This window comes from Ambystoma mexicanum, chromosome 5p, assembly GCF_040938575.1.
Source record: "Ambystoma mexicanum isolate Mex_15411 chromosome 5p, UKY_AmexF1_1, whole genome shotgun sequence".
Lineage (NCBI taxonomy): Eukaryota > Metazoa > Chordata > Amphibia > Caudata > Ambystomatidae > Ambystoma > Ambystoma mexicanum.
The window spans coordinates 743,702,931-743,829,997 of NC_090930.1; the positions used below are offsets into that span (position 1 = coordinate 743,702,931).

The following is a 127,067-nucleotide window of genomic DNA, read 5'->3' on the forward strand; positions in this document are numbered from 1 at the left end:
TCCACAATAAACGATAAGGGAAAGGTTCGACTGATGGTAAGCTCTTACAGAGATTTGAATGCAAATTATTGGATTCAACCTCCAGGGTGCTACCATTACACCATGGGTCCTTCACACCACAGAAAGTGGTGGGTTTCATTGTGGCTAAAGAGCGTCATCCATGGAAAATCTTTCTTTTTTCAAATGCACCCAGGGAATAATGCTGTGAAAGTGGGCGACACAGCAGCGTCATTGCTATTAAAACAAGACACTGAGAGGAAAACAAACACAGTAATTCCCAAGGTCCCATTGAGATTCGAACTCAGATCGCTGGATTCAGAGTCCAGAGTGCTAACCATTACACCATGGAACCTACATACTTAGTGACATGATGAACGTCATTGCAGCAAAAAAAGAGCCTTTTAGAGAATGTATGCAATATTCTTTTATCTTATGCCTCCAGAGGAAGAATCCTATCCAAATGAGCTGTAAAGCAAAGAGTTTGCTATTGCGCAACAACCAACTAAACAGTTCCACATTTGCATAATATCCGTGGGCTAGGAATATGAGTTTGTTAAAATGATGCATGAGATCTCGATTCTCATTTCTGTTACAACTCTGTCGGGTTGCACCAGCAAGGGGCCCATGGTGTAATGGCTAGCAAAGAACATTAATGAAGGGCCCCTCGGCCAGCCAGAAAGCCAAAATGGAGAGAACGGGCATGAACTGGTTGTGAATGAGCTTCAAAATGCGTTCACAGGTAATTGAACTGGTGATCTCCTCAGTTTATTCACCTGGAACTCCTGTCAATAGCAACAGTCGGCAGCTGGGTTGCCAGACATTTTGTCGAAAAAAATTTGTCGACAGGACATTTGGTCGAAACCATTTGGTCGAAAACCAAATGGGCGAATTGCATTTGTTTTTTATTTTCACTTTTTTTTTTGGGAGGGGGGTTTGGGGGGGTCCCCCCAACCCCCTTTTTTTCCCTAAACTACAACCTAAAAAATATATAAATAAATAAATAAATAAATAAATCGACCATTTGGCTTTCGACCAAATTACGTCGACCAAATGTCTTTCGACGAAATGTCCGGACAGCGGCAGCTGGTCTGTGTCAGTAATGGCAATTTGATTTTGCCATTTTCACAACTCCCTAATAAATGAACAAAATGTTCCATTTGTAGGCACAGTTACATGCTATGGTATGTATACCATGCTTAATAACCACCATAGGAGGTTCAGAGCACCATCCGCATTCTTACGTACAAAACATGTAAGGAAATAATCAGATCTTTTGCTCTGCAGGAGTCAGGCTTCTTTAAAGCTTGACAAAGCGGCAGAGTGCCATTGTAAACTGATGCATGATGAAACCATGCCCAAGAACCCAGGCAGGTTAAACCCTTCCACTCATGCCCCTAGGCCCTGAATGGCCACAAATGGACAGGTTCTATAAACAGGGCAGCTGGCATGGATTATGGACACTTTTAACATAGGGTGGTTTTTCAACCTTATCTCCTCTGGGAGCAAAGCGCTGGACAGGGTTTCCTGTACGTTTTTGAGGTTCGCAGGGATCTATGTGTGGATGTTTCTTGGTGTGAAAAGCATGACACCTTTTGGGGTGACACCAGGCTCTTCTGGGAGGTAATTTGCATAATCTCTACTTTCTATTTTATGTGACATGGGCTGCAGTTACATTGTTCTGTTAATAGAGGGCAACACACAGGTCATAGTTCCAAACAGGGGTGCACGGTCTGCTTGCTAGCTTACATTTACAGTTCTATTTGGGATTCACCGCCTTTTCATAAACTGAGTACTCTTCCGGAGTATTTCTAACTTATGTAGGTGTTTTGGGGGTGTTACGTGCCTTTGTATGACTGCTGCAAACCACTTGATATTAGACATTGATTGGAAACGACATAAAAAATCCTGACACATATTGTAAGCGGACATAAAATGACCTATATTAGCTAATATAAGTAAACAGACATCACTCCCCCCTCCCCACAAAAAGGGATGTATGCGTACACAAACAATAAAAATGAAAAACAAGCAACTACTGCAGTTAAAATCTAAAAATGTAAATTCAGTTACATGATCATGACTCGGAAGGGGAAGTTAAAAAGTAAAAAAACACAAGGTAGGAGAGAGGTTACCTTTACATGCCATGAGGGAGGAAGAGGTCTTCCAAGCACTGTTGTGTATGTTGGTCAATCCCTCTGAAACGCAAAAGGAATGTGCACATAGAAATCAAAGCAGAGTCATCCAGAGAGACTATTTAATTCTTTTTTTTTCAAATTCTCGAAAGGAAGCTGCTATCAAATTGAACTATTCATCACAGCCACTGCTAGGAAATCTATGTGCATAAAATGACAATACACCCAAAGGAAAACAAAATATAGCTATAACATGTCGGATTACTAAATTCAGAGTCCAGCCTACTAACCATTAGACCATGGAACCTAAATACTTACGCAAATGCTGAACTTCATTATGCCAAAACAGAGGCAGTCAGAAACAATATTTAATATTGCTTAATCATATGCCTCAAGAGGAAGAATTTGATCTACATGATCTATAAAGCACAGAGATTGCTATAGCACAACGTCAATCGACAACATTGCTGTGTTTGTATGATATCAGTCAATTGGGACTATGAATCTGTAAAAAATTGTAAATGTGCTCTATATTGCCATTTCTGATTCAACGCTCTCAGGTGCATCTTGCAAGGGTTCCATGGTGTAATGGTTAGCACTTTGGACTTTGAATCCAACGATCCGAGTTCAAGTCTCGGTGGAACCATTATCTTGCTCTTACACTCCATTTTCTAATTTCTCAAATTACAATTCAACAGAGTTAATATTCAGAAGTTCAGTCGACTCAGGTAGCCGTTTTCACACTCTCTCTCTCTCTCTGCACGACATTACATTTAAATGCACTTTGGTGCCTGATACCAATACAGTGATGCAACTACATATCGTTAATGTACAATCCCTAAGGTCAATCAGAGTGGGCACCCAGATATCTCTCAGAAACACTTTCCACAGATGAATAATGTCCAACCTTAACTCTATGAAAAGAAAAATGTACACACTATGTGCAGTAGATTCTCTGCTCACTGGAACATGCAGAAACAACATTGATGTGAAAAGATTGGAAAAAGCCCTATTTTATTAACATTAAAAAATGTTATACAATTATTTTGGTGAATCATATTCACTTTCACAATCATTCCTATGTTTCAAGCAATTTGATGGTCTTATTAAATGTGTAAAAAATGTAATTCTTTGAGCTGACAAACTGTATGGAGAGCAAACTTTTTATAACTTACAAGAGTTATGAGTTCTAGAAAGTAGTGCATTTACTGATCAAGTGCCCTTGTTTAAATGTACTTACTTTATTTGGATTACACCTTTCTCGAAAGAAGAAATAAACTCTAAATTATCAGGAAACAATTCAACTGATTTTAGGGGCCTCCTGGGCTTTGAATGCAAATCGCTGAGATCAAAAGCCAGTTTAATAGCCATTATACCTTGCAGCTTTGGAGATATGAGAGTGGGCAGTTTCTTTGTGGCAAAAGAGAGTCATCCCCAGAGACTATTAATATTCTTTGGTCAAAGAAGACTGCCATCAAAGTGGGCTGTAAAGCAAAGCTATTGCTGTTATATTTATATGCAAATGAAAGGCAACTCTAAAAGAGAAGCAGCCCCAAGGTCCCACCGAGATTTGAATTCGGATCGCTGGATTCAGAGTCCAGAGTGCTAACCATTACACCATGGAACCTACATAATCAGTAGCATGATGCACTTCATTCTGGCAAAACAGAGCACATCTGAGAAAATATGTAATATTCCTATATCATTAGACTCCAGAGGAAGAATTTGATCCAAATGAGGCATGAAGCCAATACTTTGCGATTGCACAGCATCCAACAGCAACAGTGCTGCTTCGATATAATATCAGTAAACGCTTACTATAGGTCAGTAAAAATCTTGACTGTGCCCTATATTCTCATTGCCCTTATGAAGCTCTGCTCAACAAGGGTTCCATGGTGTAATGTTTAGCACTTTGGACTTTGAATCCAGCGATCCGAGTTCAAGTCTCGGTGGAACCTCTCTCTTGCTCTAACACACTTTGTCTCCTTTTTGTCTTAAATTATAGGCCAAAGATAGTAATACTCATAAGGTTAGTGGTGTAGGGTATTCATTTTCGCTCTCAATCTCTGGCATAACTTTTCATAAAAATCCACTTTTGTGCCTAGCACCTTAACCTTTATGCATTTTTTTAAATGTATGAACAGTGAGGTCATTCTGAGTCGATGGGCAGATCTGCATCGGAAACATACATAAAAGATTTGAAATGTTCAAACTTAACTCAATGTTAAGAAACATGCTCAATCTGTGACCCAATGGATTCTCTTTTTACTTGAAGATGCAGCAACAACATTAATAATACCATTTTGGGAAAAGCAGCTCTATTGTATCGCCATTCTCTTTCAAAATTGTTAAAGGGTTAATCCTATGAAAAGCGACCATATTCAGAATCAACGATATTAATCAAGCGTCTTAACAGTCTTTACATGTTTGTAAAATGAAGGTATCAGTTTGAGATGAAAAATAGAACGAAGAACACAGTTTTCTTAATTCACAAAAGGCCTGAGGTGTATAAATACTGTTTGTACCGACCAAGGGCCCATTCGTGAATGTACTTACTTTAGTTGGATCAAACCTTTCTTTAAATAAGACATCCACAATATTCGATAAGGGAAAGGTTCGACTGATGGTAAGCTCTTACAGAGATTTGAATGCAAATTATTGGATTCAACCTCCAGGGTGCTACCATTACACCATGGGTCTTTCACACCACAGAAAGTGGTGGGTTTCATTGTGGCTAAAGAGCGTCATCCATGGAAAATCTTTCTTTTTTCAAATGCACCCAGGGAATAATGCTATGAAAGTGGGCGACACAGCAGCGTCATTGCTATTAAAACAAGACACTGAGAGGAAAACAAACACAGTAATTCCGAAGGTCCCATCGAGATTTGAACTTGGATCGCTGGATTCAGAGTCCAGAGTGCTAACCATTACACCATGGAACCTACATACTTAGTGACATGATGAACGTCATTGCAGCAAAAAAAGAGCCTTTTAGAGAATGTATGCAATATTCTTTTATCTTATGCCTCCAGAGGAAGAATCCTATCCAAATGAGCTGTAAAGCAAAGAGTTTGCTATTGCGCAACAACCAACTAAACGTTCCACATTTGCATAATATCCGTGGGCTAGGAATATGAGTTTGTTAAAATGATGCATGAGATCTCGATTCTCATTTCTGTTACAACTCTGTCAGGTTGCACCAGCAAGGGGCCCATGGTGTAATGGTTAGCAAAGAACATTACTGAAGGGCCCCTCGGCCAGCCAGAAAGCCAAAATGGAGAGAACGGGCATGAACTGGTTGTGAATGAGCTTCAAAATGCGTTCACAGGTAATTGAACTGGTTATCTCCTCAGTTTATTCACCTGGAACTTCTGTCAATAGCAACAGTCGGCAGCTGGGTTGCCAGACATTTTGTCGAAGAAAATGTGTCGACAGTACATTTGGTTGAAACCATTTGGTCGAAAACCAAATCGCCGAATTGCTTTTGTTTTTTATTTTCACTTTTTTTTTTGGGGGGGGTGGGGGTTTGGGGGGGTCCCCCCAACCCACTTTTTTTCTAAAAACCCCTTTTTTTCCCTAAACTACAACCTAAAAAAAATATATATAAATAAATAAAAAAATCGACCATTTGGCTTTCGACCAAATTACGTCGACCAAATGTCTTTCGACGAAATGTTCGGACAGCGGCAGCTGGTTGTTAGGAAAGATTTCGTAATTGTTGGGAATTTTCCTTCCATGTGGCAACCCCTAAACTTTTTGCTATTGTTTTTAACCTTGTTCTTGACTTTGCCAGAGAAGCGCAGCCTTCTGCCGCACTTCTCTGGGCTTTCGCTCCTTTCTTACGGGGAAACTGACATGCCCTTAAGACAGTCAGTACGGGGGAACGTTGTTTCCCGTAGTTTCTTTTATCGTGTCGCAGCTTTAGTGCAACACGACACAAGAGGGCACTCTAAGCTAAGTTACAGCTCTCTTGGGTCTCTAGCCTTCTACAGGCCCTAGATACTCTTTTAGGATGGTATTTGATCGGTGCAAGTCATTCAGGGACTGGAATGGTGGCAGCGATCGTTTTGTATATTTTGAGCTCCTTTTGGCGTTCTGAGCACGTTTTTGCACTGAACCCAAAATGGTGGCCTGGCTCCCCAAAATGGCCAGACCACGAGGCTCCTTTGTCCTATCCACTGACCGTCTTGCTCCCTTCACCTTCCCCAGGTCCAGCGACCCGGAACCTTCCTTATTTGGGCATGTACTTTCCCGCGAAACACCGATGCTTTCGCGGGCTTCTACATGTCGTTTGTGTGCCTCCAGGGTGTGGGCTGGGATGTCTGGTCCCAATACACATCCTGGGTGCCAGAGAGTCTAGGGTGGTGTGAATGCCTGGGACCACCGTGGTCCGTGATTGGTCCACATATGGTATGTGTTTTGATGAGTGGATCTCCCATTGGCTCCCCTCCGTTTTGGCGCGAAGGGAACCGTGGATAAGAGGGGGCTGGAAACACCACTACCATGTCGATCTCATGAGTTCTCACGAACGAAGGAATACAGGAGCCAAGTATCCTGCAACCAAGAGGCTGGACCGAGGAATCGCTGGTGACCCGCTGAAGGACTCCTCCTTTGCACTGCTGTCGTCCTGTGAAACCCTTTCCTCCTTGATCGAACCAGAAGGCCTGTACTGGTGCTTCGACCTTTGGAATACCAGGAACAGCTATTCCCGGCATCTTCAACCATCTCCTGCCAAGTAAGCCTTCGGAAGCGTCTCTGGGCCATCCAGTTGACTGACCAGCTTACAAAGGAGTCTGGCTCTGCAACCGCCGCCAGGTTGTGCCATATCTCGAGTCCTTGTCACTCTCCCACGCTTCGTGCACTTGCCGTTCCCAGGTCTGAAGGGAGGAGTGTACTTTTGACTCAGATACGCACGGCCGCTCCGTTGTCCTGCTGCGGCAACAAACTGTGCCAGTTTCGTCGATTGGGACGTCTTTTTGCTCTACACGACTACGAGGCGTTCCCTGCTCTTCTGAACCTGCCAGCTGCTGAAACTAACGTGGAGAAGCCTGGGTCTGCTTGGTTTGGGGACCGGTGAGTAGCATAGCTAGGATATGGTCGCCCTCCTGCAGTAGCCCATTGCTTTTCCCCGCTGTGTAAAACAGCACCCTTTTTGCCGTACTCGCGCTCTGCTTCTGCCCGCTGTGGAGGCTGCGCTTGAGTTGCGGACCCTGTTCTTCTTCTGCTGTGCACTAACCCGAACTGCCTGACTTCCTCCGAAGAACTTCTCCTTTTGCCCGTTGGCACCAGCGTGTGCAGGTACTTTGAGCACAAGGCTCCACTCTTCGCAGGGCTCGGACTTCCATCTAGTTAGGTGCCTCTGAAGGCGAACTGAGTCGAAAGCATTATCGCACTGCCTGTTTTCCTTCCCTTTCAGGTGGACTACATATTTCGTGCTTTAAACGCTTGCGACTGTGTATTTGTATATATATTGTGTTGATATGGTATGTGTTGGCTTAGTATTGTGATATCGTGATTTTCTCGCTACGGTCGTTGTTTTAAAGGCCTTAAAATAAATGTGTATATATTTTTGATATAACACCTGTTTGGAGTAGTTTGTAAGTGTTCTGGTTTTGTGTGCTCATTGCGGGCTTTCAGTCACCCTCACCCCTCTTGAGACCTAGTCTTGACCGCCGCGATCGCTACCTTGATTGGTCTGGCTCGTCCAGAGGTTACCCTGTTCCAAGTAATTAGGTTGGCCTTGTGAACTTCTGCGCCACCAGGACAGAGTTCAGAAATCCGTCTTAACACTGGTTTGTGTCAGTAATGGCAATTTGATTTTACCATTTTCACAACTCCCTAATAAATGAACAAAATGTTCCATTTGTAGGCACAGTTACATGCTATGGTATGTATACCATGCTTAATAACCACCATAGGAGGTTCAGAGCACCATCCGCATTCTTACGTACAAAACATGTAAGGAAAAATCAGATCTTTTGCTCTGCAGGAGTCAGGCTTCTTTAAAGCCTGACAAAGCGGCAGAGTGCCATTGTAAACTGAGGCATGATGAAACCATGCCCAAGAACCCAGGCCGGTTAAACCCTTCCACTCATGCCCCCAGGCCCCGAATGGCCACGAACAGCCAGGTTCTATAGACAGGGCAGCTGGCATGGATTATGGACACTTTTAACATAGGGTGGTTTTTCAACCTTATCTCCTCTGGGAGCAAAGCGCTGGACAGGGTTTCCTGTACGTTTTTGAGGTTCGCAGGGATCTATGTGTGGATGTTTCTTGGTGTGAAAAGCATGACACCTTTTGGGGTGACACCAGGCTCTTCTGGGAGTTAATTTGCATAATCTCTACTTTCTATTTTATGTGACATGGGCTGCAGTTACATTGTTCTGTTAATAGAGGGCAACACACAGGTCATAGTTCCAAACAGGGGTGCACGGTCTGCTTGCTAGCTTACATTTACAGTTTTATTTGGGATTCACCGCCTTTTCATAAACTGAGTACTCTTCGGGAGTATTTCTAACTTATGTAGGTGTTTTGGGGGTGTTACGTGCCTTTGTATGACTGCTGCAAACCACTTGATATTAGACATTGATTGGAAACGACATAAAAAATCCTGACATATATTGTAAGCGGACATAAAATTACCTATATTAGCTAATATAAGTAAACAGACATCACTCCCCCCTCCCCACAAAAAGGGATGTATGCGTACACAAAAAATAAAAATGAAAAACAAGCAACTACTGCAGTTAAAATCTAAAAATGTAAATTCAGTTACATGATCATGACTCAGAAGGGGAAGTTAAAAAGTAAAAAAACACAAGGTAGGAGAGAGGTTAGCTTTACATGCCATGAGGGAGGAAGAGGTCTTCCAAGCACTGTTGTGTATGTTGGTCAATCCCTCTGAAACGCAAAAGGAATGTGCACATAGAAATCAAAGCAGAGTCATCCAGAGAGACTATTTAATTCTTTTTTTTCAAATTCTCGAAAGGAAGCTGCTATCAAATTGAACTATTCATCACAGCCACTGCTAGGAAATCTATGTGCATAAAATGACAATACACCCAAAGGAAAACAAAATATAGCTATAACATGTCGGATTACTAAATTCAGAGTCCAGCCTACTAACCATTAGACCATGGAACCTAAATACTTACGCAAATGCTGAACTTCATTATGCCAAAACAGAGGCAGTCAGAAACAATATTTAATATTGCTTAATCATATGCCTCAAGAGGAAGAATTTGATCTACATGATCTATAAAGCACAGAGATTGCTATAGCACAACGTCAATCGACAGCATTGCTGTGTTTGTATGATATCAGTCAATTGGGACTATGAATCTGTAAAAATTGTAAATGTGCTCTATATTGCCATTTCTGAATCAACGCTCTCAGGTGCATCTCGCAAGTGCCCTTGTTTAAATGTACTTACTTTATTTGGATCACACCTTTCTCGAAAGAAGAAATAAACTCTAAATTATCAGGAAACAATTCAACTGATTTTAGGGGCCTCCTGGGCTTTGAATGCAAATCGCTGAGATCAAAAGCCAGTTTAATAGCCATTATACCTTGGAGCTTTAAAGATATGAGAGTGGGCAGTTTCTTTGTGGCAAAAGAGAGTCATCCCCAGAAACTATTAATATTCTTTGGTCAAAGAAGACTGCCATCAAAGTGGGCTGTAAAGCAAAGCTATTGCTGTTATATCTATCTGCAAATGAAAGGCAACTCTAAAAGAGAAGCAGCCCCAAGGTCCCACCCAGATTTGAACTCAGATCGCTGGATTCAGAGTCCAAAGTGCTAACCATTACACCATGGAACCTACATAATCAGTAGCATGATGCACTTCATTCTGAAAAAACAGAGCACATCAGAGAAAATATGTAATATTCCTATATCATTAGACTCCAGAGGAAGAATTTGATCCAAATAAGGCATGAAGCCAATACTTTGCGATTGCACAGCATCCAACAGCAACAGTGCTGCTTCGATATAATATCAGTAAACGCTTACTATAGGTCAGTAAAAATCTTGACTGTGCCCTATATTCTCATTGCCCTTATGAACCTCTGCTCAACAAGGGTTCCATGGTGTAATGGTTAGCACTTTGGACTTTGAATCCAGCGATCCGAGTTCAAGTCTCGGTGGAACCTCTCTCTTGCTCTAACACACTTTGTCTCCTTTTTGTCTTAAATTATAGGCCAACGATAGTAATATTCATAAGGTTAGTGGTGTAGGGTATTCATTTTCGCTCTCACTCTCTGGCATAACTTTTCATAAAAATCCACTTTTGTGCCTAGCACCTTAACCTTTATGCATTTTTTTTTAAATGTATGAACAGTGAGGTCATTCTGAGTCGATGGGCAGATCTGCATCGGAAACATACATAAAAGATTTGAAATTTTCAAACTTAACTCAATGTTAAGAAACATGCTCAATCTGTGACCCAATGGATTCTCTTTTTACTTGAAGATGCAGCAACAACATTAATAATACCATTTTGGGAAAAGCAGCTCTATTGTATCGCCATTCTCTTTCAAAATTGTTAAAGGGTTAATCCTATGAAAAGCAACCATATTCAGAATCAATGATATTAATCAAGCGTCTTAACAGTCTTTACATGTTTGTAAAATGAAGGTATCAGTTTGAGATGAAAAATAGAACGAAGAACACACTTTTCTTAATTCACAAAAGGCCTGAGGTGTATAAATACTGTTTGTACCGACCCAGGGCCCATTCGTGAATGTACTTACTTTAGTTGGATCATACCTTTCTTCAAAGAAGACATCCACAATAAACGATAAGGGAAAGGTTCGACTGATGGTAAGCTCTTACAGAGATTTGAATGCAAATTATTGGATTCAACCTCCAGGGTGCTACCATTACACCATGGGTCCTTCACACCACAGAAAGTGGTGGGTTTCATTGTGGCTAAAGAGCGTCATCCATGGAAAATCTTTCTTTTTTCAAATGCACCCAGGGAATAATGCTGTGAAAGTGGGCGACACAGCAGCGTCATTGCTATTAAAACAAGACACTGAGAGGAAAACAAACACAGTAATTCCCAAGGTCCCATTGAGATTCGAACTCAGATCGCTGGATTCAGAGTCCAGAGTGCTAACCATTACACCATGGAACCTACATACTTAGTGACATGATGAACGTCATTGCAGCAAAAAAAGAGCCTTTTAGAGAATGTATGCAATATTCTTTTATCTTATGCCTCCAGAGGAAGAATCCTATCCAAATGAGCTGTAAAGCAAAGAGTTTGCTATTGCGCAACAACCAACTAAACAGTTCCACATTTGCATAATATCCGTGGGCTAGGAATATGAGTTTGTTAAAATGATGCATGAGATCTCGATTCTCATTTCTGTTACAACTCTGTCGGGTTGCACCAGCAAGGGGCCCATGGTGTAATGGCTAGCAAAGAACATTAATGAAGGGCCCCTCGGCCAGCCAGAAAGCCAAAATGGAGAGAACGGGCATGAACTGGTTGTGAATGAGCTTCAAAATGCGTTCACAGGTAATTGAACTGGTGATCTCCTCAGTTTATTCACCTGGAACTCCTGTCAATAGCAACAGTCGGCAGCTGGGTTGCCAGACATTTTGTCGAAAAAAATTTGTCGACAGGACATTTGGTCGAAACCATTTGGTCGAAAACCAAATGGGCGAATTGCATTTGTTTTTTATTTTCACTTTTTTTTTTGGGAGGGGGGTTTGGGGGGGTCCCCCCAACCCCCTTTTTTTCCCTAAACTACAACCTAAAAAATATATAAATAAATAAATAAATAAATAAATCGACCATTTGGCTTTCGACCAAATTACGTCGACCAAATGTCTTTCGACGAAATGTCCGGACAGCGGCAGCTGGTCTGTGTCAGTAATGGCAATTTGATTTTGCCATTTTCACAACTCCCTAATAAATGAACAAAATGTTCCATTTGTAGGCACAGTTACATGCTATGGTATGTATACCATGCTTAATAACCACCATAGGAGGTTCAGAGCACCATCCGCATTCTTACGTACAAAACATGTAAGGAAATAATCAGATCTTTTGCTCTGCAGGAGTCAGGCTTCTTTAAAGCTTGACAAAGCGGCAGAGTGCCATTGTAAACTGATGCATGATGAAACCATGCCCAAGAACCCAGGCAGGTTAAACCCTTCCACTCATGCCCCTAGGCCCTGAATGGCCACAAATGGACAGGTTCTATAAACAGGGCAGCTGGCATGGATTATGGACACTTTTAACATAGGGTGGTTTTTCAACCTTATCTCCTCTGGGAGCAAAGCGCTGGACAGGGTTTCCTGTACGTTTTTGAGGTTCGCAGGGATCTATGTGTGGATGTTTCTTGGTGTGAAAAGCATGACACCTTTTGGGGTGACACCAGGCTCTTCTGGGAGGTAATTTGCATAATCTCTACTTTCTATTTTATGTGACATGGGCTGCAGTTACATTGTTCTGTTAATAGAGGGCAACACACAGGTCATAGTTCCAAACAGGGGTGCACGGTCTGCTTGCTAGCTTACATTTACAGTTCTATTTGGGATTCACCGCCTTTTCATAAACTGAGTACTCTTCCGGAGTATTTCTAACTTATGTAGGTGTTTTGGGGGTGTTACGTGCCTTTGTATGACTGCTGCAAACCACTTGATATTAGACATTGATTGGAAACGACATAAAAAATCCTGACACATATTGTAAGCGGACATAAAATGACCTATATTAGCTAATATAAGTAAACAGACATCACTCCCCCCTCCCCACAAAAAGGGATGTATGCGTACACAAACAATAAAAATGAAAAACAAGCAACTACTGCAGTTAAAATCTAAAAATGTAAATTCAGTTACATGATCATGACTCGGAAGGGGAAGTTAAAAAGTAAAAAAACACAAGGTAGGAGAGAGGTTACCTTTACATGCCATGAGGGAGGAAGAGGTCTTCCAAGCACTGTTGTGTATGTTGGTCAATCCCTCTGAAACGCAAAAGGAATGTGCACATAGAAATCAAAGCAGAGTCATCCAGAGAGACTATTTAATTCTTTTTTTTTCAAATTCTCGAAAGGAAGCTGCTATCAAATTGAACTATTCATCACAGCCACTGCTAGGAAATCTATGTGCATAAAATGACAATACACCCAAAGGAAAACAAAATATAGCTATAACATGTCGGATTACTAAATTCAGAGTCCAGCCTACTAACCATTAGACCATGGAACCTAAATACTTACGCAAATGCTGAACTTCATTATGCCAAAACAGAGGCAGTCAGAAACAATATTTAATATTGCTTAATCATATGCCTCAAGAGGAAGAATTTGATCTACATGATCTATAAAGCACAGAGATTGCTATAGCACAACGTCAATCGACAACATTGCTGTGTTTGTATGATATCAGTCAATTGGGACTATGAATCTGTAAAAAATTGTAAATGTGCTCTATATTGCCATTTCTGATTCAACGCTCTCAGGTGCATCTTGCAAGGGTTCCATGGTGTAATGGTTAGCACTTTGGACTTTGAATCCAACGATCCGAGTTCAAGTCTCGGTGGAACCATTATCTTGCTCTTACACTCCATTTTCTAATTTCTCAAATTACAATTCAACAGAGTTAATATTCAGAAGTTCAGTCGACTCAGGTAGCCGTTTTCACACTCTCTCTCTCTCTCTGCACGACATTACATTTAAATGCACTTTGGTGCCTGATACCAATACAGTGATGCAACTACATATCGTTAATGTACAATCCCTAAGGTCAATCAGAGTGGGCACCCAGATATCTCTCAGAAACACTTTCCACAGATGAATAATGTCCAACCTTAACTCTATGAAAAGAAAAATGTACACACTATGTGCAGTAGATTCTCTGCTCACTGGAACATGCAGAAACAACATTGATGTGAAAAGATTGGAAAAAGCCCTATTTTATTAACATTAAAAAATGTTATACAATTATTTTGGTGAATCATATTCACTTTCACAATCATTCCTATGTTTCAAGCAATTTGATGGTCTTATTAAATGTGTAAAAAATGTAATTCTTTGAGCTGACAAACTGTATGGAGAGCAAACTTTTTATAACTTACAAGAGTTATGAGTTCTAGAAAGTAGTGCATTTACTGATCAAGTGCCCTTGTTTAAATGTACTTACTTTATTTGGATTACACCTTTCTCGAAAGAAGAAATAAACTCTAAATTATCAGGAAACAATTCAACTGATTTTAGGGGCCTCCTGGGCTTTGAATGCAAATCGCTGAGATCAAAAGCCAGTTTAATAGCCATTATACCTTGCAGCTTTGGAGATATGAGAGTGGGCAGTTTCTTTGTGGCAAAAGAGAGTCATCCCCAGAGACTATTAATATTCTTTGGTCAAAGAAGACTGCCATCAAAGTGGGCTGTAAAGCAAAGCTATTGCTGTTATATTTATATGCAAATGAAAGGCAACTCTAAAAGAGAAGCAGCCCCAAGGTCCCACCGAGATTTGAATTCGGATCGCTGGATTCAGAGTCCAGAGTGCTAACCATTACACCATGGAACCTACATAATCAGTAGCATGATGCACTTCATTCTGGCAAAACAGAGCACATCTGAGAAAATATGTAATATTCCTATATCATTAGACTCCAGAGGAAGAATTTGATCCAAATGAGGCATGAAGCCAATACTTTGCGATTGCACAGCATCCAACAGCAACAGTGCTGCTTCGATATAATATCAGTAAACGCTTACTATAGGTCAGTAAAAATCTTGACTGTGCCCTATATTCTCATTGCCCTTATGAAGCTCTGCTCAACAAGGGTTCCATGGTGTAATGTTTAGCACTTTGGACTTTGAATCCAGCGATCCGAGTTCAAGTCTCGGTGGAACCTCTCTCTTGCTCTAACACACTTTGTCTCCTTTTTGTCTTAAATTATAGGCCAAAGATAGTAATACTCATAAGGTTAGTGGTGTAGGGTATTCATTTTCGCTCTCAATCTCTGGCATAACTTTTCATAAAAATCCACTTTTGTGCCTAGCACCTTAACCTTTATGCATTTTTTTAAATGTATGAACAGTGAGGTCATTCTGAGTCGATGGGCAGATCTGCATCGGAAACATACATAAAAGATTTGAAATGTTCAAACTTAACTCAATGTTAAGAAACATGCTCAATCTGTGACCCAATGGATTCTCTTTTTACTTGAAGATGCAGCAACAACATTAATAATACCATTTTGGGAAAAGCAGCTCTATTGTATCGCCATTCTCTTTCAAAATTGTTAAAGGGTTAATCCTATGAAAAGCGACCATATTCAGAATCAACGATATTAATCAAGCGTCTTAACAGTCTTTACATGTTTGTAAAATGAAGGTATCAGTTTGAGATGAAAAATAGAACGAAGAACACAGTTTTCTTAATTCACAAAAGGCCTGAGGTGTATAAATACTGTTTGTACCGACCAAGGGCCCATTCGTGAATGTACTTACTTTAGTTGGATCAAACCTTTCTTTAAATAAGACATCCACAATATTCGATAAGGGAAAGGTTCGACTGATGGTAAGCTCTTACAGAGATTTGAATGCAAATTATTGGATTCAACCTCCAGGGTGCTACCATTACACCATGGGTCTTTCACACCACAGAAAGTGGTGGGTTTCATTGTGGCTAAAGAGCGTCATCCATGGAAAATCTTTCTTTTTTCAAATGCACCCAGGGAATAATGCTATGAAAGTGGGCGACACAGCAGCGTCATTGCTATTAAAACAAGACACTGAGAGGAAAACAAACACAGTAATTCCGAAGGTCCCATCGAGATTTGAACTTGGATCGCTGGATTCAGAGTCCAGAGTGCTAACCATTACACCATGGAACCTACATACTTAGTGACATGATGAACGTCATTGCAGCAAAAAAAGAGCCTTTTAGAGAATGTATGCAATATTCTTTTATCTTATGCCTCCAGAGGAAGAATCCTATCCAAATGAGCTGTAAAGCAAAGAGTTTGCTATTGCGCAACAACCAACTAAACGTTCCACATTTGCATAATATCCGTGGGCTAGGAATATGAGTTTGTTAAAATGATGCATGAGATCTCGATTCTCATTTCTGTTACAACTCTGTCAGGTTGCACCAGCAAGGGGCCCATGGTGTAATGGTTAGCAAAGAACATTACTGAAGGGCCCCTCGGCCAGCCAGAAAGCCAAAATGGAGAGAACGGGCATGAACTGGTTGTGAATGAGCTTCAAAATGCGTTCACAGGTAATTGAACTGGTTATCTCCTCAGTTTATTCACCTGGAACTTCTGTCAATAGCAACAGTCGGCAGCTGGGTTGCCAGACATTTTGTCGAAGAAAATGTGTCGACAGTACATTTGGTTGAAACCATTTGGTCGAAAACCAAATCGCCGAATTGCTTTTGTTTTTTATTTTCACTTTTTTTTTTGGGGGGGGTGGGGGTTTGGGGGGGTCCCCCCAACCCACTTTTTTTCTAAAAACCCCTTTTTTTCCCTAAACTACAACCTAAAAAAAATATATATAAATAAATAAAAAAATCGACCATTTGGCTTTCGACCAAATTACGTCGACCAAATGTCTTTCGACGAAATGTTCGGACAGCGGCAGCTGGTTGTTAGGAAAGATTTCGTAATTGTTGGGAATTTTCCTTCCATGTGGCAACCCCTAAACTTTTTGCTATTGTTTTTAACCTTGTTCTTGACTTTGCCAGAGAAGCGCAGCCTTCTGCCGCACTTCTCTGGGCTTTCGCTCCTTTCTTACGGGGAAACTGACATGCCCTTAAGACAGTCAGTACGGGGGAACGTTGTTTCCCGTAGTTTCTTTTATCGTGTCGCAGCTTTAGTGCAACACGACACAAGAGGGCACTCTAAGCTAAGTTACAGCTCTCTTGGGTCTCTAGCCTTCTACAGGCCCTAGATACTCTTTTAGGATGGTATTTGATCGGTGCAAGTCATTCAGGGACTGGAATGGTGGCAGCGATCGTTTTGTATATTTTGAGCTCCTTTTGGCGTTCTGAGCACGTTTTTGCACTGAACCCAAAATGGTGGCCTGGCTCCCCAAAATGGCCAGACCACGAGGCTCCTTTGTCCTATCCACTGACCGTCTTGCTCCCTTCACCTTCCCCAGGTCCAGCGACCCGGAACCTTCCTTATTTGGGCATGTACTTTCCCGCGAAACACCGATGCTTTCGCGGGCTTCTACATGTCGTTTGTGTGCCTCCAGGGTGTGGGCTGGGATGTCTGGTCCCAATACACATCCTGGGTGCCAGAGAGTCTAGGGTGGTGTGAATGCCTGGGACCACCGTGGTCCGTGATTGGTCCACATATGGTATGTGTTTTGATGAGTGGATCTCCCATTGGCTCCCCTCCGTTTTGGCGCGAAGGGAACCGTGGATAAGAGGGGGCTGGAAACACCACTACCATGTCGATCTCATGAGTTCTCACGAACGAAGGAATACAGGAGCCAAGTATCCTGCAACCAAGAGGCTGGACCGAGGAATCGCTGGTGACCCGCTGAAGGACTCCTCCTTTGCACTGCTGTCGTCCTGTGAAACCCTTTCCTCCTTGATCGAACCAGAAGGCCTGTACTGGTGCTTCGACCTTTGGAATAGCAGGAACAGCTATTCCCGGCATCTTCAACCATCTCCTGCCAAGTAAGCCTTCGGAAGCGTCTCTGGGCCATCCAGTTGACTGACCAGCTTACAAAGGAGTCTGGCTCTGCAACCGCCGCCAGGTTGTGCCATATCTCGAGTCCTTGTCACTCTCCCACGCTTCGTGCACTTGCCGTTCCCAGGTCTGAAGGGAGGAGTGTACTTTTGACTCAGATACGCACGGCCGCTCCGTTGTCCTGCTGCGGCAACAAACTGTGCCAGTTTCGTCGATTGGGACGTCTTTTTGCTCTACACGACTACGAGGCGTTCCCTGCTCTTCTGAACCTGCCAGCTGCTGAAACTAACGTGGAGAAGCCTGGGTCTGCTTGGTTCGGGGACCGGTGAGTAGCATAGCTAGGATATGGTCGCCCTCCTGCAGTAGCCCATTGCTTTTCCCCGCTGTGTAAAACAGCACCCTTTTTGCCGTACTCGCGCTCTGCTTCTGCCCGCTGTGGAGGCTGCGCTTGAGTTGCGGACCCTGTTCTTCTTCTGCTGTGCACTAACCCGAACTGCCTGACTTCCTCCGAAGAACTTCTCCTTTTGCCCGTTGGCACCAGCGTGTGCAGGTACTTTGAGCACAAGGCTCCACTCTTCGCAGGGCTCGGACTTCCATCTAGTTAGGTGCCTCTGAAGGCGAACTGAGTCGAAAGCATTATCGCACTGCCTGTTTTCCTTCCCTTTCAGGTGGACTACATATTTCGTGCTTTAAACGCTTGCGACTGTGTATTTGTATATATATTGTGTTGATATGGTATGTGTTGGCTTAGTATTGTGATATCGTGATTTTCTCGCTACGGTCGTTGTTTTAAAGGCCTTAAAATAAATGTGTATATATTTTTGATATAACACCTGTTTGGAGTAGTTTGTAAGTGTTCTGGTTTTGTGTGCTCATTGCGGGCTTTCAGTCACCCTCACCCCTCTTGAGACCTAGTCTTGACCGCCGCGATCGCTACCTTGATTGGTCTGGCTCGTCCAGAGGTTACCCTGTTCCAAGTAATTAGGTTGGCCTTGTGAACTTCTGCGCCACCAGGACAGAGTTCAGAAATCCGTCTTAACACTGGTTTGTGTCAGTAATGGCAATTTGATTTTACCATTTTCACAACTCCCTAATAAATGAACAAAATGTTCCATTTGTAGGCACAGTTACATGCTATGGTATGTATACCATGCTTAATAACCACCATAGGAGGTTCAGAGCACCATCCGCATTCTTACGTACAAAACATGTAAGGAAAAATCAGATCTTTTGCTCTGCAGGAGTCAGGCTTCTTTAAAGCCTGACAAAGCGGCAGAGTGCCATTGTAAACTGAGGCATGATGAAACCATGCCCAAGAACCCAGGCCGGTTAAACCCTTCCACTCATGCCCCCAGGCCCCGAATGGCCACGAACAGCCAGGTTCTATAGACAGGGCAGCTGGCATGGATTATGGACACTTTTAACATAGGGTGGTTTTTCAACCTTATCTCCTCTGGGAGCAAAGCGCTGGACAGGGTTTCCTGTACGTTTTTGAGGTTCGCAGGGATCTATGTGTGGATGTTTCTTGGTGTGAAAAGCATGACACCTTTTGGGGTGACACCAGGCTCTTCTGGGAGTTAATTTGCATAATCTCTACTTTCTATTTTATGTGACATGGGCTGCAGTTACATTGTTCTGTTAATAGAGGGCAACACACAGGTCATAGTTCCAAACAGGGGTGCACGGTCTGCTTGCTAGCTTACATTTACAGTTTTATTTGGGATTCACCGCCTTTTCATAAACTGAGTACTCTTCGGGAGTATTTCTAACTTATGTAGGTGTTTTGGGGGTGTTACGTGCCTTTGTATGACTGCTGCAAACCACTTGATATTAGACATTGATTGGAAACGACATAAAAAATCCTGACATATATTGTAAGCGGACATAAAATTACCTATATTAGCTAATATAAGTAAACAGACATCACTCCCCCCTCCCCACAAAAAGGGATGTATGCGTACACAAAAAATAAAAATGAAAAACAAGCAACTACTGCAGTTAAAATCTAAAAATGTAAATTCAGTTACATGATCATGACTCAGAAGGGGAAGTTAAAAAGTAAAAAAACACAAGGTAGGAGAGAGGTTAGCTTTACATGCCATGAGGGAGGAAGAGGTCTTCCAAGCACTGTTGTGTATGTTGGTCAATCCCTCTGAAACGCAAAAGGAATGTGCACATAGAAATCAAAGCAGAGTCATCCAGAGAGACTATTTAATTCTTTTTTTTCAAATTCTCGAAAGGAAGCTGCTATCAAATTGAACTATTCATCACAGCCACTGCTAGGAAATCTATGTGCATAAAATGACAATACACCCAAAGGAAAACAAAATATAGCTATAACATGTCGGATTACTAAATTCAGAGTCCAGCCTACTAACCATTAGACCATGGAACCTAAATACTTACGCAAATGCTGAACTTCATTATGCCAAAACAGAGGCAGTCAGAAACAATATTTAATATTGCTTAATCATATGCCTCAAGAGGAAGAATTTGATCTACATGATCTATAAAGCACAGAGATTGCTATAGCACAACGTCAATCGACAGCATTGCTGTGTTTGTATGATATCAGTCAATTGGGACTATGAATCTGTAAAAATTGTAAATGTGCTCTATATTGCCATTTCTGAATCAACGCTCTCAGGTGCATCTCGCAAGTGCCCTTGTTTAAATGTACTTACTTTATTTGGATCACACCTTTCTCGAAAGAAGAAATAAACTCTAAATTATCAGGAAACAATTCAACTGATTTTAGGGGCCTCCTGGGCTTTGAATGCAAATCGCTGAGATCAAAAGCCAGTTTAATAGCCATTATACCTTGGAGCTTTAAAGATATGAGAGTGGGCAGTTTCTTTGTGGCAAAAGAGAGTCATCCCCAGAAACTATTAATATTCTTTGGTCAAAGAAGACTGCCATCAAAGTGGGCTGTAAAGCAAAGCTATTGCTGTTATATCTATCTGCAAATGAAAGGCAACTCTAAAAGAGAAGCAGCCCCAAGGTCCCACCCAGATTTGAACTCAGATCGCTGGATTCAGAGTCCAAAGTGCTAACCATTACACCATGGAACCTACATAATCAGTAGCATGATGCACTTCATTCTGAAAAAACAGAGCACATCAGAGAAAATATGTAATATTCCTATATCATTAGACTCCAGAGGAAGAATTTGATCCAAATAAGGCATGAAGCCAATACTTTGCGATTGCACAGCATCCAACAGCAACAGTGCTGCTTCGATATAATATCAGTAAACGCTTACTATAGGTCAGTAAAAATCTTGACTGTGCCCTATATTCTCATTGCCCTTATGAACCTCTGCTCAACAAGGGTTCCATGGTGTAATGGTTAGCACTTTGGACTTTGAATCCAGCGATCCGAGTTCAAGTCTCGGTGGAACCTCTCTCTTGCTCTAACACACTTTGTCTCCTTTTTGTCTTAAATTATAGGCCAACGATAGTAATATTCATAAGGTTAGTGGTGTAGGGTATTCATTTTCGCTCTCACTCTCTGGCATAACTTTTCATAAAAATCCACTTTTGTGCCTAGCACCTTAACCTTTATGCATTTTTTTTTAAATGTATGAACAGTGAGGTCATTCTGAGTCGATGGGCAGATCTGCATCGGAAACATACATAAAAGATTTGAAATTTTCAAACTTAACTCAATGTTAAGAAACATGCTCAATCTGTGACCCAATGGATTCTCTTTTTACTTGAAGATGCAGCAACAACATTAATAATACCATTTTGGGAAAAGCAGCTCTATTGTATCGCCATTCTCTTTCAAAATTGTTAAAGGGTTAATCCTATGAAAAGCAACCATATTCAGAATCAATGATATTAATCAAGCGTCTTAACAGTCTTTACATGTTTGTAAAATGAAGGTATCAGTTTGAGATGAAAAATAGAACGAAGAACACACTTTTCTTAATTCACAAAAGGCCTGAGGTGTATAAATACTGTTTGTACCGACCCAGGGCCCATTCGTGAATGTACTTACTTTAGTTGGATCATACCTTTCTTCAAAGAAGACATCCACAATAAACGATAAGGGAAAGGTTCGACTGATGGTAAGCTCTTACAGAGATTTGAATGCAAATTATTGGATTCAACCTCCAGGGTGCTACCATTACACCATGGGTCCTTCACACCACAGAAAGTGGTGGGTTTCATTGTGGCTAAAGAGCGTCATCCATGGAAAATCTTTCTTTTTTCAAATGCACCCAGGGAATAATGCTGTGAAAGTGGGCGACACAGCAGCGTCATTGCTATTAAAACAAGACACTGAGAGGAAAACAAACACAGTAATTCCCAAGGTCCCATTGAGATTCGAACTCAGATCGCTGGATTCAGAGTCCAGAGTGCTAACCATTACACCATGGAACCTACATACTTAGTGACATGATGAACGTCATTGCAGCAAAAAAAGAGCCTTTTAGAGAATGTATGCAATATTCTTTTATCTTATGCCTCCAGAGGAAGAATCCTATCCAAATGAGCTGTAAAGCAAAGAGTTTGCTATTGCGCAACAACCAACTAAACAGTTCCACATTTGCATAATATCCGTGGGCTAGGAATATGAGTTTGTTAAAATGATGCATGAGATCTCGATTCTCATTTCTGTTACAACTCTGTCGGGTTGCACCAGCAAGGGGCCCATGGTGTAATGGCTAGCAAAGAACATTAATGAAGGGCCCCTCGGCCAGCCAGAAAGCCAAAATGGAGAGAACGGGCATGAACTGGTTGTGAATGAGCTTCAAAATGCGTTCACAGGTAATTGAACTGGTGATCTCCTCAGTTTATTCACCTGGAACTCCTGTCAATAGCAACAGTCGGCAGCTGGGTTGCCAGACATTTTGTCGAAAAAAATTTGTCGACAGGACATTTGGTCGAAACCATTTGGTCGAAAACCAAATGGGCGAATTGCATTTGTTTTTTATTTTCACTTTTTTTTTTGGGAGGGGGGTTTGGGGGGGTCCCCCCAACCCCCTTTTTTTCCCTAAACTACAACCTAAAAAATATATATATAAATAAATAAATAAATAAATCGACCATTTGGCTTTCGACCAAATTACGTCGACCAAATGTCTTTCGACGAAATGTCCGGACAGCGGCAGCTGGTCTGTGTCAGTAATGGCAATTTGATTTTGCCATTTTCACAACTCCCTAATAAATGAACAAAATGTTCCATTTGTAGGCACAGTTACATGCTATGGTATGTATACCATGCTTAATAACCACCATAGGAGGTTCAGAGCACCATCCGCATTCTTACGTACAAAACATGTAAGGAAATAATCAGATCTTTTGCTCTGCAGGAGTCAGGCTTCTTTAAAGCTTGACAAAGCGGCAGAGTGCCATTGTAAACTGATGCATGATGAAACCATGCCCAAGAACCCAGGCAGGTTAAACCCTTCCACTCATGCCCCTAGGCCCTGAATGGCCACAAATGGACAGGTTCTATAAACAGGGCAGCTGGCATGGATTATGGACACTTTTAACATAGGGTGGTTTTTCAACCTTATCTCCTCTGGGAGCAAAGCGCTGGACAGGGTTTCCTGTACGTTTTTGAGGTTCGCAGGGATCTATGTGTGGATGTTTCTTGGTGTGAAAAGCATGACACCTTTTGGGGTGACACCAGGCTCTTCTGGGAGGTAATTTGCATAATCTCTACTTTCTATTTTATGTGACATGGGCTGCAGTTACATTGTTCTGTTAATAGAGGGCAACACACAGGTCATAGTTCCAAACAGGGGTGCACGGTCTGCTTGCTAGCTTACATTTACAGTTCTATTTGGGATTCACCGCCTTTTCATAAACTGAGTACTCTTCCGGAGTATTTCTAACTTATGTAGGTGTTTTGGGGGTGTTACGTGCCTTTGTATGACTGCTGCAAACCACTTGATATTAGACATTGATTGGAAACGACATAAAAAATCCTGACACATATTGTAAGCGGACATAAAATGACCTATATTAGCTAATATAAGTAAACAGACATCACTCCCCCCTCCCCACAAAAAGGGATGTATGCGTACACAAACAATAAAAATGAAAAACAAGCAACTACTGCAGTTAAAATCTAAAAATGTAAATTCAGTTACATGATCATGACTCGGAAGGGGAAGTTAAAAAGTAAAAAAACACAAGGTAGGAGAGAGGTTACCTTTACATGCCATGAGGGAGGAAGAGGTCTTCCAAGCACTGTTGTGTATGTTGGTCAATCCCTCTGAAACGCAAAAGGAATGTGCACATAGAAATCAAAGCAGAGTCATCCAGAGAGACTATTTAATTCTTTTTTTTTCAAATTCTCGAAAGGAAGCTGCTATCAAATTGAACTATTCATCACAGCCACTGCTAGGAAATCTATGTGCATAAAATGACAATACACCCAAAGGAAAACAAAATATAGCTATAACATGTCGGATTACTAAATTCAGAGTCCAGCCTACTAACCATTAGACCATGGAACCTAAATACTTACGCAAATGCTGAACTTCATTATGCCAAAACAGAGGCAGTCAGAAACAATATTTAATATTGCTTAATCATATGCCTCAAGAGGAAGAATTTGATCTACATGATCTATAAAGCACAGAGATTGCTATAGCACAACGTCAATCGACAACATTGCTGTGTTTGTATGATATCAGTCAATTGGGACTATGAATCTGTAAAAAATTGTAAATGTGCTCTATATTGCCATTTCTGATTCAACGCTCTCAGGTGCATCTTGCAAGGGTTCCATGGTGTAATGGTTAGCACTTTGGACTTTGAATCCAACGATCCGAGTTCAAGTCTCGGTGGAACCATTATCTTGCTCTTACACTCCATTTTCTAATTTCTCAAATTACAATTCAACAGAGTTAATATTCAGAAGTTCAGTCGACTCAGGTAGCCGTTTTCACACTCTCTCTCTCTCTCTGCACGACATTACATTTAAATGCACTTTGGTGCCTGATACCAATACAGTGATGCAACTACATATCGTTAATGTACAATCCCTAAGGTCAATCAGAGTGGGCACCCAGATATCTCTCAGAAACACTTTCCACAGATGAATAATGTCCAACCTTAACTCTATGAAAAGAAAAATGTACACACTATGTGCAGTAGATTCTCTGCTCACTGGAACATGCAGAAACAACATTGATGTGAAAAGATTGGAAAAAGCCCTATTTTATTAACATTAAAAAATGTTATACAATTATTTTGGTGAATCATATTCACTTTCACAATCATTCCTATGTTTCAAGCAATTTGATGGTCTTATTAAATGTGTAAAAAATGTAATTCTTTGAGCTGACAAACTGTATGGAGAGCAAACTTTTTATAACTTACAAGAGTTATGAGTTCTAGAAAGTAGTGCATTTACTGATCAAGTGCCCTTGTTTAAATGTACTTACTTTATTTGCATTACACCTTTCTCGAAAGAAGAAATAAACTCTAAATTATCAGGAAACAATTCAACTGATTTTAGGGGCCTCCTGGGCTTTGAATGCAAATCGCTGAGATCAAAAGCCAGTTTAATAGCCATTATACCTTGCAGCTTTGGAGATATGAGAGTGGGCAGTTTCTTTGTGGCAAAAGAGAGTCATCCCCAGAGACTATTAATATTCTTTGGTCAAAGAAGACTGCCATCAAAGTGGGCTGTAAAGCAAAGCTATTGCTGTTATATTTATATGCAAATGAAAGGCAACTCTAAAAGAGAAGCAGCCCCAAGGTCCCACCGAGATTTGAATTCGGATCGCTGGATTCAGAGTCCAGAGTGCTAACCATTACACCATGGAACCTACATAATCAGTAGCATGATGCACTTCATTCTGGCAAAACAGAGCACATCTGAGAAAATATGTAATATTCCTATATCATTAGACTCCAGAGGAAGAATTTGATCCAAATGAGGCATGAAGCCAATACTTTGCGATTGCACAGCATCCAACAGCAACAGTGCTGCTTCGATATAATATCAGTAAACGCTTACTATAGGTCAGTAAAAATCTTGACTGTGCCCTATATTCTCATTGCCCTTATGAAGCTCTGCTCAACAAGGGTTCCATGGTGTAATGTTTAGCACTTTGGACTTTGAATCCAGCGATCCGAGTTCAAGTCTCGGTGGAACCTCTCTCTTGCTCTAACACACTTTGTCTCCTTTTTGTCTTAAATTATAGGCCAAAGATAGTAATACTCATAAGGTTAGTGGTGTAGGGTATTCATTTTCGCTCTCAATCTCTGGCATAACTTTTCATAAAAATCCACTTTTGTGCCTAGCACCTTAACCTTTATGCATTTTTTTAAATGTATGAACAGTGAGGTCATTCTGAGTCGATGGGCAGATCTGCATCGGAAACATACATAAAAGATTTGAAATTTTCAAACTTAACTCAATGTTAAGAAACATGCTCAATCTGTGACCCAATAGATTCTATTTTTACTTGAAGATGCAGCAACAACATTAATAATACCATTTTTGGAAAAGCAGCTCTATTGTATCGCCATTCTCTTTCAAAATTGTTAAAGGGTTAATCCTATGAAAAGCGACCATATTCAGAATCAATGATATTAATCAAGCGTCTTAACAGTCTTTACATGTTTGTAAAATGAAGGTATCAGTTTGAGATGAAAAATAGAACGAAGAACACACTTTTCTTAATTCACAAAAGGCCTGAGGTGTATAAATACTGTTTGTACCGACCAAGGGCCCATTCGTGAATGTACTTACTTTAGTTGGATCATACCTTTCTTCAAAGAAGACATCCACAATAAACGATAAGGGAAAGGTTCGACTGATGGTAAGCTCTTACAGAGATTTGAATGCAAATTATTGGATTCAACCTCCAGGGTGCTACCATTACACCATGGGTCTTTCACACCATAGAAAGTGGTGGGTTTCATTGTGGCTAAAGAGCGTCATCCATGGAAAATCTTTCTTTTTTCAAATGCACCCAGGGAATAATGCTATGAAAGTGGGCGACACAGCAGCGCCATTGCTATTAAAACAAGACACTGAGAGGAAAACAAACACAGTAATTCCTAAGGTCCCACCGAGATTTTAACTCAGATCGCTGGATTCAGAGTCCAGAGTGCTAACCATTACACCATGGAACCTACATACTTAGTGCCATGATGAACATCATTGCAGCAAAAAAAGAGCCTTTTAGAGAATGTATGCAATATTCTTTTATCTTATGCCTCCAGAGGAAGAATCCTATCCAAAGAGCTGTAAAGCAAAGAGTTTGCTATTGCGCAACAACCAACTAAACAGTTCCACATTTGCATAATATCCGTGGGCTAGGAATATGAGTTTGTTAAAATGATGCATGAGATCTCGATTCTCATTTCTGTTACAACTCTGTCAGGTTGCACCAGCAAGGGGCCCATGGTGTAATGGTTAGCAAAGAACATTACTGAAGGGCCCCTCGGCCAGCCAGAAAGCCAAAATGGAGAGAACGGGCATGAAATGGTTGTGAATGAGCTTCAAAATGCGTTCACAGGTAATTGAACTGGTGATCTCCTCAGTTTATTCACCTGGAACTCCTGTCAATAGCAACAGTCGGCAGCTGGGTTGCCAGACATTTCGCCGAAAAAAATTTGTCGACGGGACATTTGGTCGAAACCATTTGGTCGAAAACCAAATGGTCGAATTGCTTTTGTTTTTTATTTTCACTTTTTTTTGGGGGGGGGGTTTGGGGGGGTCCCCCCAACCCCCTTTTTTTCTAAAAACCCCTTTTTTTCCCTAAACTACAACCTAAAAAATATATATATAAATAAATAAAAAAATCAACCATTTGGCTTTCGACCAAATTACGTCGACCAAATGTCTTTCGACGAAATGTCCGGACAGCGGCAGCTGGTCTGTGTCAGTAATGGCAATTTGATTTTGCCATTTTCACACTTCTCTAATAAATGAACAAAATGTTCCATTTGTAGGCACAGTTACATGCTATGGTATGTATACCATGCTTAATAACCACCATAGGAGGCTCAGAGCACCATCCGCATTCTTACGTACAAAACATGTAAGGAAATAATCAGATCTTTTGCTCTGCAGGAATCAGGCATCTTTAAAGCCTGACAAAGCGGCAGAGTGCTATTGTAAACTGAGGCATGATGAAACCATGCCCAAGAACCCAGGCAGGTTAAACCCTTCCACTCATGCCCCTAGGCCCCGAACAGCCAGGTTCTATAGACAGGGCTGCTGGCATGGATTATGGACACTTTTAACATAGGGTGGTTTTTCAACCTTATCTCCTCTGGGAGCAAAGCGCTGGACAAGGTTTCCTGTACGTTTTTGAGGTTCGCAGGGATCTATGTGTGGATGTTTCTTGGTGTGAAAAGCATGACACCTTTTGGGGTGACACCAGCCTCTTCTGGGAGTTAATTTGCATAATCTCTACTTTCTATTTTATGTGACATGGGCTGCAGTTACATTGTTCTGTTAATAGAGGGCAACACACAGGTCATAGTTCCAAACAGGGGTGCACGATCTGCTTGCTAGCTTACATTTACACTTTTATTTGGGATTCACCGACTTTTCATAAACTGAGTACTCTTCCGGAGTATTTCTATCTTATGTAGGTGTTTTGGGGGTGTTACGTGCCTTTGTATGACTGCTGCAAACCACTTGATATTAGACATTGATTGGAAACGACATAAAAAATCCTGACACATATTGTAAGCGGACATAAAATGACCTATATTAGCTAATATAAGTAAACAGACATCACTCCCCCCACCCCACAAAAAGGGATGTATGTGTACACAAAAAATAAAAATGAAAAACAAGCAACTACTGCAGTTAAAATCTAAAAATGTATATTCAGTTACATGATCATGACTCGGAAGGGGAAGTTAAAAAGTAAAAAAACACAAGGTAGGAGAGAGGTTAGCTTTACATGCCATGAGGGAGTTAGAGGTCTTCCAAGCACTGTTGTGTATGTTGGTCAATCCCTCTGAAACGCAAAAGGAATGTGCACATAGAAATCAAAGCAGAGTCATCCAGAGAGACTATTTAATTCTTTTTTTTTCAAATTCTCGAAAGGAAGCTGCTATCAAATTGAACTATTCATCACAGCCACTGCTAGGAAATCTATGTGCATAAAATGACAATACACCCAAAGGAAAACAAAATATAGCTATAACATGTCGGATTACTAAATTCAGAGTCCAGCCTACTAACCATTAGACCATGGAACCTAAATACTTACGCAAATGCTGAACTTCATTATGCCAAAACAGAGGCAGTCAGAAACAATATTTAATATTGCTTAATCATATGCCTCAAGAGGAAGAATTTGATCTACATGATCTATAAAGCACAGAGATTGCTATAGCACAACGTCAATCGACAACATTGCTGTGTTTGTATGATATCAGTCAATTGGGACTATGAATCTGTAAAAATTGTAAATGTGCTCTATATTGCCATTTCTGATTCAACGCTCTCAGATGCATCTCGCAAGGGTTCTATGGTGTAATGGTTAGCACTTTGGACTTTGAATCCAAAGATCCGAGTTCAGGTCTCGGTGGAACCATTATCTTGCTCTTACACTCCATTTTCTAATTTCTCAAATTACAATTCAACAGAGTTAATATTCAGAAGTTCAGTCGACTCAGGTAGCCGTTTTCACACTCTCTCTCTCTCTCTCTCTGCACGACATTACATTTAAATGCACTTTGGTGCCTGATACCAACACAGTGATGCAACTACATATCGTTAATGTACACTCCCTACGGTCAATCAGAGTGGGCACCCAGATATCTCTCAGAAACATTTTCCACAGATGAATAATGTCCAACCTTAACTCTATGAAAAGAAAAATGTACACACTATGTGCAGTAGATTCTCTGCTCACTGGAACATGCAGAAACAACATTGATGTGAAAAGATTGGAAAAAGCCCTATTTTATTAACATTAAAAAATGTTATACAATTATTTTAGTGAATCATATTCACTTTCACAATCATTCCTATGTTTCAAGCAATTTGATGGTCTTATTAAATGTGTAAAAAATGTAATTCTTTCAGCTGACAAACTATATGGAGAGCAAACTTTTTATAACTTACAAGAGTTATGAGTTCTAGAAAGTAGTGCATTTACTGATCAAGTGCCCTTGTTTAAATGTACTTACTTTATTTGGATCACACCTTTCTCGAAAGAAGAAATAAACTCTAAATTATCAGGAAACAATTCAACTGATTTTAGGGGCCTCCTGGGCTTTGAATGCAAATCGCTGAGATCAAAAGCCAGTTTAATAGCCATTATACCTTGGAGCTTTGGAGATATGAGAGTGGGCAGTTTCTTTGTGGCAAAAGAGAGTCATCCCCAGAATCTATTAATATTCTTTGGTCAAAGAAGACTGCCATCAAAGTGGGCTGTAAAGCAAAGCTATTGCTGTTATATCTATCTGCAAATGAAAGGCAACTCTAAAAGAGAAGCAGCCCCAAGGTCCCACCATGATTTGAACTCAGATCACGGGATTCAGAGTCCAGAGTGCTAACCATTACACCATGGAACCTACATATTCAGTAGCATGATGCACTTCATTCTGGCAAAACAGAGCACATCAGAGAAAATATGGAATATTCCTATATCAGACTCCAGAGGAATAATTTGATCCAAATGAGGCATGAAGCCAATACTTTGCGATTGCACAGCATCCAACAGCAACAGTGCTGCTTCGATATAATATCAGTAAACGCTTATTATAGAACAGTAAAAATCTTGACTGTGCCCTATATTCTCGTTGCCCTTATGAAGCTCTGCTCAACAAGGGTTCCATGGTGTAATGGTTAGCACTTTGGACTTTGAATCCAGCGATCGGTGGAACCTCTCTCTTGCTCTAACACACTTTGTCTCCTTTTTGTCTTAAATTATAGGCCAAAGATAGTAATATTCATAAGGTTAGTGGTGTAGGGTATTAATTTTCGCTCTCACTCTCTGGCATAACTTTTCATAAAAATCCACTTTTGTGCCTAGCACCTTAACCTTTATGCATTTTTTTTAAATGTATGAACAGTGAGGTCATTCTGAGTCGATGGGCAGATCTGCATCGGAAACATACATAAAAGATTTGAAATTTTCAAACTTAACTCAATGTTAAGAAACATGCTCAATCTGTGACCCAATGGATTCTCTTTTTACTTGAAGATGCAGCAACAACATTAATAATACCATTTTGGGAAAAGCAGCTCTATTGTATCGCCATTCTCTTTCAAAATTGTTAAAGGGTTAATCCTATGAAAAGCGACCATATTCAGAATCAATGATATTAATGAAGCGTCTTAACAGTCTTTACATGTTTGTAAAATGAAGGTATCAGTTTGAGATGAAAAATAGAACGAAGAACACACTTTTCTTAATTCACAAAAGGCCTGAGGTGTATAAATACTGTTTGTACCGACCAAGGGCCCATTCGTGAATGTACTTACTTTAGTTGGATCATACCTTTCTTCAAAGAAGACATCCACAATAAACAATAAGGGAAAGGTTTGACTGATGGTAAGCTCTTACAGAGATTTGAATGCAAATTATTGGATTCACCCTCCAGGGTGCTACCATTACACCATGGGTCTTTCACACCACAAAAAGTGGTGGGTTTCATTGTGGCTAAAGAGCGTCATCCATGGAAAATCTTTCTTTTTTCAAATGCACCCAGGGAATAATGCTATGAAAGTGGGCGACACAGCAGCGCCATTGCTATTAAAACAAGACACTGAGAGGAAAACAAACACAGTAATTCCCAAGGTCCCACCGAGATTTGAACTCGGATAGCTGGATTCAGAGTCCAGAGTGCTAACCATTACACCATGGAACCTACATACTTAGTGACATGATGAACGTCATTGCAGCAAAAAAAGAGCCTTTTAGAGAATGTATGCAATATTCTTTTATCTTATGCCTCCAGAGGAAGAATCCTATCCAAATGAGCTGTAAAGCAAAGAGTTTGCTATTGCGCAACAACCAACTAAACAGTTCCACATTTGCATAATATCCGTGGGCTAGGAATATGAGTTTGTTAAAATGATGCATGAGATCTCGATTCTCATTTCTGTTACAACTCTGTCAGGTTGCACCAGCAAGGGGCCCATGGTGTAATGGTTAGCAAAGAACATTACTGAAGGGCCCCTCGGCCAGCCAGAAAGCCAAAATGGAGAGAACGGGCATGAAATGGTTGTGAATGAGCTTCAAAATGCGTTCACAGGTAATTGAACTGGTGATCTCCTCAGTTTATTCACCTGGAACTCCTGTCAATAGCAACAGTCGGCAGCTGGGTTGCCAGACATTTCGTCGAAAAAAATTTGTCGACGGGTCATTTAGTCGAAACCATTTGGTCGAAAACCAAATGGTCAAATTGCTTTTGTTTTTTATTTTCACTTTTCTTTTGGGGGGGGGGTTTGGGGGGGTCCCCCCAACCCCCTTTTTTTCTAAAAACCCCTTTTTTTCCCTAAACTACAACCTAAAAAAAATATATATAAATAAATAAAAAAATCGACCATTTGGCTTTCGACCAAATTACGTCGACCAAATGTCTTTCGACCAAATGTCTTTCGACGAAATGTCCGGACAGCGGCAGCTGGTCTGTGTCAGTAATGGCAATTTGATTTTGCCATTTTCACAACTCCCTAATAAATGAACAAAATGTTCCATTTGTAGGCACAGTTACATGCTATGGTATGTATACCATGCTTAATAACCACCATAGGAGGTTCAGAGCACCATCCGCATTCTTACGTACAAAACATGTAAGGAAATAATCAGATCTTTTGCTCTGCAGGAGTCAGGCTTCTTTGAAGCCTGACAAAGTGGCAGAGTGCCATTGTAAACTGAGGCATGATGAAACCATGCCCAAGAACCCAGGCAGGTTAAACCCTTCCACTCATGTCCCTAGGCCCCGCAAGGCCACGAACAGCCAGGTTTTATAGACAGGGCAGCTGGCATGGATTATGGACACTTTTAACATAGGGTGGTTTTTCAACCTTATCTCCTTTGGGAGCAAAGCGCTGGACAGGGTTTCCTGTACGTTTTTGAGGTTCGCAGGGATCTATGTGTGGATGTTTCTTGGTGTGAAAAGCATGATACCTTTTGGGGTGACACCAGGCTCTTCTGGGAGTTAATTTGCATAATCTCTACTTTCTATTTTATGTGACATGGGCTGCAGTTACATTGTTCTGTTAATAGAGGGCAACACACAGGTCATAGTTCCAAACAGGGGTGCACGGTCTGCTTGCTAGCTTACATTTACAGTTCTATTTGGGATTCACCGCCTTTTCATAAACTGAGTACTCTTCCGGAGTATTTCTAACTTATGTAGGTGTTTTGGGGGTGTTACGTGCCTTTGTATGACTGCTGCAAACCACTTGATATTAGACATTGATTGGAAACGACATAAAAAATCCTGACACATATTGTAAGCGGACATAAATTGACCTATATTAGCTAATATAAGTAAACAGACATCACTCCCCCCTCCCCACAAAAAGGGATGTATGCGTACACAAAAAATAAAAATGAAAAACAAGCAACTACTGCAGTTAAAATCTAAAAATGTAAATTCAGTTACATGATCATGACTCGGAAGGGAAAGTTAAAAAGTAAAAAAACACAAGGTAGGAGAGAGGTTAGCTTTACATGCCATGAGGGAGGAAGAGGTTTTCCAAGCACTGTTGTGTATGTTGGTCAATCCCTCTGAAACGCAAAAGGAATGTGCACATAGAAATCAAAGCAGAGTCATCCAGAGAGACTATTTAATTCTTTTTTTTTCAAATTCTCAAAAGGAAGCTGCTATCAAATTGAACTATTCATCACAGCCACTGCTAGGAAATCTATGTGCATAAAATGACAATACACCCAAAGGAAAACAAAATATAGCTATAACATGTCGGATTACTGAATTCAGAGTCCAGCCTACTAACCATTAGACCATGGAACCTAAATACTTACGCAAATGCTGAACTTCATTATGCCAAAACAGAGGCAGTCAGAAACAATATTTAATATTGCTTAATCATATGCCTCAAGAGGAAGAATTTGATCTACATGATCTATAAAGCACAGAGATTGCTAAAGCACAACGTCAATCGACAACATTGCTGTGTTTGTATGATATCAGTCAATTGGGACTATGAATCTGTAAAAATTGTAAATGTGCTCTATATTGCCATTTCTGATTCAACGCTCTCAGGTGCATCTCGCAAGGGTTCCATGGTGTAATGATTAGCACTTTGGACTTTGAATCCAACGATCTGAGTTCAAGTCTCGGTGGAACCATTATCTTGCTCTTACACTCCATTTTCTAATTTCTCAAATTACAATTCAACAGAGTTAATATTCAGAAGTTCAGTCCACTCAGGTAGCCGTTTTCACACTCTCTCTCTGCACGACATTACATTTAAATGCACTTTGGTGCCTGATACCAATACAGTGATGCAACTACATATCGTTAATGTACAATCCCTAAGGTCAATCAAAGTGGGCACCCAGATATCTCTCAGAAACATTTTCCACAGATGAATAATGTCCAACCTTAACTCTATGAACAGAAAAATGTACACACTATGTGCAGTAGATTCTCTGCTCACTGGAACATGCAGAAACAACATTGATGTGAAAAGATTGTAAAAAGCCCTATTTTATTAACATTAAAAAATGTTATACAATTATTTTGGTGAATCATATTCACTTTCACAATCATTCCTATGTTTCAAGCAATTTGATGGTCTTATTAAATGTGTAAAAAATGTAATTCTTTGAGCTGACAAACTGTATGGAGAGCAAACATTTTATAACTTACAAGAGTTATGAGTTCTAGAAAGTAGTGCATTTACTGATCAAGTGCCCTTGTTTAAATGTACTTACTTTATTTGGATCACACCTTTCTCGAAAGAAGAAATAAACTCTAAATTATCAGGAAACAATTCAACTGATTTTAGGGTCCTCCTGGGCTTTGAATGCAAATCGCTGAGATCAAAAGCCAGTTTAATAGCCATTATACCTTGGAGCTTTGGAGATATGAGAGTGGGCAGTTTCTTTGTGGCAAAAGAGAGTCATCCCCAGAAACTATTAATATTCTTTGGTCAAAGAAGACTGCCATCAAAGTCGGCTGTAAAGCAAAGCTATTGCTGTTATATCTATCTGCAAATGAAAGGCAACTCTAAAAGCGAAGCAGCCCCAAGGTCCCACCGAGATTTGAACTCGGATCGCTGGATTTAGAGTCCAGAGTGCTAACCATTACACCATGGAACCTACATATTCTGTACCATGATGCACTTCATTCTGGCAAAACAGAGCACATCAGAGAAAATATGTAATATTCCTATATCATTAGACTCCAGAGGAAGAATTTGATCCAAATGAGGCATGAAGCCAATACTTTGCGATTGCACAGCATCCAACAGCAACAGTGCTGCTTCGATATAATATCAGTAAACGGTTACTATAGGTCAGTAAAAATCTTGACTGTGCCCTATATTCTCATTGCCCTTATGAAACTCTGCCCAACAAGGGTTCCATGGTGTAATGGTTAGCACTTTGGACTTTGAATCCAGCGATCCGAGTTCAAGTCGGTGGAATCTCCCTCTTGCTCTAACACACTTTGTCTCCTTTTTGTCTTAAATTATAGGCCAAAGATAGTAATATTCATAAGGTTAGTGGTGTAGGGTATTCATTTTCGCTCTCACTCTCTGGCATAACTTTTCATAAAAATCCACTTTTGTGCCTAGCACCTTAACCTTTATGCGTTTTTTTAAATGTATGAACAGTGAGGTCATTCTGAGTCGATGTGCACATAGAAATCAAAGCAGAGTCATCCAGAGAGACTATTTAATTCTTTTTTTTTCAAATTCTCAAAAGGAAGCTGCTATCAAATTGAACTATTCATCACAGCCACTGCTAGGAAATCTATGTGCATACAATGACAATACACCCAAAGGAAAACAAAATATAGCTATAACATGTCGGATTACTAAATTCAGAGTCCAGCCTACTAACCATTAGACCATGGAACCTAAATACCTACGCAAATGCTGAACTTCATTATGCCAAAACAGAGGCAGTCAGAAACAATATTTAATATTGCTTAATCATATGCCTCAAGAGGAAAAATTTGATCTACATGATCTATAAAGCACAGAGATTGCTATAGCACAACGTCAATCGACAACATCGCTGTGTTTGTATGATATCAGTCAATTGGGACTATGAATCTGTACAAATTGTAAATGTGCTCTATATTGCCATTTCTGATTCAACTGTCGGGGGGGAAATTCTGCCAGGGTCGGCTGAGCCGTCCGCGGACCTCCGGGCAGGGAGGCCCCAACTCCTCCCGTATATCCCAAAAAACCACAGAGTACGAGACACACGCAAGAAGCAAGGTGGTTCTGCTGTTTATTATACAAACGGCAGGGATGGGTCAAGGAGCGTACGCGTCCGTCCTGACACACACACAATTGTGGGGCTCGCAGGCCCTTTTTACCTTAGTATGACACGCTACTTGCGTCACCTTGGAAAGTTAGCAAAAAACCTATCGCCACTCTTAATTGGTTGCTCGAGTGGTAGGGTTAGTATAGCATACGTATAGAGAACAGTGTTAGTGGTCAAGGGTTAGTCAGGTGATACACTTGGGTTGTCCCTTCAATTTGATACATGAAAATTGTTACATGAAGACCCCTGAGGATTGGTCAATGTTAATAGCGTCAGTGATAAGAGCCCCATGTTCTGATTGGTCCGCTCACGAGCCTCCCAGCCTGGGACCATCGCCGTTCCCAGCTCGTGGTGCACCTGTCATTTGCAACAATGTTTCACTAAGGTTATGTGCAGACAATGTGAGGATTTATTCATATGCTGGAAGGCCGACTACTCCCACTGTCGCAGAGGTCCATTGAATTGTATCAGCCTGTGTCTTGTAACAGGGGCTTCAGGTGCCTCCTTCCCCCTTGCCTTGGCATCCTGTCAGGTTCGGCTTGGTCACGTGAGGTGGGACCGTGTTTGAGACAGAATTCTGCACAATTAATATTGTTTTTTCCACTGTGCGCCAGGTTTAATTTGCAGGTGTGATTTTGACGTTGGTTTGCGGTGTGCGAGGTTGCAACATCGCGCCCTTGATCGTCTGCTTTCGGAATGTGGGTTTGCAACATTGTGACCTTGGCTGGCTGCTTTCGCCGGGCTCATTCTGCAGGATCAGCAACCTGACTCTTGTTCTTTTAACGTCCATGGAAGCTCTTGCTTGCGGCCTACTTGGGCCTGGTGTATAGGTGGAACCGTTTGGTGCGCAGGCGCTTTAGGTTATGGTATCATATTGCCTTATACCCAGTATCGTGTCTTCGTTATATTTCCCATTATGGCACCTGGTTTTAGGAGAAGCGTAAGCAAGCTCTTTAGATGAGTTCATTGTGCGTCTTGCGTTTCTGCGTTTTGAAAAGGCCTATGTAAAAAATAATAAAGATGCACGTCCGTGAGTGTGTTCGTCACATATGTTATAGCACTGAGTATGTTCTTCGTGTGGATTGGTGTGGGAGTGTCCAGTGTGCATGTGTGTACAGGTGCGCTGATTGTTGACTAGGTCGTCATGGTATCTCTAACGATGTGTCGGTTTAGTCGATTTGATCCATGTCGCAGGTGTCGGCAGGGGCAGGGCGGGCTGCCGGGCAGGTGGGTGGGCACATCCGTATGTTCTTGTACCAGGGTATTTGGTCGTCTGGTAGATGGGCAAACTCTTCTTGTGGCGGGTGCCTAGGCCGTGATCCTTTAGGCCAAGCGCGAGAGGGGAATGGCGGGAGCCTGTTGTTCCATTCTCCCACTTCAGTCCCCCCTCTGGTCGACTTGTCGACCACAAACATATCCTTTTCTTTATCTCCTCTCACTCTCCATATTTTAGTTATTCCTCCCAAATGTCCATAGTGGTTAACATGGTCTTCAAATGACCAATACATATATGCACAGGTTCCTCCAGGAGTGCAGTATACCCATTTCCCTATGTAGCTTCTTGGGTTTCTTGGGTTTTCGAGCTTCACAGATGGTGGGTCCAGGTGGTTGATGATGATCTGGTTGCGCAACTTCTCTCTCTCCTTTATTATTGTGCCTGCGTGTTGGCCGTCATCTGCTGGCATCAAGGGGTGCATACCAGCCATTTCGATCATCTCGTCTGTGGTGCGTGCCTTCCGGGCCTTCCAAAATCTTATTATGATCAGTGTAGCTCCAGCCAAAATAGTACAACCAACTATAATTTTCAGTCCATCTGACAGCCAAGATGGCATCCATGACCATAATATTGAAAACCAGCTCTCATCCTTTTTCACACCTTTACTTTCATCCATCATTTTGGAGTGCATCTGGGCCAATTGTGAAACTGCTTCTGGCAGTGTACCATTGTCAGCATCGTTGGCAGGAATGAACGTGCAGCATGATTGTCCTATCTTTGCACAAACTCCTCCTTCCATGGCTGTGAGGAGGTCCAATACATATCTGTTCTGAAGTGCTACCATCCTTACAGCTCGCAGTTCCTCTTTTATTGCGTTAAATCCATTTACTGTAGAATTGATAGTCATCATTAGTTCCCATCTAGTTATCTGGAGCCATTTTGCGTTTGCGTAAGCCTGCAGTCCCGGATGTATTATTGAGGAGAAGAACATTGCTGCTCTGCTGAACAGTCTGTGTTCTGGCGGGATTGAAGTGAGTGCCGTTTCCGACCTTCCCCACAGGTAATTTCCTGTTAGAGGTTCTCCTTGTCTCTTCCTTCTATTGAGGACAGTATTATTGCCGTTGTTCCTGTTCCCTGGCCCCTTCTGAGGTTGTACAGATCTCTTCTTCCTCCTGTCCCCTTCATTCATTTTGGGGAAGTTCGCCACATTCACATGTTTCTGGGGTACAACTAGTGATGGTACATTGACGTGCACCATCGTGCATACACCATTCCACAGAGGGGGCAGTGTGTGATATGCCTTTTCTCCACAGGCCCAGTAATGGTCCATTATCACTGCTGTTCCTGCTCCCCCCTCAGGTAACTCCATCACACTTGCACAGTTGGTGTTGTATCCTACGTCCACCTCTCCTTTATGTTGGTAGCATACCTTAGGCGCAGTCAGCGGCAGTATTGTTATTGGATCTTCATCCTTCTCTATCCACGTGAGCATGGGTAAGTACTTGATCCAAGTCGTCCAACATCTGTGGTTGTGTGCATCGATAGTTGAAATAGTTTCTTTTGTTACCATGATGCTGCCAACCACTCCTATCTCCCATTTGTTGTCCATGTACACCTTCCCTGTTATCGTCACCAGTGGCCTCTCCCAACATCCTGTTTTACCAGGAACTTCAGTGGCGTACCAATCACATGGTAGGTATTGTAGTGTTATCTTCTTTGTTGCTCCTTTTTCAGGGCCGCTTGTCATGTATTTGAATGCTTGAGCATGCAAACTGGTCTTGTGGTAACTCAAATAAGTCTTTAGGAAGTTGTTTTCATACGGATATGTGTCTCGTGTTTTCCACACCAGTTGCACCACTGTCCCTTGAAATCTTCCTTTCGTTTGGAACAGTGCCAAGTATATTATACATCGTGCTGTTTTTTCATCTATTTCTGTGGCAACGAATGTTCGAGAAGCGCTCATGGCGTATGGTATTAATGAGCAAACGTAGCAGCTGTCCTCTTTTGTCTGCTTTCCAATTTTAGTCATGTGTTGGTACCGGTGTCCAGTCATAATTTTGAATGCAATAATTTCGAAAGACAAAATGTCGGAAAAAAAATGTCGAAAACAAAAATGTCGAATTACAAAAATGTCGAATTTTTTTCGATTTTTTTCGATTTTATGTGTTAATAATAAATATTTTATTAAACTTTTTTTTTAAATAATTAAAGGTATATCCATGGGGGGTGGGGTTGATGGGGAGGAGGGGGGGGGGGGTTGGGGGTAGGGGTTTGGGATGGTTTTTTTTAATAATTAATTATTTATTTAATATTATATTAAAGATTTTTTTAAAATAATTAAAGGTATATCTATGGGGGGTGGGGGGAATGGGGAGGAGGGGGGGTTGGGGTAGGGGTTTGGGATGGGGGGTTGGGGGGGACCCCCCCCATAAAAAATGTTAGTATTTGTGTAAAAAAAAAAAAAAGTGTTTTGGGGTTTCGATTTTTTTTTCGACATTTTTTTTTTCGAAATTATGACTTTTCCTATTATATGTATGTGTTTTCGACTTTTTTACATTCGACATTTTTTTTCAACATTTTTGCTATTCGAAATTAAGTTTTCGACTTTTTGACTATAAACCGTTGGTACCACATGTTGTTTGAGATTTGTGCTGAATCTTGTATATAATTGTCAATATCTTTATTATCTGAGTATGTGCTGCGTTGAACTCTATTTTGCTTGTGTGCAATTTTACTAGTATCACCTGACGTAACACCTGTTGCAGCAGGGGGTGGGGGTGTATTAGGTTTGGGTACAGCAATAATATTGATAGCATAGCTGTACTGCCATACAGAGGCAGCCAAGAACCCGGTGATCATCAAAATCCCTATCATTTTTATTACAAATGCTAATTTCACCGGCATTTTGCTCTTACCTTGCTGCAGTCCGGCAGCTTATTCTTGCGACGTTAAAGTTGCCCGCCTGAAAATTCTCAATATGCTTGTTATTAGTGTTAGTTGTTGTTTTTAAGCTCTCCCTATCAAATAGTCATTCAGTGCCCAGGCGAAGAGCTGTTCCCACGCCAATCTAAGCGATCTATCTCTTAGGGCAGGCAAGTATGGGTGGAGGTGGGGCATTGAATGTTCTATGGCCAAGAGGAATGCTGTGTAGTAGACACGTACCCTCCTTCTTTTCAGGTACGTTGGCCTCTTTATTTCATATACAAATTGGTGTGACAATTCTTCTGGGTAGTTATCGTCTGAGGGTACCATCTACTCCTGGGCAGTGAATTTGTTAGTGTTCTATTTTCTTAGCAGTACAATAATACGCAGTTCCTGCATGTGCGAGAGAAAAGAAAAGAGAGCATTCACGTGTTTACATGTGTATGTATGCAAGACAATGTCCTTCAGTTCAGTTATTAATGCAGTGGGGGTAGGGGTCAATGGGCAGGGGGTTTGGGGCTCAACTGGCGGAAGTCTTTTTACTCTTTGAGCGTGTGACCATGGGGTGGGCAGTATGGGGATCACCCCTTTCTTCTTCAGTTATTGTCTCTGGGGAGTCTGGGGGGTGACAGGGTATGGAGACACTTAGGCCGTTGGCTGTGGTAGAAGTCTCTTCCTCCGTTGGTGATGCTGTTGTAGTTCTCCCAATGAACATGTCGGTGGCGCTGGGGAGGGTCTGGAGTTTGTAGATCTTTATGTTGTGTAGGTGATTCCAGGCACGTTTGTCCTGTAGCTTTACTGCTCTCGTTGATACCTCTTCTACCAGATGGGGCCAGTGAAGCGTGGGCTGTTCCACTTTCTATTGAAATTGCGGAGTAGTACGTGGTCACCTTTAGCAACTTGGCACAGTCTTTCCTATTCCAATTCTTTATCCGCGTCTTCTTGTTGATGGCTGTTAGACCCGCCCCGTGTGCGCTCGAGCTGTTGAGACACAAACACTACACTAGTAATCAAAGAAGACACATATTGGTATATTTCATCACCAAGAATAGTGGCTGTATTTTCGTGGTCCGTAAATGCTCTTGATGTTGGCGTTAGAGGGAGGCGCATTTGGCGTCCGGTAACCACCTCGTGAGGGGTGAGGTGGTGGTCGGAACCTGGCCTTTTCCTTAGCTCAAATAGGGCTAGCGGAAGCAATACAACCAACTCTTCTTTGTTGTTTGCTGTATCTTTGCAATTGCCTCCTTTAGTAAGCCATTCAGGCGTTCGCATAAACCGTTGGCCTGCGGGTGGTATGCGCATGCAAATTTATGCTTGATGTTCAGTAAGGATGTGATGTGCTGGAACATTTCGTTTGCGAAATGCGGGCCATTATCTGACCGCAGTACCTCGCACACTCCCCACCTGGGGAAGACCTCCCTCACTAGGAATTTAGCTGCTCTGAATGCATCTGGGTGTGAGCAGGGTCCTGCTTCAATCCACCTCGAGAATGGGCATACTACTAAAATCATATACCTATTTCCTTGACATACGTTGATCATATCAACATAGTCAATATGGAGATGTAGGAAGGGTCCCTCTGGCCGGGGTATAGTACCTTTTATCACCTTCAAAGTGTGACCGGCCGTAAACTGTTGGCATGTGAGACAGTTGCTGATAAAGGTTGACACATGGGAATTTAACTCAGGACAGAACCAGTCTTCCCTAATACGTGCTGCAATTACTTCCTTGCCTGTGTGGGCTGGGTGGTGTAGTTGGCTCAGGGCAGTGGTCAATAGTGCCAGTGGCATTACAATCTTTCCAGTGTTACCTTGGCGCCATAGTGCGTCAGTTGGTGACATTGTGCATCCCCTTTTCACCCATGTTTCCGTTTCTGCCATGGGTGCAGCCGCTTGTAGCTCCATTATCTGTGTAGCTGGGAGATGGGTATACCCTTCTCTTATCAACATCTCCCTTGCTGTTCCCCTCCCTCTCCCTCTTTCTGACTCTGGGGGTTCCATATCTCGCCAAAATATGCAGCATACTTTGCATGTGCATCTGCTGCTGCATTCCCTCTTGAAACATGATCTTCTCCATTAGTATGTGCGGTACATTTGACCAAAGCTAGTTCTTGGGGGTCATTTATTACTTCAATTAGTTCAGCTAATAGGAGAGCATGTTGCACTGGAGTGCCGCCAGCTCTCCTAAACCCTCTCCTCCTCCATTTTGACAGCTCTGAGTGGACAGTGGACGTAACATATGCGCTGTCAGAATATATGGTCACTCGTTTGTCAAAGCTTTCCTTCAACGCCAAGATCAGTGCAACTAGTTCTGCCGCTTGAGCAGAGTAATGCTGTGGTAGTTGTACACATTTCATCGCCACACATACCGGTACCTCCATCATTTTTACCACCGCTGCCCCAGTCCTCCTTATCCCATCCCGTTGGTCAATTGTTGATGAGCCATCAATGAACAGGAGCTCACCTCCCTCTAGTGCGTTCTCCTCAACCTTCCTAGCACATGAGTACATTTCAGTAGTTTGCGTACAATCGTGTGCATAATCTCCTTCCTCAATTACTTCTGCTAAAAACCTTGCAGGGTTGACCGTGCTACATCTAACAATTGATAGTTCAGCTCTAGATAATATGATCTCATAACCTGATGCCCTCTGCGTGGTTAGGGTGGACTTAGGTTTATTCAATATTGCAAATAGTGTGGTTGGGCACCCCATGGTAATTGCTGACGCTTTCTCTACCGCAAAAGCAGCTGCGGCGAGACCTTGTTCGCAAGGGAAATGACCTAACATCACAGGGTCTAAGTGACCGCTGTAAAACGCTACTGGTTTGTAGCCCATGCTTGTTTTTTGAGCCAATACTGCTTTCATTACTGCTGAGTCGCAATGTGAAAATATGAAAAATTGTCGCTCATAATCTGGGGTGGCCAGAACCGGAGCAGTTGATATTGCATCTTTCAGTTCATCAAAAGCCTCTTTCATTTCCATTGTCCACCCCAACTTTTTCTCCCCCTTGTTAGCTTCTTTTAACGCCTCAAGCAGGGGTCCTATGTATGAGCTGTAATCAAATACCCATGCTCTACAGTAGTTGCACAGACCTAGGAACTGCTGCAGTTCCCTCACTGTTTGTGGCGATGGTGTTTTTGAAATGGCCTGTGCTCTTTGTGGTGCAATCTTTCTTCCATGTTGGGATATGAGCTGACCAATGTAAAGTACCTGTTCCTGACAGTACTGTAACTTTTCCATGTCTACCTTGTAACCTTTTTCAGCCAATATTGTCAGCATCTTTAATGAGTCCTCTCTGCATCTTTTTTCATTAGTGCTGCAAATTATTATGTCGTCGACATACTGCAACACTGTGCTTTCCACTTCAATGTTACCCAAATCCATCTGTATTACTCTGTTAAAGATTGAGGGTGATTCACAGTACCCTTGTGGCAATCTAGTGTGTTTCCACTTTGTGTTCCTGTAAGTAAAGCTTGTCAGATCTTGTGAGTCTGGGTGCAATGGTATTGAGAAGAAGGCATTTTTAAGGTCGATCACTGTAAATCGTGATGCCTCTGCTGGAATGCCGCACAATATTGTGGCCGGGTTCGCGGCTATGGGGTATTCTGCTTCCACTATGCAATATAATCAGCAGTGGCTATAATGCTCTCTATGTCCACTGAAATCACCTTTCCTTTCCTTCTGGTTCATTGGCTGGTGTCTCCGGCCTGAACAAATAAGCTGTTGGCCTCCTCCAGATCTTTCCTTCTATCCCAGGCATCCATGCAAATGCCATGTCTGTCCCATACTGGAATAGTTCACCATCTACTGGCTCAGCCCTAATCGCTGTCTGTCCGCAGTATGCTTGCATAATCTGTCGCGCTGTGAGCATGTTAATTCCTGGGGTAGAGCAAATTATGCCGTCCTCCGTAAAGGAGATCGTCATATTCAACCTATTCATGATGTCTCTCCCCAGTATATTTACTGGTGAGGCCCTAGAGTATAAAAGTGGAACTGACATGTCATGATCCCCTATTGATAAGGGAATGTTATCAGTAAAGGGAACCAACCCCCTAGCCCCAGAGAATCCTTGGGTGTTCATGGCTTCGCCTGACATCTTAAATTTACCTTCCCTTATGCAAGACCGGGTCGCCCGGTGTCAACAAGGAATGATAATTTTTTGTCACCTATCGTTACCTCTATGCGTGGCTCCTCCGCACTATTAGGTGTTACTGACAGGATGGGACACACCAAGGCCGTCTGTGGGCTGTCCTATTGAGGGTACAATGATTGACCGTTTCCTGTGTAAGGGTTGTGTCCCAGGACCGTTACCCTACCCAGTTGTGTTTGCTGTGTTTGGGGTTGTTGTGTTGTTGTTGCCACCTGTTGTTGTGGCAGTGAATATGTCTGTGGCTGTTGTTGTGTTACTAGTTGTTGCTGTTCATTTCTCTGTTGCAACGTCTGCTGTTGTTGTATGTCCTGTGTGGGCCCTAGTTGTCCCTGTTCGCTCCATGATGGTGTTCCTGGTCTCACCCTACACGTTCGTGACATGTGCCCCACTAATCCACAAATCCAACACACCAGTGGTTCCCTACTCTGCCATGGGAAGTTTCCTGTGTTGTCCTGGTATACTGGTTGACCAGTGGGGTAAGAATTTCTAAGTCCTCCCACCTGCTGTTGTGTGTTATATCCGTATCCTCTCCCTCTCATTATTCCTCCTCTTCCCCTGTTGTAATTATAATACCCAGCTCCTGGCATTGAGTATCCTCCTCCCATGTTGGTCGTGTATGGTTGGAGTGGCGGCACCTGTTGTGTTACAGTCTGTGATGATGGTATCTGGGAGGGATCTTGTGCAGCCACTACTTGTGTGGGGCTTTGGGTCGTTGCTGCAGGTGTAGTTATTAGTGCCCCTTCCATTGTGTATTTAGTAAGCTTTTTCTGCACTAGTTTAGCCTCCTCCGTTTTCCTGTCCTCTTCCTTTTGTTTCATTTTACCTTGCCATGTCCTACAATGATGTACTATTGTCAGTTGTATTTCTGGCCATGCTTTTGCTTCCATTCCCACCACTTTCTTCAGTTGTTTCTGGACTCCTTCTGGGAGCCCTTGTACTAGTATATGATAAAATATTGCTGGTGTTTTGTCCCATTGTTCTCTAGTTTCCATGCGCCACTTTTCTTGGATTTCCTGGATATAATCAACAGGATCTTCGTTCTCACGCATCTTGCGTGAGGTAATTGCTCCTATGTCTGATGTGTCTGGGTACTGTATCCTCAGTGCCTGCCATAACGCATGTCTGCAGTTTGCGAATGGTGCCCCATCGGCCGATGTGTTCGTTATCGTGACCCCAGTGAATCCCGCTCTCTTCCAAATGTCATCCGCTGCATCCCCTAATATAGATATTAGAAGGCCCTTTACATCCCCCACTGCCAGTTTCTGTCCTGCGGTGTGTTTTTCCATTTCATATATCCATTTACCTGCACCTCCACTTAATGATGGGAGCCTGCACTTTATATTTTCTTTGTCTATATGCTTCCAAGGGACGTATTGTGGTCTAACCCCTCCCCTCTCCAGAAGTGGCATTAAGTTGTGTCTCGTTATATCCCTTGGGTTCCATAAAATTGAGTCCCCACACCCCTCTTCTTCTTCCGTCTCTCTTATATTGTCAATTTCGCCCGTAGTTCCCCCGCTCGTAACTCTTTCTTCTCCATCTTTTCCCCTTCTTCCATCATTTCCTGTATTTAATGTGAGCGTGTGTATTCGTCCTTCCTGCCTACTTCTAGGGAGGTCCCTAAGCCTACCTACCTAGGGTGTCACTTCAGTTGTGAATGGCGCTAGCTTGGGTGTACGTAGTGAGCGTGAGGTGGTTGACCATGTGGGGTAGGATGGTGACGGTGTGGCTTCATGTATCTGCCTTTCCTTCATTCCTTGCTCTTCCTCCTCACTTCTCTCCAGTTCATCCTTTCTCCTACATATCCATGGTGAGTCTGCATTGGTCCGGGTGGCGTATAGTTTATCTAAACTTTCCCTTTCACTATTTCTTCCATCCTTCTCCATTCCTTCGTCCTCCTCACTACAAAAGTCATGTATAAATGGCAGTCCCCACTCTGTCTTTTGCCCCTTGATCGTTACTGTTTTTAACTCTATTTGACCCGGTTCTCCCTTTTCTTCTTTGCTAACCGCTCCCCTTTGCGTTGATGTCGTTGCTACTTCTGTGTCTCTATATACATACCTCCTTCCTTCACTCTCCCCTCTCCTATCTTCTCTTTCCCCTTCATTTCTCTCCTCCATCTCTCTACCAATTTCCTCCCTTTTCCTTTTTAACTCCTCCATTACTTCACTACTCATCTTTTCCAATATCCTTTCATCCTCCTTCTTCCTTTCCCATCTCACCCTCTCCCGTTCTAATATACTCTCTATCGTTCTCCCTTCTTCATATTTCCTAGTCGTTTCTGATAGTAACCTCTTCTTCCACATTGCCATTTCCTTTTCCTTCTCTTCTTCTTCCCTTTTCCTCTCTCTTACTACTGCTCTTGATACTCTTTCTGCCGCTGCTTTTACCCTTTCGGCTTCTCTCCTTTGCTCCTCAGTTCGTTCCTTTATTCTCTCCACCTCGTTCTTACCTTCTTTCCTTTCCCTTGCTCTCTCTCTTTCCTCCCTCTCGAGCCGTTTGATCAGTTCATTCTGCTCATCCCTTAACTCCGCTAGTCGTTCCTCCAAAGTCCCTTCCCTTTCTCTTAACGGCTCTTCCCCGGTCATTTCACTCTCCCTGGTATTATCCTCGTCCGTTTTCCTTACTACCTCCTTCTCTTCTCCTGTTAATGAGCCTCGTAATTTCAATAGTATCTGTGCAGCTACCCACTCATCCTGTCCTATTTCCGCAGTTTGCTCTTCTCCAGTCCTCCCCTTCCCTGCTGTCATCTTCCTATGGGCTGCATATGGTGGCGGGCTGTATGCTGGGTTCGAGTACCCCTCAGCCGCCCTTAACTGTCCTCTTTCTATTTCTCCTAGTTCTCTTAAAGGGTACAGTCCCCCTCCCTCTGTTTTCACTACCTTTGCTAGGGGTATATCGTCGCTCTGTTCCTTTTTTATTTCATTTTCTTTTAAGTTGTTACTCTTTTCTCCTCCCTCTCGTCCGTTCCCTGTGTTCTTTGGGCCTTCACTCTCCTTTTCCCCATTCTCTCCTTCCTTCTTAATCTCTTTCTCTTCCGGTATTTCCCCCACAGTGAACATTCCATTTGGTCCTGGTCGGGACCCTTGGAACATTCTCCATAAGTTAAACCCCTCCACGTGGTGTGTCAACTTCTTCCCCTTGTATGTGCTATGCAAATGATTTAATAGTGCCTGTTGGGTATATGGATCGAAGGTACCATTAGGCGGCCATGGAATTGTCATTTTGTTGTCCGTCCCCTGTGTCCATTCTATGCTATACTTGATCAGTTTCTCCCTATGGGGTGATAGTGTTTTACATATGTGTTGTAGTGGGGTAGTGAGGGTGTTCCCCCACCCTCCCGATCCTGCCCCGTCTGACATAGTAGCGCTCCACTTGTTATCCTCCCCCTATGTGGTAGTTATTATCTTGCTAACTCTTACAGTACGCAGCCTTATACCTTTACCTGGCCCCGTGAATTTGGGGACTTACGATAGTCCACTAAGAAAAATTATTAAAATATAGTATTTACATTTGTATATTCTCTTCTTTCTTTTCTTCCTTTACAGAACACCCTTACGGCCCCCTGCGGCCGAGGCGCACGTAGCCCCCTGCGGCTGCGTACCCCTTGTGACGTTCTTATACAGTCGTCCTATTTTCAGTTGCTCCTCCTCCCTCTTCGGCACTGGCCGTGGCCGGCGTTCTCCGTGCGCAGCCACGTCCCCCGTTTCGCCTTCCCTCGATCAACTCATTACCGTTTATCTCCGTTTCCACTCCCTTACCACAACTCTCTTTCCCACCGCGCTCAAAACGAAAGATACTTGTGCTCGAGATATCCTATAAGAGCCCTACTGGTGACGTCACCGATCTCTTCAAATTACTGGTAAGTTCTTAATACACTTGCAATCTACCCCGTTAACCCCACAGCTGTCTTCCTGTCACGCCTGGAACAAGGTAATCAACAATATATATATATATAATCGGACTGCGCACACTGCGTCGCCTCGCGTGTGATACGCCCCTCGACAGGAGGGCTTAACCAGCCAATTATCTTCCGTATTAGGCAACCAACTAGCTACCGCCTACAGGGAAACGTCATCTACCTATCGAGTGTCTTGCTCGAACAATAGGGATCCTCATCTACTCATTGATCGATAAGTACCAAATCGTAGGAAACCACACACACACACCCTTACATGTAGTCGCGACTTAGGCCAATCAGTGTCTACGAGCGGTCGCACGTGATGTTTTCGTGCTCCGCACCCCTCTCTCGCGTAACGTAGCCAACTCCTCTCGCACTCGTTCGGCTACCATTCATTTCATTGCCAACACTAAACTGTCAAACCTTCGCCGCGCACCTGTGCAACACCTCCCACCTCCCTTATTTAATTCCTCCCCCCTCCCTCACAATTTCACGTTGCTTGTTGGGCGTGGCATACTCACCAAGTTCTCCTTATGCGCGGCCGCTCGACTGCGTGCACCCCTCCAAGCGGCTCGCCACCTCCCCTCGTCTGGACCACGTCTGGACACTCGCCAACCGCGGGCGGGATACTTCTCAACCGGCTCCCGAAGGCCAATATCCGGATTGCGCTGTCCGGTCTTCTCGCAGTTCCGCGATGGTCCTGTAGTCCTCAGAAGGGGGCAGCGGCAGAGGGGGCCGCGCCGCCGGGCCTCCTCGCAACGAGAGTACTCGGAAAAATAAAAATAAAAGCAGATCTTAAACAGATCTCAGCAGTGCCTCCAACTTGTCGGGGGGAAATTCTGCCGGGGTCGGCTGAGCCGTCCGCGGACCTCCAGGCAGGGAGGCCCCAACTTGGAAAGTTAGCAAAAAACCTATCGCCACTCTTAATTGGTTGCTCGAGTGGTAGGGTTAGTATAGCATACGTATAGAGAACAGTTGTCAAGGTTGCACACCGGTACCTGGCGTGGGAGTGGATGTACCAACTACCCCCACACTGGTCTTGATACCTGCAAGACGAAGCTTACGCAGGCCTTCGCGACCAGGGCAGGGAAAGAGGGTTAGGGTCTCGTTGATTGGATAGGTTTGGGGGTTGTGGGAAAACCGGGAAAAGGAGTACGGCGAGGTAATGGGTAGGTAGAGGGAGATTGGGTGAGGCTCAACTGCTGCACACCTTCATCGTCATCTTCATAACATACCACCTGATAATTCCTACAGTGCCTACAGGCTGGGCCAAACAGTACACTTTCTGAATTATGAATTACATAAACAGGCATTTGATCCCCTTTGAGCAGTTCAATTGGCAGTGGGCAACCACTGTCACAGTTAAACTAGCATGCAACACTTAGCTTGGGTTCATTGTCCGGTCCAAGTGCTCGGTCCTTGGTAAACCGTCAGTCTGTGCTGCGTCTCTGAAAAGGTGTAGACTGGTCACGTCTTCCGCTACAAAGAAAGAATATATGTTATTCTTGGTCACACATACACACGGTCATTCACTCCATGCCGCATTCATACTTTCTTCCCAGGCTTAATGAAACGGCTCCCCACGGACTATGCCGCTCGCCGTGCTTGTCTTTTTGGCCAACAAGTCGTTAGTAAAAAATGCCAGTGCGAGCTTCGCAGCGCGTGGCTTGGGGCGCGGGTATTCTCCGTTTTACAATGCCAATGTTGCGTTCCTCATATCTGCATGACTCGTGCTGCTTAAACACTTTATTCCAGGGCTAGTACTTATCTCGTATGCCGGCGCAGGGGCAAGCGATATGGACTGGGAGACTGTGCCCCCTGCGCTTCCCAAAACTCCCTCTATGGGCTTTCTCAGTACTGCGTATTGCGCGGCTTCGATCCCCTGGGTATGCGTTCCCAACTTATCTGTGTATAGGTGAGGGGCCGGATTCTCAATCAGGCGGGGCGGGACCCCTCGCACGAGTTTTCCTGCGGAGCTCGATGTCTCACGTCTTTCTCCCCTGCGATCTCGAGCACAAGCCCCGTGCTACTGTTTTCGCGCATGCGCGTTGGGGCGTACCACGCCCGATCCGATCCCTGATTGGCTGGCTGTGCGCGAGGCATGCTGGGAAGTGTAGTCTCGATGCACTTGCAGCGCCTGCAGCCTACAGGGAGGACAAAGCAGTCTCCTGTATGGCAGCACCCTTCCCCATCCTGCCTGAACACCACACACATCCACAACACGTGGCCCATAGTGCAGGGCACCCACCAGCTTCTTCACTTTAGGTTTCGCTGCATGCGTTTTGCGTGCCACCCCAGGTCCGCCCCTGACATCACTCCCCCCCCCACAGAAGGCTGGTGGAGGCCGGGGTTTATCTGGGAAGTTGCGATGGAAAGTGCGCAGCAGTCTTGGGGCATGTATATGAGTGGATGGCTCCCAAGAGCGGTCTTCAGGCCCATACCCGACCCAATCTACCAGGTATGAAACTCGTCCCGCCCTATCCCGTTTAGAATTTAGGATTGCTTGGACTTCATATTCGGGTTCCCCTTGTACTAAGGTGGGTGGTGGTTTTTGGGTCTTGGTGGTCCTGGGGGCTGGCTTCAATAATGAGGTATGGAACGTTGGATGTATTCTCATTTGAGGGGGCAATTTCAAACGCACGGCTACTGGATTGATGATTCGTTCTATGGGGAATGGGCCCAGATATCGTGGTTGTAATTTACGTGGTCCATGTAAAGTTATATTTCGAGTGGAGAGCCAAACCATGTCTCCCACTTGATATTGAGGGCAGGCTCGACGATGTTTGTCAGCATACTTTTTGTAGATGGTCTTGGATTGTACAAGATTATCCTGCGCCTCTTTCCTCACTTGTTCCATGCACTTCCTCCGTCCTATCAAGGTTGGAAGGGTCGGCTTGGATTCTGCCAACGCAACAGGGAGTACCCTGGGATGGTAGCCATAAAGGCAGTAAAAGGGTGATTGCTTTGTGGAAGTATGGTTTGCGTTGTAATACGCTAGCTCCGCTAACCACACATGCTGTAACCAAGTTCCTTCCCGACTGGCAATAAAACAGCGTAGGTACTGTTCTAGCCCCTGATTGACTCTCTCTGTTTGGCCGTCTGTTTCCGGATGATAGCCCGATGTCAGACCCACATCCATTCCTATGATTTTGCAGAATTCACGCCAGAAGCGAGAGGTGAATTGTGGTCCCCTATCCGTTATTATGTGGGAGGGCAGTCCATGGAGGCGTACTATATGCTGAAGAAATAGCTCTGCGACTTGACCTGCGGTTGGTACTCCCACACAAGGGATAAAGTGTGCCATTTTAGAAAACGTATCAACCACCACCATGATGGAGGTAAACCCCTGGACTGCAGGTAGATCTACTATGAGATCCATAGTGATGGAGCGCCAGGGTGCAGAAGGTGTTGGTAATGGGCACAACAACCCTGCTGGTTTACCGTGGTCAGTTTTATTGCGTGCATACGTATCGCAGTTACTCACATACTGTTGTACGTCCCGCCGCCAAGTTGGCCACCAGAAATACCGTGATACCAGTTCTTGGGTCTTTGTCCTACCTGGATGGCCCGCTAGAGGGGAATCGTGGCACCAAGACATGGCTTTTTTCTGGAGTTTGGTAGTGGGTAAGAAGAGTTGCTGGCCGTGATACGGGAGTCCAGCAACTACCTGATGTTGCGGGTCTTCTGCACACCACTTGTGTAAATCCTGCATGGATAATTCTTGTTGAATCATCTCAAATAGTCCAGTCGTTGCACCGACTATGCGTGCCAGTGGAACTATGGTCTGCAGAACTCTTTCTGTCTTACTGACAGGATCTGGATACCGTGACAAGATGTCGGCCTTCCGGTTATTAGTGCCCGGCCTATATGTAATTATAAAATCAAATTCCGCAAAGAACAGGGCCCAACGCAATTGCCGCGGGCTCAAGTTTTTAGCAGTTCGGATAAATTGCAAGTTCCGGTGATCTGTTATTACAGTCACTGTGTGCCGAGCCCCCATCAGATAATGTCGCCACTCATCAAAGGCGGCTTTGATGGCAAGTAACTCACGGTCCGCAATGGTGTAGTTTGCCTCAGCTAGTAACAGTTTTCGCGAATAATAGGCCACAGGGTGGAGTAGGCCTGATTCTGGATTCCTTTGAGACAATATGGCCCCTAGTGCATAGCTAGAGGCATCGGTCTCCACTATAAATGGTCGAGCCAGGTCAGGGTGCCTCAGGACAGGTGCCTTAGTGAAAGCGTTCTTAAGTAATTGAAAGCCTTGTTCAGCGGCCTGATCCCACACAAAGGCACATCCTTTACGTAATAATTTGGTGATTGGTGTCACCAGTTCCGAAAAATTCTTTAGGAATCGCCGATAGAAGCTGGCAAATCCCAGGAAGGATTGTACCTCTTTCACGTTAGTAGGGGATGGCCAATTTAGTATTGCTTGCACCTTTTTCTGGTCCATTTGTACCCCGGTGGGTGTCAGGAAATACCCCAAAAATTCAACGGTGGTACGATGAAACTCGCACTTCTCTAACTTAGCGTAGAGTTGATGCTCCCGCAATTTAGATAATACGGCGCGAACGTGCTGGACGTGTTCCTGAGAACTACGAGAGTAAATTAAAATGTCATCTATATAGACAACTGCACAGATGTCTAGAAACTCTCGGAGGACTTCGTCCAAGAAGTGTTGGAAGGCTGCGGGTGCATTACAGAGGCCGAATGGCATAACTTGGTATTCATATAATCCAAATTTTGTACGGAAGGCGGTTTTCCATTCGTCCCCCTCACGCACCCGCACTAGATGGTAAGCGCCTCTAAGGTCCAACTTAGTGTAGATGACCGCATCTCGTACCTGATCTAACAGAACTGGTATGAGAGGAAGGGGGTAACGGTTTTTGATGGTAATCCGGTTTACCCCGCGGTAATCGATACAAGTCCGGAGCTCCCCGGACTTCTTGGGAACGAAGAATAAGGGGGAAGAAACTGGCGAGTTGGAATGGCGAATAAAACCGCTCTGCAAGTTTGTAGCAATATACTCGCGAAGATGCTCATTTTCTGCCTCTGTCAGTGCATAGATACGACTGCATGGGAGAACAGCTCCCGGTTCAAGATCTATTCTGCAGTCGAACGATCTGTGCGGAGGCAGAGTCTCTGCAGCCTTTTTATTGAACACATCCGCAAAGTCGGAGTATTCTTTGGGTAGATCTGTGAAACATGTCTTGGCCGGCTGATCCTCCACAGTACCAATGGTGCACGAAGCTATGAGGGGTCTTGGTCTACAATGTGTTTGGCAATAAGTGGAGTTCAATGCGACCTGACCAGTAAGCCACCGAATATCTGGATCATGTTTACGTAACCAAGGTAGTCCAAGAATAATCCCGAACTGTGGGGCGGCAATCACGTCAAAGATGATCTCTTCCCAATGTGATTCCCCACATTGTAGAGTCAATTTTTGGGTACAATGAGTAATAGGACCTGAACTGAGTGGGGTGCCATCAACTGCCTGAACTGGCTCTGGTGTTTCTTTCGGGTAAACGGAGATCCCTAATGCTACAATGCACTTGGTATCAATAAAATGTCCTGTTGCTCCCGAGTCCACCAACATGGATACCATCCTCTGGTGCCCTGAATAGCTCAATTGACCCGATATCTTAATATGGGGAGCATAATTGGGATTGTCCGTGACTGGGGCCCTAATCTCCGGAAAGCTTGGTCGGGTGACCCCCACTACCGCCGAGCGGATACGTTTCCCTGACTCTTAGGCTTCGTAGGGCACTCTCGCACGAAATGCCCGGCTAAACCACAATAAAGGCAAACACCTTCTTTCCTCCGTCGTTCCTTCTCTTCCTTGGATAAGGGTCCTCGGACAGAACCTATTTGCATGGGTTCATCCCCACCAGACCATTCTACCGGCCCACGAGGTCCACGGGACTGGTCTAACCGGACCATCAGGCGAGGTTCACCTTTTCTTTTATCGCCCCGTCTCTCAGCCTGGCGATGATCCAACCGTAAAGCAAGATCGATCATGTCGGAGCATTCCACCGGCTGTGGATCAACCTGGGCAATTAGATCTTTCAGATCGTCCCGCAGACCTTGATAGAATAGAGATATTTGCTTGTCGGCAGGCCACTCAGCTTCCGCTACTAAGCGGTTGAAGTGTGTAACGTAAGTTACCAGTTCCTTATTGCCCTGCCTGAGCGTCAAAAGCTCTCTATCCTTATACAGGGTGGCTGCCCGTCGATTGAATACCTTCTCAAACTCACCCAGAAACCTATCCCAGTCATAGAGTAGTGGGTCGTCCTTATGCACCAAAGGATTGGCCCATGCAGCAGCATGATAAGAAATGACGAAAGCCGTCCTAGACTGGGTGGACCGGAAGGCCGTGGCTTTAGTAAGAAACTGGAGGCGGCACTGAGTGATGAAAGTAGTAAACTTCTGAGGGTCCCCAGCATACCGCTCTGGGGGTGCAAGAGGAACTGTTGGTTCTGGTGACACTTGCACTTGGACGGGGACCGGAGCCGAACCAGGTAAGGGCGAGGCCTGCGCTGCCAGACTTCGGACTTGAACCGCTAAGGTAGCGTATTCCTGTCGGGATGCTGCCAATTCGTTTTGCAGATCCTGCAGGACTTTAGCAATCTCTTCCATATTGCGAGAAAACGGGGGAGGGTATCAAACCCACTCAGGCGCCGTAATTATTCGTGGGCTTGTGCTTCTGTCAAGGTTGCACACCGGTACCTGGCACGGGAGTGGATGTACCAACTACCCCCACACTGGTCTTGATACCTGCAAGACGAAGCTTACGCAGGCCTTCGCAACCAGGGCAGGGAAAGAGGGTTAGGGTCTCGTTGATTGGATAGGTTTGGGGGTTGTGGGAAAACCGGGAAAAGGAGTAGGGCGAGGTAATGGGTAGGTAGAGGGAGATTGGGTGAGGCTCAACTGCTGCACACCTTCATCGTCATCTTCATAACATACCACCTGATAATTCCTACAGTGCCTACAGGCTGGGCCAAACAGTACGCTTTCTGAATTATGAATTACATAAACAGGCATTTGACCCCCTTTGAGCAGTTCAATTGGCAGTGGGCAACCACTGTCACAGTTAAACTAGCATGCAACACTTAGCTTGGGTTCATTGTCCGGTCCAAGTGCTCGGTCCTTGGTAAACCGTCAGTCTGTGCTGCGTCTCTGAAAAGGTGTAGACTGGTCACGTCTTCCGCTACAAAGAAAGAATATGTGTTATTCTTGGTCACACATACACACGGTCATTCACTCCATGCCGCATTCATACTTTCTTCCCAGGCTTAATGATACGGCTCCCCACGGACTATGCCGCTCGCCGTGCTTGTCTTTTTGGCCAACAAGTCGTTAGTAAAAAATGCCAGCGCGAGCTTCGCCGCGCGTGGCTTGGGGCGCGGGTATTCTCCGTTTTACAATGCCAACGTTGCGTTCCTCATATCTGCATGACTCGCGCTGCTTAAACACTTTATTCCAGGGCTAGTACTTATCTCGTATGCCGGCGCAGGGGCGAGCAATATGGACTGGGAGACTGTGCCCCCTGCGCTTCCCAAAACTCCCTCTATGGGCTTTCTCAGTACTGCGTATTGCGCGGCTTCGATCCCCTGGGTATGCGTTCCCAACTTATCTGTGTATAGGTGAGGGGCCGGATTCTCAATCAGGCGGGGCGGGGCCCCTCGCACGAGTTTTCCTGCGGAGCTCGATGTCTCACGTCTTTCTCCCCTGCGATCTCGAGCACAAGCCCCGTGCTGCTGTTTTCGGGCATGCGCGTTGGGGCGTACCACGCCCGATCCGATCCCTGATTGGCTGGCTGTGCGCGAGGCATGCTGGGAAGTGTAGTCTCGATGCACTTGCAGCGCCTGCAGCCTACAGGGAGGACAAAGCAGTCTCCTGTATGGCAGCACCCTTCCCCATCCTGCCTGAACACCACACACATCCACAACACGTGGCCCATAGTGCAGGGCACCCACCAGCTTCTTCACTTTAGGTTTCGCTGCATGCGTTTTGCGTGCCACCCCAGGTCCGCCCCTGACAACAGTGTTAGTTGTCAAGGGTTAGTCAGGTGATATACTTGGGTTGTCCCTTCAATTTGATACATGAAACTTGTTACATGAAGACCCCTGAGGATTGGTCAATGTTAATAGCTTCAGTGATAAGAGCCCCATGTTCTGATTGGTGCGCTCGTGAGCCTCCCAATCTGGGACCATCGCTGTTCCCAGCTCGCGGTGCACCTGTCATTCGCAACAATGTTTCACTAAGGTTATGTGTAGACAATGTGAGGATTCATTCACATGTTGGTAGGCCGACTACTCCCACTGTCGCAGATGTCCATTGAATTGTATCAGCCTGTGTCTTGTAACAGGGGCTTCAGGCGCCTCCTTCCCCCTTGCCTTGGCATCCTGTCAGGTTCGGCTTGGTCACGTGAGGTGGGACCGTGTTTGAGACAGAATTCTGCACAATTAATATTGTTTTTCCACTGTGTGCCTGGTTTAATTTGCAGGTGTGATTTTGACGTTGGTTTGCGGCGTACGAGGTTGCAACACCGTGCCCTTGATTGTCTGCTTTCGGAATGTGGGTTTGCAACATTGCGACCTTGGCTGTCTGCTTTCGCCGGGCTCATTCTGCAGGATCAGCAACCTGACTCTTGTTCTTTTAACGTCCATGGAAGCTCTTGCTTGCGGCCTACTTGGGCCTGGTGTATAGGTGGAACCGTTTGGTGCACAGGCGCTTTAGGTTATGGTATCATATTGCCTTATCCCCAGTATCGTGTCTTCGTTATATTTCTCATTATGGCACCTGGTTTTAGGAGAAGCGTAAGCAAGCTCTTTAGATGAGTTCATTGTGCGTCTTGCGTTTCTGCGTTTTGAAAAGGCCTATTTAAAAAATAATAAAGATGCACGTGGGTGTATCCAGTGGGTGTGTTCGTCACCTATGTTATAGCACTGAGTATGTTCTTCGTGTGGATTGGTGTGGGAGTGTCCAGTGTGCATGTTTGTACAGGTGCGCTGATTGTTGACTAGGTCGTCATGGCATCTCTAACGATGTGTTGGTTTAGTCGAGTTGATCCATGTCGCAGGTGTCGGCATGGGCAGGGCGGGCTGCCGGGCAGGTGGGTGGGCACATCCGTATGTTCTTGTACCATACGGTAGATGGGCAAACTCTTCTCGTGGCGGGTGCCTAGGCCGTGATCCTTTAGGCCAAGCGCGAGAGGGGATTGGCGGGAGCCTGTTGTTCCATTCTCCCACTTCAGACCATATTCAGAATCAATGATATTAATCAAGCGTCTTAACAGTCTTTACATGTTTGTAAAATGAAGGTATCAGTTTGAGATGAAAAATAGAACGAAGAACACACTTTTCTTAATTCTCAAAAGGCCTGAGGTGTATAAATACTGTTTGAACCGACCAAGGGCCCATTCGTGAATGTACTTACTTTAGTTGGATCATACCTTTCTTCAAAGAAGACATCCACAATTAACGATAAGGGAAAGGTTCGACTGATGGTAAGCTCTTACAGAGATTTGAATGCAAATTATTGGATTCAACCTCCAGGGTGCTACCATTACACCATGGGTCTTTCACACCACAGAAAGTGGTGGGTTTCATTGTGGCTAAAGAGCGTCATCCATGGAAAATATTTCTTTTTTCAAATGCACCCAGGGAATAATGCTATGAAAGTGGGCGACACAGCAGCGTCATTCGTATTAAAACAAGACACTGAGAGGAAAACAAACACAGTAATTCCCAAGGTCCCACAAGATTTGAACTCGGATCGCTGGATTCAGAGTCCAGAGTGCTAACCATTACACCATAGAACCTACATACTTAGTGACATGATGAACGTCATTGCAGCAAAAAAAGAGCCTTTTAGAGAATGTATGCAATATTCTTTTATCTTATGCCTCCAGAGGAAGAATCCTATCCAAATGAGCTGTAAAGCAAAGAGTCTGCTATTGCGCAACAACCAACTAAACAGTTCCACATTTGCATAATATCCGTGGGCTAGGATTATGAGTTTGTTAAAATGATGCATGAGATCTCGATTCTCATTTCTGTTACAACTCTGTCAGGTTGCACCAGCAAGGGGCCCATGGTGTAATGGTTAGCAAAGAACATTACTGAAGGGCCCCTCAGCCAGCCAGAAAGCCAAAATGGAGAGAACGGGCATGAACTGGTTGTGAATGAGCTTCAAAATGCGTTCACAGGTAATTGAACTGGTGATCTCCTCAGTTTATTCACCTGGAACTCCTGTCAATAGCAACAGTCGGCAGCTGGGTTGCCAGACATTTCATCAAAAAAAATTTGTCGACAGGACATTTGGTCGAAACCATTTGGTCGAAAACCAAATGGTCGAATTGCTTTTGTTCTTTATTTTCACTTTTTTTTTGGGGGGGGGTCCCCCCAACCCCCTTTTTTTCTAAAAACCCCTTTTTTTTCCCTAAACTACAACCTAAAAAATATATATATAAATAAATAAAAAAATCGACCATTTGGCTTTCGACCAAATTACGTCGACCAAATGTCTTTCCACCAAATGTCTTTCGACGAAATGTCCGGACAGCGGCAGCTGGTCTGTGTCAGTAATGGCAATTTGATTTTGCCATTTTCACAACTCGCTAATAAATGAACAAAATGTTCCATTTGTAGGCACAGTTACATGCTATGGTATGTATACCATGCTTAATAACCACCATAGGAGGTTCAGAGCACCATCCGCATTCTTACGTACAAAACATGTAAGGAAATAATCAGATCTTTTGCTCTGCAGGAGTCAGGCTTCTTTAAAGCCTGACAAAGCGGCAGAGTGCCATTGTAAACTGAGGCATGATGAAACCATGCCCAAGAACCCAGGCAGGTTAACCCTTCCACTCATGTTCCTAGGCCCCGAACGGCCACGAATGGCCAGGTTCTATAGACAGGGCAGCTGGTATGGATTATGGACACTTTTAACATAGGGTGGTTTTTCAACCTTATCTCCTCTGGGAGCAAAGCGCTGGACAGGGTTTCCTGTATGTTTTTGAGGTTCGCATGGATCTATGTGTGGATGTTTCTTGGTGTGAAAAGCATGACACCTTTTGGGGTGACACCAGGCTCTTCTGGGAGTTAATTTGCATAATCTCTACTTTCTATTTTATGTGACATGGGCTGCAGTTACATTGTTCTGTTAATAGAGGGCAACACACAGGTCATAGTTCCAAACAGGGGTGCACGGTCTGCTTGCTAGCTTACATTTAGAGTTCTATTTGGGATTCACCGCCTTTTCGTAAACTGAGTACTCTTCCGGAGTATTTCTAACTTATGTAGGTGTTTTGGGGGTGTTACGTGCCTTTGTATGACTGCTGCAAACCACTTGATATTAGACATTGATTGGAAACGACATAAAAATCCTGACACATATTGTAAGCGGACATAAAATGACCTATATTAGCCAATATAAGTAAACAGACATCAATCCCCCCTCCCCACAAAAAGGGATGTATGCGTACACAAAAAATAAAAATGAAAAACAAGCAACTACTGCAGTTAAAATCTAAAAATGTAAATTCAGTTACATGATCATGACTCGGAAGGGGAAGTTAAAAAGTAAAAAAACACAAGGTAGGAGAGAGGTTAGCTTTACATGCCATGAGGGAGGAAGAGGTCTTCCAAGCACTGTTGTGTATGTTGGTCAATCCCTCTGAAACGCAAAAGGAATGTGCACATAGAAATCAAAGCAGAGTCATCCAGAGAGACTATTTAATTCTTTTTTTTTCAAATTCTTGAAAGGAAGCTGCTATCAAATTGAACTATTCATCACAGCCACTGCTAGGAAATCTTTGTGCATAAAATGACAATACACCCAAAGGAAAACAAAATATAGCTATAACATGTCGGATTACTAAATTCAGAGTCCAGCCTACTAACCATTAGACCATGGAACCTAAATACTTACGCAAATGCTGAACTTCATTATGCCAAAACAGAGGCAGTCAGAAACAATATTTAATATTGCTTAATCATATGCCTCAAGAGGAAGAATTTGATCTACATGATCTATAAAGCACAGAGATTGCTATAGCACAACGTCAATCGACAACATTGCTGTGTTTGTATGATATCAGTCAATTGGGACTATGAATCTGTAAAAATTGTAAATGTGCTCTATATTGCCATTTCTGATTCAACGCTCTCAGGTGCATCTCGCAAGTGTTCCATGGCGTAATGGTTAGCACTTTGGACTTTGAATCCAATGATCTGAGTTCAAGTCTCGGTGGAACCATTATCTTGCTCTTACACTCCATTTTCTAATTTCTCAAATTACAATACAACAGAGTTAATATTCAGAAGTTCAGTCGACTCAGGTAGCCGTTTTCACACTCTCTCTCTCTCTGCACGACATTACATTTAAATGCACTTTGGTGCCTGATACCAATACAGTGATGCAACTACATATCGTTAATGTACAATCCCTAAGGTCAATCAGAGTGGGCACCCAGATATCTCTCAGAAACATTTTCCACAGATGAATAATGTCCAACCTTAACTCTATGAAAAGAAAAATGTACACACTATGTGCAGTAGATTCTCTGCTCACTGGAACATGCAGAAACAACATTGATGTGAAAAGATTGGAAAAAGCCCTATTTTATTAACATTAAAAAATGTTATACAATTATTTTGGTGAATCATATTCACTTTCACAATCATTCCTATGTTTCAAGCAATTTGATGGTCTTATTAAATGTGTAAAAAATGTAATTCTTTGAGCTGACAAACTGTATGGAGAGCAAACTTTTTATAACTTACAAGAGTTATGAGTTCTAGAAAGTAGTGCATTTACTGATCAAGTGCCCTTGTTTAAATGTACTTACTTTATTTGGATCAAACCTTTCTCGAAAGAAGAAATAAACTCTAAATTATCAGGAAACAATTCAACTGATTTTAGGGGCCTCCTGGGCTTTGAATGCAAATCGCTGAGATCAAAAGCCAGTTTAATAGCCATTATACCTTGGAGCTTTGGAGATATGAGAGTGGGCAGTTTCTTTGTGGCAAAAGAGAGTCATCCCCAGAAACTATTAATATTCTTTGGTCAAAGAAGACTGCCATCAAAGTGGGCTGTAAAGCAAAGCTATTGCTGTTATATCTATCTGCAAATGAAAGGCAACTCTAAAAGAGAAGCAGCCCCAAGGTCCCACTGAGATTTGAACTCGGATCGCTGGATTCAGAGTCCAGAGTGCTAACCATTACACCATGGAACCTACATAATCAGTAGCATGATGCACTTCATTCTGGCAAAACAGAGCACATCAGAGAAAATATGTAATATTCCTATATCATTAGACTCCAGAGGAAGAATTTGATCCAAATGAGGCATGAAGCCAATACTTTGCGATTGCACAGCATCCAACAGCAACAGTGCTGCTTCGATATAATATCAGTAAACGCTTACCATAGGTCAGTAAAAATCTTGACTGTGCCCTATATTCTGATTGCCCTTATGAAGCTCTGCTCAACAAGGGTTCCATAGTGTAATGGTTAGCACTTTGGACTTTGAATCCAGTGATCCGAGTTCAAGTCTCAGTGCAACCTCTCTCTTGCTCTAACACACTTTGTCTCCTTTTTGTCTTAAATTATAGGCCAAAGATAGTAATATTCATAAGGTTAGTGGTGTAGGGTATTCATTTTCGCTCTCACTCTCTGGCATAACTTTTCATAAAAATCCACTTTTGTGCAAAGCACCTTAACCTTTATGCATTTTTTTAAAATGTATGAACAGTGAGGTCATTCTAAGTCGATGGGCAGATCTGCATCGGAAACATACATAAAAGATTTGAAATTTTCAAACTTAACTCAATGTTAAGAAACATGCTCAATCTGTGACCCAATGGATTCTCTTTTTACTTGAAGATGCAGCAACAACATTAATAATACCATTTTGGGAAAAGCAGCTCTATTGTATCGCCATTCTCTTTCAAAATTGTTAAAGGATTAATCCTATGAAAAGCGACCATATTCAGAATCAATGATATTAATCAAGCGTCTTAACAGTCTTTACATGTTTGTAAAATGAAGGTATCAGTTTGAGATGAAAAATAGAACGAAGAACACACTTTTCTTAATTCACAAAAGGCCTGAGGTGTATAAATACTGTTTGTACCGACCAAGGGCCCATTCGTGAATGTACTTACTTTAGTTGGATCATACCTTTCTTCAAAGAAGACATCCACAATAAACGATAAGGGAAAGGTTCGACTGATGGTAAGCTCTTACAGAGATTTGAATGCAAATTATTGGATTCAACCTCCAGGGTGCTACCATTACACCATGGGTCTTTCACACCACAGAAAGTGGTGGGTTTCATTGTGGCTAAAGAGCGTCATCCATGGAAAATCTTTCTTTTTTCAAATGCACCCAGGGAATAATGCTATGAAAGTGGGCGACACAGCAGCGTCATTGCTATTAAAACAAGACACTGAGAGGAAAACAAACACAGTAATTCCCAAGGTCCCACCGAGATTTTAACTCGGATCGCTGGATTCAGAGTCCAGAGTGCTAACCATTACACCATGGAACCTACATACTTAGTGATATGATGAACGTCATTGCAGCAAAAAAAGAGCCTTTTAGAGAATGTATGCAATATTCTTTTATCTTATGCCTCCAGAGGAAGAATCCTATCCAAATGAGCTGTAAAGCAAAGAGTTTGCTATTGCGCAACAACCAACTAAACAGTTCCACATTTGCATAATATCCGTGGGCTAGGAATATGAGTTTGTTAAAATGATGCATGAGATCCCGATTCTCATTTCTGTTACAACTCTGTCAGGTTGCACCAGCAAGGGGCCCATGGTTTAATGGTTAGCAAAGAACATTACTGAAGGGCCCCTCGGCCAGCCAGAAAGCCAAAATGGAGAGAACGGGCATGAACTGGTTGTGAATGAGCTTCAAAATGCGTTCACAGGTAATTGAACTGGTGATCTCCTCAGTTTATTCACCTGGAACTCCTGTCAATAGCAACAGTCGGCAGCTGGGTTGCCAGACATTTAGTCGAAAAAAATGTGTCGACAGGACATTTGGACGAAACCATTTGGTCGAAAACCAAATGGTCGAATTGCTTTTGTTTTTTATTTTCACTTTTTTTTTTTGTGGGGGGTGTTTGGGGGGGTCCCCCCAACCCCCTTTTTTTCTAAAAACCCCTTTTTTTCCCTAAACTACAACCTAAAAAAATATATATAAATAAATAAAAAAATCGACCATTTGGCTTTCGACCAAATTACGTCGACCAAATGTCTTTCGACGAAATGTCCGGACAGCGGCAGCTGGTCTGTGTCAGTAATGGCAATTTGATTTTGCCATTTTCACAACTCCCTAATAAATGAACAAAATGTTCCATTTGTAGGCACAGTTACATGCTATGGTATGTATACCATGCTTAATATCCACCATAGGAGGTTCAGAGCACCATCCGCATTCTTACGTACAAAACATGTAAGGAAATAATCAGATCTTTTGCTCTGAAGGAGTCAGGCTTCTTTAAAGCCTGACAAAGCGGCAGAGTGCCATTGTAAACTGAGGCATGATGAAACCATGCCCAAGAACCCAGGCAGGTTAAACCCTTCCTCTCATGCCCCTAGGCCCCGAACGGCCAGGTTCTATAGACAGGGCAGCTGGCATGGATTATGGACACTTTTAACATAGGGTGGTTTTTCAACCTTATCTCCTCTGGGAGCAAAGGGCTGGACAGGGTTTCCTGTACGTTTTTGAGGTTCTCAGGGATCTATGTGTGGATGTTTCTTGGTGTGAAAAGCATGACACCTTTTGGGGTGACACCAGGCTCTTCTGGGAGTTAATTTGCATAATCTCTACTTTCTATTTTATGTGACATGGGCTGAAGTTACATTGTTCTGTTAATAGAGGGCAACACACAGGTCATAGTTCCAAACAGGGGTGCACGGTCTGCTTGCTAGCTTACATTTACAGTTCTATTTGGGATTCACCGCCTTTTCGTAAACTGAGTACTCTTCCGGAGTATTTCTAACTTATGTAGGTGTTTTGGGGGTGTTAAGTGCCTTTGTATGACTGCTGCAAACCACTTGATATTAGACATTGATTGGAAACGACATAAAAAATCCTGACACATATTGTAAGCGGACATAAAATGACCTATATTAGCTAATATAAGTAAACAGACATCACTCCCCCCTCCCCACAAAAAGGGATGTATGCGTACACAAAAAATAAAAATGAAAAACAAGCAACTACTGCAGTTAAAATCTAAAAATGTAAATTCAGTTACATGATCATGACTCGGAAGGGACCGTTAAAAAGTAAAAAAACACAAGGTAGGAGAGAGGTTAGCTTTACATGCCATGAGGGAGGAAGAGGTCTTACAAGCACTGTTGTGTATGTTGGTCAATCCCTCTGAAACGCAAAAGGAATGTGCACATAGAAATCAAAGCAGAGTCATCCAGAGAGACTATTTAATTCTTTTTTTTTCAAATTCTCAAAAGGAAGCTGCTATCAAATTGAACTATTCATCAAAGCCACTGCTAGGTAATCTATGTGCATAAAATGACAATACACCCAAAAGAAAACAAAATATAGCTATAACATGTCGGATTACTAAATTCAGAGTCCAGCCTACTAACCATTAGACCATGGAACCTAAATACTTACGCAAATGCTGAACTTCATTATGCCAAAACAGAGGCAGTCAGAAACAATATTTAATATTGCTTAATCATATGCCTCAAGAGGAAGAATTTGATCTACATGATCTATAAAGCACAGAGATTGCTATAGCACAACGTCAATCGACAACATTGCTGTGTTTGTATGATATCAGTCAATTGGGACTATGAATCTGTAAAAATTGTAAATGTGCTCTATATTGCCATTTCTGATTCAACGCTCTCAGGGGCATCTTGCAAGGGTTCCATGGTGTAATGGTTAGCACTTTAGACTTTGAATCCAACGAGTCGAGATCAAGTCTCGGTAGAACCTTTATCTTGCTCTTACACTCCATTTTCTAATTTCTCAAATTACAATTCAACAGAGTTAATATTCAGAAGTTCAGTCGACTCAGGTAGCCGTTTTCACACTCTCTCTCTCTCTGCACGACATTACATTTAAATGCACTTTGGTGCCTGATACCAATACAGTGATGCAACTACATATCGTTAATGTACAATCCCTAAGGTCAATCAGAGTGGGCACCCAGATATCTCTCAGAAACATTTTCCACAGATGAATAATGTCCAACCTTAACTCTATGAAAAGAAAAATGTACACACTATGTGCAGTAGATTCTCTGCTCACTGGAACATGCAGAAACAACATTGATGTGAAAAGATTGGAAAAAGCCCTATTTTATTAACATTAAAAAATGTTATACAATTATTTTGGTGAATCATATTCACTTTCACAATCATTCCTATGTTTCAAGCAATTTGATGGTCTTATTAAATGTGTAAAAAATGTAATTCTTTGAGCTGACAAACTGTATGGAGAGCAAACTTTTTATATCTTACAAGAGTTTTGAGTTCTAGAAAGTAGTGCATTTACTGATCAAGTGCCCTTGTTTAAATGTACTTACTTTATTTGGATCACACCTTTCTCGAAAGAAGAAATAAACTCTAAATTATCAGGAAACAATTCAACTGATTTTAGGGGCCTCCTGGGCTTTGAATGCAAATCGCTGAGATCAAAAGCCAGTTTAATAGCCATTATACCTTGGAGCTTTGGAGATATGAGAGTGGGCAGTTTCTTTGTGGCAAAAGAGAGTCATCCCCAGAAACTATTAATATTCTTTGGTCAGAGAAGACTGCCATCAAAGTGGGCTGTAAAGCAAAGCTATTGCTGTTATATCTATCTGCAAATGAAAGGCAACTCTAAAAGAGAAGCAGCCCCAAGGTCCCACCGAGATTTGAACTCGGATCGCTGGATTCAGAGTCCAGAGTGCTAACCATTACACCAGGGAACCTACATAATCAGTAGCATGATGCACTTCATTCTGGCAAAACAGAGCACATCAGAGAAAATATGTAATATTCCTATATCATTAGACTCCAGAGGAAGAATTTGATCCAAATGAGGCATGAAGCCAATACTTTGCGATTGCACAGCATCCAACAGCAACAGTGCTGCTTCGATATAATATCAGTAAACGCTTACTATAGGTCAGTAAAAATCTTGACTGTGCCCTATATTCTCATTGCCCTTATGAAGCTCTGCTCAACAAGGGTTCCATGGTGTAATGGTTAGCACTTTGGACTTTGAATCTAGCGATAGGTCTCGGTGGAACCTCTCTCTTGCTCTAACACACTTTGTCTCCTTTTTGTCTTAAATTATAGGCCAAAGATAGTAATATTCATAAGGTTAGTGGTGTAGGGTATTCATTTTCGCTCTCAATCTCTGGCATAACTTTTCATAGAAATCCACTTTTGTGCCTAGCACCTTAACCTTTATGCATTTTTTTAAATGTATGAACAGTGAGGTCATTCTGAGTCGATGGGCAGATCTGAATCGGAAACATACATAAAAGATTTGAAATTTTCAAACTTAACTCAATGTTAAGAAACATGCTCAATCTGTGACCCAATGGATTCTCTTTTTACTTGAAGATGCAGCAACAACATTAATAATACCATTTTTGGAAAAGCAGCTCTATTGTATCGCCATTCTCTTTCAAAATTGTTAAAGGGTTAATCCTATGAAAAGCGACCATATTCAGAATCAATGATATTAATCAAGCGTCTTAACAGTCTTTACATGTTTGTAAAATGAAGGTATCAGTTTGAGATGAAAAATAGAACGAAGAACACACTTTTCTTAATTCACAAAAGGCCTGAGGTGTATAAATACTGTTTGTACCGACCAAGGGCCCATTCGTGAATGTACTTACTTTAGTTGGATCATACCTTTCTTCAAAGAAGACATCCACAATAAACGATAAGGGAAAGGTTCGACTGATGGTAAGCTCTTACAGAGATTTGAATGCAAATTATTGGATTCAACCTCCAGGGTGCTACCATTACACCATGGGTCTTTCACACCACAGAAAGTGGTGGGTTTCATTGTGGCTAAAGAGCGTCATCCATGGAAAATCTTTCTTTTTTCAAATGCACCCAGGGAATAATGCTATGAAAGTGGGTGACACAGCAGCGCCATTGCTATTAAAACAAGACACTGAGAGGAAAACAAACACAGTAATTCCTAATGTCCCACCGAGATTTTAACTCAGATCGCTGGATTCAGAGTCCAGAGTGCTAACCATTACACCATGGAACCTACATACTTAGTGCCATGATGAACATCATTGCAGCAAAAAAAGAGCCTTTTAGAGAATGTATGCAATATTCTTTTATCTTATGCCTCCAGAGGAAGAATCCTATCCAAAGAGCTGTAAAGCAAAGAGTTTGCTATTGCGCAACAACCAACTAAACAGTTCCACATTTGCATAATATCCGTGGGCTAGGAATATGAGTTTGTTAAAATGATGCATAAGATCTCGATTCTCATTTCTGTTACAACTCTGTCAGGTTGCACCAGCAAGGGGCCCATGGTGTAATGGTTAGCAAAGAACATTACTGAAGGGCCCCTCGGCCAGCCAGAAAGCCAAAATGGAGAGAACGGGCATGAAATGGTTGTGAATGAGCTTCAAAATGCGTTCACAGGTAATTGAACTGGTGATCTCCTCAGTTTATTCACCTGGAACTCCTGTCAATAGCAACAGTCGGCAGCTGGGTTGCCAGACATTTTGCCGAAAGAAATTTGTCGACGGGACATTTGGTCGAAACCATTTGGTCGAAAACCAAATGGTCGAATTGCTTTTGTTTTTTATTTTCACTTTTTTTTGGGGGGGGGGGTTTGGGGGGGTCCCCCCAACCCCCTTTTTTTCTAAAAACCCCTTTTTTTCCCTAAACTACAACCTAAAAAATATATATATAAATAAATAAAAAAATCGACCATTTGGCTTTCGACCAAATTACGTCGACCAAATGTCTTTCGACGAAATGTCCGGACAGCGGCAGCTGGTCTGTGTCAGTAATGGCAATTTGATTTTGCAATTTTCACACTTCCCTAATAAATGAACAAAATGTTCCATTTGTAGGCATAGTTACATGCCATGGTATGTATACCATGCTTAATCACCACCATAGGAGGCTCAGAGCACCATCCGCATTCTTACGTACAAAACATGTAAGGAAATAATCAGATCTTTTGCTCTGCAGGAGTCAGGCATCTTTAAAGCCTGACAAAGCGGCAGAGTGCTATTGTAAACTGAGGCATGATGAAACCATGCCCAAGAACCCAGGCAGGTTAAACCCTTCCACTCATGCCCCTAGGCCCCAAACGGACATGAACGGCCAGGTTCTATAGACAGGGCAGCTGGCATGGATTATGGACACTTTTAACATAGGGTGGTTTTTCAACCTTATCTCCTCTGGGAGCAAAGCGCTGGACAGGGTTTCCTGTACGTTTTTGAGGTTTGCAAGGATCTATGTGTGGATGTTTCTTGGTGTGAAAAGCATGACACCTTTTGGGGTGACACCAGGCTCTTCTGGGAGTTAATTTGCATAATCTCTACTTTCTATTTTATGTGACATGGGCTGCAGTTACATTGTTCTGTTAATACAGGGCAACACACAGGTCATAGTTCCAAACAGGGGTGCACGGTCTGCTTGCTAGCTTACATTTACAGATCTATTTGAGATTCACTGCCTTTTCATAAACTGAGTACTCTTCCGGAGTATTTCTAACTTATGTAGGTGTTTTGGGGGTGTTACGTGCCTTTGTATGACTGCTGCAAACCACTTGATATTAGACATTGATTGGAAACGACATAAAAAATCCTGACACATATTGTAAGCGGACATAAAATGACCTATATTAGCTAATATAAGTAAACAGACATCACTCCCCCCTCCCCACAAAAAGGGATGTATGCGTACACAAAAAATAAAAATGAAAAACAAGCAACTACTGCAGTTAAAATCTAAAAATGTAAATTCAGTTACATGATCATGACTCGGAAGGGGAAGTTAAAAAGTAAAAAAACACAAGGTAGGAGAGAGGTTAGCTTTACATGCCATGAGGGAGGAAGAGGTCTTCCAAGCACTGTTGTGTATGTTGGTCAATCCCTCTGAAACGCAAAAGGAATGTGCACATAGAAATCAAAGCAGAGTCATCCAGAGAGACTATTTAATTCTTTTTTTTTCAAATTCTCGAAAGGAAGCTGCTATCAAATTGAACTATTCATCACAGCCACTGCTAGGAAATCTATGTGCATAAAATGACAATACACCCAAAGGAAAACAAAATATAGCTATAACATGTCGGATTACTAAATTCAGAGTCCAGCCTACTAACCATTAGACCATGGAACCTAAATACTTACGCAAATGCTGAACTTCATTATGCCAAAACAGAGGCAGTCAGAAACAATATTTAATATTGCTTAATCATATGCCTCAAGAGGAAGAATTTGATCTACATGATCTATAAAGCACAGAGATTGCTATAGCACAACGTCAATCGACAACATCGCTGTGTTTGTATGATATCAATCAATTGGGACTATGAATCTGTAAAAATTGTAAATGTGCTCTATATTGCCATTTCTGATTCAACACTCTCAGGTGCATCTAGCAAGGGTTCCATGGTGTAATGGTTAGCACTTTGGACTTTGAATCCAACGATCCGAGTTCAAGTCTCGGTGGAACCATTATCTTGCTCTTACACTCCATTTTCTAATTTCTCAAATTACAATTCAACAGAGTTAATATTCAGAAGTTCAGCCGACTCAGGTAGCCGTTTTCACACTCTCTCTCTCTCTGCACGACATTACATTTAAATGCACTTTGGTGCCTGATACCAATACAGTGATGCAACTACATATCGTTAATGTACAATCCCTAAGGTCAATCAGAGTGGGCACCCAGATATCTCTCAGAAACATTTTCCACAGATGAATAATGTCCAACCTTAACTCTATGAAAAGAAAAATGTACACACTATGTGCAGTAGATTCTCTGCTCACTGGAACATGCAGAAACAACATTGATGTGAAAAGATTGGAAAAAGCCCTATTTTATTAACATTAAAAAATGTTATACAATTATTTTGGTGAATCATATTCACTTTCACAATCATTCCTATGTTTCAAGCAATTTGATGGTCTTATTAAATGTGTAAAACATGTAATTCTTTGAGCTGACAAACTGTATGGAGAGCAAACTTTTTATAACTTACAAGAGTTATGAGTTCTAGAAAGCAGTGCATTTACTGATCAAGTGCCCTTGTTTAAATGTACTTACTTTATTTGGATCACACCTTTCTCGAAAGAAGAAATAAACTCTAAATTATCAGGAAACAATTCAACTGATTTTAGGGGCCTCCTGGGCTTTGAATGCAAATCGCTGAGATCAAAAGCCAGTTTAATAGCCATTATAACTTGGAGCTTTGGAGATATGAGAGTGGGCAGTTTCTTTCTGGCGTCATCCCCAGAAACTATTAATATTCTTTGGTCAAAGAAGACTGCCATCAAAGTGGGCTGTAAAGCAAAGCTATTGCTGTTATATCTATCTGCAAATGAAAGGCAACTCTAAAAGAGTAGCAGCCCCAAGGTCCCAGCGAGATTTGAACTCGGATCGCTGGATTCAGAGTCCAGAGTGCTAACCATTACACCATGGAACCTACATAATCAGTAGCATGATGCACTTCATTCTGGCAAAACAGAGCACATCAGAGAAAATATGTAATATTACTATATCATTAGACTCCAGAGGAAGAATTTGATCCAAATGAGGCATGAAGCCAATACTTTGCGATTGCACAGCATCCAACAGCAACAGTGCTGCTTCGATATAATATCAGTAAACGCTTACTATAGGTCAGTAAAAATCTTGACTGTGCCCTATATTCTCATTGCCCTTATGAAGCTCTGCTTAACAAGGGTTCCATGGTGTAATGGTTAGCACTTTGGACTTTGAATCCAGCGATCCGAGTTCAAGTCTCGGTGGAACCTCTCTCTTGCTCTAACACACTTTGTCTCCTTTTTGTCTTAAATTATAGGCCAAAGATAGTAATATTCATAAGGTTAGTGGTGTAGGGTATTCATTCGCGCTCTCACTCTCTGGCATAACTTTTCATAAAAATCCACTTTTGTGCCTAGCACCTTAACCTTTATGCATTTTTTAAAAATGTATGAACAGTGAGGTCATTCTGAGTCGATGGGCAGATCTGCATCGGAAACATACATAAAAGATTTGAAATTTTCAAACTTAACTCAATGTTAAGAAACATGCTCAATCTGTGACCCAATGGATTCTCTTTTTACTTGAAGATGCAGCAACAACTTTAATAATACCATTTTGGGAAAAGCAGCTCTGTTGTATCGCCATTCTCTTTCAAAATTGTTAAAGGGTTAATCCTATGAAAAGCGACCATATTCAGAATCAATGATATTAATCAAGCGTCTTAACAGTCTTTACATGTTTGTAAAATGAAGGTATCAGTTTGAGATGAAAAATAGAACGAAGAACACACTTTTCTTAATTCACAAAAGGCCTGAGGTGTATAAATACTGTTTGTACCGACCAAGGGCCCATTCGTGAATGTACTTACTTTAGTTGGATCATACCTTTCTTCAAAGAAGACATCCACAATAAACGATAAGGGAAAAGTTCGACTGATGGTAAACTCTTACAGAGATTTGAATACAAATTATTGGATTCAACCTCCAGGGTGCTACCATTACACCATGGGTCTTTCACACCACAGAAAGTGGTGGGTTTCATTGTGGCTAAAGAGCGTCATCCATGGAAAATCTTTCTTTTTTCAAATGCACCCAGGGAATAATGCTATGAAAGTGGGCGACACAGCAGCGTCATTGCTATTAAAACAAGACACTGAGAGGAAAACAAACACAGTAATTCCCAAGGTCCCACCGAGATTTTAACTCGGATCGCTGGATTCAGAGTCCAGAGTGCTAACCATTACACCATGGAACCTACATACTTAGTGACATGATGAACGTCATTGCAGCAAAAAAAGAGCCTTTTAGAGAATGTATGCAATATTCTTTTATCTTATGCCTCCAGAGGAAGAATCCTATCCAAATGAGCTGTAAAGCAAAGAGTTTGCTATTGCGCAACAACCAACTAAACATTTCCACATTTGCATAATATCCGTGGGCTAGGAATATGAGTTTGTTAAAATGATGCATGAGATCCCGATTCTCATTTCTGTTACAACTCTGTCAGGTTGCACCAGCAAGGGGCCCATGGTTTAATGGTTAGCAAAGAACATTACTGAAGGGCCCCTCGGCCAGCCAGAAAGCCAAAATGGAGAGAACGGGCATGAACTGGTTGTGAATGAGCTTCAAAATGCGTTCACAGGTAATTGAACTGGTGATCTCCTCAGTTTATTCACCTGGAACTCCTGTCAATAGCAACAGTCGGCAGCTGGGTTGCCAGACATTTAGTCGAAAAAAATGTGACGACAGGACATTTGGACGAAACCATTTGGTCGAAAACCAAATGGTCGAATTGCTTTTGTTTTTTATTTTCACTTTTTTTTTGTGGGGGGTGTTTGGGGGGGTCCCCCCAACCCCCTTTTTTTCTAAAAACCCCTTTTTTTCCCTAAACTACAACCTAAAAAAATATATATAAATAAATAAAAAAATCGACCATTTGGCTTTCGACCAAATTACGTCGACCAAATGTCTTTCGACGAAATGTCCGGACAGCGGCAGCTGGTCTGTGTCAGTAATGGCAATTTGATTTTGCCATTTTCACAACTCCCTAATAAATGAACAAAATGTTCCATTTGTAGGCACAGTTACATGCTATGGTATGTATACCATGCTTAATATCCACCATAGGAGGTTCAGAGCACCATCCGCATTCTTACGTACAAAACATGTAAGGAAATAATCAGATCTTTTGCTCTGCAGGAGTCAGGCATCTTTAAAGCCTGACAAAGCGGCAGAGTGCCATTGTAAACTGAGGCATGATGAAACCATGCCCAAGAACCCAGGCAGGTTAAACCCTTCCTCTCATGCCCCTAGGCCCCGAACGGCCAGGTTCTATAGACAGGGCAGCTGGCATGGATTATGGACACTTTTAACATAGGGTGGTTTTTCAACCTTATCTCCTCTGGGAGCAAAGGGCTGGACAGGGTTTCCTGTACGTTTTTGAGGTTCTCAGGGATCTATGTGTGGATGTTTCTTGGTGTGAAAAGCATGACACCTTTTGGGGTGACACCAGGCTCTTCTGGGAGTTAATTTGCATAATCTCTACTTTCTATTTTATGTGACATGGGCTGAAGTTACATTGTTCTGTTAATAGAGGGCAACACACAGGTCATAGTTCCAAACAGGGGTGCACGGTCTGCTTGCTAGCTTACATTTACAGTTCTATTTGGGATTCACCGCCTTTTCGTAAACTGAGTACTCTTCCGGAGTATTTCTAATTTATGTAGGTGTTTTGGGGGTGTTAAGTGCCTTTGTATGACTGCTGCAAACCACTTGATATTAGACATTGATTGGAAACGACATAAAAAATCCTGACACATATTGTAAGCGGACATAAAATGACCTATATTAGCTAATATAAGTAAACAGACATCACTCCCCCCTCCCCACAAAAAGGGATGTATGCGTACACAAAAAATAAAAATGAAAAACAAGCAACTACTGCAGTTAAAATCTAAAAATGTAAATTCAGTTACATGATCATGACTCGGAAGGGACCGTTAAAAAGTAAAAAAACACAAGGTAGGAGAGAGGTTAGCTTTACATGCCATGAGGGAGGAAGAGGTCTTACAAGCACTGTTGTGTATGTTGGTCAATCCCTCTGAAACGCAAAAGGAATGTGCACATAGAAATCAAAGCAGAGTCATCCAGAGAGACTATTTAATTCTTTTTTTTTCAAATTCTCAAAAGGAAGCTTCTATCAAATTGAACTATTCATCAAAGCCACTGCTAGGTAATCTATGTGCATAAAATGACAATACACCCAAAAGAAAACAAAATATAGCTATAACATGTCGGATTACTAAATTCAGAGTCCAGCCTACTAACCATTAGACCATGGAACCTAAATACGTACGCAAATGCTGAACTTCATTATGCCAAAACAGAGGCAGTCAGAAACAATATTTAATATTGCTTAATCATATGCCTCAAGAGGAAGAATTTGATCTACATGATCTATAAAGCACAGAGATTGCTATAGCACAACGTCAATCGACAACATTGCTGTGTTTGTATGATATCAGTCAATTGGGACTATGAATCTGTAAAAATTGTAAATGTGCTCTATATTGCCATTTCTGATTCAACGCTCTCAGGGGCATCTTGCAAGGGTTCCATGGTGTAATGGTTAGCACTTTAGACTTTGAATCCAACGAGTCGAGTTCAAGTCTCGGTAGAACCTTTATCTTGCTCCTACACTCCATTTTCTAATTTCTCAAATTACAATTCAACAGAGTTAATATTCAGAAGTTCAGTCGACTCAGGTAGCCGTTTTCACACTCTCTCTCTCTCTGCACGACATTACATTTAAATGCACTTTGGTGCCTGATACCAATACAGTGATGCAACTACATATCGTTAATGTACAATCCCTAAGGTCAATCAGAGTGGGCACCCAGATATCTCTCAGAAACATTTTCCACAGATGAATAATGTCCAACCTTAACTCTATGAAAAGAAAAATGTACACACTATGTGCAGTAGATTCTCTGCTCACTGGAACATGCAGAAACAACATTGATGTGAAAAGATTGGAAAAAGCCCTATTTTATTAACATTAAAAAATGTTATACAATTATTTTGGTGAATCATATTCACTTTCACAATCATTCCTATGTTTCAAGCAATTTGATGGTCTTATTAAATGTGTAAAAAATGTAATTCTTTGAGCTGACAAACTGTATGGAGAGCAAACTTTTTATATCTTACAAGAGTTATGAGTTCTAGAAAGTAGTGCATTTACTGATCAAGTGCCCTTGTTTAAATGTACTTACTTTATTTGGATCACACCTTTCTCGAAAGAAGAAATAAACTCTAAATTATCAGGAAACAATTCAACTGATTTTAGGGGCCTCCTGGGCTTTGAATGCAAATCGCTGAGATCAAAAGCCAGTTTAATAGCCATTATACCTTGGAGCTTTGGAGATATGAGAGTGGGCAGTTTCTTTGTGGCAAAAGAGAGTCATCCCCAGAAACTATTAATATTCTTTGGTCAAAGAAGACTGCCATCAAAGTGGGCTGTAAAGCAAAGCTATTGCTGTTATATCTATCTGCAAATGAAAGGCAACTCTAAAAGAAAGCAGCCCCAAGGTCCCACCGAGATTTGAACTCGGATCGCTGGATTCAGAGTCCAGAGTGCTAACCTTTACACCAGGGAACCTACATAATCAGTAGCATGATGCACTTCATTCTGGCAAAACAGAGCACATCAGAGAAAATATGTAATATTCCTATATCATTAGACTCCAGAGGAAGAATTTGATCCAAATGAGGCATGAAGCCAATACTTTGCGATTGCACAGCATCCAACAGCAACAGTGCTGCTTCGATATAATATCAGTAAACGCTTACTATAGGTCAGTAAAAATCTTGACTGTGCCCTATATTCTCATTGCCCTTATGAAGCTCTGCTCAACAAGGGTTCCATGGTGTAATGGTTAGCACTTTGGACTTTGAATCTAGCGATAGGTCTCGGTGGAACCTCTCTCTTGCTCTAACACACTTTGTCTCCTTTTTGTCTTAAATTATAGGCCAAAGATAGTAATATTCATAAGGTTAGTGGTGTAGGGTATTCATTTTCGCGCTCCCTCTCTGGCATAACTTTTCATAAAAATCCACTTTTGTGCCTAGCACCTTAACCTTTATGCATTTTTTTTAAAGGTATGAACAGTGAGGTCATTCTGAGTCGATGGGCAGATCTGCATCGGAAACATACATAAAAGATTTGAAATTTTCAAACTTAACTCAATGTTAAGAAACATGCTCAATCTGTGACCCAATGGATTCTCTTTTTACTTGAAGATGCAGCAACAACATTAATAATACCATTTTGGGAAAAGCAGCTCTATTGTATCGCCATTCTCTTTCAAAATTGTTAAAGGGTTAATCCTATGAAAAGCGACCATATTCAGAATCAATGATATTAATCAAGCGTCTTAACAGTCTTTACATGTTTGTAAAATGAAGGTATCAGTTTGAGATGAAAAATAGAATGAAGAACACACTTTTCTTAATTCACAAAAGGCCTGAGGTGTATAAATACTGTTTGTACCGACCAAGGGCCCATTCGTGAATGTACTTACTTTAGTTGGATCATACCTTTCTTCAAAGAAGACATCCACAATAAAGGATAAGGGAAAGGCTCGACTGATGGTAAGCTCTTACAGAGATTTGAATGCAAATTATTGGATTCAACCTCCAGGGTGCTACCATTACACCATGGGTCTTTCACACCACAGAAAGTGGTGGGTTTCATTGTGGCTAAAGAGCGTCATCCATGGAAAATCTTTCTTTTTTCAAATGCACCCAGGGAATAATGCTATGAAAGTGGGCGACACAGCAGCATCATTGCTATTAAAACAAGACACTGAGAGGAAAACAAACACAGTAATTCCCAAGGTCCCACCGAGATTTTAACTCGGATCGCTGGATTCAGAGTCCAGAGTGCTAACCATTACACCATGGAACCTACATACTTAGTGACATGATGAACGTCATTGCAGCAAAAAAAGAGCCTTTTAGAGAATGTATGCAATATTCTTTTATCTTATGCCTCCAGAGGAAGAATCCTATCCAAATGAGCTGTAAAGCAAAGAGTTTGCTATTGCGCAACAACCAACTAAACAGTTCCACATTTGCATAATATCCGTGGGCTAGGAATATGAGTTTGTTAAAATGATGCATGAGATCTCGATTCTCATTTCTGTTACAACTCTGTCAGGTTGCACCAGCAAGGGGCCCATGGTGTAATGGTTAGCAAAGAACATTACTGAAGGGCCCCTCGGCCAGCCAGAAAGCCAAAATGGAGAGAACGGGCATGAACTGGTTGTGAATGAGCTTCAAAATGCGTTCACAGGTAATTGAACTGGTGATCTCCTCAGTTTATTCACCTGGAACTCCTATCAATAGCAGCAGTCGGCAGCTGGGTTGCCAGACATTTCGTCGAAAAAAATTTGTCGACAGGACATTTGGTCGAAACCATTGGTCGAAAACCAAATGGTCGAATTGCTTTTGTTTTTTATTTTCACTTTTTTTTTTTAGGGGGGGGTTTGGGGGGGTCCCCCCAACCCCCTTTTTTTCTAAAAACCCCTTTTTTTCCCTAAACTACAACCTAAAAAATATATATATAAATAAATAAAAAAATCGACCATTTGGCTTTCGACCAAATTACGTCGACAAAATGTCTTTCGACGAAATGTCCGGACAGCGTCAGCTGGTCTGTGTCAGTAATGGCAATTTGATTTTGCCATTTTCACAACTCCCTAATAAATGAACAAAATGTTCCATTTGTAGGCACAGTTACATGCTATGGTATGTATACCATGCTTAATAACCACCATAGGAGGTTCAGAGCACCATCCGCATTCTTACGTACAAAACATGTAAGGAAATAATCAGATCTTTTGCTCTGCAGGAGTCAGGCTTCTTTAAAGCCTGACAAAGCGGCAGAGTGCCATTGTAAACTGAGGCATGATGAAACCATGCCCAAGAACCCAGGCAGGTTAAACCCTTCCACTCATGCCCCTAGGTCTTGAACGGCCAGGTTCTATAGACAGGGCAGCTGGCATGGATTATGGACACTTTTAACATAGGGTGGTTTTTCAACCTTATCTCCTCTGGGAGCAAAGCGCTGGACAGGGTTTCCTGTACGTTTTTGAGGTTCGCAGGGATCTATGTGTGGATGTTTCTTGGTGTGAAAAGCATGACACCTTTTGGGGTGACACCAGGCTCTTCTGGGAGTTAATTTGCATAATCTCTACTTTCTATTTTATGTGACATGGGCTGCAGTTACATTGTTCTGTTAATAGAGGGCAACACACAGGTCATAGTTCCAAACAGGGGTGCACGGTCTGCTTGCTAGCTTACATTTCCAGTTCTATTTGGGATTCACCGCCTTTTCCTAAACTGAGTACTCTTCCGGAGTATTTCTAACTTATGTAGGTGTTTTGGGGGTGTTACGTGCCTTTGTATGACTGCTGCAAACCACTTGATATTAGACATTGATTGGAAACGACATAAAAAATCCTGACACATATTGTAAGCGGACATAAAATGACCTATATTAGCTAATATAAGTAAACAGACATCACTCCCCCCTCCCCACAAAAAGGGATGTATGCGTACACAAAAAATAAAAATGAAAAACAAGCAACTACTGCAGTTACAATCTAAAAATGTAAATTCAGTTACATGATCATGACCCGGAAGGGGAAGTTAAAAAGTAAAAAAAACACAAGGTAGGAGAGAGGTTAGCTTTACATGCCATGAGGGAGGAAGAGGTCTTACAAGCACTGTTGTGTATGTTGGTCAATCCCTCTGAAACGCAAAAGGAATGTGCACATAGAAATCAAAGCAGAGTCATCCAGAGAGACTATTTAATTCTTTTTTTTTCAAATTCTCAAAAGGAAGCTGCTATCAAATTGAACTATTCATCACAGCCACTGCTAGGAAATCTATGTGCATAAAATGACAATACACCCAAAGGAAAACAAAATATAGCTATAACATGTCGGATTACTAAATGCAGAGTCCAGCCTACTAACCATTAGACCATGGAACCTAAATACTTACGCAAATGCTGAACTTCATTATGCCAAAACAGAGGCAGTCAGAAACAATATTTAATATTGCTTAATCATATGCCTCAAGAGGAAGAATTTGATCTACATGATCAATAAAGCACAGAGATTGCTATAGCACAACGTCAATCGACAACATTGCTGTGTTTGTATGATATCAGTCAATTGGGACTATGAATCTGTAAAAATTGTAAATGTGCTCTATATTGCCATTTCTGATTCAACGCTCTCAGGGGCATCTTGCAAGGGTTCCATGGTGTAATGGTTAGCACTTTGGACTTTGAATCCAACGATCCGAGTTCAAGTTTCGGTAGAACCATTATCTTGCTCTTACACTCCATCTTCTAATTTCTCAAATTACAATTCAACAGAGTTAATATTCAGAAGTTCAGTCGACTCAGGTAGCCGTTTTCACACTCTCTCTCTCTCTGCACGACATTACATTTAAATGCACTTTGGTGCCTGATACCAATACAGTGATGCAACTACATATCGTTAATGTACAATCCCTAAGGTCAATCAGAGTGGGCACCCAGATATCTCTCAGAAACATTTTCCACAGATGAATAATGTCCAACCTTAACTCTATGAAAAGAAAAATGTACACACTATGTGCAGTAGATTCTCTGCTCACTGGAACATGCAGAAACAACATTGATGTGAAAAGATTGGAAAAAGCCCTATTTTATTAACATTAAAAAATGTTATACAATTATTTTGGTGAATCATATTCACTTTCACAATCATTCCTATGTTTCAAGCAATTTGATGGTCTTATTAAATGTGTAAAAAATGTAATTCTTTGAGCTGACAAACTGTATGGAGAGCAAACTTTTTATATCTTACAAGAGTTTTGAGTTCTAGAAAGTAGTGCATTTACTGATCAAGTGCCCTTGTTTAAATGTACTTACTTTATTTGGATCACACCTTTCTCGAAAGAAGAAATAAACTCTAAATTATCAGGAAACAATTCAACTGATTTTAGGGGCCTCCTGGGCTTTGAATGCAAATCGCTGAGATCAAAAGCCAGTTTAATAGCCATTATACCTTGGAGCTTTGGAGATATGAGAGTGGGCAGTTTCTTTGTTGCAAAAGAGAGTCATCCCCAGAAACTATTAATATTCTTTGGTCAAAGAAGACTGCCATCAACGTGGGCTGTAAAGCAAAGCTATTGCTGTTATATCTATCTGCAAATGAAAGGCAACTCTAAAAGAGAAGCAGCCCCAAGGTCCCACCGAGATTTGAACTCGGATCGCTGGATTCAGAGTCCAGAGTGCTAACCATTACACCAGGGAACCTACATAATCAGTAGCATGATGCACTTCATTCTGGCAAAACAGAGCACATCAGAGAAAATATGTAATATTCCTATATCATTAGACTCCAGAGGAAGAATTTGATCCAAATGAGGCATGAAGCCAATACTTTGCGATTGCACAGCATCCAACAGCAACAGTGCTGCTTCGATATAATATCAGTAAACGCTTACTATAGGTCAGTAAAAATCTTGACTGTGCCCTATATTCTCATTGCCCTTATGAAGCTCTGCTCAACAAGGGTTCCATGGTGTAATGGTTAGCACTTTGGACTTTGAATCTAGCGATAGGTCTCGGTGGAACCTCTCTCTTGCTCTAACACACTTTGTCTCCTTTTTGTCTTAAATTATAGGCCAAAGATAGTAATATTCATAAGGTTAGTGGTGTAGGGTATTCATTTTCGCTCTCAATCTCTGGCATAACTTTTCATAAAAATCCACTTTTGTGCCTAGCACCTTAACCTTTATGCATTTTTTTAAATGTATGAACAGTGAGGTCATTCTGAGTCGATGGGCAGATCTGCATCGGAAACATACATAAAAGATTTGAAATGTTCAAACTTAACTCAATGTTAAGAAACATGCTCAATCTGTGACCCAATGGATTCTCTTTTTACTTGAAGATGCAGCAACAACATTAATAATACCATTTTTGGAAAAGCAGCTCTATTGTATCGCCATTCTCTTTCAAAATTGTTAAAGGGTTAATCCTATGAAAAGCGACCATATTCAGAATCAATGATATTAATCAAGCGTCTTAACAGTCTTTACATGTTTGTAAAATGAAGGTATCAGTTTGAGATGAAAAATAGAACGAAGAACACACTTTTCTTAATTCACAAAAGGCCTGAGGTGTATAAATACTGTTTGTACCGACCAAGGGCCCATTCGTGAATGTACTTACTTTAGTTGGATCATACCTTTCTTCAAAGAAGACATCCACAATAAACGATAAGGGAAAGGTTCGACTGATGGTAAGCTCTTACAGAGATTTGAATGCAAATTATTGGATTCAACCTCCAGGGTGCTACCATTACACCATGGGTCTTTCACACCACAGAAAGTGGTGGGTTTCATTGTGGCTAAAGAGCGTCATCCATGGAAAATCTTTCTTTTTTCAAATGCACCCAGGGAATAATGCTATGAAAGTGGGTGACACAGCAGCGCCATTGCTATTAAAACAAGACACTGAGAGGAAAACAAACACAGTAATTCCTAAGGTCCCACCGAGATTTTAACTCAGATCGCTGGATTCAGAGTCCAGAGTGCTAACCATTACACCATGGAACCTACATACTTAGTGCCATGATGAACATCATTGCAGCAAAAAAAGAGCCTTTTAGAGAATGTATGCAATATTCTTTTATCTTATGCCTCCAGAGGAAGAATCCTATCCAAAGAGCTGTAAAGCAAAGAGTTTGCTATTGCGCAACAACCAACTAAACAGTTCCACATTTGCATAATATCCGTGGGCTAGGAATATGAGTTTGTTAAAATGATGCATAAGATCTCGATTCTCATTTCTGTTACAACTCTGTCAGGTTGCACCAGCAAGGGGCCCATGGTGTAATGGTTAGCAAAGAACATTACTGAAGGGCCCCTCGGCCAGCCAGAAAGCCAAAATGGAGAGAACGGGCATGAAATGGTTGTGAATGAGCTTCAAAATGCGTTCACAGGTAATTGAATTGGTGATCTCCTCAGTTTATTCACCTGGAACTCCTGTCAATAGCAACAGTCGGCAGCTGGGTTGCCAGACATTTTGCCGAAAGAAATTTGTCGACGGGACATTTGGTCGAAACCATTTGGTCGAAAACCAAATGGTCGAATTGCTTTTGTTTTTTATTTTCACTTTTTTTTTGGGGGGGGGGTTTGGGGGGGTCTCCCCAACCCCCTTTTTTTCTAAAAACCCCTTTTTTTCCCTAAACTACAACCTAAAAAATATATATATAAATAAATAAAAAAATCGACCATTTGGCTTTCGACCAAATTACGTCGACCAAATGTCTTTCGACGAAATGTCCGGACAGCGGCAGCTGGTCTGTGTCAGTAATGGCAATTTGATTTTGCAATTTTCACACTTCCCTAATAAATGAACAAAATGTTCCATTTGTAGGCATAGTTACATGCCATGGTATGTATACCATGCTTAATCACCACCATAGGAGGCTCAGAGCACCATCCGCATTCTTACGTACAAAACATGTAAGGAAATAATCAGATCTTTTGCTCTGCAGGAGTCAGGCATCTTTAAAGCCTGACAAAGCGGCAGAGTGCTATTGTAAACTGAGGCATGATGAAACCATGCCCAAGAACCCAGGCAGGTTAAACCCTTCCACTCATGCCCCTAGGCCCCAAACGGACATGAACGGCCAGGTTCTATAGACAGGGCAGCTGGCATGGATTATGGACACTTTTAACATAGGGTGGTTTTTCAACCTTATCTCCTCTGGGAGCAAAGCGCTGGACAGGGTTTCCTGTACGTTTTTGAGGTTTGCAAGGATCTATGTGTGGATGTTTCTTGGTGTGAAAAGCATGACACCTTTTGGGGTGACACCAGGCTCTTCTGGGAGTTAATTTGCATAATCTCTACTTTCTATTTTATGTGACATGGGCTGCAGTTACATTGTTCTGTTAATACAGGGCAACACACAGGTCATAGTTCCAAACAGGGGTGCACGGTCTGCTTGCTAGCTTACATTTACAGATCTATTTGAGATTCACTGCCTTTTCATAAACTGAGTACTCTTCCGGAGTATTTCTAACTTATGTAGGTGTTTTGGGGGTGTTACGTGCCTTTGTATGACTGCTGCAAACCACTTGATATTAGACATTGATTGGAAACGACATAAAAAATCCTGACACATATTGTAAGCGGACATAAAATGACCTATATTAGCTAATATAAGTAAACAGACATCACTCCCCCCTCCCCACAAAAAGGGATGTATGCGTACACAAAAAATAAAAATGAAAAACAAGCAACTACTGCAGTTAAAATCTAAAAATGTAAATTCAGTTACATGATCATGACCCGGAAGGGGAAGTTAAAAAGTAAAAAAAACACAAGGTAGGAGAGAGGTTAGCTTTACATGCCATGAGGGAGGAAGAGGTCTTACAAGCACTGTTGTGTATGTTGGTCAATCCCTCTGAAACGCAAAAGGAATGTGCACATAGAAATCAAAGCAGAGTCATCCAGAGAGACTATTTAATTCTTTTTTTTTCAAATTCTCAAAAGGAAGCTGCTATCAAATTGAACTATTCATCACAGCCACTGCTAGGAAATCTATGTGCATAAAATGACAATACACCCAAAGGAAAACAAAATATAGCTATAACATGTCGGATTACTAAATGCAGAGTCCAGCCTACTAACCATTAGACCATGGAACCTAAATACTTACGCAAATGCTGAACTTCATTATGCCAAAACAGAGGCAGTCAGAAACAATATTTAATATTGCTTAATCATATGCCTCAAGAGGAAGAATTTGATCTACATGATCAATAAAGCACAGAGATTGCTATAGCACAACGTCAATCGACAACATTGCTGTGTTTGTATGATATCAGTCAATTGGGACTATGAATCTGTAAAAATTGTAAATGTGCTCTATATTGCCATTTCTGATTCAACACTCTCAGGGGCATCTTGCAAGGGTTCCATGGTGTAATGGTTAGCACTTTGGACTTTGAATCCAACGATCCGAGTTCAAGTTTCGGTAGAACCATTATCTTGCTCTTACACTCCATCTTCTAATTTCTCAAATTACAATTCAACAGAGTTAATATTCAGAAGTTCAGTCGACTCAGGTAGCCGTTTTCACACTCTCTCTCTCTCTGCACGACATTACATTTAAATGCACTTTGGTGCCTGATACCAATACAGTGATGCAACTACATATCGTTAATGTACAATCCCTAAGGTCAATCAGAGTGGGCACCCAGATATCTCTCAGAAACATTTTCCACAGATGAATAATGTCCAACCTTAACTCTATGAAAAGAAAAATGTACACACTATGTGCAGTAGATTCTCTGCTCACTGGAACATGCAGAAACAACATTGATGTGAAAAGATTGGAAAAAGCCCTATTTTATTAACATTAAAAAATGTTATACAATTATTTTGGTGAATCATATTCACTTTCACAATCATTCCTATGTTTCAAGCAATTTGATGGTCTTATTAAATGTGTAAAAAATGTAATTCTTTGAGCTGACAAACTGTATGGAGAGCAAACTTTTTATATCTTACAAGAGTTTTGAGTTCTAGAAAGTAGTGCATTTACTGATCAAGTGCCCTTGTTTAAATGTACTTACTTTATTTGGATCACACCTTTCTCGAAAGAAGAAATAAACTCTAAATTATCAGGAAACAATTCAACTGATTTTAGGGGCCTCCTGGGCTTTGAATGCAAATCGCTGAGATCAAAAGCCAGTTTAATAGCCATTATACCTTGGAGCTTTGGAGATATGAGAGTGGGCAGTTTCTTTGTTGCAAAAGAGAGTCATCCCCAGAAACTATTAATATTCTTTGGTCAAAGAAGACTGCCATCAACGTGGGCTGTAAAGCAAAGCTATTGCTGTTATATCTATCTGCAAATGAAAGGCAACTCTAAAAGAGAAGCAGCCCCAAGGTCCCACCGAGATTTGAACTCGGATCGCTGGATTCAGAGTCCAGAGTGCTAACCATTACACCAGGGAACCTACATAATCAGTAGCATGATGCACTTCATTCTGGCAAAACAGAGCACATCAGAGAAAATATGTAATATTCCTATATCATTAGACTCCAGAGGAAGAATTTGATCCAAATGAGGCATGAAGCCAATACTTTGCGATTGCACAGCATCCAACAGCAACAGTGCTGCTTCGATATAATATCAGTAAACGCTTACTATAGGTCAGTAAAAATCTTGACTGTGCCCTATATTCTCATTGCCCTTATGAAGCTCTGCTCAACAAGGGTTCCATGGTGTAATGGTTAGCACTTTGGACTTTGAATCTAGCGATAGGTCTCGGTGGAACCTCTCTCTTGCTCTAACACACTTTGTCTCCTTTTTGTCTTAAATTATAGGCCAAAGATAGTAATATTCATAAGGTTAGTGGTGTAGGGTATTCATTTTCGCTCTCAATCTCTGGCATAACTTTTCATAAAAATCCACTTTTGTGCCTAGCACCTTAACCTTTATGCATTTTTTTAAATGTATGAACAGTGAGGTCATTCTGAGTCGATGGGCAGATCTGCATCGGAAACATACATAAAAGATTTGAAATGTTCAAACTTAACTCAATGTTAAGAAACATGCTCAATCTGTGACCCAATGGATTCTCTTTTTACTTGAAGATGCAGCAACAACATTAATAATACCATTTTTGGAAAAGCAGCTCTATTGTATCGCCATTCTCTTTCAAAATTGTTAAAGGGTTAATCCTATGAAAAGCGACCATATTCAGAATCAATGATATTAATCAAGCGTCTTAACAGTCTTTACATGTTTGTAAAATGAAGGTATCAGTTTGAGATGAAAAATAGAACGAAGAACACACTTTTCTTAATTCACAAAAGGCCTGAGGTGTATAAATACTGTTTGTACCGACCAAGGGCCCATTCGTGAATGTACTTACTTTAGTTGGATCATACCTTTCTTCAAAGAAGACATCCACAATAAACGATAAGGGAAAGGTTCGACTGATGGTAAGCTCTTACAGAGATTTGAATGCAAATTATTGGATTCAACCTCCAGGGTGCTACCATTACACCATGGGTCTTTCACACCACAGAAAGTGGTGGGTTTCATTGTGGCTAAAGAGCGTCATCCATGGAAAATCTTTCTTTTTTCAAATGCACCCAGGGAATAATGCTATGAAAGTGGGTGACACAGCAGCGCCATTGCTATTAAAACAAGACACTGAGAGGAAAACAAACACAGTAATTCCTAAGGTCCCACCGAGATTTTAACTCAGATCGCTGGATTCAGAGTCCAGAGTGCTAACCATTACACCATGGAACCTACATACTTAGTGCCATGATGAACATCATTGCAGCAAAAAAAGAGCCTTTTAGAGAATGTATGCAATATTCTTTTATCTTATGCCTCCAGAGGAAGAATCCTATCCAAAGAGCTGTAAAGCAAAGAGTTTGCTATTGCGCAACAACCAACTAAACAGTTCCACATTTGCATAATATCCGTGGGCTAGGAATATGAGTTTGTTAAAATGATGCATAAGATCTCGATTCTCATTTCTGTTACAACTCTGTCAGGTTGCACCAGCAAGGGGCCCATGGTGTAATGGTTAGCAAAGAACATTACTGAAGGGCCCCTCGGCCAGCCAGAAAGCCAAAATGGAGAGAACGGGCATGAAATGGTTGTGAATGAGCTTCAAAATGCGTTCACAGGTAATTGAATTGGTGATCTCCTCAGTTTATTCACCTGGAACTCCTGTCAATAGCAACAGTCGGCAGCTGGGTTGCCAGACATTTTGCCGAAAGAAATTTGTCGACGGGACATTTGGTCGAAACCATTTGGTCGAAAACCAAATGGTCGAATTGCTTTTGTTTTTTATTTTCACTTTTTTTTTGGGGGGGGGGTTTGGGGGGGTCCCCCCAACCCCCTTTTTTTCTAAAAACCCCTTTTTTTCCCTAAACTACAACCTAAAAAATATATATATAAATAAATAAAAAAATCGACCATTTGGCTTTCGACCAAATTACGTCGACCAAATGTCTTTCGACGAAATGTCCGGACAGCGGCAGCTGGTCTGTGTCAGTAATGGCAATTTGATTTTGCAATTTTCACACTTCCCTAATAAATGAACAAAATGTTCCATTTGTAGGCATAGTTACATGCCATGGTATGTATACCATGCTTAATCACCACCATAGGAGGCTCAGAGCACCATCCGCATTCTTACGTACAAAACATGTAAGGAAATAATCAGATCTTTTGCTCTGCAGGAGTCAGGCATCTTTAAAGCCTGACAAAGCGGCAGAGTGCTATTGTAAACTGAGGCATGATGAAACCATGCCCAAGAACCCAGGCAGGTTAAACCCTTCCACTCATGCCCCTAGGCCCCAAACGGACATGAACGGCCAGGTTCTATAGACAGGGCAGCTGGCATGGATTATGGACACTTTTAACATAGGGTGGTTTTTCAACCTTATCTCCTCTGGGAGCAAAGCGCTGGACAGGGTTTCCTGTACGTTTTTGAGGTTTGCAAGGATCTATGTGTGGATGTTTCTTGGTGTGAAAAGCATGACACCTTTTGGGGTGACACCAGGCTCTTCTGGGAGTTAATTTGCATAATCTCTACTTTCTATTTTATGTGACATGGGCTGCAGTTACATTGTTCTGTTAATACAGGGCAACACACAGGTCATAGTTCCAAACAGGGGTGCACGGTCTGCTTGCTAGCTTACATTTACAGATCTATTTGAGATTCACTGCCTTTTCATAAACTGAGTACTCTTCCGGAGTATTTCTAACTTATGTAGGTGTTTTGGGGGTGTTACGTGCCTTTGTATGACTGCTGCAAACCACTTGATATTAGACATTGATTGGAAACGACATAAAAAATCCTGACACATATTGTAAGCGGACATAAAATGACCTATATTAGCTAATATAAGTAAACAGACATCACTCCCCCCTCCCCACAAAAAGGGATGTATGCGTACACAAAAAATAAAAATGAAAAACAAGCAACTACTGCAGTTAAAATCTAAAAATGTAAATTCAGTTACATGATCATGACTCGGAAGGGGAAGTTAAAAAGTAAAAAAACACAAGGTAGGAGAGAGGTTAGCTTTACATGCCATGAGGGAGGAAGAGGTCTTCCAAGCACTGTTGTGTATGTTGGTCAATCCCTCTGAAACGCAAAAGGAATGTGCACATAGAAATCAAAGCAGAGTCATCCAGAGAGACTATTTAATTCTTTTTTTTTCAAATTCTCGAAAGGAAGCTGCTATCAAATTGAACTATTCATCACAGCCACTGCTAGGAAATCTATGTGCATAAAATGACAATACACCCAAAGGAAAACAAAATATAGCTATAACATGTCGGATTACTAAATTCAGAGTCCAGCCTACTAACCATTAGACCATGGAACCTAAATACTTACGCAAATGCTGAACTTCATTATGCCAAAACAGAGGCAGTCAGAAACAATATTTAATATTGCTTAATCATATGCCTCAAGAGGAAGAATTTGATCTACATGATCTATAAAGCACAGAGATTGCTATAGCACAACGTCAATCGACAACATCGCTGTGTTTGTATGATATCAATCAATTGGGACTATGAATCTGTAAAAATTGTAAATGTGCTCTATATTGCCATTTCTGATTCAACACTCTCAGGTGCATCTAGCAAGGGTTCCATGGTGTAATGGTTAGCACTTTGGACTTTGAATCCAACGATCCGAGTTCAAGTCTCGGTGGAACCATTATCTTGCTCTTACACTCCATTTTCTAATTTCTCAAATTACAATTCAACAGAGTTAATATTCAGAAGTTCAGCCGACTCAGGTAGCCGTTTTCACACTCTCTCTCTCTCTGCACGACATTACATTTAAATGCACTTTGGTGCCTGATACCAATACAGTGATGCAACTACATATCGTTAATGTACAATCCCTAAGGTCAATCAGAGTGGGCACCCAGATATCTCTCAGAAACATTTTCCACAGATGAATAATGTCCAACCTTAACTCTATGAAAAGAAAAATGTACACACTATGTGCAGTAGATTCTCTGCTCACTGGAACATGCAGAAACAACATTGATGTGAAAAGATTGGAAAAAGCCCTATTTTATTAACATTAAAAAATGTTATACAATTATTTTGGTGAATCATATTCACTTTCACAATCATTCCTATGTTTCAAGCAATTTGATGGTCTTATTAAATGTGTAAAAAATGTAATTCTTTGAGCTGACAAACTGTATGGAGAGCAAACTTTTTATAACTTACAAGAGTTATGAGTTCTAGAAAGCAGTGCATTTACTGATCAAGTGCCCTTGTTTAAATGTACTTACTTTATTTGGATCACACCTTTCTCGAAAGAAGAAATAAACTCTAAATTATCAGGAAACAATTCAACTGATTTTAGGGGCCTCCTGGGCTTTGAATGCAAATCGCTGAGATCAAAAGCCAGTTTAATAGCCATTATAACTTGGAGCTTTGGAGATATGAGAGTGGGCAGTTTCTTTCTGGCGTCATCCCCAGAAACTATTAATATTCTTTGGTCAAAGAAGACTGCCATCAAAGTGGGCTGTAAAGCAAAGCTATTGCTGTTATATCTATCTGCAAATGAAAGGCAACTCTAAAAGAGTAGCAGCCCCAAGGTCCCACCGAGATTTGAATTCGGATCGCTGGATTCAGAGTCCAGAGTGCTAACCATTACACCATGGAACCTACATAATCAGTAGCATGATGCACTTCATTCTGGCAAAACAGAGCACATCAGAGAAAATATGTAATATTACTATATCATTAGACTCCAGAGGAAGAATTTGATCCAAATGAGGCATGAAGCCAATACTTTGCGATTGCACAGCATCCAACAGCAACAGTGCTGCTTCGATATAATATCAGTAAACGCTTACTATAGGTCAGTAAAAATCTTGACTGTGCCCTATATTCTCATTCCCCTATGAAGCTCTGCTTAACAAGGGTTCCATGGTGTAATGGTTAGCACTTTGGACTTTGAATCCAGCGATCCGAGTTCAAGTCTCGGTGGAACCTCTCTCTTGCTCTAACACACTTTGTCTCCTTTTTGTCTTAAATTATAGGCCAAAGATAGTAATATTCATAAGGTTAGTGGTGTAGGGTATTCATTCCCGCTCTCACTCTCTGGCATAACTTTTCATAAAAATCCACTTTTGTGCCTAGCACCTTAACCTTTATGCATTTTTTAAAAATGTATGAACAGTGAGGTCATTCTGAGTCGATGGGCAGATCTGCATCGGAAACATACATAAAAGATTTGAAATTTTCAAACTTAACTCAATGTTAAGAAACATGCTCAATCTGTGACCCAATGGATTCTCTTTTTACTTGAAGATGCAGCAACAACTTTAATAATACCATTTTGGGAAAAGCAGCTCTATTGTATCGCCATTCTCTTTCAAAATTGTTAAAGGGTTAATCCTATGAAAAGCGACCATATTCAGAATCAATGATATTAATCAAGCGTCTTAACAGTCTTTACATGTTTGTAAAATGAAGGTATCAGTTTGAGATGAAAAATAGAACGAAGAACACACTTTTCTTAATTCACAAAAGGCCTGAGGTGTATAAATACTGTTTGTACCGACCAAGGGCCCATTCGTGAATGTACTTACTTTAGTTGGATCATACCTTTCTTCAAAGAAGACATCCACAATAAACGATAAGGGAAAGGTTCGACTGATGGTAAGCTCTTACAGAGATTTGAATGCAAATTATTGGATTCAACCTCCAGGGTGCTACCATTACACCATGGGTCTTTCACACCACAGAAAGTGGTGGGTTTCATTGTGGCTAAAGAGCGTCATCCATGGAAATTCTTTCTTTTTTCAAATGCACCCAGGGAATAATGCTATGAAAGTGGGCGACACAGCAGCGTCATTGCTATTAAAACAAGACACTGAGAGGAAAACAAACACAGTTATTCCCAAGGTCCCACCGAGATTTTAACTCGGATCGCTGGATTCAGAGTCCAGAGTGCTAACCATTACACCATGGAACCTACATACTTAGTGACATGATGAACGTCATTGCAGCAAAAAAAGAGCCTTTTAGAGAATATATGCAATATTCTTTTATCTTATGCCTCCAGAGGAAGAATCATATCCAAATGAGCTGTAAAGCAAAGAGTTTGCTATTGCGCAACAACCAACTAAACAGTTCCACATTTGCATAATTTCCGTGGGCTAGGAATATGAGTTTGTTAAAATGATGCATGAGATCTCGATTCTCATTTCTGTTACAACTCTGTCAGGTTGCACCAGCAAGGGGCCCATGGTGTAATGGTTAGCAAAGAACATTACTGAAGGGCCCCTCGGCCAGCCAGAAAGCCAAAATGGAGAGAACGGGCATGAACTGGTTGTGAATGAGCTTCAAAATGCGTTCACAGGTAATTGAACTGGTGATCCCCTCAGTTTATTCACCTGGAACTCCTGTCAATAGCAACAGTCGGCAGCTGGGTTGCCAGACATTTAGTCGAAAAAAATTTGTCAACAGGACATTTGGTCGAAACCATTTGGTCGAAAACCAAATGGTCGAATTGCTTTTGTTTTTTATTTTCACTTTTTTTTTGGGGGGGGGTTTGGGGGGGTCCCCCCAACCCCCTTTTTTTCTAAAAACCCCTTTTTTTCCCTAAACTACAACCTAAAAAATATATATATAAATAAATAAAAAAATCGACCATTTGGCTTTCGACCAAATTACGTCGACCAAATGTCTTTCGACCAAATGTCTTTCGACGAAATGTCCGGACAGCGGCAGCTGGTCTGTGTCAGAAATGGCAATTTGATTTTGCCATTTTCACAACTCCCTAATAAATGAACAAAATGTTCCAATTGTAGGCACAGTTACATGCTATGGTATGGATACCATGCTTAATAACCACCATGGGGGGTTCAGAGCACCATCCGCATTCTTACGTACAAAAGATGTAAGGAAATAATCAGATCTTTTGCTCTGCTGGAGTCAGGCTTCTTCAAAGCCTGACAAAGTGGCAGAGTGCCATTGTAAACTGAGGCATGATGAAACCATGCCCAAGAACCCAGGCAGGTTAAACCCTTCCACTCATGCCCCTAGGCCCCGAACGGCCAGGTTCTATAGACAGGGCAGCTGGCATGGATTATGGACACTTTTAACATAGGGTGGTTTTTCAACCTTATCTCCTCTGGGAGCAAAGCGCTGGACAGGGTTTCCTGTACGTTTTTGAGGTTCGCAGGGATCTATGTGTGGATGTTTCTTGGTGTGAAAAGCATGACACCTTTTGGGGTGACACCAGGCTCTTCTGGGAGTTAATTTGCATAATCTCTACTTTCTATTTTATGTGACATGGGCTGCAGTTACATTGTTCTGTTAATAGAGGGCAACACACAGGTCATAGTTCCAAACAGGGGTGCACGGTCTGCTTGCTAGCTTACATTTACAGTTCTATTTGGGATTCACCGCCTTTTCATAAACTGAGTACTCTTCCGGAGTATTTCTAACTTATGTAGGTGTTTTGGGGGTGTTACGTGCCTTTGTATGACTGCTGCAAACCACTTGATATTAGACATTGATTGGAAACGACATAAAAAATCCTGACACATATTGTAAGCGGACATAAAATGACCTATATTAGCTAATATAAGTAAACAGACATCACTCCCCCCTCTCCACAAAAAGGGATGTATGCGTACACAAAAAATAAAAATGAAAAACAAGCAACTACTGCAGTTAAAATCTAAAAATGTAAATTCAGTTACATGATCATGACTCGGAAGGGGAAGTTAAAAATTAAAAAAAACACAAGGTAGGAGAGAGGTTAGCTTTACATGCCATGAGGGAGGAAGAGGTCTTCCAAGCACTGTTGTGTATGTTGGTCAATCCCTCTGAAACGCAAAAGGAATGTGCACATAGAAATCAAAGCAGAGTCATCCAGAGAGACTATTTAATTCTTTTTTTTTCAAATTCTCGAAAGGAAGCTGCTATCAAATTGAACTATTCATCACAGCCACTGCTAGGAAATCTATGTGCATAAAATGACAATACACCCAAAGGAAAACAAAATATAGCTATAACATGTCGGATTACTAAATTCAGAGTCCAGCCTACTAACCATTAGACCATGGAACCTAAATACTTACGCAAATGCTGAACTTCATTATGCCAAAACAGAGGCAGTCAGAAACAATATTTAATATTGCTTAATCATATGCCTCAAGAGGAAGAATTTGATCTACATGATCTATAAAGCACAGAGATTGCTATAGCACAACATCAATCGACATCATTGCTGTGTTTGTATGATATCAGTCAATTGGGACTATGAATCTGTAAAAATTGTAAATGTGCTCTATATTGCCATTTCTGATTCAACGCTCTCAGATGCATCTCGCAAGGGTTCCATGGTGTAATGGTTAGCACTTTGGACTTTGAATCCAACTATCCGAGTTCAAGACTCGGTAGAACCATTATCTTGCTCTTACACTCCATTTTCTAATTTCTCAAATTACAATTCAACAGAGTTAATATTCAGAAGTTCAGTCGACTCAGGTAGCCGTTTTCACACTCTCTCTCTCTCTGCACGACATTACATTTAAATGCACTTTGGTGTCTGATACCAATACAGTGATGCAACTACATATCGTTAATGTACAATCCCTAAGGTCAATCAGAGTGGGCACCCAGATATCTCTCAGAAACATTTTCCACAGATGAATAATGTCCAACCTTAACTCTATGAAAAGAAAAATGTACACACTATGTGCAGTAGATTCTCTGCTCACTGGAACATGCAGAAACAACATTGATGTGAAAAGATTGGAAAAAGCCCTATTTTATTAACATTAAAAAATGTTATACAATTATTTTGGTGAATCATATTCACTTTCACAATCATTCCTATGATTCAAGCAATTTGATGGTCTTATTAAATGTGTAAAAAATGTAATTCTTTGAGCTGACAAACTGTATGGAGAGCAAACTTTTTATAAATTACAAGAGTTATGAGTTCTAGAAAGTAGTGCATTTACTGATCAAGTGCCCTTGTTTAAATGTACTTACTTTATTTGGATCACACCTTTCTCGAAAGAAGAAATAAACTCTAAATTATCAGGAAACAATTCAACTGATTTTAGGGGCCTCCTGGGCTTTGAATGCAAATCGCTGAGATCAAAAGCCAGTTTAATAGCCATTATACCTTGGAGCTTTGGAGATATGAGAGTGGGCAGTTTCTTTGTGGCAAAAGAGAGTCATCCCCAGAAACTATTAATATTCTCTGGTCAAAGAAGACTGCCATCAAAGTGGGCTGTAAAGCAAAGCTATTGCTGTTATATCTATCTGCAAATGAAAGGCAACTCTAAAAGAGCAGCAGCCCCAAGGTCCCACCGAGATTAGAACTCGGATCTCTGGATTCAGAGTCCAGAGTGCTAACCATTACACCATGGAACCCACATAATCAGTAGCATGATGCACTTCATTCTGGCAAAACAGAGCACATCAGAGAAAATATGTAATATTCCTATATCATTAGACTCCAGAGGAAGAATTTGATCCAAATGAGGCATGAAGCCAATACTTTGCGATTGCACAGCATCCAACAGCAACAGTGCTGCTTCGATATAATATCAGTAAACGCTTACTATAGGTCAGTAAAAATCTTGACTGTGCCCTATATTCTCATTGCCTTTATGAAGCTCTGCTCAACAAGGGTTCCATGGTGTAATGGTTAGCACTTTGGACTTTGAATCCAGCGATCCAAGTCTCGGTGGAACCTCTCTCTTGCTCTAACACACTTTGTCTCCTTTTTGTCTTAAATTATAGGCCAAAGAGAGTAATATTCATAAGGTTAGTGGTGTAGGGTATTCATTTTCGCTCTCACTCTCTGGCATAACTTTTCATAAAAATCCACTTTTGTGCCTTGCACCTTAACCTTTATGCATTTTTTTAAATGTATGAACAGTGAGGTCATTCTGAGTCGATGGGCAGATCTGCATCGGAAACATACATAAAAGATTTGAAATTTTCAAACTCAACTCAATGTTAAGAAACATGCTCAATCTGTGACCCAATGGATTCTCTTTTTACTTGAAGATGCAGCAACAACATTAATAATACCATTTTGGGAAAAGCAGCTCTATTGTATCGCCATTCTCTTTCAAAATTGTTAAAGGGTTAATCCTATGAAAAGCGACCATATTCAGAATCAATGATATTAATCAAGCGTCTTAACAGTCTTTACATGTTTGTAAAATGAAGGTATCAGTTTGAGATGAAAAATAGAACGAAGAACACACTTTTCTCAATTCACAAAAGGCCTGAGGTGTATAAATACTGTTTGTACCGACCAAGGGCCCATTCGTGAATGTACTTACTTTAATTGGATCATACCTTTCTTCAAAGAAGACATCCACAATAAACGATAAGGGAAAGGTTCGACTGATGGTAAGCTCTTACAGAGATTTGAATGCAAATTATTGGATTCAACCTCCAGGGTGCTACCATTACACCATGGGTCTTTCACACCACAGAAAGTGGTGGGTTTCATTGTGGCTAAAGAGCGTCATCCATGGAAAATCTTTCTTTTTTCAAATGCACCCAGGGAATAATGCTATGAAAGTGGGCGACACAGCAGCGTCATTGCTATTAAAACAAGACACTGAGAGGAAAACAAACACAGTAATTCCCAAGGTCCCACCGAGATTTTAACTCGGATCGCTGGATTCAGAGTCCAGAGTGCTAACCATTACACCATGGAACCTACATACTTAGTGACATGATGAACGTCATTGCAGCAAAAAAAGAGCCTTTTAGAGAATGTATGCAATATTCTTTTATCTCATGCCTCCAGAGGAAGAATCCTATCCAAATGAGCTGTAAAGCAAAGAGTTTGCTATTGCGCAACAACCAACTAAACAGTTCCACATTTGCATAATATCCGTGGGCTAGGAATATGAGTTTGTTAAAATGATGCATGAGATCTCGATTCTCATTTCTGTTACAACTCTGTCAGGTTGCACCAGCAAGGGGCCCATGGTGTAATGGTTAGCAAAGAACATTACTGAAGGGCCCCTCGGCCAGCCAGTAAGCCAAAATGGAGAGAACGGGCATGAACTGGTTGTGAATGAGCTTCAAAATGCGTTCACAGGTAATTGAACTGGTGATCTCCTCAGTTTATTCACCTGGAACTCCTGTCAATAGCAACAGTCGGCAGCTGGGTTGCCAGACATTTAGTCGAAAAAAATTAATTTGTCGACAGGACATTTGGTCGAAACCATTTGGTCGAAAACCAAATGGTCGAATTGCTTTTGTTTTTTATTTTCACTTTTTTTTTGGGGGGGGGGGCTTGGGGGGGTCCCCCCAACCCCCTTTATTTCTAAAACCCCCTTTTTTTCCCTAAACTACAACCTAAAATATATATATATAAATAAATAAAAAAATCGACCATTTGTCTTTCGACCAAATTACGTCGACCAAATGTCTTTCGGCCAAATGTCTTTCGACAAACTGCCGGACAGCGGCAGCTGGTCTGTGTCAGTAATGGCAATTTGATTTTGCCATTTTCACAACTCCCTAATAAATGAACAAAATGTTCCATTTGTAGGCACAGTTACATGCTATAGTATGTATACCATGCTTAATAACCACCATAGGAGGTTCAGAGCACCATCCGCATTCTTACGTACAAAACATGTAAGGAAATAATCAGATATTTTGCTCTGCAGGAGTCAGGCTTCTTTAAAGCCTGACAAAGCGGCAGAGTGCCATTGTAAACTGAGGCATGATGAAACCATGCCCAAGAACCCAGGCAGGTTAAACCCTTCCACTCATGCCCCTAGGCCCTGAACGGCTAGGTTCTATAGACAGGGCAGCTGGCATGGATTATGGACACTTTTAACATAGGGTGGTTTTTCAACCTTATCTCCTCTGGGAGCAAAGCGCTGGACAGGGTTTTCTGTACGTTTTTGTGGTTCGCAGGGATCTATGTGTGGATGTTTCTTGGTGTGAAAAGCATGACACCTTTTGGGGTGACACCAGGCTCTTCTGGGAGTTAATTTGCATAATCTCTACTTTCTATTTTATGTGACATGGGCTGCAGTTGCATTGTTCTGTTAATAGAGGGCAACACACAGGTCATAGTTCCAAACAGGGGTGCACGGTCTGCTTGCTAGCTTACATTTACAGTTCTACTTGGGATTCACCGCCTTTTCATAAACTGAGTACTCTTCCGGAGTATTTCTAACTTATGTAGGTGTTTTGGGGGTGTTACGTGCCTTTGTATGACTGCTGCAAACCACTTGATATTAGACATTGATTGGAAACGACATAAAAAATCCTGACACATATTGTAAGCGGACATAAAATGACCTATATTAGCTACTATAAGTAACAGACATCACTCCCCCCTCCCCACAAAAAGGGATGTATGCGTACACAAAAAATAAAAATGAAAAACAAGCAACTACTGCAGTTAAAATCTAAAAATGTAAATTCAGTTACATGATCATGACTCGGAAGGGGAAGTTAAAAAGTAAAAAAACACAAGGTAGGAGAGAGGTTAGCTTTACATGCCATGAGGGAGGAAGAGGTCTTCCAAGCACTGTTGTGTATGTTGGTCAATCCCTCTGAAACGCAAAAGGAATGTGCACATAGAAATCAAAGCAGAGTCATCCAGAGAGACTATTTAATTCTTTTTTTTTCAAATTCTCGAAAGGAAGCTGCTATCAAATTGAACTATTCATCAAAGCCACTGCTAGGAAATCTATGTGCATAAAATGACAATACACCCAAAGGAAAACAAAATATAGCTATAACATGTCGGATTACTAAATTCAGAGTCCAGCCTACTAACCATTAGACCATGGAACCTAAATACTTACGCAAATGCTGAACTTCATTATGCCAAAACAGAGGCAGTCAGAAACAATATTTAATATTGCTTAATCATATGCCTCAAGAGGAAGAATTTGATCTACATGATCTATAAAGCACAGAGATTGCTATAGCACAACGTCAATCGACAACATTGCTGTGTTTGTATGATATCAGTCAATTGGGACTATGAATCTGTAAAAATTGTAAATGTGCTCTATATTGCCATTTCTGATTCAAAGCTCTCAGGTGCATCTCGCAAGGGTTCCATGGTGTAATGGTTAGCACTTTGGACTTTGAATCCAACGACCCGAGTTCAAGTCTCGGTGGAACCATTATCTTGCTCTTACACTCCATTTTCTAATTTCTCAAATTACAATTCAATAGAGTTAATATTCAGAAGTTCAGTCGACTCAGGTAGCCGTTTTCACACTCTCTCTCTCTCTGCACGACATTACATTTAAATGCACTTTGGTGCCTAATACCAATACAGTGATACAACTACATATCGTTAATGTACAATCCCTAGGGTCAATCAGAGTGGGCACCCAGATATCTCTCAGAAACATTTTCCACAGATGAATAATGTCCAACCTTAACTCTATGAAAAGAAAAATGTACACACTATGTGCAGTAGATTCTCTGCTCACTGGAACATGCAGAAACAACATTGATGTGAAAAGATTGGAAAAAGCCCTATTTTATTAACATTAAAAAATGTTATACAATTATTTTGGTGAATCATATTCACTTTCACAATCATTCCTATGTTTCAAGCAATTTGATGGTCTTATTAAATGTGTAAAAAATGTAATTCTTTGAGCTGACAAACTGTATGGAGAGCAAACTTTTTATAACTTACAAGAGTTATGAGTTCTAGAAAGTAGTGCATTTACTGATCAAGTGCCCTTGTTTAAATGTACTTACTTTATTTGGATCACACCTTTCTCGAAAGAAGAAATAAACTCTAAATTATCAGGAAACAATTCAACTGATTTTAGGGGCCTGAAGTGGGAGAATGGAACAACAGACTCCCGCCAATCCCCTCTCACGCTTGGCCTAGAGGATCACGGCCTAGGCACCCGCCACGAGATGAGTTTGCCCATCTACCAGACGACCAAATACCTTGGTACAGGAACCTACGGATGTGCCCACCTACCTGCACTACCTGCCCAGCCGGCCGCCCTACCCAGGCCGACACATGGAACATGGATCAACTCGACTAAACCAACACATCGTTAGAGATGCCATGACGACCTAGCCAACGGTCACACCTGTACGACCCTGCACACTGGACACTCCTACACCAACCTACACGAAGAATATACTCAGCGCTATGACATAGGTGACGGACACATCCACGGACGAGCATCTTTATTATTTTTCACATAGGCTTTAAGATGCAGAAACGCAAGACGCACGATGAACCTGATCTAAACGGCTTGCTTACGCTTCACATAAACCTTATAACCTAAAGCACCTGTACATTCAACGGCTCCAGTTATGCGCCTGATTCAAGTAGGCCGCAAGCAAGAGCTTCCATGAACATTAAAATGAACAAGAGTCCGGTTGCTGATCCTGCAGAATGAGCCCGGCGAAAGGCAGACAGCCAAGCCACAATGTTGCAAATCTCGCACGCCGCACACCAACGTCAAGGTCGCACCTGCAAATTAAACAAGGCACACAGTGGAAAAAACAATATTAATTGTGCAGAATTCAGCCTCAAACACGGTCCCGCCTCACGTGACCAAGCCACACCTGAACGAATGCCAAGGCTAGGAGAATGGAGGCGCCTGGATCCCTCGTTACGAGACACAAGCAGATACACATGAAAGACTCAATGGACATCTGCGACAGGAGGAGTAGTCGGCCTTCCAGTCCATGAATAAGTCCTCGCATTGTCTACACGTACCCATAGTGAAACATTGTTGCAAATGACAGGTGCACCGCGAGCTGGGAACGGCGATGGTCCCAGGCTGGGAGGCTCGCGACTGCACCAATCAGAACATGGGGCTCTTATCACTGACGCCATTAACATTGACCAATCCTCAGGGGTCTTCATGTAACAATTCTCATGTATCTAATTGTAGGGACAACCCAGGTATACCACCTGACTGACCCTTAGCCACTAATATTCGTCTCTATATGTATGCTATACTAACCCTACCACTCGAGTAACCAATCCAGAGTGGAGATAGGTTTTTTGATAACTTTTCGAGGTGACGCAAGTAGCGCGTCATACCAAGGTAAAAAGGGCCTGCGAGCCCCACGATTGTGTGTGTGTCAGGACGGACGCGTACTCTCCTTGACCCATCCCTGCCGTTTGTATAATAAACAGCAGAACCACCTTGCTTCTTGTGTGCGTCTCATACTCATTTTTGTGACACACGGGAGGAGTTGGGGCCTCCCTGCCCGGAGGTCCGCGGACGGCCCAGCCGACCCCGGCAGAATTTCCCCCGACAAGTTGGAGGCACTGCTGAGATCTGTTTAAGGTCTGCTTTTATTTTTATTTTTTCCGAGTGCTCCCGCTGCGAGGAGGCCCGGCGGCGCGGCCCCCTCTGCCGCTGCCCCCTTCTGAGGACTACAGGACCATCGCGGAACTGCGAGAAGACCGGACGGCGCAATCCGGATATTGGCCTTCGGGAGCCGGTTGAGAAGTATCCCGCCCGCGGTTGGCGAGTGTCCAGACGTGGTCCAGACGAGGGGAGGTGGCGAGCCGCTTGGAGGGGTGCACGCAGTCGAGCGACCGCGCATTGAGAGAACTTGGTGAGTATGCCACACCCAACAAGCAATGTGAAATTGTGAGGGAGGGGGAGGAATTAAATAAGGGAGGAGGGAGGTGTTGCACAGATGCGCGGCGAAGGTTTGACAATTTAGTGTTGGCTATGAAATGAATGGTAGCCGAACGAGTGCGAGAGCAGTCAGCTACGTTACACGAGATAGGGGGCGGAGCACGAAAACATCACGTGCGGCCGCTCGTAGACACTGATTGGCCTAAGTCGCGACTACGTGTATGGGTGTGTGTGCGCGGTTTCCTACGATTTGGTAATTATTGATCAATGAGTAGATGAGGATCCCTATTGATCGAGCAAGAAACTCGATAGGTAGATGACGTTTCCCTGTAGGCGGTAGCTAGTTGGTTGCCCAATACGGAAGATAATTGGCTGGTTAAGCCCTCCTGTCGAGGGGCGTATCACACGCGAGGCGACGCAGTGTGCGCAGTCCGATTATATATTGTTGGTTACCTTTTCCAGCCGTGACAGGAAGACAGCTGTGGGGTTAACAGGGATAGAGTGTAGGTGTATTGAGAACTGACTAATAGTTTGAAGAGATCGGTGACGTCACCAGTAGGGCTTTCATAGGATATCCCGAACACAAGGCATTTATATCTTTTCGGAGGGTGGTGGGGAAGAGAATTGTGGTAAGGGAGTGGAGACGGAGATAAGCAGAAACGAAGCGATCGGGAAAAAGGCGAAACGGGGGACGTGGCTGCGCACGGAGAACGCCGTCCACGACCAGTGTAGAAGAGGGAGGAGGAGCAAATGAAAATAGGACGACTGTATAAGAATGTCACAAAGGGTACGCAGCTGTAGGGGGCTACGTGCGCCTCGGCTGCAGGGGGCCGTAAGGGTGTTGTGTAAAGGAAGACAAGGAAGAAAAGAATATGCAAATGTAAATACTATATTTTAATAATTTCCCTTAGCGGACTATCGCAAGTCCCCAAACTCACGGGGGCCAGGTAAAGGTACAAGGTTGTGCATTATAGGTGTTATTTAAATAACAGCTACCAAAAGGGGAAGGATAGCAAGTGGAGCGCTGCTATGTCACACGGAGCAAGATTGGGAGGGTGGGGGAACACCCTCACTACACCACTACAGCACATATGCAAAACACTGTCACCCCATCGGGAGAAATTGATCAAGTATAGCATTGAATGGACACAGGGGACGGACAACAAAATGACAACCCCATGGCCACCTAATGGTAGCTTCGATCCATATACCCAACATTCACTGTTAAACCATCTGCATAATACATACAAGGGGAAGAAATTGACTAACCATGTGGAAATGTTTAACTTATGGCGGATGTTCCAGGGGTCCCGACCAGGACCAAATGGAATGTTCACTGTGGGGGAAACGCTGGAAGAAAAAGAGATTAAGGAGGAAGGAGAGAGTGGGGAGAAGGAGAGTGAAGGCCCAAAGAATACGGGGAACGGACAAGAGGGAGGAGAAAAGAATAACAACCCAAAAGAAAATGAACTAAAAAAGGAACAGGGCGACGATATAACCCTAGCAAGGGTAGTGAAAATAGAGGGAGGGGGGTTGTACCCTTTAAGGGAACTAGGAGAAATAGGAAGAGAACAACTAAGGGCGGCTGAGGGGTACTCGAACCCAACATACAGCCCACCACCATATGCGGTGACAGGCGTCCACAAGGAAGGGGAACGGACTAGTACGACGGGATCAGCATATAGGAAAATGACAGAAGGGGAGGGGAGGAATGGAGAAGAGCAAAGTGAGGAAATAGGAAATGACGAGTGGGTAGCTGCACAGATACTATTAAAGTTACGAGGTACATTAACCGGAGAAGAGAGGGGGGTGTGCGAGGTACTGCGGTCAGACAATGGCCCGCATTTCGCAAACGAAATGTTCCAGCACATCACGTCCTTATTGAGCATCAAACACAAATTTGCATGTGCATACCACCCCCAGGCCAACGGTGTATGCGAACGCCTGAATGGCCTATTAAAGGAAGCAATTGCAAAAATACAGCAAACAACAAAAAAGAGTTGGCTATATTGCCTTCCATTAGCCCTATTCGAACTAAGAAATAGGCCCGGCTCCGATCACCACCTCACACCGCACAAGGTGGTTACCGGACGCCAGATGCGCCTTCCTCTGACGCCAACATCAAGAGCATTCTCAGACCAAGATAGCACTGCCAATGTTTTTGGTGAAGAAATGTACCAATATGTGTCTTCTTTGATTACTAGTGTAATGTTTGTGTCTCAACAGCTCGAGCTCACACGGGGCGGGTCTAACAGCGACCAACAAGAAGACGCGGTTAAAGAACTGGAAAAGGAAAGACTGTGTAAAATTGCTAAAGGTGACCACGTGCTACTCCGCAATTTCAACAGAAAGTGGAACGCCCCGCATTTCACTGGCCCCCATCTGGTAGAGGAGACATTAACGAGAGCAGTAAAGTTACAGGACAAACGTGCCTGGAATCACCTACATGACGTAAAGATCTACAAACTTCTGACCCGCCCCAGCGCCACCGACAGGGCCATCGGAAGAACAACAACAGCGTCGCCAACGGAGGAAGAGACTTCTACCATTACTGACGGCTTAAGTGTCCCCATACCGTGTCAACCCCCAGATCCTCCAGAGACAACTATTGGACCCACCCACCCCATGGTCACCCGATCAAAGAATAAAGAGACTTCCGCCAGCTAAGCCCCAAACCCTCTGCCCATTGACCCCCTACCCACTGTAGTAACAACAGAACTGAAGGACATTGTTTTGCACATATACACATGTAAACACTTAAATGTTCTCTCTCTTTCTTTTCCCTCGCACATGCAGGTACTGCGTATTATTGTACTGTTAAGAAAGTAAGTTAACTAACAAATTCACTGCCCAGGAGTAGATGGTACCCTCAGACGATAACTACCCAGAAGAATTGTCACACCAATTTGTATATGAAGTAAGAAGGCCAACGTACCTGAATAAAAGAAGGGTACGTGTCTACTACACAGCATTCCTCTTGGCCATAGAATATTCAATGCCCCACCTCCACCCATACTTGCCTGCCCTAAGAGATAGATCACTTAGAGTGGCATGGGAACAGCTCTTCGCCTGGCACTGAATGACTATCTGATAGGGAGGGCTTAAAAATAAAAAACCACTAACACTAGTAACAAGCATATTGAGAAGTTTCAGGCGGGCAACTTTAACGTCGCAAGAATAAGCTGCCGGACTGCAGCAAGGTAAGAGCAAAATGCCGGTGAAATTAGCTTGTGTAATAAAATTGATAGGGATTTTGATGATCACCGGGTTCTTGGCTGCCTCTGTATGGCAGTACGGCTATGCTGTGAATATTGTTGCTGTACCCAAACCTAACATACCCCCGCCCCCAGCTGCAACAGGTGATACGTCAGGTGGTATTAGTATAATCCCACACAAAGATAATAGAGTTAAACGCAGCACATACTCAGATAATAAAGGTATTGACAACTACATACAAGATTCAGCGCACATCTCAAACAACATGTGGTATCAACACATGACCCACATAGGCAAGCAGACAACAGAAGACAGCTGCTACGTTTGCTCATTGATTCCATATGCCATGAGCGCTTCTCGGACTTTTGTTGCCACGGAAATAGATGAAAAAACAGCACGGTGCATAATATACCTGGCACTGTTCCAAACGAAAGAAAGGTTTCAAGGGACAGTGGTACAACTGGTGTGGAAAACACGTGACTCATATCCATATGAAAACAATTTTCTCAAGACTTATTTAAGTTACCACAAGAAAAGTCTACACACTGAAGCCTTCAGATACATGACGAGTGGTCCCGAAAAAGGAGAAACAAAGAAGGTAACACTACAGTACCTACCATGTGATTGGTATGCCACTGAAGTTGCTGGTAAAACAGGATGTTGGGAGAGGGCACTGGTGTACTTGGACAACAAATGGGAGAAAGGAGTGGTTGGCAGCAACATGATAACAAAAGAAACTATTTCCACTATCGATGGGCACAACCACAGATGTTGGACGACTTGGATCAAGTACGTACCCATGCTCACGTGGATAGAAAAGGATGAAGACCCAATAATAATACTGCCACTAACTGCACCTAAGGTATGCTACCAACATAAAGGAGAGGTGGACGTAGGATATAACATCAACTGTGCAAACGTGGTGGAGTTACCTGAGGGGGGAGCGGGGACAGCAGTGATAATGGACCACTACTGGGCCTGCGGAGACAAAGCATACCACACACTACCCCCGCTGTGGAACGGTATATGTACAATAGTGCACGTCAATGTACCATCACTAGTGGTACCCCAGAAACACGTGAATATGGCCAACTTCCCCAAAATGGATGAAGGGAACAAGAGGAAGAAGAGGTCTGGGCAACCTCAGAAGGGGCCTGAGAACGAAACTAACAGCAATAATACTGTCTTGAATAGAAAGAAAAGACAAGGAGAACCTCTGACAGGAAATTACCTATGGGGTAGATCAGAAACAGCACTCACCTCAATTCCACCAGAACACAGACTGTTTAGCAGAGCAGCAATGTTCTTCTCCTCGATAATACATCCGGGATTACAGGCTTACGCAAATGCAAAATGGCTCCAGATAACTAGATGGGAACTAATGATGACCATCAACTCTACAGTGAATGGATTTAACGCCATAAAAGAGGAACTGCGGGCAGTAAGAATGGTGGCACTTCAGAACAGATATGTACTGGACCTCCTCACAGCAATGGAAGGAGGGGTTTGCGCAAAGATAGGACAATCATGCTGTACATTCATCCCTGCCAACGATGCTGACAACGGTACACTGACAGAAGCAGTTTCACAATTGGCCCAGATGCATTCTAAAATGATGGATGAAAGTAAAGGTGTAACAAAGGATGGAAGCTGGTTTTCAATATTATGGTCATGGATGCCATCTTGGCTGTCAGACGGACTGAAAATTATAGTTGGATGTACGATCTTGGCTGGAGCTACATTGATCATAATAAGATTTTGGAAAGCCCGGAAGGCACGCACCACAGATGAAATGATTGAAATGGCCGGTATGCACCCCTTGATGCCAGCAGATGACGGCCAACACACAGGCATGATAATACAAGAGAGAGAGAGGCTGCGCAACCAAATAACCAACAACCACTTGGACCCACCATCTGTGAAACTAGAAAACTCAAGGAACCCAAGGAGCTACATAGGGAAATGGGTTTACTGCACTCCTGGAGGGACCTGTGCATACATGTATTGGTCATTTGAAGACCATGTCAACCACTACGGACATTTGGGAGGAATAACTAAAATATGGAGAGTGAGAGGAGATAGAGAAAAGGATATGTTTGTGGTCGACAAGTCGACCAGAGGGGGGACTGAAGTGGGAGAATGGAACAACAGACTCCTGCCCATCCCCTCTCGCGCTTGGCCTAGAGGATCACGGCCTAGGCACCCGCCACGAGATGAGTTTGCCCATCTACCAGATGACCAAATACCTTGGTACAGGAACCTACGGATGTGCCCACCTACCTGCACTACCTGCCCAGCCGCCCGCTCTACCCAGGCCGACACATGCAACATGGATCAACTCGACTAAACCAACACATCGTTAGAGATGCCATGACGACCTAGCCAACGGTCACACCTGTACGACCCTGCACACTGGACACTCCTACACCAACCTACACAAAGAATATACTCAGCGCTATGACATAGGTGACGGACACATCCACGGACGAGCATCTTTATTATTTTTCACAAAGGCTTTAAGATGCAGAAACGCAAGACGCACGATGAACCTGATCTAAACGGCTTGCTTACGCTTCACATAAACCTTATAACCTAAAGCACCTGTACATTCAACGGCTCCAGTTATGCGCCTGATTCAAGTAGGCCGCAAGCAAGAGCTTCCATGAACATTAAAATGAACAAGAGTCCGGTTGCTGATCCTGCAGAATGAGCCCGGCGAAAGGCAGACAGCCAAGCCACAATGTTGCAAATCTCGCACGCCGCACACCAACGTCAAGGTCGCACCTGCAAATTAAACAAGGCACACAGTGGAAAAAACAATATTAATTGTGCAGAATTCAGCCTCAAACACGGTCCCGCCTCACGTGACCAAGCCACACCTGAACGAATGCCAAGGCTAGGAGAATGGAGGCGCCTGGATCCCTCGTTACGAGACACAAGCAGATACACATGAAAGACTCAATGGACATCTGCGACAGGAGGAGTAGTCGGCCTTCCAGTCCATGAATAAGTCCTCGCATTGTCTACACGTACCCATAGTGAAACATTGTTGCAAATGACAGGTGCACCGCGAGCTGGGAACGGTGATGGTCCCAGGCTGGGAGGCTCGCGACTGCACCAATCAGAACATGGGGCTCTTATCACTGACGCCATTAACATTGACCAATCCTCAGGGGTCTTCATGTAACAATTCTCATGTATCTAATTGTAGGGACAACCCAGGTATACCACCTGACTGACCCTCAGCCACTAATATTCTTCTCTATATGTATGCTATACTAACCCTACCACTCGAGTAACCAATCCAGAGTGGAGATAGGTTTTTTGATAACTTTTCGAGGTGACGCAAGTAGCGCGTCATACTAAGGTAAAAAGGGCCTGCGAGCCCCACGATTGTGTGTGTGTCAGGACGGACGCTCCTTGACCCATCCCTGCCGTTTGTATAATAAACAGCAGAACCACCTTGCTTCTTGTGTGCGTCTCATACTCATTTTTGTGACACACGGGAGGAGTTGGGGCCTCCCTGCCCGGAGGTCCGCGGACGGCCCAGCCGACCCCGGCAGAATTTCCCCCGACAGGCCTCCTGGGCTTTGAATGCAAATCGCTGAGATCAAAAGCCAGTTTAATAGCCATTATACCTTGCAGCTTTGGAGATATGAGAGTGGGCAGTTTCTTTGTGGCAAAAGAGAGTCATCCCCAGAGACTATTAATATTCTTTGGTCAAAGAAGACTGCCATCAAAGTGGGCTGTAAAGCAAAGCTATTGCTGTTATATCTATCTGCAAATAAAAGGCAACTCTAAAAGAAAAGCAACCCCAAGGTCCCACTGAGATTTGAACTCGGATGGCTGGATTCAGAGTCCAGAGTGCTAACCATTACACCATGGAAGCTACATAATCACTAGCATGATGCACTTCATTCTGGCAAAACAGAGCACATCTGAGAAAATATGTAATATTCCTATATCATTAGACTTCAGGGGAAGAATTTGATCCAAATGAGGCATGAAGCCAATACTTTACGATTGCACAGCATCCAACAGCAACAGTGCTGCTTCGATATAATATCAGTAAACGCTTACTATAGGTCAGTAAAAATCTTGACTGTGCCCTATATTCTCATTGCCCTTATGAAGCTCTGCTCAACAAGAGTTCCATGGTGTAATGGTTAGCACTTTGGACTTTGAATCCAGCGATCCGAGTTCAAGTCTCGGTGGAACCTCTCTCTTGCTCTAACACACTTTGTCTCCTTTTTGTCTTAAATTATAGGCCAAAGATAGTAATATTCATAAGGTTAGTGGTGTAGGGTATTCATTTTCGCTCTCACTCTCTGGCATAACTTTTAATAAAAATCCACTTTTGTGCCTAGCACCTTAACCTTTATGCATTTTTTTTAAATGTATGAACAGTGAGGTCATTCTGAGTCGATGGGCAGATCTGCATCGGAAACATACATAAAAGATTTGAAATTTTCAAGCTCATCTCAATGTTAAGAAACATGCTCAATCTGTGACCCAATGGATTCTCTTTTTACTTGAAGATGCAGCAACAACATTAATAATACCATTTTGGGAAAAGCAGCTCTATTGTATCGCCATTCTCTTTCAAAATTGTTAAAGGGTTAATCCTATGAAAAGCAACCATATTCCGAATCAATGATATTAATCAAGCGTCTTAACAGTCTTTACATGTTTGTAAAATGAAGGTATCAGTTTGAGATGAAAAATAGAACGAAGAACACACTTTTCTTAATTCACAAAAGGCCTGAGGTGCATAAATACTGTTTGTACCGACCAAGGGCCCATTCGTGAATGTACTTACTTTAGTTGGATCATACCTTTCTTCAAAGAAGACATCCACAATAAACGATAAGGGAAAGGTTCGACTGATGGTAAGCTCTTACAGAGATTTGAATGCAAATTATTGGATTCAACCTCCAGGGTGCTACCATTACACCATGGGTCTTTCACACCACAGAAAGTGGTGGGTTTCATTGTGGCTAAAGAGCGTCATCCATGGAAAATCTTTCTTTTTTCAAATGCACACAGGGAATAATGCTATGAAAGTGGGCGACACAGCAGCGTCATTGCTATTAAAACAAGACACTGAGAGGAAAACAAACACAGTAATTCCCAAGGTCCCACTGAGATTTTAACTCGGATCGCTGGATTCAGAGTCCAGAGTGCTAACCATTACACCATGGAACCTACATACTTAGTGACATGATGAACGTCATTGCAGCAAAAAAAGAGCCTTTTAGAGAATGTATGCAATATTCTTTTATCTTATGCCTCCAGAAGAAGAATCCTATCCAAATGAGCTGTAAAGCAAAGAGTTTGCTATTGCGCAACAACCAACTAAACAGTTCCACATTTGCATAATATCCGTGGGCTAGGAATATGAGTTTGTTAAAATGATGCATGAGATCTCGATTCTCATTTCTGTTACAACTCTGTCAGGTTGCACCAGCAAGGGGCCCATGGTGTTATGGTTAGCAAAGAACATTACTGAAGGGCCCCTCGGCCAGCCAGAAAGCCAAAATGGAGAGAACGGGCATGAAATGGTTGTGAATGAGCTTCAAAATGCGTTCACAGGTAATTGAACTGGTGATCTCCTCAGTTTATTCACCTGGAACTCCTGTCAATAGCAACAGTCGGCAGCTGGGTTGCCAGACATTTCGTCGAAAAAAATGTGTCGACAGGACATTTGGTCGAAACCATTTGGTCGAAAACCAAATGGTCGAATTGCTTTTGTTTTTTATTTTCATTTTATTTTTTTGGGGGGGGGGGTTTGGGAGGGGTCCCCCCAACCCCCTTTTTTTCCCTAAACTACAACCTAAAAAATATATATATAAATAAATAAAAAAATCGACCATTTGGCTTTCGACCAAATGTCTTTCGACAAAATGTCCGGACAGCGGCAGCTGGTCTGTGTCAGTAATGGCAATTTGATTTTGCCATTTTCACAACTCCCTAATAAATGAACAAAATGTTCCATTTGTAGGCACAGTTACATGCTATGGTATGTATACCATGCTTAATAACCACCATAGGAGGCTCAGAGCACCATCTGCATTCTTACGTACAAAACATGTAAGGAAATAATCAGATCTTTTGCTCTGCAGGAGTCAGGCTTCTTTAAAGCCTGACAAAGCGGCAGAGTGCCATTGTAAACTGAGGCATGATGAAACCATGCCCAAGAACCCAGGCAGGTTAAACCCTTCCACTCATGCCCCTAGGCCCCGAATGGCCACGAACGGCCAGGTTCTATAGACAGGGCAGCTGGCATGGATTATGGACACTTTTAACATAGGGTGGTTTTTCAACCTTATCTCCTCTGGGAGCAAAGCGCTGGACAGGGTTCCTGTACATTTTTGAGGTTCGCAGGGATCTATGTGTGGATGTTTCTTGGTGTGAAAAGCATGACACCTTTTGGGGTGACACTAGGCTCTTCTGGGAGTTAATTTCCATAATCTCTACTTTCTATTTTATGTGACATGGGCTGCAGTTACATTGTTCTGTTAATAGAGGGCAACACACAGGTCATAGTTCCAAACAGGGGTGCACGGTCTGCTTGCTAGCTTACATTTACAGTTCTATTTGGGATTCACCGCCTTTTCATAAACTGAGTACTCTTCCGGAGTATTTCTAACTTATGTAGGTGTTTTGGGGGTGTTACGTGCCTTTGTATGACTGCTGCAAACCACTTGATAATAGACATTGATTGGAAACGACATAAAAAATCCTGACACATATTGTAAGCGGACATAAAATGACCTATATTAGCTAATATAAGTAAACAGACATCACTCCCCCCTCCCCACAAAAAGGGATGTATGCGTACACAAAAAATAAAAATGAAAAACAAGCAACTACTGCAGTTAAAATCTAAAAATGTAAATTCAGTTACATGATCATGACTCGGAAGGGGAAGTTAAAAAGTAAAAAAACACAACGTAGGAGAGAGGTTAGCTTTACATGCCATGAGGGAGGAAGAGGTCTTCCAAGCACTGTTGTGTATGTTGGTCAATCCCTCTGAAACGCAAAAGGAATGTGCACATAGAAATCAAAGCAGAGTCATCCAGAGAGACTATTTAATTCTTTTTTTTTCAAATTCTCGAAAGGAAGCTGCTATCAAATTGAACTATTCATCACAGCCACTGCTAGGAAATCTATGTGCATAAAATGACAATACACCCAAAGGAAAACAAAATATAGCTATAACATGTCGGATTACTAAATTCAGAGTCCAGCCTACTAACCATTAGACCATGGAACCTACATACTTACGCAAATGTTGAACTTCATTATGCCAAAACAGAGGCAGTCAGAAACAATATTTAATATTGCTTAATCATATGCCTCAAGAGGAAGAATTTGATCTACATGATCTATAAAGCACAGAGATTGCTATAGCACAACGTCAATCGACAACATTGCTGTGTTTGTATGATATCAGTCAATTGGGACTATGAATCTGTAAAAATTGTAAATGTGCTCTATATTGCCATTTCTGATTCAACGCTCTCAGGTTCATCTTGCAACGGTTCCATGGTGTAATGGTTAGCACTTTGGACTTTGAATCCAACGATCCGAGTTCAAGTCTCGGTGGAACCATTATCTTGCTCTTACACTCCATTTTCTAATTTCTCAAATTACAATTCAACAGAGTTAATATTCAGAAGTTCAGTCGACTCAGGTAGCCGTTTTCACACTCTCTCTCTCTCTGCACGACATTACATTTAAATGCACTTTGGTGCCTGATACCAATACAGTGATGCAACTACATATCGTTAATGTACAATCCCTAAGGTCAATCAGAGTGGGCACCCAGATATCTCTCCGAAACATTTTCCACAGATGAATAATGTCCAACCTTAACTCTATGAAAAGAAAAATGTACACACTATGTGCAGTAGATTCTCTGCTCACTGGAACATGCAGAAACAACATTGATGTGAAAAGATTGGAAAAAGCCCTATTTTATTAACATTAAAAAATGTTATACAATTATTTTGGTGAATCATATTCACTTTCACAATCATTCCTATGTTTCAAGCAATTTGATGGTCTTATTAAATGTGTAAAAAATGTAATTCTTTGAGCTGACAAACTGTATGGAGAGCAAACTTTTTATAACTTACAAGAGTTATGAGTTCTAGAAAGTAGTGCATTTACTGATCAAGTGCCCTTGTTTAAATGTACTTACTTTATTTGAATCACACCTTTCTCGAAAGAAGAAATAAACTCTAAATTATCAGGAAACAATTCAACTGATTTTAGGGGCCTCCTGGGCTTTGAATGCAAATCGCTGAGATCAAAAGCCAGTTTAATAGCCATTATACCTTGCAGCTTTGGAGATATGAGAGTGGGCAGTTTCTTTGTGGCAAAAGAGAGTCATCCCCAGAGACTATTAATATTCTTTGGTCAAAGAAGACTGCCATCAAAGTGGGCTGTAAAGCAAAGCTATTGCTGTTATATCTATCTGCAAATAAAAGGCAACTCTAAAAGAGAAGCAGCCCCAAGGTCCCACCGAGATTTGAACTCGGATCGTCAGAGTCCCGAGTGCTAACCATTACACCATGGAACCTACATAATCAGTCGGATGATGCACTTCATTCTGGCAAAACAGAGCACATCTGAGAAAATATGTAATATTCCTATATCATTAGACTCCAGAGGAAGAATTTGATCCAAATGAGGCATGAAGCCAATACTTTGCGATTGCACAGCATCCAACAGCAACAGTGCTGCTTCGATATAATATCAGTAAATGCTTACTATAGGTCAGTAAAAATCTTGACTGTGCCCTATATTCTCATTGCCCTTATGAAGCTCTGTTCAACAAGGGTTCCATGGTGTAATGGTTAGCACTTTGGACTTTGAATCCAGCGATCCGTGGAACCTCTCTCTTGCTCTAACACACTTTGTCTCCTTTTTGTCTTAAATTATAGGCCAAAGATAGTAATATTCATAAGGTTAGTGGTGTAGGGTATTCATTTTCGCTCTCACTCTCTGGCATAACTTTTAATAAAAATCCACTTTTGTACCTAGCACCTTAACCTTTATGCATTTTTTTAAAATGTATGAACAGTGAGGTCATTCTGAGTCGATGGGCAGATCTGCATCGGAAACATACATAAAAGATTTGAAATTTTCAAACTCAACTCAATGTTAAGAAACATGCTCAATCTGTGACCCAATGGATTCTCTTTTTACTTGAAGATGCAGCAACAACATTAATAATACCATTTTGGGAAAAGCAGCTCTATTGTATCGCCATTCTCTTTCAAAATTGTTAAAGGGTTAATCCTATGAAAAGCGACCATATTCAGAATCAATGATATTAATCAAGCGTCTTAACAGTCTTTACATGTTATCAGTTTGAGATGAAAAATAGAACGAAGAACACACTTTTCTTAATTCACAAAAGGCCTGAGGTGCATAAATACTGTTTGTACCGACCAAGGGCCCATTCGTGAATGTACTTACTTTAGTTGGATCATACCTTTCTTCAAAGAAGACATCCACAATAAACGATAAGGGAAAGGTTCGACTGATGGTAAGCTCTTACAGAGATTTGAATGCAAATTATTGGATTCAACCTCTAGGGTGCTACCATTACACCATGGGTCTTTCACACCACAGAAAGTGGTGGTTTTCATTGTGGCTAAAGAGCGTCATCCATGGAAAATCTTTCTTTTTTCAAATGCACCCAGGGAATAATGCTATGAAAGTGGGCGACACAGCAGCGTCATTGCTAATAAAACAAGACACTGAGAGGAAAACAAACACAGTAAATCCCAAGGTCCCACCGAGATTTTAACTCGGATCGCTGGATTCAGAGTCCAGAGTGCTAACCATTACACCATGGAACCCACATACTTCGTGACATGATGAACGTCATTGCAGCAAAAAAAGAGCCTTTTAGAGAATGTATGCAATATTCTTTTATCTTATGCCTCCAGAGGAAGAATCCTATCCAAATGAGCTGTAAAGCAAAGAGTTTGCTATTGCGCAACAACCAACTAAACAGTTCCACATTTGCATAATATCCGTGGGCTAGGAATATGAGTTTGTTAAAATTATGCATGAGATCTCGATTCTCATTTCTGTTACAACTCTGTCAGGTTGCACCAGCAAGGGGCCCATGGTGTTATGGTTAGCAAAGAACATTACTGAAGGGCCCCTCGGCCAGCCAGAAAGCCAAAATGGAAAGAACGGGCATGAAATGGTTGTGAATGAGCTTCAAAAAGCATTCACAGGTAATTGAACTGGTGATCTCCTCAGTTTATTCACCTGGAACTCCTGTCAATAGCAACAGTCGGCAGCTGGGTTGCCAGACATTTCGTCGAAAAAAATTTGTCGACAGGACATTTGGTCGAAACCATTTGGTCGAAAACCAAATGGTCGAATTGCTTTTGTTTTTTATTTTCACTTTTTTTTTTGGGGGGGTTTGGGGGGGTCCCCCCAACCCCCTTTTTTTCCCCTAAACTACAACCTAAAAAATATATATATAAATAAATAAAAAAATCGACCATTTGGCTTTCGACCAAATTACGTCGACCAAATGTCTTTCGACGAAATGTCCGGACAGCGGCAGCTGGTCTGTGTCAGTAATGGCAATTTGATTTTGCCATTTTCACAACTCCGTGATAAATGAACAAAATGTTCCATTTGTAGGCACAGTTACATGCTATGGTATGTATACCATGCTTAATAACCACCATAGGAGGTTCAGAGCACCATCCGCATTCTTACGTACAAACCATGTAAGGAAATAATCAGATCTTTTGCTCTGCAGGAGTCAGGCTTCTTTAAAGCCTGACAAAGCGGCAGAGTGCTGTTGTAAACTGAGGCATGATGAAACCATGCCCAAGAACCCAGGCAGGTTAAACCCTTCCACTCATGCCCATAGGCCCCGAACGGCCAGGTTCTATAGACAGGGCAGCTGGCATGGATTATGGACACTTTTAACATAGGGTGGTTTTTCAACCTTATCTCCTCTGGGAGCAAAGCGCTGGACAGGGTTTCCGGTACGTTTTTGAGGTTCGCAGGGATCTATGTGTGGATGTTTCTTGGTGTGAAAAGCATGACACCTTTTGGGGTGACACCAGCCTCTTCTGGGAGTTAATTTGCATAATCTCTACATTCTATTTTATGTGACATGGGCTGCAGTTACATTGTTCTGTTAATAGAGGGCAACACACAGGTCATAGTTCCAAACAGGGGTGCACGGTCTGCTTGCTAGCTTACATTTACAGTTCTATTTGGGATTCACCGCCTTTTCATAAACTGAGTACTCTTCCGGAGTATTTCTAACTTATGTAGGTGTTTTGGGGTTGTTACGTGCCTTTGTATGACTGCTGCAAACCACTTGATAATAGACATTGATTGCAAACGACATAAAAAATCCTGACACATATTGTAAGCGGACATAAAATGACCTATATTAGCTAATATAAGTAAACAGACATCACTCCCCCCTCCCCACAAAAAGGGATGTATGCGTACACAAAAAATAAAAATGAAAAACAAGCAACTACTGCAGTTAAAATCTAAAAATGTAAATTCAGTTACATGATCATGACTCGGAAGGGGAAGTTAAAAAGTAAAAAAACACAACGTAGGAGAGAGGTTAGCTTTACATGCCATGAGGGAGGAAGAGGTCTTCCAAGCACTCTTGTGTATGTTGGTCAATCCCTCTGAAACGCAAAAGGAATGTGCACATAGAAATCAAAGCAGAGTCATCCAGAGAGACTATTTAATTCTTTTTTTTTCAAATTCTCGAAAGGAAGCTGCTATCAAATTGAACTATTCATCACAGCCACTGCTAGGAAATCTATGCGCATAAAATGACAATACACCCAAAGGAAAACAAAATATAGCTATAACATGTCGGATTACTAAATTCAGAGTCCAGCCTACTAACCATTAGACCATGGAACCTAAATACTTACGAAAATGCTGAACTTCATTATGCCAAAACAGAGGCAGTCAGAAACAATATTTAATATTGCTTAATCATATTGTCGGGGGGAAATTCTGCCGGGGTCGGCTGGGCCGTCCGCGGACCTCCGGGCAGGGAGGCCCCAACTCCACCCGTGTGTCACAAAAATGAGTATGAGACGCACACAAGAAGCAAGGTGGTTCTGCTGTTTATTACACAAACGGCAGAGATGGGTCAAGGAGCGTACGCGTCCGTCCTGACACACACACAATCGTGGGGCTCGCAGGCCCTTTTTACCGTGGTATGACGCGCTACTTGCGTCACCTTGAAAAGTTTATCAAAAAACCTATCTCCACTCTGGATTGGTTACTCGAGTGGTAGGGTTAGTATAGCATACATATAGAGAAGAATATTAATGGCTGAGGGTCAGTCAGGTGGTATACCTGGGTTGTCCCTGCAATTAGATACATGAGAATTGTTACATGAAGACCCCTGAAGATTGGTCAATTTTAATGACGACAGTGATAAGAGCCCCATGTTCTGATTGGTGCAGTCGCGAGCCTCCCAGCCTGGGACCATCGCCGTTCCCATCTCGCGGTGTACCTGTCATATGCAACAATGTTTCACTATGGGTGCGTGCAGACAATGCGAGGACTTATTCATGGGCTGGAAGGCCGACTACTCCCACTGTCGCAGATGTCCATTGAGTCCTTTATGTGTATCTGCTTGTTTCTCGTAACGTGGGATCCAGGCGCCTCCATTCTCCTAGCCTTGGCATCCGTGCAGGTTTGGCTTGGTCACGTGAGGCGGGACCGTGTTTGAGGCTGAATTCTGCACAATTAATATTGTTTTTTCCACTGTGTGCCTTGTTTAATTTGCAGGTGCGACCTTGACGTTGGTGTGCGGCGTGCGATATTTGCAACATTGTGGCTTGGCTGTCTGCCTTTCGCTGGGCTCATTCTGCAGGATCAGCAACCGGACTCTTGTTCATTTTAATGTTTATGGAAGCCCTTGCTTGCGGCCTACTTGAATCAGGCGCATAACTGGAACCGTTGAGTGCACAGGCGCTTTAGGTTATAAGGTTTATGTGAAGCGTAAGCAAGCCATTTAGATCAAGTTCATCGTGCGTCTTGCGTTTCTGCATCTTAAAGCCTGTGTGAAAAATAATAAAAATGCACGTCCGTGGATGTGTCCGTCACCTATGTCATAGCGCTGAGTATATTCTTCGTGTAGGTTGGTGTATGAGTGTCCAGTGGGCATAGTCGTGTAGATGTGACCGTTGGCTAGGTCATCATGGCATCTCTAACGATGTGTTGGTTTAGTCGAGTTGATCCATGTTGCATGTGTCGGCCTGGGTGGGGCGGGCTGCTGGGCAGGTAGTGCAGGTAGGTGGGCACATCCGTAGGTTCCTGTACCAAGGTATTTGGTCGTCTGGTAGATGGGCAAACTCATCTCGTGGCGGGTGCCTAGGCCGTGATCCTCTAGGCCAAGCGCGAGAGGGGATTGGCGGGAGTCTGTTGTTCCATTCTCCCACTTCAGTCCCCCCTCTGGTCGACTTGTCGACCACAAACATATCCTTTTCTCTGTCTCCTCTCACTCTCCATATTTTAGTTATTCCTCCCAAATGTCCGTAGTGGTTGACATGGTCTTCAAATGACCAATACATGTATGCACAGGTCCCTCCAGGAGTACAGTATACCCATTTCCCTATGTAGCTCCTTGGGTTTCTTGGGTTTTCGAGTTTCACAGATGGTGGGTCCAGGTGGTTCGTTGTGATTTGGTTACGCAGTCTCTCTCTCTCTTGTATTATCATGCCTGTGTGTTGACCGTCATCTGCTGGCATCAAGGGGTGCATACCGGCCATTTCAATCATTTCATCTGTGGTGCGTGCCTTCCGGGCTTTCCAAAATCTTATTATGATCAATGTAGCTCCAGCCAAAATCGTACATCCAACTATAATTTTCAGTCCATCTGACAGCCAAGATGGCATCCATGACCATAATATTGAAAACCAACTTCCATCCTTTGTTACACCTTTACTTTCATCCATCATTTTGGAGTGCATCTGGGCCAATTGTGAAACTGCTTCTGTCAATGTACCGTTGTCAGCATCGTTGGCAGGGATGAATGTACAGCATGATTGTCCTATCTTTGCGCAAACCCCTCCTTCCATTGCTGTGAGGAGGTCCAGTACATATCTGTTCTGAAGTGCCACCATTCTTACTGCCCGCAGTTCCGCTTTTATGGCGTTAAATCCATTCACTGTAGAGTTGATGGTCATCATTAGTTCCCATCTAGTTATCTGGAGCCATTTTGCATTTGCGTAAGCCTGTAACCCCGGATGTATTATCGAGGAGAAGAACATTGCTGCTCTGCTAAATAGTCTGTGTTCTGGTGGAATTGAGGTGAGTGCTGTTTCTGATCTACCCCATAGGTAATTTCCCGTCAGAGGTTCTCCTTGCCTTTTCTTTCTATTCAGGACAGTATTATTGCTGTTAGTTTCGTTCTCAGGCCCCTTCTGAGGTTGTGCAGACCTCTTCTTCCTCTTGTTCCCTTCATCCATTTTGGGGAAGTTGGCCATATTCACATGTTTCTGGGGTACCACTAGTGATGGTACATTGACGTGGACTATTGTGCATATACCATTCCACAGAGGGGGCAGTGTGTGGTATGCTTTGTCTCCGCAGGCCCAATAGTCATCCATTATCACTGCTGTCCCCGCTCCCCCCTCAGGTAACTCCATCACGCTTGCACAGTTGATGTTATATCCTACGTCCACCTCTCCTTTATGTTGGTAGCATACCTTAGGCGCAGTTAGTGGCAGTATTATTATTGGGTCTTCATCCTTTTCTATCCACGTGAGCATGGGTACGTACTTGATCCAAGTCGTCCAACATCTGTGGTTGTGCCCATCGATAGTGGAAATAGTTTCTTTTGTTATCATGTTGCTGCCAACCACTCCTATCTCCCATTTGTTGTCCAAGTACACCTTCCCTGTTATGGTCACCAGTGCCCTCTCCCAACATCCTGTTTCACCAGCGACTTCAGTGGCATACCAATCGCATGGTAGGTACTGTAGTGTTACCTTCTTTGTTTCTCCTTTTTCGGGACCACTCGTCATGTATCTGAAGGCTTCAGTGTGTAGACTTTTCTTGTGGTAACTTAAATAAGTCTTGAGAAAATTGTTTTCATATGGGTATGAGTCACGTGTTTTCCACACCAGTTGTACCACTGTCCCTTGAAACCTTCCTTTCGTTTGGAACAGTGCCAGGTATATTATGCACCGTGCTGTTTTTTCATCTATTTCCGTGGCAACAAAAGTTCGAGAAGCACTCATGGCATATGGAATCAGTGAGCAAACGTAGCAGCTGTCTTCTGTTGTCTGCTTGCCTATGTGGGTCATGTGTTGATACCACATGTTGTTTGAGATGTGCGCTGAATCTTGTATGTAATTGTCAATACCTTTATTATCTGAGTATGTGCTGCGTTTAACTCTATTATCTTTGTGTGGGATTATACTAATACCACCTGACGTAACACCTGTTGCTGCTGGGGGCGGGGGTATGTTAGGGTTGGGTACAGCAACAATATTCATAGCAAAGCCGTACTGCCATACAGAGGCAGCCAAGAACCCGGTGATCATCAAAATCCCTATCAATTTTATTACACAAGCTAATTTCACCGGCATTTTGCTCTTACCTTGCTGCAGTCCGGCAGCTTATTCTTGCAACGTTAAAGTTGCCCGCCTGAAATTTCTCAATATGCTTGTTACTAGTGTTAGTGGTTGTTTATTTTTAAGCCCTCCCTATCAGATAGTCATTCAGTGCCCAGGCGAAGAGCTGTTCCCATGCCATTCTAAGTGATCTATCTCTTAGGGCAGGCAAGTATGGGTGGAGGTGGGGCATTGAATATTCTATGGCCAAGAGGAATGCTGTGTAGTAGACACGTACCCTTCTTTTATTCAGGTACGTTGGCCTTCTTACTTCATAAACAAATTGGTGTGACAATTCTTCTGGGTAGTTATCGTCTGAGGGTACCATCTACTCCTGGGCAGTGAATTTGTTAGTTAACTTACTTTCTTAACAGTATAATAATACACAGTACCTGCATGTGCGAGGGAAAAGAAAGAGAGAACATTTAAGTGTTTACATGTGTATATGTGCAAAACAATGTCCTTCAGTTCTGTTGTTACTACAGTGGGTAGGGGGTCAATGGGCAGTGGGTTTGGGGCTTAGCTGGCGGAAGTCTCTTTACTCTTTGATCGGGTGACCATGGGGTGGGTGGGTCCAATAGTTGTCTCTGGGGGATCTGGGGGTTGACACGGTATGGGGATACTTAAGCCGTCAGTAATGGTAGAAGTCTCTTCCTCCGTTGGCGATGCTGTTGTTGTTCTTCCGATGGCCCTGTCGGTGGCGCTGGGGCGGGTCAGAAGTTTGTAGATCTTTACGTCATGTAGGTGATTCCAGGCACGTTTGTCCTGTAGCTTTACTGCTCTCGTTGATGTCTCCTCTACCAGATGGGGACCAGTGAACCGCGGGGCGTTCCACTTTCTATTGAAATTGCGTAGTAGCACGTGGTCACCTTTAGCAATTTTACACAGTCTTTCCTTTTCCAGTTCTTTAACCGCGTCTTCTTGTTGGTCGCTGTTAGACCCGCCCCATGTGCGCTCGAGCTGTTGAGACACAAACACTACACTAGTAATCAAAGAAGACACATATTGGTACATTTCATCACCAAAAACATTGGCAGTGCTATCTTGGTCCGAAAATGCTCTTGATGTTGGCGTCAGAGGAAGGCGCATCTGGCGTCCGGTAACCACCTCGTGCGGGGTGAGGTGGTGATCGGAGCCAGGCCTATTTCTCAGTTCGAATAGGGATAATGGAAGGCAATATAGCCAACTCTTTTTTGTTGTTTGCTGTATTTTTGCAATTGCTTCCTTTAGTAGGCCATTCAGGCGTTCGCATACACCATTGGCCTGGGGGTGGTATGCACATGCAAATTTATGTTTGATGCTCAATAAGGACGTGATGTGTTGGAACATTTCGTTTGCGAAATGCGGGCCATTGTCTGACCGCAGAACCTCGCACACCCCCCACCTGGGGAAGACCTCCTTCACTAGAAATTTAGCTGCTCTGAATGCATCTGGGTGGGAGCATGGCCCTGCTTCAATCCACCTCGAAAATGGGCATACTACTACAATCATATACCTGTTTCCTTGACATACGTTGATCATATCAACATAGTCAATATGGAGATGTCGGAAGGGTCCCTCTGGCCGGGGTATAGTACCTTTTATCACCTTCAGAGTGTGACCGGCCGTAAACTGTTGGCATGTAAGACAGTTACTTATGAAATTTGTCACATGGGAGTTTAACTCGGGGCAAAACCAGTCTTCCCTAATTCGTGCTGCAATTATTTCTTTGCCTGTATGGGCTGGGTGGTGTAGTTGGCTCAGGGCGGTGTTCAATAGTGCCAGTGGCATTACCATCTTTCCAGTGTTACCCTGGTGCCATAGGGCGTCAGTTGGTGACATTGTGCATCTTCTTTTTACCCATATTTCTTTTTCTGCCATTGGTGCAGCCGCTTGTAGTTCCATTATTTGTGTGGCGGGGAGATGTGTGTATCCTTCTCTTATCAACATCTCCCTAGCCATTCCCCTCCCTCTCCCTCTCTCTGAATCTTGGGGGTTCCATATCTCACCAAAGTATGCAGCATACTTCGCATGTGCGTCTGCCGCGGCATTCCCTCTTGAGACATGATCTTCTCCATTGGTATGTGCGGTACATTTGACTAATGCTAATTCCTGGGGGTTGTTTATTACTTCATTTAGTTCAGCCAGTAAGAGAGCATGTTGCACTGGAGTGCCGTCAGCTCTTCTAAACCCTCTTCTTCTCCATTTTGACAGCCCTGAGTGAACAGTGGATGTAACATATGCGCTGTCAGAATATATGGTCACTCATTTATTAAAGCTTTCCTTCAACGCCAAGATCAGAGCAATTGGCTCTGCCGCTTGAGCAGAGTAATGCTGTGTCAATTGCACACATTTCATTGCCACACACACCGGTACCTCCATCATTTTTACCACCGCTGCCCCAGTCCTCCTAACCCCATCTTTTTGGTCAATTGTTGATGACCCATCAATGAACAGGAGCTCACCTCCCTCTAGTGCGTTTTCTTCAACTTTTCTAGCACATGAGTATAGTTCAGTGGTTTGCGTACTATCATGGGCATAATCTCCTTCCTCAATTACTTCTGCCAGAAACCTTGCAGGGTTCACTATGCTACATCTAACAATTGATAGTTCAGCTCTTGATAGTATTATCTCATACCCTGATGCCCGCTGCGTTGTTAGTGTGGACTTGGGTTTATTCAATATTGCAAATAGTGCATGTTCCACAAATAGTGTGGTTGGGCATCCCATGGTTATTGTTGACGCTTTTTCTACCGCAAAAGCAGCTGCGGCGAGGCCTTGTTCGCAAGGGAAATGACCCAACATTACAGGATCTAAGTGGCCACTGTAAAATGCTACTGGTTTGTAGCCCATGCTGGTTTTTTGAGCCAATACTGCTTTCATTACTGCTGAGTCGCAATGTGAAAATATAAAAAATTGGCGCTCATAATCTGGGGTGGCCAATACTGGAGCAGTTGAAATCGCATCTTTCAGTTCATCAAAAGCCTCTTTCATTTCCATTGTCCACCCCAACTGTTTCTCCCCTTTGTTAGCTTCTTTTAATCCCTCAAGCAGGGGTCCTATGTATGAGCTATAATCAAATACCCATGCTCTACAGTAGTTACACAGACCTAGGAACTGCTGTAGTTCCCTCACTGTTTGTGGCAATGGTGTTTTTGAAATGGCCTGTGCTCTTTGTGGGGCAATCTTTCTTCCATGTTGTGATATGAGCTGACCAATGTACAATACCTGTTCCTGACAGTACTGTAACTTTCCATGTCTACCTTTTAACCTTTTTCAGCCAATATTGTCAGCATTTTTAACAAGTCCTCTCTGCATCTCTTTTCGCTTGTGCTGCAAATTATTATGTCGTCTACATACTGCAACACTGTGCTTCCTACTTCAATGTTACCCAAATCCATCTGTATTACTCTGTTGAATATGGAGGGTGACTCGCAGTATCCTTGTGGCAATCTAGTGTGTTTCCACTTTGTGTTTCTGTACGTGAAGCTTGTCAAATCTTGTGAGTCTGGGTGCAATGGTATTGAGAAAAAAGCATTTTTAAGGTCAATCACTGTAAATCGTGATGCCTCAGCTGGAATGCCACACAATAGTGTGGCCGGGTTTGCTGCTATGGGGTACTCTGCTTCCACAATGTTGTTCAAGGGTCTGAGGTCCTTTATGAAGCGCCAGGACCCCCCTCTAGCCTTGCGCACTGGGTATACAGCTGTGTTACATGGTGATTCTGATGGGACCAGTATGCTGTTATTTATGAGGGCCGTTATGGTTTCATATATGCCCTCATCTGCCTCTTTTGATAGTGGGTACTGTTTTACTCTGGGGAGTATTGCACCTTTTTTCAATTTTATCCTCACACCCCCTATACTTTTTATACATCCTACGTCATAGGGGCTAGTAGTCCATAGTGATGTGGGTACCTTTGACATATCCTCCTTAAAGAAGGGAACTGGGGTGGGTGCGGGTGCCTCAAGTGCCATTGCAATTTTTTGTGCCACTTGTTTATACGCCACTCTTAGCCATATCTCCACACTCATCATAAACACCATTTCACCTTCCTCCTTTTCTTCTGAGAAGAGTTCCTCGTCCGACACATGGGTTAGCCTACATCCCTCTGCTAGTGCTATTACTGCTCTCCATGCTTTTCCTTCACTGTCTTGTGCATGCACTGCAATGTAATCAGCTGTTGCTATGATGCTCTCTATGTTCACTGAAATCACCTTTCCTTCTGGTTCATTGGCTGGAGTTTCTGGTCTGAACAAATAGGCTGCTGGCCTCCTCCAGATCTTTCCTTCTATCCCTGGCATCCATGCAAATGCATTGTCTGTCCCGTACTGAAATAGTTCACCATCAACTGGCTCAGCCCTAATCGCTGTCTGTCCGCAGTATGCTTGCATGATTTGTCGTGCGGTGAGCATGTTGATCCCTGGGGTAGAGCAGATTATGCCGTTTTCCGTAAAGGAGATCGTCATATTCAACCTATTCATGATGTCTCTGCCCAATATATTTACTGGTGAGGCCCTAGAATATAAAAGTGGGACTGACATGTCGCAATCCCCTATTGATAAGGGGACGTTATCAGTAAAGGGAACCAACCCCTTAGCCCCAGAAAATCCTTGGGTGTTCATGGCTTCGCCTGACATCTTAAACTTACCTTCCCTTATGCAAGACCGGGTCGCCCCGGTATCAACAAGGAATGATAATTTTTTGTCACCTATTGTTACCTCTATGCGTGGTTCCTCCGCACTATTAGGGGTTACTGACAGGATGGGACACACCAAGGCCGTCTGTGGGCTGAGGGTATAACGATTGGCCGTTCCCTGAGTAAGGGTTGTGTCCTAGTATTGTCACCCTACCCAGTTGTGTTTGTTGTGCTTGGGGTTGTTGTGTTGTCGCTACCTGTTGTTGTGGCAGTGAAAACTCCTGTAGCTGTTGTTGTGTTGCTAGTTGTTGCTGGTCATTACCTTGTTGCAACATTTGCTGTTGCTGTATCCCCTGCTGTTCTTGTGTGGGCCTTAGTTGTCCCTGGTCGTTCCATAATGGTGTCCCTGGTCTTACCCTACACGTGCGTGACATGTGCCCTACCAAACCACAAATCCAACACACTGGCGGTTCTCTACTTTGCCATGGAAAACTACCTGAGTTGTCCTGGTATACCGGTTGACCGGTGGGGTAGTAATTTCTGAGTCCTCCCACCTGTTGTTGTGTGTTATATCCGTATCCCCTCCCTCTCATTATTCCTCCTCTACCCCTGTTATAGTTATAATACCCAGCACCTGGCGTTGAGTATCCTCCTCCCAAGTTGGTCGTGTATGGTTGGAGTGGCGGCATCTGTTGTGTTATACTCTGGGAAGGTTGTATTTGGGAGGTATCTTGTGCAGCCACTACTTGTGTGGGGCTTTGGGTCATTGTTGTAGGTGCAGTAATTAGTGCCCCTTCCATTGTGTATTTAGTAAGTTTTTTCTGAACCAGTTTAGCCTCTTCCGCTTTCCTGTCCTCTTCCTTTTGTTTCATTTTACCTTGCCATGTCCTACAATGATGCACTATTGTCAGTTGTATTTCTGGCCATGCTTTTGCTTCCATTCCCACCACTTTCTTCAGTTGTTTCTGAACTCCTTCTGGGAGCCCTTGTACTAATATATGATAAAATATTGCTGGTGTTTTGTCCCATTGTTCTCTAGTTTCCATGCGCCACTTCTCTTGAATTTCCTGGATATAGTCAACAGGATCTTCGTTCTCACGCATCTTGCGCGAGGTAATTGCTCCTATGTCTGATGTGTCTGGGTACTGTACCCTTAGTGCCTGCCATAATGCATGTCTGCAGTTTGCGAATGGTGCCCCATCGTGTGATGTGTTGGTTATGGTTACCCCATTAAATCCCGCTCTTTTCCAAATGTCATCCGCTGCATCCCCTAATATTGATATAAGAAGGCCCTTTACATCCCCCACTGCCAGCTTCTGTCCTGCGGTATGTTTTTCCATTTCATATATACATTTACCTGCACCTCCACTTAAAGATGGGAGCCTGCACTTTATGTTTTCTTGGTCTACATGCTTCCAAGGCACATATTGTGGTCTCACCCCTCCCCTCTTCAGAAGTGGCATTAAGTTGTGTCTCGTTATATCCCTTGGGTTCCATAAAATTGAGTCCCCACACCCCTCCTCTTCTTCCCTCTCTCGTATGTCTTCTATTCTGTCCGTAATTCCCCTGCTCGTAGCTCCTTCTCCTCTTTCTTTTCCCCTTCTTTCATCATCTCCTTTGGCTAATGTGGGCGTGTGTATTTGTCCTTCCTGCCTACGTCTAGGGAGGTCTCTAAGCCTACCTACATAGGGTGTTATTTCGTTTGAGAAAGGCGCGAGTTTAGTTGTACGTAGTGAGCGCGGGGCAGTTGACTGATGGTAGGATGATGAAGGTGTGACAGTGGCTGGAGTGGGTGTGGTTTCATTTATCTGCCCTTTCGCTATCCCTCGCTCTTCCTCCTCACTTTTCTCTAGTTCATCCTTTCTCATACATATCCAGGGGGAGTCTGTATTGGTCCGAGTGGTGTATAGTTTATCTAGGCTTTCCCTGTTACTGTTTCTTCCATCCTTCTCCATTCCTTCTTCTTCCTCACTACAAAAATCGTCTATATGTTGCTCCCCCCACTCTGTCTTTCTCCCCTTGATAGTTACAGTTCTTAAGTCTATTAGGTCTGTGTCTCCTCTTTCTCCTTTATCACCCGCTCCCCTTAGTGCTGATGTTGTTGCTACTTCTTTGTCTCTATATACATACCTCCTTTCCTCAATCTCTCCTCTCCTATTTTCTCTTTCCTCTTCATTTCTCTCCTCCATCTCTCTACCAATTCCCTCCCTTTTCCTTTTTAATTCCTCCATTACTTCACTACTTATCCTTCCCAATACCCTTTCATCCTCTTCCTTCCTTTCCTTCCTCACCCTTTCCTTTTCTAATATACTCTCTATCACCCTCCCCTCTTCATATTTCCTTGTTGTTTCTGATAGTAATCTCTTCTTCCACATCAACATTTCTTTTTCTTTCTCTTCTTCTTCCTTTTTCCGCTCTCATAGTACTGCTCTTGATACCCTTTCTGCTGCTGCTTTCACCCTTTCTGCTTCTCTCCTTTGCTCCTCATTTCGTTCCTTTATTTTTTCCAACTCGTTCCTTCCTTCTCTCCTTTCCCTTGCTCTCTCTCTTTCCTCCCTCTCGAGCTGTTTTATTAGTTCATTCTGCTCATCCCTTAATTTTGCTAGCCGTTCCTCCAAAACCTCTTCCTTTCGTCTTATCAGCTCTTCTCCCCTTATTTCGCTCTC

At 42.4% G+C, this 127,067-nt stretch overlaps 48 non-coding genes across 48 annotated transcripts; 21 read left to right on the forward strand and 27 right to left on the reverse strand.

Annotated features, from left to right (window-relative positions):
* Positions 1-280: 280 nt before the first annotated feature.
* TRNAQ-CUG (transfer RNA glutamine (anticodon CUG)) lies at positions 281-352 on the reverse strand. Its single transcript has one exon. It is a non-coding gene; the product is annotated as a tRNA-Gln (tRNA).
* Positions 353-2,706: 2,354 nt separating this feature from the next.
* Positions 2,707-2,778, forward strand: TRNAQ-UUG (transfer RNA glutamine (anticodon UUG)). Its single transcript has one exon. It is a non-coding gene; the product is annotated as a tRNA-Gln (tRNA).
* Positions 2,779-3,687: 909 nt separating this feature from the next.
* On the reverse strand, positions 3,688-3,759 carry TRNAQ-CUG (transfer RNA glutamine (anticodon CUG)). The gene has a single exon. It is a non-coding gene; the product is annotated as a tRNA-Gln (tRNA).
* Positions 3,760-4,018: 259 nt separating this feature from the next.
* Positions 4,019-4,090, forward strand: TRNAQ-UUG (transfer RNA glutamine (anticodon UUG)). The gene has a single exon. It is a non-coding gene; the product is annotated as a tRNA-Gln (tRNA).
* A 912-nt stretch (positions 4,091-5,002) lies between these two features.
* On the reverse strand, positions 5,003-5,074 carry TRNAQ-CUG (transfer RNA glutamine (anticodon CUG)). The gene has a single exon. It is a non-coding gene; the product is annotated as a tRNA-Gln (tRNA).
* Positions 5,075-10,210: 5,136 nt separating this feature from the next.
* On the forward strand, positions 10,211-10,282 carry TRNAQ-UUG (transfer RNA glutamine (anticodon UUG)). The gene has a single exon. It is a non-coding gene; the product is annotated as a tRNA-Gln (tRNA).
* Positions 10,283-11,196: 914 nt separating this feature from the next.
* On the reverse strand, positions 11,197-11,268 carry TRNAQ-CUG (transfer RNA glutamine (anticodon CUG)). Its single transcript has one exon. It is a non-coding gene; the product is annotated as a tRNA-Gln (tRNA).
* Positions 11,269-13,622: 2,354 nt separating this feature from the next.
* TRNAQ-UUG (transfer RNA glutamine (anticodon UUG)) lies at positions 13,623-13,694 on the forward strand. The gene has a single exon. It is a non-coding gene; the product is annotated as a tRNA-Gln (tRNA).
* A 909-nt stretch (positions 13,695-14,603) lies between these two features.
* Positions 14,604-14,675, reverse strand: TRNAQ-CUG (transfer RNA glutamine (anticodon CUG)). The gene has a single exon. It is a non-coding gene; the product is annotated as a tRNA-Gln (tRNA).
* Positions 14,676-14,934: 259 nt separating this feature from the next.
* TRNAQ-UUG (transfer RNA glutamine (anticodon UUG)) lies at positions 14,935-15,006 on the forward strand. The gene has a single exon. It is a non-coding gene; the product is annotated as a tRNA-Gln (tRNA).
* A 912-nt stretch (positions 15,007-15,918) lies between these two features.
* TRNAQ-CUG (transfer RNA glutamine (anticodon CUG)) lies at positions 15,919-15,990 on the reverse strand. The gene has a single exon. It is a non-coding gene; the product is annotated as a tRNA-Gln (tRNA).
* Positions 15,991-21,126: 5,136 nt separating this feature from the next.
* TRNAQ-UUG (transfer RNA glutamine (anticodon UUG)) lies at positions 21,127-21,198 on the forward strand. Its single transcript has one exon. It is a non-coding gene; the product is annotated as a tRNA-Gln (tRNA).
* A 914-nt stretch (positions 21,199-22,112) lies between these two features.
* TRNAQ-CUG (transfer RNA glutamine (anticodon CUG)) lies at positions 22,113-22,184 on the reverse strand. Its single transcript has one exon. It is a non-coding gene; the product is annotated as a tRNA-Gln (tRNA).
* Positions 22,185-24,538: 2,354 nt separating this feature from the next.
* On the forward strand, positions 24,539-24,610 carry TRNAQ-UUG (transfer RNA glutamine (anticodon UUG)). Its single transcript has one exon. It is a non-coding gene; the product is annotated as a tRNA-Gln (tRNA).
* A 909-nt stretch (positions 24,611-25,519) lies between these two features.
* On the reverse strand, positions 25,520-25,591 carry TRNAQ-CUG (transfer RNA glutamine (anticodon CUG)). The gene has a single exon. It is a non-coding gene; the product is annotated as a tRNA-Gln (tRNA).
* A 259-nt stretch (positions 25,592-25,850) lies between these two features.
* TRNAQ-UUG (transfer RNA glutamine (anticodon UUG)) lies at positions 25,851-25,922 on the forward strand. Its single transcript has one exon. It is a non-coding gene; the product is annotated as a tRNA-Gln (tRNA).
* A 912-nt stretch (positions 25,923-26,834) lies between these two features.
* TRNAQ-CUG (transfer RNA glutamine (anticodon CUG)) lies at positions 26,835-26,906 on the reverse strand. The gene has a single exon. It is a non-coding gene; the product is annotated as a tRNA-Gln (tRNA).
* A 2,354-nt stretch (positions 26,907-29,260) lies between these two features.
* Positions 29,261-29,332, forward strand: TRNAQ-UUG (transfer RNA glutamine (anticodon UUG)). Its single transcript has one exon. It is a non-coding gene; the product is annotated as a tRNA-Gln (tRNA).
* Positions 29,333-31,544: 2,212 nt separating this feature from the next.
* TRNAQ-CUG (transfer RNA glutamine (anticodon CUG)) lies at positions 31,545-31,616 on the reverse strand. Its single transcript has one exon. It is a non-coding gene; the product is annotated as a tRNA-Gln (tRNA).
* A 2,381-nt stretch (positions 31,617-33,997) lies between these two features.
* Positions 33,998-34,069, forward strand: TRNAQ-UUG (transfer RNA glutamine (anticodon UUG)). Its single transcript has one exon. It is a non-coding gene; the product is annotated as a tRNA-Gln (tRNA).
* Positions 34,070-60,593: 26,524 nt separating this feature from the next.
* TRNAQ-UUG (transfer RNA glutamine (anticodon UUG)) lies at positions 60,594-60,665 on the forward strand. Its single transcript has one exon. It is a non-coding gene; the product is annotated as a tRNA-Gln (tRNA).
* Positions 60,666-61,572: 907 nt separating this feature from the next.
* Positions 61,573-61,644, reverse strand: TRNAQ-CUG (transfer RNA glutamine (anticodon CUG)). Its single transcript has one exon. It is a non-coding gene; the product is annotated as a tRNA-Gln (tRNA).
* A 1,244-nt stretch (positions 61,645-62,888) lies between these two features.
* Positions 62,889-62,960, reverse strand: TRNAQ-CUG (transfer RNA glutamine (anticodon CUG)). Its single transcript has one exon. It is a non-coding gene; the product is annotated as a tRNA-Gln (tRNA).
* A 3,336-nt stretch (positions 62,961-66,296) lies between these two features.
* TRNAQ-CUG (transfer RNA glutamine (anticodon CUG)) lies at positions 66,297-66,368 on the reverse strand. Its single transcript has one exon. It is a non-coding gene; the product is annotated as a tRNA-Gln (tRNA).
* Positions 66,369-70,040: 3,672 nt separating this feature from the next.
* On the forward strand, positions 70,041-70,112 carry TRNAQ-UUG (transfer RNA glutamine (anticodon UUG)). Its single transcript has one exon. It is a non-coding gene; the product is annotated as a tRNA-Gln (tRNA).
* Positions 70,113-71,011: 899 nt separating this feature from the next.
* On the reverse strand, positions 71,012-71,083 carry TRNAQ-CUG (transfer RNA glutamine (anticodon CUG)). Its single transcript has one exon. It is a non-coding gene; the product is annotated as a tRNA-Gln (tRNA).
* A 259-nt stretch (positions 71,084-71,342) lies between these two features.
* Positions 71,343-71,414, forward strand: TRNAQ-UUG (transfer RNA glutamine (anticodon UUG)). The gene has a single exon. It is a non-coding gene; the product is annotated as a tRNA-Gln (tRNA).
* A 913-nt stretch (positions 71,415-72,327) lies between these two features.
* TRNAQ-CUG (transfer RNA glutamine (anticodon CUG)) lies at positions 72,328-72,399 on the reverse strand. The gene has a single exon. It is a non-coding gene; the product is annotated as a tRNA-Gln (tRNA).
* Positions 72,400-75,732: 3,333 nt separating this feature from the next.
* Positions 75,733-75,804, reverse strand: TRNAQ-CUG (transfer RNA glutamine (anticodon CUG)). Its single transcript has one exon. It is a non-coding gene; the product is annotated as a tRNA-Gln (tRNA).
* A 1,236-nt stretch (positions 75,805-77,040) lies between these two features.
* On the reverse strand, positions 77,041-77,112 carry TRNAQ-CUG (transfer RNA glutamine (anticodon CUG)). The gene has a single exon. It is a non-coding gene; the product is annotated as a tRNA-Gln (tRNA).
* Positions 77,113-79,469: 2,357 nt separating this feature from the next.
* TRNAQ-UUG (transfer RNA glutamine (anticodon UUG)) lies at positions 79,470-79,541 on the forward strand. The gene has a single exon. It is a non-coding gene; the product is annotated as a tRNA-Gln (tRNA).
* Positions 79,542-80,448: 907 nt separating this feature from the next.
* Positions 80,449-80,520, reverse strand: TRNAQ-CUG (transfer RNA glutamine (anticodon CUG)). The gene has a single exon. It is a non-coding gene; the product is annotated as a tRNA-Gln (tRNA).
* A 1,235-nt stretch (positions 80,521-81,755) lies between these two features.
* TRNAQ-CUG (transfer RNA glutamine (anticodon CUG)) lies at positions 81,756-81,827 on the reverse strand. Its single transcript has one exon. It is a non-coding gene; the product is annotated as a tRNA-Gln (tRNA).
* Positions 81,828-84,193: 2,366 nt separating this feature from the next.
* On the forward strand, positions 84,194-84,265 carry TRNAQ-UUG (transfer RNA glutamine (anticodon UUG)). The gene has a single exon. It is a non-coding gene; the product is annotated as a tRNA-Gln (tRNA).
* A 907-nt stretch (positions 84,266-85,172) lies between these two features.
* Positions 85,173-85,244, reverse strand: TRNAQ-CUG (transfer RNA glutamine (anticodon CUG)). Its single transcript has one exon. It is a non-coding gene; the product is annotated as a tRNA-Gln (tRNA).
* Positions 85,245-86,479: 1,235 nt separating this feature from the next.
* TRNAQ-CUG (transfer RNA glutamine (anticodon CUG)) lies at positions 86,480-86,551 on the reverse strand. The gene has a single exon. It is a non-coding gene; the product is annotated as a tRNA-Gln (tRNA).
* A 2,365-nt stretch (positions 86,552-88,916) lies between these two features.
* Positions 88,917-88,988, forward strand: TRNAQ-UUG (transfer RNA glutamine (anticodon UUG)). Its single transcript has one exon. It is a non-coding gene; the product is annotated as a tRNA-Gln (tRNA).
* An 899-nt stretch (positions 88,989-89,887) lies between these two features.
* TRNAQ-CUG (transfer RNA glutamine (anticodon CUG)) lies at positions 89,888-89,959 on the reverse strand. The gene has a single exon. It is a non-coding gene; the product is annotated as a tRNA-Gln (tRNA).
* Positions 89,960-90,217: 258 nt separating this feature from the next.
* Positions 90,218-90,289, forward strand: TRNAQ-UUG (transfer RNA glutamine (anticodon UUG)). Its single transcript has one exon. It is a non-coding gene; the product is annotated as a tRNA-Gln (tRNA).
* A 913-nt stretch (positions 90,290-91,202) lies between these two features.
* On the reverse strand, positions 91,203-91,274 carry TRNAQ-CUG (transfer RNA glutamine (anticodon CUG)). The gene has a single exon. It is a non-coding gene; the product is annotated as a tRNA-Gln (tRNA).
* Positions 91,275-93,645: 2,371 nt separating this feature from the next.
* Positions 93,646-93,717, forward strand: TRNAQ-UUG (transfer RNA glutamine (anticodon UUG)). Its single transcript has one exon. It is a non-coding gene; the product is annotated as a tRNA-Gln (tRNA).
* Positions 93,718-94,624: 907 nt separating this feature from the next.
* Positions 94,625-94,696, reverse strand: TRNAQ-CUG (transfer RNA glutamine (anticodon CUG)). The gene has a single exon. It is a non-coding gene; the product is annotated as a tRNA-Gln (tRNA).
* Positions 94,697-95,933: 1,237 nt separating this feature from the next.
* TRNAQ-CUG (transfer RNA glutamine (anticodon CUG)) lies at positions 95,934-96,005 on the reverse strand. Its single transcript has one exon. It is a non-coding gene; the product is annotated as a tRNA-Gln (tRNA).
* A 2,374-nt stretch (positions 96,006-98,379) lies between these two features.
* TRNAQ-UUG (transfer RNA glutamine (anticodon UUG)) lies at positions 98,380-98,451 on the forward strand. The gene has a single exon. It is a non-coding gene; the product is annotated as a tRNA-Gln (tRNA).
* Positions 98,452-108,272: 9,821 nt separating this feature from the next.
* TRNAQ-UUG (transfer RNA glutamine (anticodon UUG)) lies at positions 108,273-108,344 on the forward strand. The gene has a single exon. It is a non-coding gene; the product is annotated as a tRNA-Gln (tRNA).
* Positions 108,345-109,257: 913 nt separating this feature from the next.
* Positions 109,258-109,329, reverse strand: TRNAQ-CUG (transfer RNA glutamine (anticodon CUG)). Its single transcript has one exon. It is a non-coding gene; the product is annotated as a tRNA-Gln (tRNA).
* A 2,337-nt stretch (positions 109,330-111,666) lies between these two features.
* Positions 111,667-111,738, forward strand: TRNAQ-UUG (transfer RNA glutamine (anticodon UUG)). Its single transcript has one exon. It is a non-coding gene; the product is annotated as a tRNA-Gln (tRNA).
* A 2,189-nt stretch (positions 111,739-113,927) lies between these two features.
* On the reverse strand, positions 113,928-113,999 carry TRNAQ-CUG (transfer RNA glutamine (anticodon CUG)). The gene has a single exon. It is a non-coding gene; the product is annotated as a tRNA-Gln (tRNA).
* Positions 114,000-127,067: the final 13,068 nt, after the last annotated feature.